General features: G+C 46.7%; 1 protein-coding gene across 8 annotated transcripts; it reads right to left on the minus strand.

Moving 5' to 3' along the window:
• Window positions 1-25,623: 25,623 nt before the first annotated feature.
• On the minus strand, window positions 25,624-118,979 carry RUNX1 (RUNX family transcription factor 1). Of its 8 annotated transcripts, XM_067035058.1 has the most exons (7): window positions 117,109-118,973; window positions 110,906-111,062; window positions 92,463-92,567; window positions 68,658-68,849; window positions 59,490-59,679; window positions 58,807-58,978; window positions 57,562-58,067 (listed from the first exon to the last, which is right to left on the minus strand). In XM_067035058.1, the coding sequence occupies exons 1-7, from the start codon at window positions 117,376-117,378 to the stop codon at window positions 57,900-57,902; spliced, it is 1,254 nt and encodes a 417-aa protein (XP_066891159.1). In that variant the 5' UTR covers window positions 117,379-118,973; the 3' UTR covers window positions 57,562-57,899. The 8 variants fall into 8 exon arrangements, 6 of the variants coding, with proteins under 6 accessions (XP_058921699.2, XP_066891161.1, XP_058921701.2 ...); XM_059065716.2 differs by lacking the exons at window positions 57,562-58,067; window positions 58,807-58,978; window positions 59,490-59,679 and adding exons at window positions 25,624-30,655; window positions 36,421-36,582 and having other exon boundaries at window positions 117,109-118,979; XR_010840849.1 differs by lacking the exons at window positions 57,562-58,067; window positions 58,807-58,978; window positions 59,490-59,679 and adding exons at window positions 36,511-36,582; window positions 49,332-49,497.
• Window positions 118,980-144,179: the final 25,200 nt, after the last annotated feature.

Below are 144,179 nucleotides of genomic sequence, written 5' to 3' on the forward strand. Positions count from 1 at the left end.
CTCAACCACTGCTCCACCAGGGAAGTCCCGGGAATACTCAATATCTTGTCATAACCTATAAGGGAAAAGGATCTGAAGAAGAATATATACATTTGAATCACTTTGCTATACACTTGAAACTAACACAACATTGTAAATTAACTATACTTCAATTTAAAAAAAAGACTCCATGGCAAAGGCCTTACATGGTGTACCAAGTATTAATTAAGCCTGTAATAACATTTGCAATAAAACTAAGATGCCTGGGGCTTCCCTGGTGGCGCAGTGGTTGAGAATCCGCCTGCTGATGCAGGAGACACGGGTTCGTGCCCTGGTCCGGGAAGATCCCACATGCCGCGGAGCAACTAAGCCCGTGAGCCATGGCCGCTGAGCCTGCGTGTCCGGAGCCTGTGCTCCGCAACGGGAGAGGCCACAACAGTGAGAGGCCCGCGTACCGCAAAAAAAAAAAAAAAAAAAACTAAGATGCCTTGGGAAGCGGTTCCAACAACTGCCTCACCCATATCAGCATCTGACCACGATAGTCTTCAGTTCTCAATCCTTAGCACAGGGCTTGGTGCTGATGGAAACCCGTGGGCAGGCAGCACTCTCAGAGGTCAAAGTCTCAGAGAGGTTCAAGGTGGATTGACAACTTCCAAGCAGGTCAGCCTCATCCCTCCTCGGTTGCTGCCTTATCCTCCCTGGTGACAGGGGCTCCACCTGTCTCCTCACTTCTCTGCTTCATAGGGTTGTGGGAGATAAGAGGATGAAAGTCATCCATGGGAGAGCAATGCTTCGGACACTCAGATGTCTATGGAATGAATGAACAGTCCAACGTGGGAATGGAATCTCTGTTGGTGTTATCCTCTCTGCCCACAGGAGATCAAGGGGAAATAATTGAGTCCAGGGGTTGTTGTTCCTTCTAAAGTAACTGTCAAAAGAAATCTAATAGCTTTTTAAAAATTTTATTTATTTTATTTATTTATTTTTGGCTGTGTTGGGTCTTCGTTGCTGCACGTGGCTTTTCTCTAGTTGCGGCGAGCGGGGCTGCTCTTCGTTGTGGTTCGCGGGCTGCTCATTGCGGTGGCTTCTCTTGCTGCGGAGCACGGGCTCTAGGCACGTGGGCTTCAGTAGTTGTGGTGCACGGGCTCAGTAGCTGTGGCACACGGGCTTCGTTGCCCCGCGGCACGTGAGATCTTCCCGGAACAGGGCTCCAACCCGTGTCCCCTGCATTGGCTGGCGGATTCTTAACCACTGAGCCACCAGGGAAGTCCCTCAAAAGAAATCTAGCTGTAAAATTCTACTTTGCTTGTATAAATAAACAGGAACCTCATAACCCTGAGCGAATGGAAAGTTGGAAAGTTCCCTCTGTAAAAATTTGTAGGGACCGGGAGCTTTTAAAGAACTAGAATTTCTCATGTACCGGTCACTGATACAACAGTAACGTCATTAATTTGGATGCGGCAAATTTGGAATCTGCAGTAATATGTACTTGTCCAACTAATTCTCCCTGAAAAAAATGTTCAAAATAATTTGTTCCCTTATGGAGAAACCTTGTACTTACCAGCTAAACTTTTGACTGAGTCCAAAGTTTGAAAGTCTAGGGTCAAATCTCAGATTGGCAATTTATTAGCTACGCGATGCTGGAAAAGTAGCAGCCTCTGTGAATCTCTTCTGTAAAACCAATAATACCCCCCAGTTTGCTATGTAAGCTTAAACGTGATGAAACAATATGGCAAACTGTAGAGTGCTTTATCTAGTCTTTTTTATCATCTAAATCTAGTTGTTCCTGAGTAGCTTTCTTAAACTCAAGAGATATCAGATTCCTTCACGTGGCTTCTGCCCGTAGACCTCTCTGGACTGGACCTATGGGTTCCTGCCTTGCCGGGGCTGAGCCTCAAGGTCTCGTGTGTGCAGACAGCACTGATGACCAGAACAAGCCGCGTTTGGTGCAGGTCCCGGGCGCTTCACGGTACAGCCAGGAAACGACGACTTACTGATGGATCCCTTACTATCCTTGTCAAGTCTCCAGCCCTCTCCTCATCTTCCCCATGATCGACAGGCTGGCTCACGGTTGGCACTGAGAACGAGAGGCTTACATTTTAATCAGGTTCAGGTAACAGGTAAGGACTGGTTCCCCAGCAAGGGGAAAAACGCAGCAAATATTTTGGATTCAGCTATGTGTGCCGTATCTTGCTGGAGCTTGCAGGCCCTTTGGAGGCTCTCAGACGGCTCTGAATTAATTGCTGGAGCCAAGTGGGGCAATCTTGGGAGGGCCTTGCTTTTACTAACCTGATGATCCAGCAGAGCACTCGGGAGGGGGCGGGGCTGGCCTTGGATTCAGGGGAATGAGTGGGGGCGTGGGAGGATCTCGCCCCAGGTGGTTGGGACAAAGCTTGAATGGCCAACCTGTTGGTCAAGTAAAGGAACAGACTTTCCCTTCTTGGCTTAGTTCCCTGGTTTGGAAATACGGGACCTGGGATTGAATCCTGGTTCTGCCACTAAGTATCCCTGAGACACCGTGGGCCAATTAATCCCTCTGAACTTCAGTGTCTCACCTGTACAATGAATACAGAACGACAACCTCGCAGATTTTTGTGGGAATCAAATGAGATGAGAATGAGGCCATGTAACGTAAGCCCCGGGGTCTGGTCCTGCAAGGCTGCTGAGCAGCTGGGCATATGCCTGCAGCTGGAAGCTGTGTGGACCCTGCGGATGTGGATAGCGGAAGAGATCTGGGTGCGCACGTTTCCCCGGGGTGCCAAGGATTAGAGATTCTGGGGGTGGGAGCCTGCAGGTGCCAGGGACCATCTCCCTAACTCCTCTGCAGCAGAGCCGGCAGCTCCCAGGGAGCCTGGCAGAGCTGGACTTGGAGGGAGAGGTTCCTGCCTATCTGGTCTAGGCTCCCACTGGGTGCAAGGGGACCTTTCCCTTGGCCCTGGTCCTGGTAGAGCTCTGTTTTTGCTTTCACCACTTCTGACTTGGCCTGTGCCTTGGTCACCGAGGTTGAGGATTCCTTCTCTACGCTCCCACGGAGGGCCACAGCCTCCTGGAGAATCAGTGGGCTGGGCCTCAGGAAGGACACAGGTATAGCTGCATCTGCCACCCCTCCCGGACCCACGCTGCTGCTTTAGTAATCCGCGTGGCTCCCCCACTCCTCTCTGTCTGGGACACCTTGCCCCATCACCCTCCTCCTGCAGGAAGTCTTCCCTGACCACACCAGAGAGGGACAACCATTTTCCAGGCCCAGGAGCTCCCTGGAGATGTCTCTGCCGTGATCTCTGACACATTCTGTTGCTCTTGTCCTTGTCTTGGCTGTCTCGTTCAGCCAGTCTGAAAGGCTCCTGAGGGCAGGCTCTGGATCTCACACAGCTTTGAGTCTCCAGGATGGGAGCCACCTCCCAATGTATATTTATGGAACTGAATTCCTTTCTTTCTAACGTAAGAATTGAAGCCCCAAGAGGGATGGGGACCTCCCTAAAGTCATGCGCTCATCAGCTTCTCAGGCAGGGTCAGGTATAGCCTAGATTCTCATTGCATTCTTATTTGATTGAAGAATGCTATATTCATGACTCAGTAGATCAGAATTAGTCAATCAGAAAACACTCCTTGAACATCACAATGTGGAGGATACAGGTAGAGCAGGTAGTAAGTTTTTACAAGCCTCCAACTCAGGTATGCAGAAATGCAACTTTATTTTTTTCTTATTTTTCAATAGATCACATGATCACATTATATATAAGCAAAAACTATAAAAAGCTATAACTTAATATGTCTATTTTTCTATTTTACTAGTTGCTTGTGAATCCTTTGAAAGTAGAACCAAATGTGAATATTCTTTTTTTTTTTACCATGTTGTGACTTGTGGGATCTTAGTTCCCTGACCAGGGATTGAACCTGGGCCCCTGGTAGTGAAAGCACTGAGTTCTAACCACTGGACCACTAGGGAATTCCCCAAATGTAAATATTCTTATTCCTCCCTTTTTACATAAAAACGTAGCATATTGCTTGCACCTTGCTTTCTTCATTGCCTTTCCATATCATTATTATTTCATAGCTATGGAATATTCCATTATTGATTTAAACCGTCTCTTGTTGATGTTAGCTGTTTCCTATTTTTCTTTATTATAAACGAAACTGCAGTGAGTGACTATATGCATATGTCAATTTGAACAGGTAGGTCAAGAGGAGAAATTCCTAGAAGTGGAATCACTGGAATAGAGGGAAAATGCTTTTGTAAGATTTATAGACATTTCCAAACTCCCTTGCACAGGGTTGTGTCAATTCAGCCAGCCCCGGAGAGAGCACCTGTTGGCCACAACTGCACCAACAGAGCATCATCAACTCAGTCCATGTTGGAGGTCCTCTTTCTACCTAGTGATAGTGCCATGGACTGAATTGTGTTGCCCCGAGTTCATATGTTGAAATGCTACCCTCACCCACTGAAGGTGACTGCATTTGGAGACAGAACCTTTGGGAGGTAATTAAGGTTAAGTGGGGTCATAAGGTTGGGGCCCTGATCCAATAAGATTGGTGGTCTTATAAGAAGAGAAAGAGAGAGACTACTCTCTCCCCACATGAGCACAAAGAAGAGGTTATGTGAAGACGAAGTGGCCACCCACAAGTCAGGAAGACAGCCCTTATCAGAAACTGAACCCTGATGGACTTTGATCTGGGACTTCCAGACTCCAGAACTGTGAGTAATAAATATCTGTTTTTTTGTTTTGTTTTGTTTTGTGGTACGCGGGCCTCTCACCGTTGTGGCCTCTCCCGTTGCGGAACACAGGCTCCGGATGCGCAGGCGCAGCGGCCATGGCTCACGGGCCCAGCCAGTCGGCAGCATGTGGGATCCTCCCGGACCGGGGCACGAACCCGTGTCCCCTGCATCGGCAGGAAGACTCCCAACCACTGCGCCACCAGGGAAGCCCCAAATATCTGTTTTTTAAGCCACTCAGTCTGTGATATTTAGTCATGGCAGCCCAAGCAGACTAATGTAGGTAGAAAAATCTTAGTTACTTCAGGGTAAACTCATTCACTTTTGTGTTTTTCTTGATTGCTTTGGGATCACGGTTGGGAGTTTAGGAGTCTCTGCCTTCCCCTTGCTTCCAGGGCAGCATCTGGTTGAAATCATGGCATTTTGTCACTAACTTTCTCTGCCTTCCCTGGCTTCTGCTGAGAGGTCTGTGATCCCAACATTCCTGCCTCCAGGACGTGGTATGTCTTTATCCGCCTGCTTCTTTTTCTTCTTCTGGGTCTCAGGTGTGCAGATTGGATTAATCATAACCCTTAGTTCATGCCATACTATCATTATGGTCCACTTTTCTGTTAGTTATTTCTAATAACGATTAAAATAATTAGTCATTTTATGAGATGCCTGTGGTCCCACCAAGGTCTCTAGTTAGCAGCCCATGACTCTGTTTCCTCTTTGTCCTGACTGTGACCCCTTTGCACTCTCCTCTGTTGCTCTCGGAGCCTCTCTGGTGCTAGCTCAGGCCCTCCCGTCTGGCTCTGCTGCCTCTTGCACCCAACTGCTGTGGAGGGTGGGGGAGCAACTCTGTGAGGTCCCAGGCTCAGCTGTGCTGGTAAGTGTCTAATAACTGGCTCTGATGTGGGGGGAGGGGTGCAGAGAGGACCCAATTTGTAGCCTTTGCTGGTTTCAGGGGTGCGAAAACCCCCACCCTGACCAATTTCAAGCTGCTAATCCCAACCAGTTCACAAAATCCCTGAAAATTTAACAGTTGGCTGCTGCAATGAGTTGGTTCCAGGTTCACCACTGGGATAGGGCACAGGGGTCCTCTCTAGACACCCACAACTTTCTCCTTTTCAGTTTGCGTTCCCTAGGTGGGGCAGCCCTCCTCCAATCTCTAGGGAAATGGTAATCTAACTCCTCTTTGTGCTCTTTTCAACCCGTTATGCTTGACTGGGGCTTGGCATTCTTTGGGGGTTACCTTAGAAAATTTTACTCTGATCTCTGTCCTCTGTGTAACCCCTCTCATTTGTGTCTACAGGAACAAAGGAAGAGAGTTGTGGGGAGAACAAGGCAGCAGGGGGAGAGTGCACCCACTGAGGAAGGGATTTTGGTCTGTTTGTCTCAGTTGTCTTTTTGGTTGGCATATTGTTGATATGCCAACAATACATATCTAAAAATTAGTCCATGTCTAAAAATCTTACCATGCTACTCAAAGACATAGAAGACATAGTCTTTGCCTTCGTGGAGCTTACACTTGGTATAAGATACAGGATGAACAAAGTGAACAAAGATATGGAATGGCAAGTGCCAAATTATGGTCCAGACCATGAGTTTTGGTGGTTGTCTGGAGGATGGAGAAACTGCCCTGAACCACGATGCTCAAAGAGTGCTCCATGGAGAAGATGGGATTTGTACTGAGTCTTGAAAGATGCTGTTTCTGGAATAAGCCCAACAACTAACTGAAAGCACGTGATTCAACTTTGACAGTATGTCAAGGTGTCTCATAGAAAGCCAGCAGAATTCTTCCTGCTTGGCCAAGAGATATGTACCCTGTCACCAGGAAGCAGGTTTGATGGGTGCACTCTTGAGACTTTAGCTCCCCCAAGCAATGGCCCAGATTTGAGAACAGTCACATTGAGTCAGGACCTGCAAGTACTGGAGGCATGGTCCTTATTCTCTAAGAGCTCCTAGTCTGATTAGGAACGTGCTGACACGCTCAGTTGACAGGTACATGTGCAATGCCAGAGAATTATGATTTCCCTTCTTTTCCACCTGCCTGGATTGCAAACTTAGGAAGGGGAGGTATGTAGGAAGACCATGATGGGAAGCTTCCCAGGTGGCCCTCCACACAGCCAGGAATCAACCTAACACCTTCCTTCCAGGTTGAACAGACGCTCAACCTGTTGTGTTCTTTATCTCAGGGTCTGAGGGCAACATCTACCTGGATGTGCAAGTGAGAAAACTTAGCAGTACCCTCGCTTGCTGCAAGGCATGAAGTACGTCCTCAATCCGTAGTCCATTTCATTCACTTATTCATTTAATTGTTCATTAGTTAATTCAGCAAACAAGAGCTTACTCTGTGGGGAGGTAGTATAGTGTATGGACCAAGGGCATGGGCTCTGGACAAAGATAATTTGGGTTGGAACCCTGGCTTTGCCACTTACTAGCTGTGTGATTGTGGGCAAGCTGCTTAAAGCCTCTAAGGCTCGGGTGCTTTTATCTGTGATGTGAAAATAATAGCATGCTTTTCATACGGTCATTTTAAAGATTAAATGAGATAATCCATGAAGGGTGCTTCATAAGCGTTAAACACAGAGTTAATACTCAATACGTGTTTGCTAGTTATTATAACGATTGCTAGCGGCACTACAGTTATGTTCTTGTACTTTAGGAGGAGTATGGATGAATATGACCCTGCCCTAGCGCCAGAGAAATTCTGTTGCCTCTTTTCTGGAGAGTGTACATCCCCCTTACCAAAAATATGTGTGTGTGTGTGTGTGTGTGTGTGTGTGTGTGTGTGTGTGCGCGCGCTCCTTTTAATTAAATCACCCATGGGAGGTAGTGTCCATCGGGTAGACTTGAGCCTTGAAGGGAACATGTGAGCCCTACTTATCCCTTCCCTGTAGATCCATGTGTGGCGGGACTCTATCCGCATCCTTCCCAGTGCAGGGAATGGAGCCTCAAGTCCTACTTCAAATGGCGCTGCGACCGTGGGCTGCCTAATCCATGGCTGGATGGACTTCAGCTGCTTTTGCGCCTCAGCAGGTGCCCCCAGCCTCATTCCCAACAGCAGGATGCCAAAAGATGGTCCCAGATGCCCTCTAAAAAATCCACCTCTTGCTGAAGGGAAAAGATGCAGACATGCACAAAAGGACAAAGAGGTCATCATGAAGCCCAGTACTAGCCGGGATCAAGCCGATTACTCAGCCCCAGGCTCTGGGGCAGAGGCAGGGAGGACAATGCCACACAAACCACAGAACACCCCACATGGAGCAAATGTGGGCAGCAATGATCGCACCATCATACCATTCAGACTTACTCAGCTGTGAGGTTGGAGATGGCTGGGCCACATGGCTGTGTTCAGCCGCAGAGCCCAGCTGAGGTAGCCACTAACCTACTGACACCTGTGGGGAGAGGTGGAGGCCTCTGGTCGGAGTCTCCAAGGGAAAGGTGGTCTGGTGGGAAAATGGGTGTGAGGGGTAAGGTCTGAGAAGACAAACAGGGAGTGAAGTTCAAGGGCTTGGAGATTAAGTAAGCACCTCAGGTCTAGTTTTCTTCATGACTTACACTAGGGTCAACTTCATGGCTGCTGAGAAGGCTCCCTGTCTCCAACTCCACATCTTCCTCACCAGCTCTCCCTTAACAAAGCACCAAGCCTCCTGTAATTCCCGGGGATACTTGAAATGCATATCTCGCCATAGCAGGGCAAAATAAAACCCGGGTGATTCCTAATCACACTAGCATGTAAATCACTGGCCCTGGGTCTTTTTCTGAGAGTAGGCTGGGATAAGAGGACATCGGAAAGGTGAAAAAAAAAATACTGCCCAACTTGGAAGCCTCAACGGGGTGACAGAAGCGGTGGGAGAAGGACAAGATCGCAGCGAAAGAGGCTTGAGTGTTCAAAGGCAAACCTTGCTTCCTTTGCCCCCAAATTAATTTGAATTCCTCCCTCCCTCCCTTCCTTCCTTCCTTTCTTCTTTCCTTCCTTTACTCCCTCCCTCCCTGTCTCCCTTCCTTCCTTCTTTCCTCTCTCTTTCCTTCCTTTCTTCTATAAAACGTTTTTGAGACTCACTACGTTGTTTTGGCACTAGGCGTATGAAAATAAATACTACACAGACCCTGTCCTCTCTGAGTTCCCAAGAGAAGACTAAGGGTAAACTAGCAAATTATCACAGTGAAGTGTGACCATGCACTACAGAAAGGTGAAATATAAGAGACAATGGAGAAAGTGGGAGGGAGAGACTGCTTCTGCGTGGGGCTAGCCCTCTATTTACACAGGCTGATCTCGAGGGATTTCCATGAAGGTTGCACGTCTCACTCTTGCCTTCAGCTGGGATAAAAGCAGAAACAGAGGAAAAGAAAGGATGGTAGCGGTGGTGATGAGGGGGTGCGGGTAGATTTATCTGAGTTTGGGGAGCCTAGGTGGCTTTTCGACTTAGCTTTTAAAGACTAGCTTGTGTCTAAGTAATGACCTTGAACAAGCCTGTTTGTCTGCAAGGGCCTCTGCTGGATTAGATAAACTTGGGTGTCCCTCTACGCCTTATTCCACAATTGTTTGAAGGGTTTTTGTGTTGATCTCCGTGGGGCAGATGACTCACTTCCTTTACGAAGTTGGTGGCTGGGAGGGAGGGGTAGAACCGACCTAACTGAGCACCAGTTGCTTTCAGGCGCCACGCTAGGCCATTTTCTGTGTCACCTAGTTTACTCTTCCCCAAAACCCTATTGAGAGGCATATTAGTAGTTCCGTGTTGTAGATTAGAAAAGCGATGCTTAGAGCAATGAAGTCCAACTTTATGCAGTAAACTTGTGACGGGGTATGGATTACCCCCCCTACCCCCAGATTTGATCTTACTTCAAAATCTATGCTCCGTCGCACAGTGTGATCTCTGGCTTTTAAAAGCAACGGAAAAATGGAATCTGGGTCGCCATGTTCATGAATTTCATTAAATAAGCTTTGTGAAATTAGACTCCAAGGGGAAAGTATGGTCAATCCTGGATCGCGCTGTTGTTTTTAGCTGACTCAGCATCGTGATAGTAGCTGCATCATCTTGGATGAGTCACTGAACTTTTCGTTAAAATGTTTCTTCATCTGTACTTGGGATAATAATAATATCGTAATACCCTATACTACCTTTGCTGACTGAAGTGAAGAGCAAGTAAATATAAATGCATATTTTTGAATCGTAAAGTGTTATGCAATTTTGATTTCCTCTACTAACTTGGTTTACTAGGTCTCGGGTGTCCAAATGTCAGCTTTTGGTTCCGATATTCAAATCCATTTAGATTTTTTTTACATTGACGTGTAAATGGATACAGAAAAATACACAAATCATAATTTGTGAATTAGCTTGATGAATTATTACAAAATGAAGGACTTTTATGTAACCACCCATATCAGAGATTGAACATTATCGGTACTCAAGACGCCCCTCTTACGCCCCCTCCCAATCACTATGCCCTTCTTTCTTCTTAGAGGTAGTCACTACGACACAGAGCAGGACCCTATGGTCCTCCCCCACTCCCCCCAAAGTGTCCTCAGCCTATCTTTTGTCTGTAGAAAAACTTTAGGCAAAGAATATGTTTCATCAGAGAAGTGAGAATATGCAGAAGCAAAGGAAAGCAGTCAAGCAGGACAAAATAATTATAGTTTAGTCATTAAGCAAAGTCAAGGACCTTTAGTTCCTCTTCAAGGGCTATTGATACTATTCTGAGCCATATCCTTTGAGCTCTTTTGTAGATACTGAAACCTTCACCAGGAGGAAGAAGTTAACTACGTGATGACCAGACTGTAGCCATCACATAAGCTGCCACCATTCTGAGAACCGGCCTCAAAGAAATGGGAACAAATCGACCTTGGAACTGAAGACTAACTGTACTGAAAACAATCAAGATGACGGTCATTAGACCACGATGAGCAATTTCAAGATGACCGTCAGAGCTTAACGGTGCTGTTTCTGCACGGAGCCCCTCCCTCCACCTGTGCACCCCTGAAACTCCCCTTTAAAAGCTCTGGCCCACGGATTATCAAGGGAGAGTTGTTGGCCTTTGGACATGAGTCCACTCCCCACCCCTTTGCCGAGCTGCACAATAAAGCAAACTTTCCTTTCCACCAACTTGGCCTCTTTATTGGCTTTTGAGCGGCCAGCAGCCGGACCCCACTTTCAGTAACAACTATCGTGACCTAACCTTAGAGTCATTTTGCCTAGTTTTGAACTTTATGGAGATGGAATCATACAGTATGTATTTTTTTGTTTGTTTAGCTTCTTAATTCAACCTTATGTTTGTGAGAAAGAAGCAGGTGTTTATTAATTTTCACTAGTGCCTAGTAAACTATTGCCTAAATAGATCACACTGTATACTAATCTAATAGATTGACTGTTGAATAGTAAACCAGTGTGAATTCTTGGAATAAACCCAACTTGATCTGATGTATTATTCGTCTGTATGTAGCTGAATTCCATTTGATAGTATTTGCTCAACCTTTTTGCTTCTGTGCTTGTGAGTGAAATTGGTTCGTACTTTTCCTTTTTTTTTTTTTTACCGTGTTCTTGTCAGGTTTTGGTGTCAAGGTCATTCTGGCTTCATAAAAAGAGGTGGGAAATGTCTTTTCCTTTTTCCTCTGAAAAAGTTTGTGTACAATTGGTACTATTAATCTTTTTTTTTTTTTTTTTTTTGCAGTATGCGGGCCTCTCACTGCTGTGGCCCCTCCCATTGCGGAGCACAGGCTCCGCGGCCATGGCTCACGGGCCTAGCTGCTCCGCGGCATGTGGGATCTTCCCGGACCAGGGCACGAACCCGTGTCTCCTGCATCGGCAGGCGGATTCTCAACCACTGGCCACCAGGGAAGCCCGGTACTATTAATCTTAAGGAATTAATAGCACCATTGTACACAAACTTTTTACCAATGAAAGACATGGGCTTGGAGTTTTGTTTATGGGAAGGTTTTAAATCATGGATTCAATCACTTAAATAGACATGAGATCTATTTAGAGTTTTTATTACTCCTTATGTCAGTTTTGGTAGGCTATATTTTTTTACGAATTTTTTCATCCATTAAAATTTTCAAACTGATTGGCATAGACTTGTTCTTAATATCTTTTATCTATTTAATATCTGTGGTATATTTCTTGGAGGATAAACCCTTTTACTACAAAATGTCATTATCATTATAAAATGTTCCTCTTTATCTAGTAAGGCTTCTTGCCTTCAAAGTTATTTTGTTTGATATTAATATGGTTACATTCACTTCCTTTTGGTTAGTGTTTGCATGGAGGTATATCTATTTCCATCCTTTTATCTTAAATCTCTCTGTATACTTATATTTAAGGTATGCCTCATAAAAGCAGCATATTTTTCTGTCTGGTCTGTTAATCTTTGTTATTTTAATGAAATATTTAATCTTTATACTTAAGAGTTTCTGATATATGTAGTTTTAAATCTGCTTTTTAAAAATGTTTTGTTTCCTATTTGTCTCACCTTCTATGATTTTTTTTCTCATTTTTTTCATGGTATTAAAATGTGTCCACAGGTTCTTTGATATGTCATCTTTCCAGAGGTGGATCTTGAAAGTCAAGTTCTTCTGAGATCTTGACTTTCAAGGTCACATTTCCTGGAGTGTGACTTAATGGTTCACTTCTATCAAATAGAATAAGGCATAAATGACAGTGAGTGATTTAAAAAACTAGACCATGGGGGCTTCCCTGGTGGCGCAGTGGTTGAGAGTCCGCCTGCCGATGCAGGGGACGCGGGTTCGTGCCCCGGTCCGGGAGGATCCCGCGTGCCGCGGAGCGGCTGGGCCCGTGAGCCATGGCCGCTGAGCCTGTGCGTCCGGAGCCTGCTCTCCGCAATGGGAGAGGCCGCAACAGTGAGAGGCCCACGTACCACAACAACAACAACAACAACAACAACAACAAAAACTAGACCATGGATGTAGCAGCCATGTTCTGAGGACACTAGAACAACCACTCATATGTGGTGAAGAACTGAGACCTCCTGCCGACAGCCTTAGGAATGAGTCATCTTGAAAGGAGGTTCTTCACTCAGTCACGTGACTGCAGCTCTGGCTGACATCCTGATGGGAACCTCACGAGATGCTCTGAGTTAGAGCCACCGAGCTAAACTGCTTCCAAATTCCTGACCCACAGAAACTGTGAAGCATCAACTGTTTTGTTGCTTTAAGCTGCTAAGTTTTCTTTAAGCTACTACGTTTCTTACTTTATTTGGAATAATTATTTCATATTATTCTTTTATTCTGTTAGACATCTGTTGTTCACACATTCTTTTACATTTCTTACTCTGGGGTTTTTACACGTGTCTCAGCTTATGGATAGTGGCACCATCAGCTAGAAGTGCCCGAGGACACTCACCTGGGTCCATGTCCACCACCCCCACCCCCTCACCTCCGCCAGACATCTTCCCTTTCAGAACCAATGTTGTAGCTGGACCAGCCCTTCTTATTATGATTGCAAAATGCCCTTAGCAACAACTGTTTGGAAACTTTGAAAAAAGAGACAAGATTTATCACTCCCAAGTCTTGGAGGGTATACAGCATGCCCGGGGCCACACAGTGAGGTGGGTGTGAGGGAAGAGAGAGAGTGAGGAAGCAGGCCTGGGGTTCTGCTTTTATTGGGGTCGAGAAGTGGGGCCTAGGGTTTTGCAGGTTCATTCTTTATTGGTGGATTGAAAACCTAAGAGTGAGAAGTAAAGCACGGGAAAGAATGAACAAATAGCCCAAATAGTCAGTTATCTAAATCAACCAGAGACCTTTAAAACAAAGGAAACTTCAGCGGTGGGGTGGCCTGTCTCTTTATCCAGTCTCTGGCTGGCAATTTGTTTATTTGAGATAGCTGTCTTTGAAGTAGATGTCTCAGCAATCAAAAGCTTAAGTAGGACACTCGCATTACAGTAATAATAAAAAAACCCAACTGTCAGACACTTATATTCATGGTTACTCTAGCTTACAACATGCATCTTTGACATTAAAATCTACTGTAAATTAGTATTTTTTATCACTCATGAATAATGCAAGGATCATAAGAGATCTTAACTTTTCTTTCTGCCTTTAGTGTTATTATCAGGACATATTTTAAATTTCTCTATATTTTTTAAACCTCACAAGACATTATTATCACATTTCATACCCAGGTGTTTTTACCATTTCCATTACTCTTTATTCCATTGTATGCTACCATATGGAATCATTTCCTTCTACCCAAAGAATTCTGTTTGTACTTGCTCTGTGCTGCAGTCCTATTTGGTGACAAATTTTTTGTTTTTGTCAGTTTGTCTAAAACTGTCTTTATTCCATCACTTTAAAATATATTTTGAATGAGTAAGGAGTTCTAAGATTGCATATTTTCTTTCAGCACTTGGAAGTCACCACTCCTTTATTCTCTAGGTTTTGCTTTTCCTATTTAAAAGTTATCTGTCAGTCCTATGGTTGCTCTTTTGAAGGTAATATGTCTTTATTTCTCTCTCTGGCTAATTGTAAGAGTTTTTTGCCCTTTGTTTTTGGTTTTCAACAATTTTACTATGATGTACCTAAGGGTAGTTTTCTTAGTATTTACACTGCTTGCTGGGTTTTTTAATTTTAATTTTTATTTATTTATTTATTTATTTATATTTGCAGTACTCGGGCCTCTCACTGTTGTGGCTTCTCCCATTGCGGAGCACAGCCTCCGGACGCTCAGGCTCAGCGGCCATGGCTCACGGGCCCAGCCGCTCTGCGGCATGTGGGATCTTCCTGGACCGGGGCACGAACCCGCGTCCCCTGCATCGGCAGGCGGACTCTCAACCACTGCGCCACCAGGGAAGCCCTATTTTTATTTTTTTAAACACTTTAAAATCTGTGGCTTGATGCCATTGGTTGTGGAAATTTTTGGTTGTCGTCTCTTTGAACATTGTATCTATCTATTTTCTTTTTCTTCTCCCGGAATTTTGATTACATGTGTATTAGACTTTTCACCATGTACCTTATGTTTCTTGTGCTCTGTTCTGTACATACTTTTATTTTTTTTGAATTCTGGATATTACTTTTTTTTTTGCGGTACTCGGGCCTCTCACTGTTGTGGCCTCTCCCGTTGCGGAGCACAGGCTCCAGACGCGCAGGCTCAGCGGCCATGGCTCACGGGCCCAGCCGCTCCGTGGCATGTGGGATCTTCCCGGACCGGGGCATGAACCCATGTCCCCTGCATCGGCAGGCAGACTCTCAACCACTGCACCACCAGGGAAGCCCTGCATATTACTTTTGATCTGTTTTCCAGTTCACTAATCCTCTCTTCAGCTCTGTCTCATTTACTATTAAATTCATTGATTAAGTTCTGAATTTCAGTACAAGTACTTTTCAGTTGTAGAATGTCCACTTTTTCTTTTGCTGAGGATCAGCACCATAGCCACCTAACTTTCTTGAATTTATTAATCCATTATATTTTGAAGTCCATATCTGATAATACCTGTGGCACTATTTCTTTTATCTGTGATTTCTCTTGGTTTTCAGTTATTTGTTCACGTCTTTTGGTGCACCAAGTAATATCCAACTGAACACTAAGCATTGTGTATAAACATTTTTTCAGGTAATTTGAGGCTCTATACGCTTTTAGAATATTGGTTCCTTAAGTTCATTCTTCCTTGGCTTGATGTTCTCAAACATACACACACACACTTGGAAGATTTTTTCTTAGTCTTATCTATGGGAGGGTTGATTTGCAACACACTAGTCCATCATTAATGGAGGCGGGGATCTTTCAAAATCTACTTTTCACCTACCACATGTATAAATCTTTTAACTTCAGGATAGGCAGCCTAGTATACTTCTGAGAACCAAGTCTTTGAAAACCTAAATTATATTTATGATGTCAGGAAAGGCACAAATTAAAACTGAAAGCTTCTGGCATTTATTAATCCTCCAGTTTTGTCCATCGTCTCTTTGTCTGTGTAAGAAACACTTCAGCAGTCCCAAGGTTCAGATTTGAACTCAGTGTTCAATGTAAAGATGTTGCAAAGACAACACAAGGTAAACATGTAGGGACCACGACTGGTAAGCAATGTGACCTGGTCCCCAGGCTGTACATGGCTTTGGAACTATTCTTTACACTTCAAGTTCTGGCAGCACCTAACGAACTGGTGTTTTATAAGCTCTTATCTTTTTCCTGACTTTGTGATGGTTTCTTTTGTCAATGTGACCAACCAATTTTTAATCAGAGTTATGGCATCTTCAGAATGATATTACATATGGAGGTTCTGGCCTTCACCCTTTAAAATTCTGTTTCATTAAAGGGAGGCTGGGCCTTTTAACATGTTGGAAATAGCACTGAATCCTCCAAGACATTTCTTTACACAGACTGTAGGACTTGGTGTTAAGACAAGATGGGAAGAGCCTAATGGGCCATTCTGAAAGAACTACCTGTTAAAAGGTAAAGTACAGCATGTTTTAAGTGACAAGCCCAAGAGCTGAACATGACTCTTTGATCTTTAAAAGGCTCATAAACAGGGGCAGTGCACTTGCAGACCTATATTTATGTATTCAAATACTGGGAGAAAATCCAAGCAGAGTCTCAGGACTGCAAGAGTTTGCAGTTTAGACAAAAAGAGGCTGGGGGGGGGTGTGGGGAGGGCAATTACATCAAACTTTTTACCGCATGGAGCAAGCTTTCTTCCGTCCTTGTTAACCAATGAACTGGAATCTTGTTAAGAGCTTGTTTTTTAAGTGAGGTTTGAACCAATCATTACACAGATGTGAGGTATTTGTGAAGAAAGAAAGAGACAATGGAAACCAAAAGAAGGGATGTTTTGTTTCTGAATTAAATCTGTGGTCATTGCCACCTTCTTTTACTTCAATGAGGGGTGTCCAACTATCTCCTACCCATCAGTGCCATATATATATATATATATATATATATATATATATATATATATGTAGATACCCCTTCTTTGGTATTGAAATCATTAACCACATATGGATGGAGAGTTAATCTATGGACAACATGCCTACTTCCTCTGTTTCATGGAGCAACTAGAGAGGGCTCATAAGTAACCACAGGGCCACTGTCAGGGCTTTGAAGGTGGTGGTTGTTAGGAGACATTCAAAGGAAGTCAAATAACTATGCAACTTACACTCATGGCTACTTTCAGTCTCAATAGCATGTTGGCGTCTTCTCTTCCCCTGACCCAGAGAGTCCATCCTTGAGAAGAAATAAATTCTACCTTGCATAGAAGAACCACAGGCACTGGAATAGGAAATCTGAGTTGTGGTTCCAACAGCAGCCATTTCCTCTTTTACCTGGTTCCCATGGTGACCACAGGTATGTATTCGTCACATGAGAGTTTGGCTCTAGGGATCCAGGGGGACCTTGGGCCAGAGCAAACTCCACTGAGTGAGTTTTGATCTCACTAGCTGTCTACTTAAACTAAGTTCTATGAATAATAATAAAATAAATACGCATGTTTACCACCTAAGTGAAGAAACAGAACATAACTGCATCTCAGATCTCCTAAGTGTCCCTCGCCTTACGCACAAACGTAACTGAGTGTCCCGAATTTTGTATTCATCACTCTCCAATGTTCTTAGGACACCTATGTATGAACCTCTAAAAGATAATGATTTAGCTTTGCTTGCTTTTGAAGTTTACATAAATGGAATTATGCTCTATATAGTCTTCTGGTTTTTCTCCCCTATAGTTTATCTTGTTACATACAATGGTAATTCATTCACTTTCATATCCAAATACTATCCCAGTTTAAGAATAAATCACAACTTATTTATTCATTCTTCTGTAGTGGACACTGTGGTGTTTCCAGGTTTTGCTATCACAATCAGTGCTGCTATTAGCGTTTGTACACATCTCTTGGTGTGTATGAAGAGAATTTATGGAGTATGTTTTTACTGGTAGAAATGTTGGGACTTTGGGTAAGTATGCATTCAGTTTTTTGAGAGTAGCGTCAACGTGTTTTCCAAACGTGGTTACACTAATTTATATTCCCAGCTGCAAAGTTTGAGAGTTGTAGCGCTCTCATCCACTCCAATGTTTTCTATTGTCCTCCTTTTCATTTTTTTTTGCCAAGCATATTTATTATTCAGAATGGTTAAATGGACATTTTTATTTGTACCTTAACTGTGTGGATGCCGAGGCTTGTAGGTTTCAAGTCATTTGATTAGGTTTAAGGAACATAGATTCTGGAAATGTGTTATGTGTAGGAAGGCGATCATATTACCCCAAACCAATCCATAGAAAGCCTGCCTAATGATCGATCGTCTAACGGCCAGTTCTCTTCAAATTCACCTCTTTGAAAGTTTTGCATCTGTTTGGAAGCTCTTCATGTGAAACTAAATACAAAGCAACATTACTAAATAAAATTAAACTAAAAAATAAAAACCAATATAGCTTAGCATTTGAGAAAAAGGAGCTTTAGAAAAAAAGCTTAAAAGTCCCACATCTATTCACAAGGGGAAAAAAAGGACACCCAATTAAAAAAAAAAACCATTATCCATAAAACACTTCAAGCTTGCTGACTGCTTGTCAAAGATTGAAAAAAAGAAAGTCAGAATTGCCCTTAGATGTATTCAACGGTTTAAAAACCAGGATGGAAAATGAGGATGGGACATGGGAAAAAATGCCCAAACCTTTGAAGCTGGATTGAATTTTAAGGTGACTTGACTCTCTCAGGCAAATGGATCACAGGCCAAGTAGTTTCCAACAAGATGACCTAGACATTTTTGAGTTTTTACAAACCCTAGGGCCGAGTTAGGGATGAGCCCTCTGTGAGGGCACTAGGCTGTTCATCATGGTAGTTTCTGGAGCCACCCTAGTACCCCCTCTCACCTCCTCATTACTTTGTAGTCCCTGAACACACTGAAAGACCCTTGGTAACCTGGAAGGAACCAGAGTTTGGGAGAAAAGAAATCACTTTTCCCCCTAGCCACTGCTTCTGATGGAGGTGACCCAGGAGAAACCATTTATGTATGTGTGTCAATTAGGATTAAGTTTGTCTGCGGTGACAGGAAACTCCACAGATGAGTGGCTTAAGTGAGAGAGAAATACTTAGTGTTCTTGGGTGTAGATGAATCCAGATGCAGGCAGCCCAGGGCTAGGATGAGGGCTCCACAGAGGCATTGGACCAGAGGCTCCTTCTAATGCCGGCTGCCCTTCTTGGGATGCTGCTCTCTCCCTCTAACCATCACCTCCCCATTCTGGGCAGCAAGGCTGGGGAAGGGATGAAGAAGATATACATACCGTCTCTCCTTTAAGGAGATTTTCCAGAAGCTGCCACACCCCACCTCCACTTAGATAACATTGGTCCGAAATTTGTCACATGGGACACCAAACTGCAAGGGAGCCTGGGAGATGTGGTCTTTCTTCCAGGCAGTCATGTGCCCAAGGGAATCTGTTACTAAGGAAAACAGAGATTGGGGTAAACAACTAGCAGGTTTTCAGTCTCTTAAATTCATTAATGGAAGGGAGATACAGGTATTTCAGCTCTGCGAATCCTATCGTTTGTGCAGGTTTTAACATGCAGGCCATTCTGTTTGGCATCAAAATCAAGGCGCACAGAAACTTTGTGAAATCCTCCCTCCATCCTTGAGTGCCAGCTGGTTGGCGTAAGAGGAAGATGAGCTAACACTTAGGACACTGCTGTGGGGCTGCCTGCCTGTGGGCAGTAAGGCCAAGGGAAGAGGAAATCCCTCACTTGTCAAAGTAGCCCATGAGGACATGCAGAGGAGCATTCAAAGGTCCCCCTTGTTCTGCAGAGTCAGTTCTAGATCATGGGGTACATGTCAGAAAATGGGATACTGCTTTCTTTTTTTTTTTTTGCGGTACTCGGGCCTCTCACTGTTGTGGCCTCTCCTGTTGCGGAGCGCAGGCTCAGCGGCCATGGCTAACGGGCCCAGCCGCTCCGCGGCATAGTGGGATCTTCCCGGACCGGGGCACGAACCCTTGTCCCCTGCATCGGCAGGCGGATTCTCAACCACTGCGCCACCAGGGAAGCCCGGAATACTGCTTTCTTATCAAACCTATGTGTGTGGCTCTCAAGCAGCATTCCTAACAAGCAAGGTAGATCGACCTTTTTCATAGCTTCTCTTTCTACCTGGATGGATCCTTCATTGTTGGAAGAAATCTTGAAGAGCATATACAGTCCAGTCTCTCCTTCACCTGTCCCACCATGAGACTGGGGTCCCTAGACAAACTCAATCTTCCCCAGATTTCCATCTCAGAGAATGGCTACATCATTCTTCTAGTTTCTCAGGCCCAAATCCTTGAAGGTGTCCTCAGATCCTTTCTTTCTCACACACCAGATCCAAACCATCAGCATACCCTATGGACTGTACTTTGAAAATGGATTCAGAATCCAAACAATCCTTGCTACCTCTACTGTAACATCTCTCACCTACCTGGAGAGCCTAGCTGAGCAGGTGAACAGGAGCTGAAACCCAGCCCTGCTTCACTCACTGAATCATATGCTTTGCTCCAAGGCTGTCCATTTGGACAAAGGGCACCCTTTTCCATTTGCACCAAGATGCCCTGTAGACAGGCAACTGCCTCGTATGTTAGCTCATGTCACTCATCTGCTCAAAACCCTCTCACTAAGAAGAAAGTCAAAATCCCACAATGATGGCTGTGTGTGACCTGATCCTGCTACCTCTGTGACATCATCTCCTTTTACTTTGGTCACACTGGCCTTCTCAGTCGATCTCAGATACACCACACAAGATCCTGCCTCAGGGCCTTTGCACCTCCTGTCCCCTTTGCTTAAAGTCCCTAAAATGGCTCACTCCCCCGTTCATCCTTCAAGACATCTAATGTTCCATCTTTGGAGTGCACCATCTTCCTTACGTTCCATAGCTGTATCCCCATCTGCTGTGGGCTGAAAAGATGTGTTCAAGTTTTAACCCCTGGTACTGTACCTGTGAATGTGATCTTATTTGGAAATAGGGTCTTCTTAGATGTGGTCAAGATAAGATGAGGTGATACTAGATTAGAGTGGATTTTAATCCAGTGACTGGAATCCTTATAAGAAGAGGGAAATTTGCACACAGAAACACACAGGGAAGAACACCTAACGAAAGAGGCAGAGATTCCAGTGCTACATGTACAGGGCAAAGAACACCAAGGACTGGGGTAAGCATCAGATTCTCCCTCAGAGTCTAGAGACAGAATCAACCTTGCCAACATCTTGATCTTGGACTTCTGGCTTCCAGAATTGTGAGACTAAATATCTGTTGTTTGAAGCCATCTAGTTTGTGGTACTTTGTTACAGCAATCCCAGGAAATGATTATGCCCTCTGACATACAGTATATTACTTGCTCATTGGCTTGGGGTCTGCCTCCCCCTTTAGGAGGGAAAGGACTCTGTGCTTCACTGCCGTAGAATACATTTTTGATGAAGGCAGCTATTCTGTAAGAGAGACACTGCAGCTTTTAACTACCTGCAGAAACACTCATGTAATTAAGGAAGAAAGTGGTCTCATACGATTATTTGTAATAACAAATAATCGTACTTTGTACGCGTGTAAGACTTTTCATCTTCAAAACCCTTTCAAAACATTAATTAATCCTTACAACAGCATCAGTGAAATGGAAATGAGGGATAATTTAAAGTATGCAAAATTTAATTTCTAATGTTAAAATTTGGCACATGACTAATACTCCTCCTGCCTGGGCAGTAAACACATTCCACGCCATCTCCTCTCCCTTTGTAAAAGTGAGCTGGGAACTTAGCTCTGAAATATGTCAAGAAGGAGGCACACCTATTCCCGAGAAACCCCCAGGGGTGGGGACGGGTATTTGTGCATCAGAGAGAGGGGTGGATTCAAAGTTCCCTTAGGATGCTGGGATCTAGGATGCTGAGACCCTTCCTAAGCTAAATCATGGACACAAGGTGGGCTGGTTTTGAACAAATATGTGGAGAATTCTGTCAGGGCATATGGTGCCAAACTGGAAAAGAAAAGAAAGGAAAGGAAAGAAAGGAAAGAAAGAATGAAAGAAAGAAAGAAAGAGAAAGAAAGAAGGAAGGAAAGAAAGAAAAGAAAGAAGGAAAGAAAGAAAGAAGGAAAGAAAAAAGGAAGAAAGGAAGAAAGAAAGAAAGAAGGAAGGAAAAAGAAAAGAAGAAGAAAAATTGGTAGTGACCTCTTGCGATCACAGGCCACATTTGGATACTTTGGTGAGGATTTTATCAGCATCATCTGGTTGCCGGGGGGTGGGGGGAACTTGGCTTTGTGCAAAGTGGGCCCAAAGTGACAGGCAACATGGAGATGTTTCTAGGACCCTGAACCTCTGGATTCTCTAGGCTGGAGGGGTGAAGGGGGGTGTTGCACAAGCACCCAGAAGAAAGGGGAGCTTCCCATCCCCTACGGAGCAGAGAGAGTGCTTCATGCTGGGAGCATCTGGCCCTTGCATCCCACAGGGCCTGCCTCCCGCTGGTAGAGCTGCCCCAGCCAAGGGAGGGAGAGTATCATTTTCCATTTCTTAAACGTGGCCTGGGTGTAGGGAGTTCCTTCCAAAGAGTACAGTACAGAAAGGGGGAAATAAAGGGTAGCTTTACAGAGGAGAAGCTGGCAAACACCACTCGCCACCAGCTGATCAAGGTCAACATCAAGAGTCATAAATCATGTTGACAGTACCTACACTTGGCTTGATATGGTAAAAATAGCATGGTACCTCTGTGATCTTCCTCCCCAAACCCATAACCCCAGTCAAATCACGAGAGAAAACAGCAGACAATTCTGATAGAGGGGCATCCGACGATACACCTGACTAGTGCTCTTCAAAATTATCACCGTCCTCATAAACAAGGGAAGTCTGAGAAAATGTCCCAGCCCAGAGGAGCCTAAGAAGCCCTGACAATGAAATGCAATGTTGGACCCTGGAATAGAAAAAGGACATTAGGTGAATCCTAAGAACATCTGAATAAACTATGGACTTTAGTTAATAATGAGGTATCAATATTAGCTCATCAGCTGTTGCAAATGCACCACCTTAATGTTTAAGATGTTCATAACCAGGGGAAATTGTGTGCTGGTGTCAGGAGGTATGTGCAGGGGTCGGGGAGATGGGAACTCTCCATACTATCTGCTCAGTTTCTCTGTAAACCTAAAACTGTCTTAAAAATCGACTTTATTAATTAAAAATAAATAGATAAATGGAGGGCAGACTCGGGAAGGTGTGGAGGACTCCTGCAGAGGCTTCCCCTCAGAATTCACGGGGTCTGCCTGACACGCTCGGTCCTGCAGGGAAGGAGATTTTAATCTGGAACCCCTCCCCGGTCTTGAGCGTTGAGCAGGGGTGAACCATGTCCATGGAAGCCCTGTGGGCTCCAAGCCCTGCCCCCCTTTACCAGAAACCCTCCCACAATCATCTCTCCCTTCTGCTTTTCAGACTAGCAAGAAGCAGCCTTATTTGAAGAGCCCGGCCCTCCTTGAAGGTTTAGACAACTCTTTGGTCATCAAGGAATGTCTGGCGTTGCTCAGAGCTTTAGTATAGAAGAGTGGTTAAGAGCAGGGGGTCCCGGGCTGGACCGCTCCTCCTCCAATAGCCGTGGGACCATGTGAATTACTTAACCTCATGGACTTCAGTCTCCTTATTTGCAAAATGGAGACAACAACAGGATCTCTCCCATGGGCCCAGAGTCAGAACTGAATAAGCTAGCACACGTGAAGCACTTAAACCAGAGCCCGGTTTGTAATGGGCCCTTGAAAAATGTTTGTTGTAATTTTTTTCTTCAGGCCGACACTCGTCCTCTGGAATGCTTTGAGCACTGCTTCAGAAGGTCCAAAATCTCTCTGACACTAAGGTCTGGATTAAACGCCTGCTACAGACAGCAATCCAGCATCTACCTGGCAAGTTTCTGTTTTCTTCTTCCTAGTACAGGGCCCCGACCCTAGAAATCGAATTCAATAAAACCTTCCGAAAGAGGTATCTGGAGGTACCTGTCAAAATGTAAAATTGTTTTGAACCAGCAGTTGCTTTTAAGTGTACAAAAATTCTAGCACAAGGTGCTAAGATATATACAGAGAACTGTTGTCATAGCAAGATGTTGGCAGCAATCTAGATGTCCAGCAATAAATGAAGGGGTAAATGGATTAGTACAACCATGAAATGCTATGCAGTGCAGTCGTTAACAAGAATGATGGAGGGCTTCCCTGGTGGCGCAGTGGTTGAGAGTCCGCCTGCCGATGCAGGGGACGCGGGTTCGTGTCCCGGTCCGGGAGGATCCCACACGCCGCGGAGAAGCTGGGCTCGTGAGCCGTGGCCGCTGAGCCTGCGTGTCCGGAGCCTGTGCTCCGCAACGGGAGAGGCCGCAACAGTGAGAGGCCCGCGTACCACAAAAAAGAAAAAAAATAAAGACTCCCCAGTACCCCTTCCTCTCAGAAGAATTGGGATTATTAAAACTTAGAAGCTTAGGGGCTTCCCTGGTGGCGCAGTGGTTGAGAATCCGCCTGCCGCTGCGGGGGACGCGGGTTCGTGCCCCGGTCCGGGAGGATCCCACGTGCCGCGGAGCGGCTGGGCCCGTGAGCCGTGGCCGCTGAGCCTGCGCGTTCTGAGCCTGTGCTCCGCAACGGGAGAGGCCACAGCAGTGAGAGGCCCGCGTAGCGCAAAAAAAAAAAAAGAATGATGGAGATCTAAGCTGACTGATGTGGAAGGATGCACATTATATACATATTAAGTGAAAAATCTATGCAATGATATGTATCATCTGATGCCTTTTTGCTTAGGTGTAGATTAAATACATGGTGTATGTTACGGTTATAGAAAAGAGTCTGGAATGGTGAACACGAAACAGTGAATAACAAGAGCAAGGCAGGGGTTGGGCAAAGTGGAAGGCATTTAAACTTGTTATTTGATATTGTTTACACGTTTAATAACGTGTGGTATCACTTCATGTATTTAACATTTATTGAGCATGTATTATGTGCCAAGCACTTTTTAAAGTGTTTGATATGTATTAACTTATTTAAATATCATAACTTAAAACACTATTATCCCTATTTTACAGGTGAGAAAAACTAGGTCACTAGTTTAACTTGTTCCCTTGTGTGAGACAGAACTAGAAGTCAAACCCTGACTACATGCTTCCAGCAGCTCCCCTAGGCTCCCTTTCGGAATGTATATAACCCAGTCCTTCCACCCATTTCCTGCCCCTGCTCATGAGCCATTAACTCCTACGTCTGTGATTTCTTTTTTTTAAGTTCGGGTTTTTTTTTTTTTTTTGATGTGGACCATTTTTAAAGTCTTTATTGAATTTGTTACAATATTGCTTCTGTTTTACGTTTTGGTTTTTTGTCCACAAGGCATGTGGGATCTTAGCTCCCTGACCAGGCACTGAACCCGCACCCCCTGCATTGGAAGGAGAAGTCTTAACCACTGGACCGCCAGGGAAGTCCCCCGTGATTTCTTTTGACCTCACTTGCTTTGGTTCCTGACATTCTGCGTGGCCATCCCGTCGGTCACTTAAGACCACGAGGTGGCAATGGTAAGAAGTGGCTTTAGCCCGGTCCTTGGCTGGGAGGTACCCTGGAGCACACAGCCTTGAGATGGAAATACTAATACTCCTTTGCACAGGGCTGGTGGTGAGGGAAGCCCTTATAAACAACTCTCCATCACAGGCAGCGGGGCTGACTCCTGAAATCTACAGAAATGGAGGCAGGTAAGGGTGTCCGGCCTCAGGTTGAACATAGACCCTTTCCACCTTGTGTTGGAAATTCCCACTTAATTCCTTTCTTTTGTAAGACAGGCATTTATGCCATTTATGCATGTTTCGGTGTTCCTTCCTACCCACAGCAGCACGGGAGCCTGGGCTGTACCTGGGCCGTGGTGCTGTCGGGAGCAGGAGGCCCTGGGGGGTAGAGGCACAGACCTCAGCTTGCAGACTATAAACTGCCCGTTGAAGGCGGTTTCCCGTGTGCTGAAGGGGGCTTCAGTTGGCTTCCCAGCCCTCCATCTCAGAGAAAGACAAAACCAATGTGATATGGTGTACGTAGTTGCCAAACCGTTTATTTGCCATTCACTAGTTATAATACTGGATTTACAGAAGAAACTGTGGTACAAAGAAAGTAAGGCCCAATGCTTCCTGGGCAGCAGCAGTCCAGCTGCCCTGCACAGGCTGGGCCCGGTGGATGCTCCTGGCGAGAGGGGGCAGCCACTGTGACTGCGGGCCTGATGGGAATCACGCAGTCGGGTGTCTGCTCTCCTGCGCTATCTAGAAACACCTTGGAGAGGGGCTTCTGGGGTGTCCTCTCACAACGTATCTGCTCTAAGACTCAAGATCGGCAGTTCCCTTGCAGAAAATGTTCACTAGGTTAGTACGGGGGAGAAAGAAACCACACACACATTTCCAGGATGCTTTGGGAACAGATGCAGTAACTGCTACACAAAGAGACTCGAGGTGGAGCCTAGTCAAATAGTGTGCATTTTCCATCGTTACTTTTTCAATAGATGTATTATACTGTCATTTCAATTTGGAAGTTTATTTTTTTCCATTGATTTTTATACATCCAGAATAGCACAAATAACCAACAGGTTTTTTTTTTTTTTTTTTTTTTTGCACATTCATTTCCCCAGAACAAAAAGTGAACTTCTTAAAAAAAAATTTAGAACCATGCTATTAGCTCTTTACAAAAGTGAATGAAAAGTAGCTCGTTTTTAAGTCTAAAATAAAGTAGAAAGAAGCGGGTTTTTTTGTCTACAGTATTTAGCAAACATAAGAAAATGTCTTTAGAAACACACACAAAAATTGAAAAAAATTATTACAGGTATTAACAATATTTTATAATGAAGCTTAAAATCTATTTACATACATAAATACAATTAAATTGGTTGATGCAACTCTTCTGGAAGGAAAAAAAAAATGCCAAATGATCAGCCTCATCAATACTGATCTGGCTAAAGGGAGGGGAAAACTCCAAACAAACAGACAAACAAAAAGTCCCCAAAGACTGTATACTGCAGGTAAACAAAAAGGCATTTCATTCAGATGTAAAAAACATTTTCTGATATCATTGTTAAACCAACTTTTCATGTATAAAAGACCCCAAACATGTCATCCCCCAGAAAACAAAAAACACCAAAACCAAAAATTACCAGGACGGAATGTCCCAAGGAAACAGGTATTTCAAGACAGAAATCTGCAGTCCTAAATTGCAGGACATTTGAGTGAAACCATTCATTTCCTTTCTAATCAGAGCATTTCTGTTTATCTGCACAGAAACCCTAGGCAGCAGAAAGGCTGTCTGTTAAGTCACTGATGGTAATGTGCCCAGGAAGCCAGGAAGGCTTCTATTGCTGCGCTTGGACGGCAAGCAGATCCAAAATGGTTGGCATTGTCCCCGTTCTGCTGGAAGAAACCCATACGCAGGAGAAGGGCTGACTCACTATATTCCTTTACGTAAAGGGAGGAACCGTGTTTGGTGTTGGGATGGGTGTGCGTGCTATCTCCTTATACAAAGCTGCAGAACGGAGGAGGGAAAAGAAAAGGTGGGATTTGGAGGAGGAACGGGGAGAGACAAAGAGGGAGATAATTGCGGGGGGCAGAGAGGGAGAAAAATAGAAGTATTTTTAGATAGTGAGAAAAACAAAAAGAACTGAAATATGCGTCTATGTTGAAATTATAAATAAGGGCATGAACGAGCAGTAAAGATGGCTATTTAATCTTTCTTCTCCTGGACCAGTGCTCCCAGATACATCCAGTTATTACTTAATTGGCTTAAGGATCTACTTGATGAAAGGACCACCTTAATTTAACCTGAAGGCAATAGAATGGAATTCCTCAGGGGGAAAAAATGCATTAAGTCTGAGACCTATCTCCAAAACAACTAAGGTTTGACTTTTTCTTTTTTTTTTCCTGGAAAGATTAAATACTATACATGCTGGTAAGGGTCTGTGAAACTCTGAATGGCCAAACCTGTGGGTCCACGACAAAGGGACAAGCTCTCCTCACACATGGCTTTGAGAGTGAAGATTCAATGTGAGAGATTATCTGATTTCCCTTGTAGGGCATTGGGCTGATTTTGAGTTGGAATATCTTCAGGTACCAGAACTGAACTGAAAAATACACATTTTTTTTCCTTCATTTTTTTAACCAACATTTTGTCAGGTCAGATAAGGCAACGTGCTGCAAAGCACGTTGATCATGAAAAGAAGGCTGATCATGAAAAGAAAGTTGAATTTGGGGCAAATGGGCTAATGGTCCTTTTCAGAAATAAAAAGTTTCAAATTTACTGACATTTAAGGGTCATTTTGCTGTAAAACTGTAACATAGAATAAAACATGAATATGTGTCGTGGAGGGGGAATTACGCCTAAAATGAAAATAAATATATTCTGAGTTTCTCCAAGATCTGCTTTAGCTCTTTTCTAGATAAGAACGACCTGACTGACAACACAAACTGCTTTACTCTTTTATTCTTACCAAAGTGCTACTGCATCTGAGTATAACAAATAATCAATATATATATATAAGAAAACTCAAAAACAAGTTGTTTTAAATAAGACCAGCTGTTTTGCTGCCTGCAGCCAAAGATCTTTCTAATTTGAATCCTTAAATTTATAAAATAAAAATCGAACACTGTTCTGAAGTCCTGCTTTCAAATACTCTTCAGAGTTGACCTGAAATCGTTTCAACTAATTTAAGAGGTACATTAAATAACAACCAGATCATTTTTGAGCACACATATGTCAAAATCAGCAGTTAGTATTTATGAGTTGTACAACAACTGCATTCTGACCAAATCCTCCAATAAAAATAGTGCCATAAAATTTACAGTGACATTGGGTATGTTTGGACTGTAGCCACGGGCAGCAGTGACACGAATCTTTCCTGTCATGCTGATGCACGGGTAAAAGTGCACACACCCTACAGGGTAGGGTCTCAGCCTAGTGAGAGCAACACAAAGATGGGTGATCAATGAGCAGCATGGGACAGGGTCCTGCACAGGTGGGACAAGGCTCTCCCACGAGACTCCACTGAGGCACACGGAGGGGATTTGGCTTGTTCAGGCCTGCTTCTGGGCCCACCCTATGAAAACTGAGCTGGAGACCTTCAGCTGTCAAAGGCATCCGGTCTCGTCCCTTCCACTCCCAGCCTTGGAGGACAGCCACAAGTTTTCGTTGTGCATCAATGAACAGGTACTGTATCAAAGAGGAATATTTTCTTGGAGCTAAAAAAAATCTGAACTCTAGATTCAGATGATCTCCTTTCTTGATCTCCAGAATCAAGCAGTTAAGGAACCCCTGAATTCATCCACTCGGTTTCCATGTGGAGACCGCTCCTCCACACAGCGTACTTCGGATTCATTCTGTTACAAAGCATGTCTGACATTAACAGGAGGCCATGGAGGGAGAAAACCCCTAGGCAGAAGATAAATCCTCTCCAGAGGTGCAATCATGGCAGCCGCGTGAACCCTCTGGAACCAGATTTGACCTTCTCCGTTTGAAGGGAGGGAGTCAGATATGAGACCCTTTGTTGAGCTTGGCAGAAAATTCCATACTTTAGATCTTTGGAGTGACCCTCAGTATCTAAAAAGCCTACTAAAAACATTGCTGTGTGAGCTACCAACTCGTTTGATTAACATTAAAGGGAGTTGAATGTAAACAATATTTAGATAACCAAGTGATCACATTACCCATCCTTTTTTTCCAACTTTCTTCAATGTGATACAATTAACTTTGGCTACTATCAAAAACAAAAACTGTAGTACTTGATATTTCTCTTCTTAATATAAGTACATTTAAATAATAAAAAAGTATCAACACATTAAGTAAGTGTCTAAACATCAAGATACATAAATATCTAGGGATTCCTTGTGGGAATACAGTAGTTGAAAATGACCCAAAGCTGTAGCCGTTTCTCAAAAAACAACTACAAAAAAAGTCCAAAAGAAAAAGTTAAATAAAACTTACAGAAAAAGGAATATTTCTTTCATTTGTCAAAGCAAGAAAGAAGCAAGCTCAAATTTATGTATATATAAAAATAAAAACCACCCCAAATGCAAATACGCATTTTGCAATTTATAAGGTGCTGCAAAAGAAAATTAAAAATATGAATTAGATGCCAAACAGAATGAGTTGCATCTCCCCCCCCCCAAAAAAAAAGCCCCCCAAAACCCGAATTCCATACTCTTTGGAATAAACAACTTGGTTAAAAAGTGAAGTCAAGGGTATAAAATCTTTCTTTTATTCACAGCATTGCTAAATCAGAAGCATTCACAGTTTCCCTCTGGGAATCTTTCTGTTTGCCTTACAGCGTGTCCACGGGGTGGTGAAGCGGACAGCCTCAAGTTGCATCAGGTTAGAAAAATCTGAGATGGGCCAACGGCAATTGCGAACTGCACGGACTTGAGAAGCACAGGCGCCCCGAGGCCCCGCCCGGAGCGAGATCACCACGGCAGTCGGCAGCGGCAGTCGGCAGCGGCGCGCTCCCCTAGACCGGCGTCCGGGCCCACGCGGGTTTCCCGAGCACACGAGGCCGGAGCCCGAAGAGGCGCTTCCGGGACGACGCCCGGCCGCACGGAGAGCGCGTGCGCAGCCTCAGTAGGGTCGCCACACGGCCTCCTCGAGGCGCGCGGCGGGCGCCATGTTGGTTGGGGAGTTGCTGTGGCTGCCCTCGGCCTCCACCACGTCGCTCTGGTTCGGGAGGCTGGGGTTGAGCAGCGCCGAGCCGGTGGAGGCGTTGGTGCAGGGCGGCAGAATGCGCGGCGGCGACCGCTCGCCGCCCACCATGGAGAACTGGTAGGAGCCGGCTGACGCGCCGTAGTACAGGTGGTAGGACGGCGAGCTGGCCTGGAACGGGCCGCCCTGCGCCTGCGACGAGCCGGGGTAGGGCGGCGGCAGGTACGTGTGGTAGCGCGTGGCCGAGCTCATGGCCGACATGCCGATGCCGATGCCCGATGTGACGGGCGTCGGGGAGTAGGTGAAGGCGCCGGGGTAGTGCATGCGGGGATCGGAGATGGAGGGCAGCGCGGAAAACTGACGCGGGTCGCCGAAGGCCGTCAGGTCGGACGCGGCTGCGGAGCGGGCGAGAAAAATATCGTGAGACGGGGGTTCAAGGAGGCCACGCCCCTTCCCCCCGTCAGCCCGCCCGCGGGAGGATTACCCAGAATGCAGCTGCCCGGACAGCTGATACGATGATGATGGTCATGTAAGATGTCATGCAACGTAATACGGTATGGTATATAATACTTGCTTAATATAGCGTGCTTAATTAATATAAACATATTTCTGAACTCCGGGGTTGGCAAACCCACCTGCCAGATCCACCAGCAACCAGTTTTTGTAAGCCCGCAGGCTAACAATGAGTTTTACTTTTCTAAATGGTTGAAAAAGAGAAAAAATCAAAAGATGATGTCCTGACGTGAAAATGATATGGAATTTAAATTTCAGTGTTCATACATGAAGTTCAATTGGAAGGAGCCTGACTCTTTTTTTTTTTTTTTTTTTTTTTTTTGCGGTATTCGGGCCTCTCACTGTTGTGGCCTCTCCCGTTGCGGAGCACAGGCTCCGGACGCACAGGCTCAGCGGCCATGGCTCACGGGCTTAGTTGCTCCGCGGCATGTGGGATCCTCCCGGACCAGGGTACGAACCCGTGTCTCCTGCATTGGCAGGCGGATTCTCAACCACTGCGCCACCAGGGAAGCCCCTGACTCATTCTTTTATGTATTATCTATGGCAGCTTTTAAATCACCGCTGCAGAGTTGAGTGGTCGTGGCAGAGACTGGTGGGCCAGCCTCTAGGGCTCAGAAAGTCTAAAATATTTAGAATCTGGCCCTTTGCAGAAAAGAGTTTGCCACCTCTCTATATAATCAATATATTAATATATCAATAGTAATATACATTTAATCGGTGATATTAACATAACAATATATAACAAAACAATGTAACACTAGAACTACTAATATAATGGATGCATTGATAGATTAATATTAATAGAATATATATACATAATACGGTATTGTCGTAACAATATTAATATGTAATAACATTTTAATACGTTATAGATAATATTTAGGTTGAATCCTAGGAAACTGCTGTTTCGGTAGGCCCGGAATAGTTAAAAATTGGCCGTTTCCGATGGTTGAAGCTGACGCATGCGCCATAGTAGTGATTGGGAGCGGGTGTCCGTGAACCGTCACATCCCTCTTTCTCTCCCACATCTACCTTCAGACTAGTTCCACAGTTTTAGAAACAGTACAGCGTCGGTTTCACGTGCTTTTCTCTAAGATGCATCACCGGTTTGTTAAGAGGAGTGGCTGCAGGACCTTGACTTATCTGCTCCGTGTTTGTACATGTTGAAATTCTACCAGAAATGGCAAAGCTTTGTCTATAAAACTTATTTGGTTAAGATGATGCATTTACCACTTCGCGGACTGGCTTTGGCTGTCCTTTGTGGCATCTTTTTGCGTTTTCCTTAACCACAGGCTGCCCTTGGGAACTACTCCGGGGTTTGGGTGCTAGGATGGGTTTCCTGTGTCCTGCAGATCAGAGTTTCCCAACAGTGGCATTACTGACCTTTGGGGCCAGCTGTGTTGGGGTGATGTGGGCCTGGGACGGATGTTTGGCAGCATCCTTGGCCTCTGCCCAGCAGATGTCAGTAGTGACCCCACTCCCCCTACTGTGACAGCCAACAATGTCTCCCGACCTTCCGAATGTCCTGGGGGTAGGGGTGAGGGGGGCAAAAGTCAACCCGCCCCCGCGGAGAACCACCACTGTGCATGTAGGATGGTGTCCTGGGGTAGTTTCTGTTCCTCAGAATTATTCATTAAATGACCAGGCCAGGACTGTAGTCTTTACGTCAGCAAACCCAAAAGACAGCAACAAAACAGAGCAGAGGCAAGAAGTGAATGTTTTAAAATTTATCAGTTCTCGAATCAACATACAAAATAACTCCAAGCTCAAGATGGCATGTGGCCTGTGTCCTTTTGTGTTTAGGCCCACTGAGCCCAAAGCTTGCTATGAAAGGAAAGCCATCGGGTGGGTTAATCTGTTTTTGGACAGCATCGGCTGTTGATCAGCTTGCTCATATTTCAAGCCTGTTATTCCAGCAGGGAGAGCTAATGTTCTTGCTCTCTCTCTCGCTCTCTCAGGGAGAGCTAATGTTCTCGTTCTTGCTCTCTCTCTCTCTCTCTCTCTCTCTATCAGGGAGAGCTACTGTTCTCGTTCTTGCTCTCTCTCTCTCTCTCTCTCTCTCTCTCTCAGGGAGAGCTACTGTTCTCGTTCTTGCTCTCTCTCTCTCTCTCTCTCTCCCTCCCTCCCTCCTTCTCCCTCTCCCTCTCCCTCTCTCCCTCCCTCCCTCCAAGTGAACTCCTGTAAATTTGGGGTGCCTCTGATGAGGGGATATACTCCTCATCAGAGGTAATTATAGAAACAACCGAAGTCTGCAGCAAATCTCTCCACTGATGAGGAAACCAGGAGTCTGACTTGGAAACAAACACTCCTGTTAACCTTTTCAAAGCGAGTCAGACGTGTGGGCAGGGAAACGGTTGTAAACCGACAGTGGCTCTAGGGCTGCCCTTCCACGGACACTCTCTAGCTCGTCCCGAAGCCAGGCCGCACCTCATTCCACAGGCTTTGTCCCTGCCCGCTGGGGCCTCCTGTGAGCAAGCCCCGTGTCACTTGTTTGTGTTCACACAGAGAGCTGTGACATACTTGAGAGTTAACAGGAAGCTTTACTCCGTGTTTCCAGTCGGATTTCTATAGTCCAGGGAGAAGCATTAGGCAAATCCAGTCAATCTGTTGTCATCTGATGCAACACTCTGGACACAAATAAGTGACTCCACCCATCATTCCTCTTGCTTCATTTGCCATGAGACAAAAAGGTGAATCCACTGGAAAATGAATGAAAGGTCACCCTGTTTCAGGACGGTGTCTGGACATGCTCTGTCAGTCTGTTCCAACTGCTGTGTGGTAACCTGGTGATGACAGCAAGTTACTGGAATCCCAAGTGAGCCCGTGATTTGTCACGGACGTAAGTAATGGAATGATGTTATGGTCTCAGCTGTCAGGGGAAAATAGTTCTTTCACTTGTGGGCAGAATATCTGGAAGATCTTAGATGTTGCCTGTGATTCTTCTTCTGTCCACACAGTACCAGTGTCACACTACAAAAGGCCATCCATTTGGCCAAATTGTCCTTTACATACACATTGTGATAACAAAACAACTTCGGCCCGCTAGGTGGGCTCAGATTCAAGTGACCTATTGAAATATTTGTTTTCATTTTTATGTCCAGTCTGACACCCCCTACCAAGCAAGCCCCACCAGCGACGCACAGTTCACCCACCCGGCCTTAGCTCCTTTGTCCTTTTGGCTGGGCTGGTGCCCCCGTATTGGGTAGCAGTGTGGGCAGAGGTGGGGACCCCTGATCTGATATTCACAGGGAGCTTTTAAAGAGTAGGAAATCTGGGGATTCGGCGGTACAGGTATTTTGGTTGGAAATGTTTCCCCACCGATGGAGCTAAATATTTGCCATATGACGGCTCAAGTCTTCATTCTGCAGCCTGCTGTGGATGAAAGCAGCCCTACTCTGGGCCCCTTCCACTGCCCCCGAAGGATTAAACAGCCCAAGCAGATAATGGCTGCCTTAAAAGGATCTTGCATGACTCAGATTAATGCATGCTGTCTGTCGCCCAGGTTGGCAGCTAAACATTATTTTAAAAAAAGAAAAGAAAACCTCCAGATGACAACTCTTTTCAGACAAGGTGTGGAGTCTGTCTGCAAAGGTAAGAGGCAGACACGGAGCACAGGTCTCTCCGGCCAAAGGCAGCCCAGGTGGCGCTGGGGGTGGGGAGAGGGCCAGAGCACAGAGCTGAGCTGGGGGGGCGGGATTCAAGGAAAGCAGGCTCTCAGAGCAGCCACTTTTCTTTTAAGTATCCCACCCCCCCCCACCCCCCCCCCCCCCCGCCCACAGGTAGATGACAACACTTTTCAGGCCTGGGCTCCAGGCTCGATTTCTCAGAGGGAGACCCGCCAAGGTGGAGAGCAGTCTCCCATGCCGTGCTCTGCCACTGGTGAGAGCTCCTCTGGAATTCTCCTGGGTCCACCCTCCAAGACATTGCAGGGTCATGCTTGGGTACCGAAATGGGATGTGGGTTTTATCTCCTTCATACCCTCATGCCATAAAATGCCCTTCCATTGCTCCTTGGCTAACTGAAGTCCAGGCTATTCAGAAGTGTAACTGTGAGATGGGATTTGGGAGGGCACACGTTACTCATTCCTATAAAAAAAAGGTCACCCTTCCATCTGAACTGGTCAGCCAGAACAGCTGGCCCCTAGGGTTCTTGGACTGTCAGGTGCCGATGATCTTGGGTGCTGACCAAGTCAAAAGACTCATGAAATAAATCCCAAGGGACAGACCCACAGCAGGGACATTTCCAAGGAAAACAGTAAGTGCTTCAGTTGTAGACCACAGCCAGTGGGCAGAGCAGTGCCAACAAGAAGAAGAAACGATGAAAGATGACAAGTGCCTTTGGAAGCAGACCGGTACTGAGGGGACAGAGCTTCTACAACAACAACAAGCTGAATGGACTTCATAATTCCTGCACTAGTCCCTTAACTCCTTAGCCCAGCAGGTGCCCTGAAATTCTTGGCAACAGTGGCTGAAAATAATGTGCAAACTGGGCAACTAAGTTGGCTTTCCTGTCCCACTACCTCGCCCAAGAAGACAGTTCTGAAGTGGGGGGCAGTGTGGCCCTCAGGGCGTTTGGCAACATCTGGTGGTTTGGGGGGGTTGCCACGCCTGGGGGTGCTGCTGGCACCTAGAGGCCAGGGACACTGGTGAAGGCCCTGCAGGGCACAGGACTGCCCCCCGACAGGGAGCGGTTATCTGGCCGCAGGTGTCAGCACCGCTGCTGTCGAGAAGCTGAGAGGGGTTCTGTGACGCTCTGAGAAGCAGCTGAAGCATTCGGGGAAATCTCAAATAACCACAATCGCCCACAAAACACAACGTTACACCACACGTAAAATGGCAGACGCAATGCCTTTGCCCCTTTGCCTGCCCCTAATCTGCTATAATCTGATGCCAGGAGCTGAAAAGCAAGAACAGCCGCCCTTCCACAGAAGTGTGTTCTTAGGCTTCCTACTGCCGAAGTCCTCTGAAGTGTTTTCGCAGCCTGGTCCAGCTCCGATTTCAAAGCCCCAAACGGAGTCGCGTCTTTTTGCTTTCAACAAGGGAATTTTTCCCTGTAACTCTGATTTCCCCGCCCACAAGCAAAGGTGAGTGCCAAGCCCAAAGGTCTCATAGGTTCAATGACTAGGTTTACTGAGCACGTATTAACAACAATCATGCCAACCCCGACACCTGAGCTTTCCAGTCTGTCCCTCAAACCTGATAGGAGCAGCTCTTCCTTGGGAGCGTCCCGCTGGGGTAGATGCACGTCCCACTCCACGTGTGCCCCAGCGCGCCGCTCACGTGGCCTGTGAAAGCTCGCCGCCACAAGACGGGCCAGTGCCATCTGAGGCCCAGAAGCTGACTGCTTTGGCCTTTTCTGTCACTGACCCTTCAGCTGCCACCCGTGCCTGCCAAGTGCGAGCACCCCAAATGCCCAAGGAATCCACTTCTTCCAAGCCACTTCTACCTTCACATCTGTACGTAATCTCTGCCTCTGAGCGTCAAGGGAAATCAGCGCGTGGGCGGGGGACTTAGAGATAGACAGCCTTGTCTTTAAACCGTACTGTAGCCAATCAAAAATGACTGCCACCCCCTTCGTGCATCCCGTCTGCTCTCCAGAGCCTTCCACGGCAGCCGGACTTCAAAGAGTGTATTTTCAAGCAGCTTACTTGAGAGTCGACTGGACAGCTCTGCAGAGAGGGTTGTCATGCCGCTGGCCCGTCCAGGCGAGATGGGCGTTGCTGGGTGGACAGAAGGAGAGGCAATGGGTCCCAGGTACTGGTAGGACTGCTCGTAGGACCACGGTGGGGACGGCTGGATCTGCCTTGTATCTGCAGAGAATCAGGGAGGTCACTTACATGTAGAGTGGGTCAGGATTTAGAAAAATAAAATCTTTTAATAAAAAACCAGCTACCGTTGTTGAAATCTAATACATGTTTGTGGCCTGTTTACCAGCGTTTAATAAGCCTCCTTAAGTCCCAGTATTTGCTTTCGTCTGATGATTTCACCCCACAACGATACTGAAATATAATTTATGTTTGATTCTTAAAGGTTTTCCTCTGCTCACTGTTCCTTCCAAAGGTTTTCTTTAATCACACTGATGATGAGAGAGGCTGATTATGCTTTCCAGGTAGAAGTGTTAACATTCAGACTGTTGACTGCACGTATTGACTGCCCAGCTTTACCAGTAATCATGGTTATCATTATCAGGTGATCACCCGTCTCTCTACTCCGTGAGCGCAAAAGAATGCAAGGGTTTGGGTCTTTTTTTGGTACCTTTGGCAAAAATATTCTCTGGCGCTTAAATGTTTTCTGTTCAGGTGAACCCTCTCCCAAGGATAACTGAAACGAAAGTCTGGCTAGGAAAGTGGCAACGAGGCCCGATGACTAGTTCACAAACCCGGCAGCGCAGAGCTGGCTCTGTCAACACAGGCTAACAGAGATGTCTTCCACTTTTTCTCAAGGCCTCAAGTTTGCAACTTTTAAAGGGCAGAATGTTGAGCAGGTATTTTACAGATTGCCATTAAAAGAGGCCTGGTTTGTAGTGAGGTGGATGGACCTAGAGTCTGTCATACAGAGAGAAGTAAGTCAGAAAGAGAAAAACAAATACCATATGCTAACACGTATACATGAAATCTAAAAAAAAAAAAATGGTTCTGAAGAACCTAGGGGCAGGACAGGAATAAAGACACCGATGTAGAGAATGGACTTGAGGACACAGGGAGGGGGAAGGGTAAGCTGGGACAAAGTGAGAGAGTGGCATGGACATATATACGCTACCAAATGTGAAACAGAGAGCTAGTGGGAAGCAGCTGCATAGCACAGGGAGAGCAGCTCGGTGCTTTGTGACCACCTAGAGTGGTGAGATAGGGAGGGTGGGAAGGAGACACAAGAGGGAGGAGATATGAGGATATGTGTATATGTATAGCTGATTCATTTTGTTATAAAGCAGGAACTAACACACCATTCTAAAGCAGTTATACTCCAATAAAGATGTTAACAAAAAAAAAAAAGCAGGAGATTTAGGTAAAAAGCATTTTGTAAATTTGACTCCAGCATTCATAGGAGTCTTAGTTTTCAAAAGCATCATACTGTTTGCAGAGGAGGAAAAAAAAAAAAAAAAACCTTCTAAGGCAAAATGTGTAAGAAAATTTAAAAATCAACCACTGTCTCACCATAAGATAGCTTTACATTTCTGTCTTAGAATTAAATGTTAATTTTCTCTTTGTATTTCATCTTCTTTGTAGACAAAGGTGACAGCAAACTACACTGACTCCAAAGGGTCTTCATAGCCAGGGGTTCCTGATGCTGGGAGTAAATACAGAAAGAGCAAAGTTCCTTAGGAAAACAACAGGTGTCAGTTTTCTGTGTGTCGTGACATAAAGAAGTGAGTTATTCCTACTCGTTATACATTGTCCACATCTCCTCCATCTGGGGCTTTTCACTTCCAGTTAAAATGTCCCTTGTCTTTTATGCCTTTGAAGCTGTCACAGTGGAGAAGAGAATCAAGTAATTGGAGATCCAAGTCTTCCTTCTTACTCTTCTCCCAAGAGCCCTCTACCCGGTTTCCCTCATACTGATCTACTTCTTTCTTTTCTTTAAAATAACTGACTTTTTAATTTTGAAGAACCTGGGGAAATATTTTATCGTAGAATCTTATGAAATCTACTATTAAAGAAAGGTGTTCATCTTCTTCTGAATTTTAGAGAATTGAGGGGATGGCAAGGAATGAAGAGCCGGTCCATTCCAGACTCAGTGGAAAATAAGTGTTCAACTACAGTCAGAGATCCTGCATAATCTTACAGCTAACAGTGTTTCCAGCAATTGAAAGCAAATAGCAATAGCAGATTGTTTAACACTCCCATACTGCTACAAGTATTTTGCTCCAAGTGAAAATAAAATTATATACTCAGATATTTTCCATAAGACATGCACATGTCCTGGATACACGTATTTACAAAGTGAATATATATAGTATTCAAATATTTTAATCATTTAAAAAGCAAACAGAAGAGGTTTTATAATTGTCGTAAAGCCCCCTGGGTGTGAATTGCGGTACAGTAATTCATGCGTTGTTGTGTAGACAGCCCAGCACCCCTAACCCCATGTCTAAAACCACAGTAAGCATAAAGTATTATGCCATGATTCATGCTCTGTCATGTTTTACTGTAGTGAAAAAGTTGTGCTAGGCTTTTCTAAACTCATAATTAAACCATGCAAATGTTGCATAATGTTTCACAGCCTTTTAAAAATACGCTTTGGTAAAATGATCTTTCTGATTAAAGTCCAGGTTCTATGATTTTTTTTTTTAACACAGGGTTTCAAATTCAACATCTTCTTACTTCACGCCACAACTCCGCCTTTCAGTGCTGGTTGGGGGACAGCACTAAAAACCCAGTGACCCCTGATCATTTTTCATATCTGTGACCACAGTGAACTGTGTTTGGCTTCATTGGCAGCAGTGGGCCAGAAGGTGGTGATGGCGAGCTTCTCATGTTGGAGTTTCGCGTGTTTTCTTCTATAACATGGATCATTCATTGAAACAAAACCAAAACAAAACACGAAGGGCCAATAATATGGTTTGCCGAGTTCACTGTTGAGTTACCATTCTTGCCACGATGGGGCCAACGTGAACTCACGAAGGCAAGTATGGAGGTGACAGTGCGGTGGGCCGCCTGAGCGCTGGACTGAGGCAGGAGACGTGGCCTCTGGCCCATATGTGTGGTGATCCTGGGCTACTCGCTTACCCTTTCTTGTTCTCATTTCTGAAAGGAGATGATCTCTAAGCCCCTTTCAGTGGTGACAGTGCAGGATCCTAATTCAGATAGGTCCCAAACAGTACTTCTCTGCTTAACTTGTATGTTAAACAGAGTTAGGGAAGAATCAGGTGGGTGTTTGAGATGCAGAATGCTGCTTGTAATAGTAAATACATGTATTCTGGGAAGAGGAAGTAGGACAGGGATAAGATGGGGGTTATCAAGAAAAAAGTCATAGGCTGAGGAAGAGAACCACTGTCTGTCATTCTTCAGAGGAGGGCTGCTTGTTCTTGAAGGGAATGCCTCTGATAGGTCAATCCACCAAAAAGAACAGGCTTATTGAAACTTACTGTGTGCCAGGCATGTGCTAATTTATGAGTAAGACCAGTAAGGTCCCCGTCCCATTGGAACTTAGTGAAGATCCCAGGACTGTATGATGCTTGGAAAGGCTTTTTCCTATTGCATTAATCATCATGCTGAGTTACTTCATTCATTCACTCTTAGGCTCATGAAGTTATTTACTTCCTCATTCATTCATGTTGCCAATGAACTTTTTGCTTAATTAGGGCCACTGTTTTGGGAACTCAGTAGCGAGTGGATTACAGTCCTTGCCTTCTGGAGTTATGGCTAGTGGGGGCTGTATCCACGTGAACAGCTGGATTACCTCCCTAATCGGGACTTGCAAACAGACGTTCCCAAGTTAGAGATAAGCACCCTGGTGGTATTTATTACATGCTATGTTACACCTCTGAGAGGAACAGACAAGGGAAAGCACCTAATTTAAGTGATAAACAGATTTCGGTTTGCATTCTCCCTTCACCATAAACTAGCTGTATGACCTTGGGCAAGTCACTGATTTCCTCGGACACATAGTTTTCCTACTTCAAAGGGTAATAGGGATAAGTGAGATAAACTGTATATAAAGTGGGTATCACTGTTTTGGGCCATATTAAATGCTCAGTAAGTCTGGCTAATTTTTATGATTATATTATTAAAAAGGAAAAGAAATCCATGCCAAGGGACATATCTGATATTTATTGGTAAGGCCACACACACCTGCTCCAGGAGGAGACTCAGGTAACACTGTTCTGTTCACTGAAAAAAGGCTGACACGCAGAGTCTTCAGTACCAGAGAAGAAATGGGCTCAGGAGATTAAGTGGTAAATGGGCAAGAAAACTGGTGAGTTGAGGTGAGGACGGAGAAGGTGAGGATCCAATCTCAACCAGTTCATGTTTCCGTTAAAAAAACTACTGGATTAGAAAATTTAAGTTTGAGTCTGTCTGCATCCTGTTTTTTCCAGGGTACATAATGTTTTGATGTAGCTGCTCTACTGAGGCCATTTTATGATGGGTTATTTTTAGCTTTTTGATCCATCAAGTAGTGAATAAAACAGCCCCCTTCCTCTGAGATCCTGAGCCCTACTCCTTTCCATTTGAAATGAGGTCAAAGAAGGGGGGGGGAAGTTAGGAATAAGGGGGGTTGAGGCTAGTGGTGAGCTCAGAGGTATCCATAGCATACATAAGAGGTAAGAGAGTCGAGTGCTTTTATGTTTGATGCAGCAATATCAAAATGTCTTCAAAGTAAAAAATGACCCTATCAGATAATTCAAGTCAAAATGTTCTGCTGGTTCCAAGTTCAGCTCTGAAATGTCAAGAGCTTAGAAGTTATCACTCCCATCTTTACAACAAGAAAAAAACCCTAAAACTGATAATCCACGATTTTTCTCAGACCTAGTAGAGAATTGAGGTCATAGGGCAAACTGCCACCCTGAAATCTTGAGAGAGGTGAATACAGAAAACGATGCTGAGGTGTGCTTACTGGGAGCAGAAGCCACTGGAGCCATGAACTGGTAGGAACATTTAAATGGTAATTTTGACAAATTGTTGGAGGCTGAGTATAGACTAGTGTGAGAGTAAGAAACTCCTGAGGGCTGCATTCTTGTCTGTGTGTATGGGGGTGGGGTGGGGACACTTTCATGGGTTTTTCATTTAGGGACTCCTCCAGCTCTTCATGGGATCCAGTATAATAGCAGCGGGTTACAGCTGAAGGCGCTGCAAGACAGACAATTTAAGGAAGGGTTCCTAGGGAAGCCCAAAGACAGAAACAAAAACAAGGACATTAGTGGAATTTAAAGCCTCTGGCACCTTCAGCTACAGCAAACATTAAACACAGCCCAACTCCTAGGTAGATGAACATAAAATATCACACCAGAGGCCTATTTACTTCAGTTCCTGTTATCTGAGACATCATATCCAGCTTCCAAATCAGAAATAAGGCATGACAGAAGGCAAGAAAAAAATCTGAAGAGAGAAAACAAGCATCAGAACCAGACTCAGATGTGACAGAAATTGTGGAGTTATCAGACAAGGAATTTAACTGATCAATATGTTAAGGGCTCTAGTGTGCCACAACTACTGAAGCCCGCACACCTAGAGTCCGTGCTCTGCAAAAGAGAAGCCACCACAGTGAAAAGCCTGCGCACCGCAACAAAAGAGTAGCCCCTGCTCTCTGCAACTAGAGAAAGCCTGTGCACGGCAACGAAGACCCAACTCAGCCAAAAACAACAACAAAACAAAACAAAACAAAACAGGGCTCTAATGGAAAAAGAAAACAGCGTGGAAGAACAGATGGGTAATGTAAGCAGGGAGAGAGAAACTCTTAAGACTCAGAAGGAAATTCTGGAAATGAAAAACACTGTAACAGATATTAGAAATACCTTTGATGGGCTCATCAACAGAATGGGCATGAGTGAGGAAAGAATCAATGAAATATGAAAGAATTTCAATGAAATTGAAAATATGTCAGTAGAAACTTCCCAAACTATAAGGTAAAGAGAAAAAAGAAAGAAAAACAGAAACAAAAAGTCAGAACATCCATGAACTTTGGGACAATTTCCAAAGTGTAATATATGTGTAGTAGAAATATCAGAAGGAAAAGGAGAAAACAGAGTGGAAGAAATATTTGAAGTATTAATAGCTGAGAACTTGACAAAATTAATGACAGACACCAAACCACAGAGCCAAGAAACTCAGGGACCACCAAGCAAAATAAATACCAAATAATCTACATCTAGGCATATCATATTGAAACTGCAGAAAACCTAAAGACAGAGAAAATCTTGAAAGAAACCAGCAAGGAAAGGTGTGGGGCAGATACCTTGCCAGGCAGGAACAACAATAAGAATTACTTCAGACTTCTCTTCGGAAACCATGCAAGCAGAAGTAGCGTGTAGTAAATAAAGTGTTGAAAGAAAAAAGCTACCAACCTAGAATTCTATATTCAGCAAAATTATTCTTCCAAGGTGAAGGAGAAATAAAGCCGTTCTCTGACAAACAAAAACTGAGCTAATTTATCCAGCAGACCTGTCCTGCAGGAAATGTTAAAAAAAGTTCCTCAGGGAAAAGGCAAATAATATACGCCAGAAGCTTGGATCTACATAAAGAAAGGAAGAGCATAATAGAAAGAATAAATGAAGGTAAAATAAAGTCTTATTTTTCCTATTCTTAATTGATCCAAAAGATTACTGTTTAAAGTCATAATAGTAATGTATTGGGGGGTTGTAAGAGATGGATAAGTGAAACGAATGACAGTACTGACAGAAATGGGAAGGAAGAGGTGGTCTTGTGTTATCTGACTGCTACACATTCATTACACATGTATTTTGCAAACTCTAGGACACCACTAAAAACATTTTTTATGTAAAACTGATACACCAAGAGCAGAGATAAAATGGGATGGAATCAAATAAAATGCTCAGTTAAAACCAGAGAAGGCAGAAAAAGAGGAGAAAAGAATAGGTGCGACAAATATAAAACAGTTACAAACATGGTAGATGTTAATCCAACTATATCAGTAATCGTTCTAAATATGAATGGTCTAATACATGTACCAACTGAAAGACAGAGATTGTCAGAGTGAATTAAAAACAAAACTGTGTTGTCTATAAGGAACCTACTTTAAAGTGTCAGGTTGAAAGTAAAGGGGTAGAGAAAGACTGGGCTAACTGTAATCAAAAGAAAGCCAGAGCAGCTGTATTAATTTTATACAAAACTGACTTCAGAAGAAGGGAAAAAGGGGAATTACATGAAAAAAGACTATATATATATATATATATATATATATATAGTCTTTATATAACTGAATCACTTTTCTGTACAGCAGAAATTAACATTGTAAATCAACTATACTTCAATAAAATACATTTTAAAAAAAGAGGGGACTTACATGATGAAAAATGTTATGTCTAAGAAAGCATAACAATCCTTAACATGTATGCACCTAACAGAGTGTCAAAAGACATGAGGCACAAACTGATAAGAAGAGACAGGGAGAAAGAGAAAAATACACAGTTATAGCTGAAGTCTTCACAGTCCTCTTTCAGTAATTGATACATCAAGCAGGCAGAAAATTAGGGCACAGTTCATCTGAACAGTGCTACCAACCAGCTTGACCCAATGAGCATCTTTGGAAAATTCCATCCAACAACAGCAGAGTACACATTCTTTTCAAGCTCACAGGGAACATCCACCAAGATAGACCCTGAAACACACCTTAAAATTAAAAGAACAGAAATCATACGAAGTATACTCTCAGGCCACATGGATTTAAACTAAAAAGTCAATGACAGAAAGACAGCTGGAACATCCCCGAATATTTGGAGCTTCAACAACACACTTCTGAATAACCCACGGGTCAAATAAGAACTCTCAAGAGAAATTAAAATGTATTTTGAACTGAATGAAAATCCAACACCACAATTTGTAGGATGCAGCGGAAAGCAGTGCTTAGAGGGAAATTTACAGCATCTTAATGTATAAGAAAAGAGGAATGATTCAGAACCGATGAGCTTCCACCTTAGGAAACTAGAGAAAAAAAGAGCAAAATAAACCTAACCAAGCAGAAGGAAAGAAATAATAAAAGAGTAGAAATCAAAGAAATTGAATACGAGAAAGCAACAGAAAATGAACAAAACCAAAAGCTGCTCTTTGGAGAGTTGGCCAGAGATGCCTCCCGGTTCTCTGAGCACCTACATCTGTGGGCTTTTTAACATCCACCCTCAAAACCTGGGTCCCCTAAGGCACACAGGCACACACATGCTGGGTGACCTTCTCCGCCTGGGGCCAGAAGGTTGATGGGTTCTGTCGTTGGTTAGAGTTAGAAGGCCCTTTTCTTTGGCTATTTAGCTGATATCTTTAAAGACCTGATCTTTCCGACACCTTTCAGAGCCATTTAAAAACAAACACCAGACAAGTTACGTATATGCATACGTATCAGGGCCCCAGTGTCTGTTTTTAAGAGCCAAACCTAAATGGTGAACATACAAACCCTCCAGGCGGCTCTGGATTTTTCCCTAGAGGGTTTTCTTTCCCCCTTTCAGCTTGGACGGTGGCAGGGCAGTTCCCAGGGTGCCCTCCAAGTTCACCTCAGTCATGGGCAGCTGGTGTAATGCCCTCTTGGATGCCTGAGAACACAGCAACAGGATGTGACTCAGGACTCAGAGATGTGAGTCAGTTTCCAGGGCGATGTGTCAGGGCGAGCCCCGGTGGTGGCTTGTATCTCCCTGTCTGGGACCCCTGGGAGAAAGATCCGGGCTCCCCTGTGAACAAAAAGGGTGCCCCCCGATGCTCCGCTGCTACCTTCAGAACCATGTGAGATCAGCTTTCACGGCCCCAGGGCCCGCGTCCTTCTCTGCTACGAAAGAGGCATTTCCCTGAAAGTGCCCCCGTCTGTCTGCAGCGCTGTTTCCTCCGGCCTGTGCGGTACAAGTGTAGCGGAGGACAACAGGCAGGAACGGCGGTGCGCCCAGGCAGAGGCACCAACGAGCCTGGTGTTGCTGTCAGTGAAAGCCTCCGCTAACGTGAGTCAGCTCCCACCAGCTCTGGATCCTGGAAAAAGAAGTTGTGAAAGAGCTCCGGTATGTGCCAGCCGTTTGTCTCTGCTGGCCGAAGACATCTTGGTTAGTCACGAACAGCTAGGATGCATTCATTGTTCCAGCAATTACTCTGAAGGGAAGCATCCAGCACCAAGCCGGGGCAGAGGCCTGCCTGGGGATGCTGCGTTTTAAAGGCCGTTAGGGTCTTGAGGGACCCCGTCCTCCTAGCCGACCGGTGGGCCCAGGAGGTGACAGGCTACCTGCGGGAGGGCAGAAGGGAGCTGTGTGGCCACGTCCGTACCCCTCACTGCCTTGGGGACCCATCCTCTTTACCCAACCGGGAGAGGCTCCCCGGCTTTGTGGTCGGGGCGCTGGGAGTCCAGAATGCTGGTTCCTCACACGAGAGCCACCGCCAACTCCGGCGGCTCCCCACAGCCCTTTCCCTCTCACACCTTTGTTTCTTCATCTCTAAAAATGGGGGTCACCAGACTCACCTGCCTCGCAGGTGTGAGAGTTAATTACTGTTTGTGGAGCAGCTTTGAGAGCCGCAGATGAAAGGCGCTCTGTAAATGCAAAGAGCTATTCCTCGTTCGTTAGACGTGCCAGACAGTTCCCAGGGGAAACAGTGCAATCCAGCCACGAGGCCTCTCCCCTCGGCCAGTTCAGTCTGAGCCGCGTCTGGACGAAGGCTCTGGACTCAGGCACAGTTGTCTCCGAGGCAGGGTTTGGGGACAAGTCACTGGCTTCTAGAAAAGATGGGGGTCTGGATAACACCTCTGATTCTATGCCAGCACTGACTCCCGAAGTCCGGGGGAGGGTGGCCTTCAGGTCACACGGGGTACGGGGATCTTGGTTCCAAGAGAAAGGAAGGCACCTTCTGATCTCTGCTCTGTCCTCCCTCTCAGACAAGTTATTTCCCTGGCCTTTGTCAGACAAACGTCCATTGCAGACATCCTCCCGTAAAGATTTTCTGCACCCTCACTTTCTGAACCTCTGTCCCCCCGCCCCCATACACACTTTCCAGGCCTGAACGGATTCTACAGATGGGCTGGGTAGATTCCTGTAAGGCCAGGCCGTCACGGGCAAGTTCAGATTATTCCATGACCACCCTGCTAATTTCTGTCCATTCCTCCATGTCTGTCTCTTCCGACAAAAATCTCAAAACGTGGAGGAGGGTAAACATGGCTCTCTGCTCCCAACCACTCAGTGTCCAGCACCCTCGCCCCCTTTGCTAGTTCCCAAAAGGGGTGAGCCAGAGATAGGTGTCGAGGGCTGGGAAATCTCAGGCAGCTTCTAGCTTGGGACCAAGCCCCTGGCGCAGCAATGAGGACCTTCCCTCATAGGAGCCAAATTACTGACGCCTCAAAGCGGGACGCTACCAGCGGGAGGGGCATGGCACCCCTAGGACGGCCCGTAGCTAAAGAAAATCTGATGAAGGAACATCCCACCGAGGGCAGCACATGCTCTAAAGAGGACGGTGCAGGCTTGAGAGCCTTGTTCCGTGGCCCAGGGCGTGCGACTGTCAGAGCCAAGCTACAGTCCCGACTGACCACCGAAGGCCGTGTGCCGATGGGGTGGGAGGGGAGCCTACGGGACTCCCGGGGGGGGGGCAGCCATCTCTCCGACTAAGTAGATACAGTAACAGCCGTCCCTTGGGCAGATCCTATCAAGTGACATGGCTGAAGCTTTGCCAGGGTCCTTGAAATGCCTCAGGGTGGCAGCAGGCAAGAAAAAAAGAGTGATGTTATCACTGGGACCTCAGGGGCCGTGAGATGCCTGCCCCTGCCCCCGCCCCGTGAGGTGTCGGTATTGGAGGATGCTCTTAAGGCCGCCGCGTAAGGACGTCTGACGCACAGCAGGTGCCCGTGAGGCCGTCCTGCAGCCTGGCTGCCTCGGAGCGCTGCCCACCCCTCCGGCTCTGTGCTAAACTTTTTACTTCAGCACTTCTGCGGGTTTGTAAAAAGTTAGGACCTTTTGACAAATTCTGTTGTATTATTATTAGATTTATTTATTTGTTGTAAAGTCATGATGCAAATCCATTCCACCATACTTTCGAGCTCCAGGCTGGAGCCTACACGCAAATTTTAGAGTGGCTCAAAGCCCGGCCAAGCAGCCTCTGTGTCTTGTGCTCTCATGTGACCCAGTGCACCCGTACTCGATTTTACACCAGATACTCTGATTTTAAGCAGCAAACTCGGAAACATGGCGTTCTAATAAAACCAGAAGAAGACCTCTCATGAATGGGGAAAAAGGGAGCGCAGTAAATACCGTCCAGAGAATGCTGAAAGAGAGCACGAAAGACACTGAACTCTCCTTTGGTTTGTGCTGGCTCCAAACATTTCCTCCCGAGGGCAGGGTTTGGGAGTCTGAGAGATGCGGACTGAGCCCCGGCTCGCCCCTCACCCGCCCTGTGCCGAGGCCAGCAGCTGAAGCCCTCGGAGACTCAGTTTCCCCACCTGGGAGGGGCTCGGGGGGATGAAACGGCATCCGGACTCCAGCATCGTTAATGCACCATCTGGCTCCCAGTAAGGCTCCTCTCCCCTGTCCCCGCAGAGAAAGAGTCGTGTCCAGAGAGGGCCTGCTCCGTGCCCCTCAGGCCCGAGTGCCCCTTACGGAGGAGGAGGGCGGGCATAGCCCACGGGGCCGCCGGGACCAGGCCCGCCTCGGCCTCGGCCGGAGGTGCAAAGCCCTCAGCCCCCCCCACCTGGGGAGACACGCTTGCACCATCGACGTGAGCACCGTTCCCGCGGCACCTGCACAGACTGCCAAACCGAATACAAGCCCTTCCACCCGCCGCGCGCCAGCCTTGCCCTGCGGAAGGCGCCCGCCAGCCGCCGCCCGGAAACCGAGGGCGCACGGTTCTTCACCTCCGGGGCTGGGATTCAGGTTGAGCGGCAACCGCTCGCTCTCGAAGAGCTTCCATCCACAGCCAGCCTGAAGAACGTTCTGCCAGTGGAAGTGCGGTGACGCCCAAGCCGGAGCGCCACCCCGCCGACACGTGCTCGCCGGCCGAGGCAGCGGCTGCCTCCGGCTCTCCTGCCCTCCCCACCTGGCCCCACCGATCCGTCCCGGCTTCCCCTTCCCGACCCACACGCTCCTCGTCTTCCTTTGCCACGCATCAGGCCCCGGCTCGCGGGATTCCCAGCAGCAGGGCCAGGAGGCCAGACCCCCGGGGGCCGTCCCCCGGGGGTCCGCATCCCTCTAGCACCCTTTCTCGGGGGGGGGGGGCATGCATGAACACACTGCACCTGCCTCGAGGGGCAGCCAGCACTGCCTGGTTCCTGGCCGTCCCTTCGCCTCCCACGCTCTGCACGTCCACGACGCTCTGGGAAGGTCTCTGGATGTAGAGCAATGGATTTCTCCCCCGTAAAGGGTGCTGCCATCCCAGCTGGCCCCGACCCTCTTCTCCTCCCACTCTGCCGTGCCTGAAGTAACGACACACCGAGACGGCCTGTTCTCTCCACATACGGAGGGCCCTTACCCCTGACGCTGGAGACAGAAGACGCTGCGATTCGCGGACTCCCATCTTTTCGGTTGGGAGATGGCGGGACCGGCGGTCCTGAGCCCAATGTCCCGCTTCATTCCTAGAACGTGACACCCGACGGCGCCGCCAGCTCTGGTTCACTTTTTGTAAACATCTTTTGGGAGTAGTGTTTAACTATACGTCTTAAACGCAAGGCTTCGCCGTACATAAAAAGCCCCCAAGGAATGGCTCCGTCGCGCTTCTCTGGCTTTTGAAAATCGGTAACTACTCGGATATTTGCCGTCGGAGCAGCTGGACGAGGCCGAGCTGCCTGGTCGCTCGGTGGCGGGTTCCTGTGCCAGGGTAACTGGGTGTCTCCGGCGTGCGAGCTGGGGGGGGGTCGCTGTTGGCTTCCCCTGTGCCTCCTGCCCCTCCTGCGGTCTCCCCCCCACCTCCCCGCGAGATCCGCACCAGAGGAATCTGCTCACCGAAGTCTGCAGCCGTTTCGCACACCCCGAAGAACTGACCTTGACGTGAACTAATTGGGACGGCGACAGATTAATAGCACAGGTTGCTGAGGTGGAGTTTTGCGGCATCAAGGAGGCCTTTGAAGATAAGAGCAGTGTGTACTTTCATAAGCTCATCCCTGGTGCTCTGAACAAAGAACGCAAACGAATCAAGTCAGATTCATCTGGGGGCAATCTACACTCACAGGGGAACATCACCCCAAACTCTGATTCAGAAAGGCAAATGGAAATCTGCCGGAATTCTTTTAAACTCCAACACAGACCTCAATTTTAAAACACACACACACACACACACACACACACACACACACACACACACACACACACACACACACCCTCTTGGTAATAAGCAGACCTCTGATGATCTAAAGATCCACAGCTTCATGTACTGACTCACAGAAAGTAAATGGCATTTCAAATACAACCTTCATACTTTAATAGATGAGGTCACCCTGAGAAAGATGATACTGTGAGCCCAGCAGTGGGAAACCTCCCTCCAGAGAACCGCTTTGATTTACAAGGTCAAGGAAGGCTTTCTCAGAGAAGCAGTAGGTTTTTAGTGACTTGGACTAAAATGAAGACTTTTTAAAAATTAAAAGCTGAGTTTGAGACAGCAGGCAATTAGAAACTCTTGCTCAGCAATAGGGACGACCCCGGAGAACAGGGATCCTGGCGGCCTGCAGAAGTCAGGAGTCAGCACTGATCTGCTGATGAGGATAGAGGCCCAAGGGGCTGCCATTTGTGGCCAACATCGACACCCTGTGTGGACCGACTGAACCCTTGTGAATTTCCCAGATGGGTCTCAACAGGGCGGTTTCTCCTTCAGGGGACCCTGGACAATGTCTGGAGATGTTCTTGCTCGTTGCCACTGGGGTAAGGGGATGCTACTGGCATCTCGTGGGTGGAGGCCAGGGGTGGGGTGCTATTAAGCATCACCCAGGGCACAGGACGGCCCCCCGACAGCAGGGGATGATCCGGCCACACGCCAGCGGTGCCCTAGGGAAACCCAGCCCAGGGTAGGCGTGTACAACCCCAGTGTCAAACCACGATGACGAAGCCGGACGCTGTGACTTCCAGAGGTGCCCCCAGACTCAGAGAAATTTAATGCAGCACGTGCCCCGGGCCGAGTGCAAGTGAAACTGAGGGGTGTTAAGAGATAAGGGGTGTGGCGGGCACCTTCTGGAGCCCTTCTGGGAACCCTGCCGTCATGCTGCGGCCAGGACTCTGTCCCCGTGCCAGGGTTTGGGACGGCTGCTTTCTCACAGTCTCACGGCCTGGCACCCAGTCTCAGAGCTGGCATGCCGAGCCCCGGGTGAGCCGCAGGTGTAAACGACTGACAAGATCGCTCCTGAGCTGACCGTCGGCTTTGCCACCTGGGAAGGGACAGGCTAGCGCTTGCCTCTCCTGAGCTACCCGGGCATGAGTCACATGTAACCAGATAATGATGCAAATCACTGTCAACATTTCTAAGGTTTCATTCCAACATCTCATGGAATGATAGAGCAGAAAGCAACCCTGGAGACTTTTCGAGCCAGCCCCACGTTGGAGAAAGCTCAAGTGTGGCGAGGTGAGATGACTCCCTCCTGTTCCCCACGGCAGGTTAGTGACGGGGCAGGGACAGACCTGGTTGCTTGTAGAGTGCTGCTTTTACTGTCTGATGATTGAAGCCATTTCCCCCTCGAACCTAGTGACCGTATACTGACAAAACGAAGAAACTGGTCTAAGCTTCAAAACACAGACACACAGACGCGCACACACACAGAAGTAATCTCCAGGTACAGTGCCATTTGGAGGCTGGGGAGGGGGGTACCTTTTCCTGCTAACAGACCTGGGATTCTGAGCTTTGTGGGGCCGGCTGGGAAGCCCTTCCTCCATTTACGGCTCCTTTCCATCCTGAAACTGAGCCCAGACAACCCCAAATCTCAAATAAAAGTTGATATCTGTTGCTGTGAATTCATGAATAATGCAACTCAAAATTAGGGAGGGAGGGAGGGAGGGGACCATTCCCACGCCCCCCCACCCCCCGGCTGTGTTTTCCGGGGGGGGGGTCGCAAGAGGCGGGAGGCAGGGTCACACTGTCACCCTGGTTCTGCCTTTTCTTCTAATAGCCTTCAACTGCCAAGTGCTGCAACCAACGTGCTGATTTTAAACCCTTTTACGGAAAGTGCCATACCCTCTTGTGCTCGCATCGCTTAAAATAATGAGTTAGGCGCAGTTGTATTAGTCTGTCTTTCAAGTGGATTAAATTCACGGGCTCGTTCTCCTGCAGTCTCGCAAGCTTTGGCCTGGCTGTCTGAACGTCCAGATTAGACAGACTGAGCACATGCCAGACGGCAATGAAACGCAATTACCTAGGCAAACTTTTGAAGGATTTGAGCCCTGGGGCACAGGCTGTTTACGACAGACTAAAAGCACCGTTTGTACTGAGCAAGGCCAGTTGCCTCGGTCTTTTCGAGTTCTCGATCCTGCCTGCCACTGGACTCCAGGCAGGATTTCTAGGGGCCCGATAACATCAGGCTTTTGTCCACACCTCAGCACCTCAGGGTCTTTACTGTGTTTTTCAACAAGAAAATGCAAGTACCAACAAAAGCCTATTATAACATCTCCCTTTGTGTTCGCTGACTCTCTCCCATTGGTTTATTTTTTGGTATTGTGTACCACCCCGAAAAAAGGCAGCGAGAAATCATCCTATAGCTAGTTGCTTGGCTCTGTAACATCTTTGGAAACGAACCACGTTTCCAATAAACAAGAACTTCTGCCATCCTCGAAAAAAATAGCAAACCAGCCTCAACAACACGTCCAAAGTACTTTCCCCTCAATCGGAACTGAGGCGCCAAGGGAGAGCAGACAAACGTGGAAGGAAGACTGATAAAGGAGGGTGGCAAACGGCTTTCCTGCCGCTGGCCCCCATCCCAGCACTTGTTTCAGATGCAGCCCAGCGGGGCCAACACAGATGGGTTGGCGTGGTCCTCTGCCCACCAGCTGAAAACTCTCCTGTGACCACGAGAAGGGGCCTGGGGGAAGGGGATTAACTGGACTCCTGTAGTCCTGTTAGGCACACAGTGAAGCTGCCAAGGTGGCGGCAGGGAAAGGTTTCAGTGTTTGGGGACCCGAGGCCCTGAGGCCGGTCAGTGGGTCAGTTTGGGCAAGAGGCTGTGGGCAGAGGTGGGAAGATAAGACGGGCTGGCAAGATAAAGAGCGCACTTGGAAGGATGGATTTGGAAAGTTCTGGAACCCTGAGGAACCTAGGGATGCTTCTGGGGAGGGAGGTGACACGGGGACACCTGAACACGGCGGGGGAGAGGGCAGAACACAGGCGCCGGGGAGATGGCCTTAGGAGGAAGCAGTGGACAAACAGCCTAGTCCAACTTTGGGGTTCAAATCTGTAATTCAACACGTGAACCCAGGTTCAGGCATTTGAATGACAGGCCCGGGTGAGCTGTGTCAGGAGCTGAATGATGGCAGGGAAGGCAGGAGAGAGTTTGGCTTGGATGGGGCAGGGACAGCGAAAGGGAAAGGGGGGCTCTCTAGTTAACGGAAGCTGTAGAAGGTAACGAACGGGGGGGCAGAAGATTAAGAGGCGTAGAGACTTCCCAATTTCCTCTTTGTCGCAAAAGTGGAGAGAAAGGCCCCAGGGAGGGGTAGGTGTGCTGTCACCCCGGTACGCTCAGCTGGCCACCCCCCTCCCCGCCCCGGCTCCCAGCCGGGCTCTGGGAAGTGGAGAAAGGGCAAATCACGAAAGCAAGAAGCAAAAGGACGGAGACTTGGTGCTTTGGGAGGAGATTTGGGGGCAGGAGATTTTGAAATTGAGATTAAAACCTGCAAATCCTGAAAGCAGGGAACATGCTTCCTCAATGACTCCCCCTGAAGCCTTTCCCTGGAGATCCGGGCCAGGGTCGTGGGGTCTGGAGACGTGGGAGAGAGCGCTCCTGCCTGCCTGGATCTTCTAGGAGAACTTGTCATCCTCGGAAAACTGTGATTCCAGATGGGGAGGAGAGGGGGCAGGTCGGTGGGGCGCTGTGTTGACCGTCTCAGAGGCAGTCCTCTGGAGGGTTTTGAGGTTTCGATGATCGCACAGCACAGAGGGAAACCTTAGGTGCTCGCTCCTGGGAGCCCACGACGGTTGGAGAAGCAGCAGACCTTCACCCTACCAGTTAACAACGGACAACGTATGGGGAGGGGAGAAGGCAAAGTGAGAGGTCCCGAGGGACGGGTCCAGGAGTAGAGAAGGGGGGGTCCGTTTGGTCCTTGGTGGGGACGAAGATGTCCTGAAGGAGATGGGGCAGGATTGGGGAGGTGGAGGGGGTGAGGGGTAGGGGCTTTCTGGGTGGGCCACCGGCATGGACCAAAGCAGGTGGGCAGGGCTGGCCACAGGTGCTCAGAGCCCAGAAGAAAAGGCAGGTAAAAAGACAGCAACTCACAGCGTCGGGGCCCCAGCTGCCCTTCGGCTCGTCTGCTTGCCTTTCGGTCATTTCAGAGCACGGCGGGCTCAGGGAGGAACATCTCCTGACCCCGAGGAGGCAGGGCCTCGGCTGGAGGGGGAGCTAGGAAATCGGGGGCCAAGGTGCCCTTTTACTTCCGGACCAGGCCCCCGGTGGCCATCAGACGTGGCAACATCTGCTTCCTCCGCCACGTTCCTCCACAGGTGACATGCTTAGACAGGATGGGTTTTAGGAGGAGCCTGAGGGGAGGCTGGCCATGCGATCCCGGCCTCCCTGAAGGCCAAGGTCTCAGCAGTGATGCCACCTCCCACTGCACAGGGTCCAGACCCAGGTTGGAGGGGAGCCAGGCATCCCCGGATTTTCTGTCACTCATTTTGCTGTTTACATGCCTTACTCTGCTGCCCCTGCAAAGCTGTCCTTTGGTCCCTCTGGAGACATCGGCTGACACACAGATACCAGTTAAAAGCGATTTATGCAAAGGAAATGGCCGGGGCACACGCTTCCCCTCGGGTAGGTCCTAGGTCTCAGATCTCCCTTGCTGTGTCTCCGAGGCTGAGGTAACGAGACAGCAGTGGGCCTCAGTGCTGACACAGTAGTTGGCAGGTTAGGAGGCTGAGGCCGCCTGTTTCTTGCTGGCGAACAAGCCGAACAGAGGGGCCCCTGGCGCCCAAATGCCTCCCAGCTCAGGTAAGAGCCTTGCTTACTGAGAAGGAGGCTGGGAGGTGTTGGCCACCGGAGCCCCCAAGGCAGGACAGCTGCACAGGAATCACGAGGTGCTCCTGCATGGGCTCCCCCATGGGAGGGCTTGCAGGAAGGGGCGGATTTTAGAACTCTGGGCAACTCCTTTCTGGGCCGTTCTCCTATGGACCTCCACATCACGCATTCCTACGAAAAGGAAGTCATTTCAGGACGGCTTTGGGGGCCGACTAATGAGCACTCAGAGCCCCTGGCCTTGAGGGGCGCCAACCTGGACCCAGAAGAGGTCCTGCCCAGTGGTCGCCTCGAGTCAGGGTCTCGGGAGAACTGGATTTGCAAAGCGTCCGCAAGACTTAGTGCTGGTGGCTGGCTCCGTCCTCTCTGTCGACAAGGGACTGGAGGGCTGAATTGCGACAGAACAGTTTGCTGTTCCGTCAGTGGATAAGGACAGAGCTAAAGACGCAGTCCCCTTCTGCTTTCCGCTCCAGTCACTGACACGTCAGCCATGGGAGGGGAAACCAGGGAGAGAAGACCCCATCGCTGCGGGAAGAGCTCAAGTGTCAGCCCCGGCTGCAGGAGCCGAACGCCTAGCCCTCGGCACCGCCTTCCCAGCGCCTTCCTCGACCCGCCCGGTGACTGAGGTTATTCTCCAGCAGGCGCCGAGCTCCTTGTTTTGCAGTAGGAAATTCTCTTTCGTGAGAGGGCCACTGTTGGTATTGTTTATTTGTTTTTTTTTTAACTTCCCCAAATAAGGAAAGATCTATAAGCTGGGGGGGGGGAGGGGAGGGGGGAGGAGAAGGCAAGGGAGGCAGCGACCCCAGCATGTCCCAGGTTCGCCTCGGCTTCCCCCAGACCTCCCCCCCAGCCCCGGTCTGAATGTGAAAAGCAAGCTGCGTGAGCTGCCTGGGCTGGAGATGCGTCTAACAAGGCCCTCATTGTCTCAGACAGGTGTGAGATTGGACTTGATTGGGGGCCAGCACCTCCAGTCCCGGAGCCAGGTCTGTGAGCCGAAAACATGCACCAACCCTCCAGTAATACCAGTGCAGCCAGCCAGAGTCTCAACAATTTAAGGCTTAACACACACGGCATCAATCAGAGGAGGATGGACCAGCCCACTGGCAGTTTCTTGGGTAGATGCCTGCGGACTGTCTGCAGATCAGACCCTGCCTGTTTGGGTTATTTGAGACTTTTTTTTTTTTTTTGCTAATATAAAGATGAGAAACCGGGTGGAGCCGTGTGTGGAGGCATACTGGTGTTTGCCCTATCTTGCTCCAGCGGCCCCTTTTTCTCCCTAAGTGCTGTTTTGCAGGGACTGCTTGGGAGGCTTCGCTTTGCTCTATCCAAATACTAAGAAGGTGTTCAAGCTGTGCAGGCCCGGCACGGAGAAGCCCAGCCCCCAATACGGTGCCGTCTGTGTGACCTTCAGCAAGTCACCTAACCTCTCTGGGCTTCCGACTTCTCCATCTAATGAGGTGGCTGGCCGTCTCATTCTGGTCTATCTCTGATTCACTCATCTCCAGTGGTCGGAAGTTCAGAGTCATTGTAAGAACTGCCTAACTCAGAGGAACTCATCACCCTTGGGAGAAAATGTACAACTCCACTGAATGCTCTGTTTCTCAGTGGATCAGTTTCTTGGAGCAAGAAAAGGCCTGTCATTGGCCTTCTCCTCTTATCTGTTCCTTAGGAGCGTGTGATCCTCAAAACCCGGAGCTCCAGGCCTCGGGGCAGGCAGTCAGCATGCTCCGAGAGCCCAGCGCCGTGCGGGAGGTGAGAAGGAGATGACAGGTCTCCTCTGCTAGTCAGTGCAGGGCCTCAGGGCCCCGTGTCTCCTGTCGACCCTGAATTAAGTCTCATTTAGGAGAGGCCGCTACAGAGTCACGGGATCTCAGCCAAGGAAGGGAGCCCGGAAGCCACCCGTCAGTGCAGCACCTCAGGGAGAAAGGCATCTGGTCTCCGTTCGGGGGATTCCCGCCACAGTCCTGGGTGGCTCTGGCCTGGACATTCGCGCCCTTGACCCTGAGCTCACCAGCAAGGGCGTGGCCACCGCAGGGATGCTGGGGTCTGGCCGGGCGCCCTGGCTCTCACCGCCCTGCACCGTTCAGGGAGTGAATGGCATGGGCTGGGCGGCATCCCGACCTGGGACGGGGGGGGGACTGTCACCCAGCGCCGGGCCCCGGCAGCCCGCGCCACGTTCCCGCAACTGCGGCCCTGGCCCATCTCGCCGCACCCCTGTTTGCCGGCCTGCTCCTGCCCCACGGCCTGGGCCGCAAGCGGGCTTTCAAGGGGACCAGCACCGAGAGGCAGTTACCTCAGATCACACAGGAGGGTGAAGTGCAGAGTAGGGTCGGGGGACTCTTGGCGGGACTGAGAAGGACAGAGGGTGGCCTGGAGGCAGGTGCTCTATCCTCGCCTTTAAAAAAAAAATCCCTACCACTTCAGTATGCAATTCAACATGGAAAGGATGGAGACGCAAGCACGTGATACCAAACTGAACCACGGGGATCCACCATCTCGTCGAGAAAGACAGGGAAAGGCAGGGCAGGGGTAAACGTCCGAATGCGCCCTCAGTACTGACAGCAGAGCCCACATCCTGTGCTCCCCCCGCAGCCCCAGGCAGAGAGACAGCAGACCAGTAGGTCGGGCACTGGACCAGGAGCCCCAGGACTTGGGAGTTCAGGTCCTCCTCCAAGTGGGCCAATCACCGATGCTCCCTGGGCCTCAGCGCCTCATGAGTGAAATAAAGGGCTCCTAGAAAGACACTGAAGGTCCCTTTCAACTGTAAGAGTTTTCCATTTGCATTGGACCCTGTGGAGAAGTGGGTATGTGCTCTCCTGTTAATTTACCCAAGCCAACTGCACTTGAACAAAGAGGTCACGAAGACCATCCTGCCCTTGTCTGCCCCAGGGCTAACATCACCCCTGGAAGTAAGGGGAAACGGAAGGTCATTATCACAGAGCAGCTGTGTGGCTCATAGGAGAGGATGGAGGTGCGACTCAACGCCACCAACGAGAGCACAATAATAGCAGTAATAGTAAAAAGCATAACACTGACCACTTATTGAGCGTTTAAAGTGTACCGGGCTCTGCGTAAATACTCGACAGAAGGATGCCTCAATCCCTGGGATGAGCTCGTGAGGCAATGGCGGTAAATACCCCACGCCAGGCATCCAGCGCTTTGTGCGTACGAACTCATTTCGTCCTCGCAAGTCTCCCGTGAGCCGGGTACCATCATTGCCGTGCCTGTTTTACAGATGGGGAACAGCGGTGCGGAGGACTAAAGTAATTCTTGCAAGGTCACCTAACTGGGAAGTGGCCAGGCAGGGATTTGAATTCCCATTATTAATATCCACATAGATCTTCGCGTTCCTCTGTGGATCCAGATTCTGCGTTCCTCATGTACTGCATTCTGGGGGTTCCCATGTTTTCTCTGATTCCCTCCTGATGATAAGGTGGGAGGAACAGCTCCATCCCGACTGACGGGATGGATGGACAGAAGAACTGGCCTTCCGCTTTGACTTCTGCAGCCCACTGAGCGCTCCCGTGAACGACCAGGGAGAAAGCTTGAAAGAGAAGAGAAATTCCTTATAGACCCTCTAAGGCGTCTCCGCCCACGGCCCTCCCTCAAGGCGTGAAAGTATCAAATGAGGAAATCGGGAAGAGATTCTGGAAAAAGAATAACAAGATTTCCTCTCCCTTCCACCTGAATTACGGATGCGTAATTTTGCACTAATTCAATTTTAAAGTCATGCCTTGTAGTAATTTGTGGAAAATCATATTAAACAGAGCCACGTCTGGGCAATGGCTTCTCCAATTTAGCAACATATGGTGGCTCAGAAAGCCCGATCACACGGCAAAAATATTACCAAAAAAAGAACGGGGTGGGGGGGCCTCGTAATCAGGGGGCGGAGTGGGAAGCTCTGGGACATCTCTGCTGGCTTCCTGAGAATGCCAGGCGTTCGTTAATCCCCGAGAGCCGCAGAATTACAGCCTATTAGCGTTAGGGCCACCTTGTTAATGACTTTCACGGTGGGCGAGGGCCTGGGACTCACGTGCCTGCCGGCGCCGGAGTGAGCGCAGCGGGCAGGACCCTCAGGACCATGCCACGCACCTCGTGGGCGGCTAGTGGTGGGGATTAAATGAACCAACAATATCAGTCCAGAAATGTGAGCCATAGTTATTTTGTTATTGCCTTTAGTAAACGTGAGAACCAGGCAACGTCCTCGTCATTCTGTGGTGGGCCCGGCTCCAATAACAACCGAGGTATAGACCCGATCACAGACATATGCTGCAGTTTCAAACCTGGGGTGGAGGGGTGGGGAAAGATCTGCACGTTTCAAAAGCTTCTGCGTTCATCCCAAAGACCCCAGCCCCGTTGGATGGCCAACGGAAGCACGGCTTAAAACTCGGGCAACGACAGTTGTTCCACGTAGCAGGCAATTTCCAGAAAAGTACGGACGAAGGTGAACAGACCCTGAGAGGAGCAATCCAAATAAACTACTTAGTGGGCAGATAATGCCAAGTCGAGCCCTTGAGCTTGTGCTGACTTTTACAGATATTTTAATAACTTTATCATTCTAGAATTTGCCATCTCATATGGACGGAGAGGTGCACTAATGGAGCGTGCATGAGTGGCCGCAACGCTGAGATAACCCCAGGAGACGTACTAAAACAATCACGTTCTCTTCCTCGTATGTCCTGCAACCCCAAGAAGCGCAATCACTAGTCGGATTATTTCCTCCTCCCTTTTTACCCCGAGATATTCTTCTGAAACCTCCCAAGCAAGTGTATGTGTGTAGCCCTTCCCAAGGTGCATAGCATAAGCTGTCTGGTCTTGATCTGGCCTTGGGATGGTGGGGTTGTGCACCTAAAGCTGTAGGGCAAAGAGGACTGCTTCTGCAGCAGGAACCAGCAAGTTACGGATCTGGGAGGCTTCGCTGCCCCAGACGGGTGAGCTGCGGACACCCCGAGAAGTGCTGACTCACCTGGACCCCTCAGAGACCTTCCTCACACGCCTTCCCAAGGGACGCTCTGCTCTGACGACACCTGGGTGGTCACCCCCAGACGCCAAGGCAGAAGGACCATAGCGCATCCTCCTCCATGCTCCCAGAAGGACCCAGATCTTGGTAGCCAGACTTGATAACATCGACTTACGGAGGCTCAGATCCGGTGACACTGGGTGGAAGGACCAATGGTGTGCAGAAATAAGCCCCACTTCGGTCCGTGGTGGCGAGTGTTTTAATGCTCTCGGGCTTCCCGAGCTGTTAAGTGACCTGAGATGCACAGATCAGAGTCCCCCACTACCGCCTCCGCCCTCTGGTTCACACTTCCTCCAGGTGGGAAAGCAGGGGGTCCCATCTTAAGAAGGAGAATCAACTTTACAAAAGGGACAGTTAACTCTAGCTACTGACTGCAATCGGAGGATGTTTTGACAATCTCGAAGTGATATTTGGAACGTTCTTATCCCCAGACCTGACCCTTAGGGGGTGTGAAATCATGGTGGGCCCTTGAGCCTGAGTCTGGAGGAAAGCACTATCTTTTCTGCCCGATGATTCTCTCTCCCACCCATGGCTCATTCGTGGGCTTGGTGCCATGGTTCTGTTTTCCATTGAAACATGCTCATTTCTTTTAAACAATAAATGTTATATTCCATGCCATTTGGGAGAGCCTGAATTAGCTAACACTCAATCTGAAGACTTTCTATAGCTCGATAATAAAAAAACAACTGGATAAGAAGTGGTACATTCCTTTTTTTCTCCCCTCTATCAATTGTCAGGAGTGCCCAAAGAAACAGAAAATAAACATGATTGGCCAATGTTTGTTTTTAGGGTGCGTTCTATACTGGTTTTTTTTAAAAAAATTATTATTATTTTGTTTTATTTACTGTGGCTGGTAACTGAATCTCTACTAGGAAAACATCAAATGTTCTGCCAGAAGGAGATTATGGAAGAAAAGTCTATGCTAGGAAACTGGGTTTCTCAGTGAAGATTTTATTTACAGGAGTTTTGCAATCCAGGTCTTTAATCTCCATAACAATTGAGCTGTTCCAGGGCTTTGAAAGCAATTGTTCAATAATAAGAAAGCTCATGTAGGGCTCCTAGAGAGTGGACTTGAGGATATGGGGAGGGGGAAGGGTAAGCTGGGACAAAGTGAGAGAGTGGCATGGACATACATGCACTACCAAATGCGAAATAGCTAGCTAGTGGGAAGCAGCCGCCATAGCACAGGGAGATCAGCTCGGTGCTCTGTGACCACCTAGAGGGGTGGGATAGGGAGGGCGGGAGGGAGACGCAAGAGGGAGGGGATATGGGGATATATGTGTATGTATAGCTGATTCACTTTGTTGTAAAGCAGAAACTAACACACCACTGTAAAGCAATTATATTCCAATAAAGATGTTAAAAAAAAAAAAAAAAGGAAAGCTCATGTAGGGCTAAAGCTTTGCAAGTAAAATGTGAGAATATAATACAAATATACACTGAGGTGGCTCTGAACAGTTGATAATTCCCCTACCTCTTCATTTTCCCCCTAAAAGTCAGGCTGCAGTGCTCCAAGGGTCAGAGGGAAATAAGGGAAGATAGCCGTAATTACAGTTCCTCAGCATTATTTAAATCATACGTGTTGAATGTTAAAGAACACTAAAATAACCGAATTACAGTGGGCCTGCATTTCTGTTCCATGATGGGAGGAAAAATAATGCAAGTGAGGAAAACCAGCGCCGTTTGGAGAACTACAGCTGACAAGAAAACACAACGGGTCGTTTTCTCACCAGAGCCTTTTTCTCCCCCTTATCAGCGTATATTGTTTGCCCCTGTCCTGGTACAAACTTTTGGTAAACTTTGATACTACTTCACGGCCGCAGTCAAAGTTTTGTTTTTAAATATCCAAATGTGAAAGGCTATCTTCGGGTGATTTGTAAATGTGGGATTATGAGATATGCAAAGTGAATCACCAGCCTTTCGCAATGGGTTTCTGGTCAACAGCGCCTCGCAATAAAGCCATTTTTAACAAGGCAGCTTGTTCAAAACAACAGTGATACGCTGAGCTCCAGGCCATCACATTCTTGAGTCCCTCCCAGCTGGCTGGCTGTGGTCCCCGTGTCATCTTCTGTCCCTGTGCTTTACTCCCAGCCGTGATGTCATGAGCTTTTGGGGACCAGGGCAAGAGGCACCCAGGCCTCCTGCTTTTCGTGGCTCCCATGACACAGGGGAGAATCCCTTATCTCTATCACTGCTGGGACCTCTGATTCCATCAGCATAGGTGTCTAGAAAATGTTAAGAAATATCTGATCTCATGTGAAAAAACCCCCATACATTCTCGTGGCTGGAAAATAAAAGTACCATGATACTGAGTTCCAGTAAATGATGGCCGGAAGTGAGAGTAGCTGGAAGATACGCTCGATTACGCGCATGGCGTAAGACACTGAGTTCGCAGTGACCTGCCCGCCATATCTCTTCTGGGGGAGTGGACAAGGGAAAGTGATCTCTGGACTCACCTGATGCCCTGTATCCATTAAACCTTGGTGTAATAGGTAGAATGGTGGGCCTGCCAAGCTATGTCCATGTTCTGACCCACGGAACTGTGAATGTGACCTGATTTGGAAAAAGGGTCTTTGCGGATGTAATTAAGTGAAGGATCTCAAGATGAGATCACCTGGGTTATCTAGAGGGCGCCTAATTCCAATCACAAGTGTCTTTAGAGACAGAGGGGTAGGTGACACAGAGAAAGAGGCCATGTGAAGACGGAGGCGAAGACTGGAGTGATGTAGCCACAAGCCAAGGGACACTAGGAGCCACCAGAGGTTGCAAGAGAAAGAAAGGATCCCTCCCTGGGAACTTCCAAGGGAGTATGGCACCTTGACTTTGGATCCCGGCCTCCAGAACTGTAAGAGAATACATTTCTATTGTTTTAAGCCACCGAGTTTGTGGCAATCTGTTACAGCAATCACAGGAAACTGATAGACATGGTTTGGTGCTGCTGATCAAAACAGCGCACAGTAACTGAGTGGTTCCCATGGGCTGGCTCTCATGCCCACTGCTTCACCCTTCACAGTGGTTCTAGGATCTCCAAGTATAACTATTACTCCCATTCTGCAGATAGGGAAACTGAGGCTTTAAGAGGTTAAGTAACTTGCCCGAAGCCCTGCAGTAACACGTGGTGGAGGCCAGTTTGGGGCCGAGGTGGTCTGCCTGTTGAGCCCTGACGCTTAGCCACGAGACTCGGCTATCTTTCTCGGACAAGAGACTTTCAGCTTAACCTTCCTGCTGTTGTACTGCTGACAACAAATAAGTGCTCCAACTACAGCTTTGTTAAAAACTTAGTCTTTTGAACAAAACCTTTGTGCGTTTGCGAGCGTGCGTGTGAGTGTGTGTGTGTGTCTCTGTTGTCATTAGGTGTTGATAATAGTAACTGAGTGTGTGCTGGCCCATAGGTCGCAAGAACAAGGGAACATTTCAGAAGGTATCCGATCCACGGAAGGAATAGTTTATCATTAGGATCCAGCCCTAGAATGAAGCCTTCATTCGTCTAATTAGGAAAGATGTCCACAGGCATTAACAACCTGCTCCGGAAAGCAGGGTCTGATCACCTCGAACGACACCCATGAAAACACTCGGTCTGAAAACGCGGTCCCACTAAGATGTGGTTTATGGTTACTAGGGTGCTGACAGCTCACCAGGTTGGCGGCTCCTTTGAAGGGCTGGTTGATTAAGTACTTAGCTGAGAGGTGCTTGTAAGTACATCACAGGCGCCGGAGCAGCGCTGTTCAAGGGAGTTCCGTGTTGGTGACCGTGCCGCCCATAAATAGAGCGCGGAGGAGACGTAAGCCTGGTGGCCACTGAGCACCTCTCGGTCAGTCCCTCCAGGCAGCGGATGGAAAGCAAGGGCAGCTGACACGCCGCAGCCACATCAGACTCAACAAAGGCCACAGGCGGACTAGGAAGCCAAGGCCCGAGGGCCTTTTTTAAAGGGAGAAAATGAAGACTTAGCTTTCTCCCCATCCTTCATCCCCATTTTTTAAATGTCTACGCTGCAACCGATCGGCAGGAGCTTTTCGAGCTTTCCTTAAACTTTGTTTACGTGGCATCAGCCCAGAAGATGGAAAGCAGTAACAGTTCTCAGTTCCTCTAGTTCTAATAACCTGTAACCTCTCTGCCTGCTGGTGAGGAGGAAGGGGGAGGCGGCTGCAGCGCCCACCAACCCGCTTACACCCCACGCGAAAGCTCTTCATTTTGAGTTCGGTCCACTGTTTCTCCTCTCTTCCCTGACCCCCTTCCTTCTTACATTTATTTATTTTTATGTATTCATGGGAACACCGGATTCAGGCTTGTTTTCCGTGTAAGATTCTGTAAGTCGTGGACCTTGAAAGGCTCTCAAACTCTACTATACCTAGATAAGAGTTATTTTTAGATCACTCCCTTTTCATGTTCACAGCATGTCTTGTAAGCTGACTTCTAGCACCCTGAATATTTTGCTTTGTGTAACCACGACCATTTGTAGATTTATGCAGAAGAATGTCCGGTGTTTGACTGACGGGTAGCCTCTACCTCCAAGGTATTCCAACAGCTCCCGCCCCTGACCTCCCACCCACTTTGTTTTTGAACTTCCAGAATTGCTAGAAGAGAGAGGAAGCAGAGAGAGAGACAGAAAGAGGAAAGGGAAGGGAAGAGACGTTGTGCATTTTGATATTTTACCCCTGAGGCTGGAAAGGGCATTTATCTCTCCTCCTACAGTAAAGTGAAAAGGTTCTTTTTTTGTTTTTTGTTTTCTTTCGTCAATCCAGCTGATAAAGATTGACATAAGTAACCGGGTACAACTGATATTCAATATCTCAAAAAGCTACACAGACAACAGGCACCAGAAAGTGGTGTATCCAAAGTAACTTTAACTTGTAGGGTAACTCACTAGCAAAACAAAATCATTTGGAATACTAAAATTCAGGAGGTGACTTAAGAGGTCAAGGCCCCTCCGGACATACAGCAGCCTTAGAGCAAGGCACCCACACTCCTGCAGGCTGATCAGATGTTGCCAGAGTTTGGAGGTTAAGAAGACCTCGGTCCCAATGGACCCCACAAGCGAGACTCTTTCACGCAAGAAGGCCAGGCAGTTACCCCAATAAAGTAAACAGAGTGTCTGGGAAGCTCTCTCGCCGCCCACGCATCCTTCCTTCACTCATGCTTAGAGAGTCATTATTCTGAGTTCAGTTTTCTTTTCTCCCCATCTTTAAAAACAAATGTACACATCTCCAAAGGAGGGAATTTATTCGGATGCCCACCACAGAGTCCAGCCCTAAAGCTATTATTATCGACACCTCGTGATAATAGAACACAGTCTTTACAGGCCTGCCGAGTGAGTGACCAGCCCGGCACTGCTCCTGTCTCCCCTTTGCTGATTGGGATTTTACTTGACACTGGTCAGCCCTGTGTCTAATTGATCCTTGATCCAAGAGTGAGAGCCGGGGAGAAACTGCCACCCACCGGGACTGGCTTTGGAGCCAGAAAGGTCCGCGTTTGAGTCCAAGTGCTTCCCTTCCAACCTTGGAGGTCTGGGCAGTTGTTAACCTCTGAGGTTCAGTTTCTCTGTCTATGAACCACACCACAGGATTGTAGGTGTAACACAATGTATACAAAAGGTCTGACTTGTTTCAAAATATGTCATTAACTGTTCCAATTAAGGAGTTTAAACCTCCTGTCTCGATATTGAGGACAACAGGCACAAGAACAAAACTTGGCCTCTTAGTTTCTCTGGTTTTGACAGTTTTCTGCATCAGTAGATTTCACTCCGTCTCCATTTTCCCAGAAAGGAGGGAGTTGTGTAGCTTAAATGTGGTTCATCATTTTTGGTAAATCAGGAGTCAAATTCTTAAAATGACTTGCTTGGGTTGCCTGAAGCCATCTCTAAGGGGTAGGTATGGCTGAATCGGCAGCAGTGCCCAGCTGGTCTAGATTCTGCCCCGGTCCATCTTTGCAAAGGACATGTATCAGTTTTCTTTCCCGTGACTGTAAAAGAATTCTAAAACTCGGCTGTAGAAGTTCATGATGATGTCCTGACTTACTTAAACGTGTAGCCACGACAAAATGGCTTTCTGTTCAGTTTTAAAGGCCTGGTAGAGTAGGAAGTTGAAATTAACCTCAGCCCTTTTATAGCTGAAACCTCAACAAATAAACAGTGGTTTGGTGGCATGGCAACCTGGCCCCCTTTTCCATCTGCACCGAGCTTCAGATCATTTGAGATGTCTATTTTGAGTGATTCTCAAGCACACCTCATTCTAGATAAATAGAGGCTTTATTCTGTATCTGTGATTTTGTACTGAAGGAGTTAAAGGGCCAGGCGGGACCCTCCGATGAAGTCCTAGCAAGACAGCCTATCAACTCATGATCTCTCCGAGCCCGTAACTGTCGACAATTCCGCCGGGCTGAAAACATCCACACATTGGTACGGCACTGCTGTAAAAGTACTCTGACTACTTTTGGGATGTTTTTCTTCCAACTACTGCTGCCATTTCAAAGCGAGCCATAAACACATGCTGAATTTTTATATAAAGCATCTTCTTAAATATAATACAGAAGCTCTAGCACTAAGCTGGGAAAATAACCATGTTCCTGTCCATCAAGAACAAAATGAAGGTTCTGGCTGAAAGAGCCTTTACTGTTATCCTTGTTAACTTTCTAACTTCAGGGAGAAAAAACTCCCAAGGGTCTACTCAAAACAGGGCAGAGGTAAAAAAGCATTTTCTTATGGAAAAAAGAAAGAAAGAAAAAGGAAAAGTAGATTTACATGAAAATCTCCCAGATACTGATTTTTTAAAAGTTGTTCCTACAATTTTATAAGTGACACCCTGAACGGCAAATCATATTTTCATATTTACATGAAAATCTCCCAGATACTTATTTTTTTAAAGCTGTTCCTACAATTTTATAAGTGACACCCTGAATGGCAAATCATATTTTAGCAACTAAGCCTCCAGGGCACTCTAGAAGCAAGTTATTATTACTTAGATGTTGCAGAAGTAAAAAGTTTTTAAAAGGAACAAGAAACGGGGTTAAACCTGACACTCTGCTAAGCGCACAGTATTCCAAAGAGCTGAGGAATGTCCATCCATGGCAGTGCCTCCGCCTGAGAGATGCTGGCTGCTGAGGACAAGAATTCCACACCCCACCCTGCCGTTTTCTGTTTGGTAAAGAGAGTGTATCTGACCAGGAGGGAAATCAGATCTGATTCACTCTTCCCCAAAACTGAAACGAAGCCGAATTCATGGTGACGATTTCCACTTGCCCCCATGTGGCTGAATTTTCCATTGCCTTTCAAAATGCTTACTATTTTTAGTTCCAATAGCAGTAGAAAAAGGCAAATCCCTTTATCGACCTAGTAGTAGAAATGGTCAGTTATGTCATGAGAGAATAAGAGAACAGAAGTCTCCTATTAGATGTTACAAATGGAATCCTTAAGATGACATAAATGAATGTAAATGGCCCTAAACACAAGATGCAGCCATCCCCTGGAGAATTTTATTCTATTTAGAAGACAAGTGACATTTTGCCCTCAAGCCCATCTTTCTCACTTAATGTGCCATTTCATCTAATTTCTCATACACACTTGCATTTTGGAATTAAAAAAAAAAATCAATATGCATATTTTGGATAAGTATGCAATGATTAAGCACCAGGAAACCAATGGTTTCATGGGACCTCTTCTTTTTTTTTGCCGTACGCGGGCCTCTCACCGTCGTGGCCTCTCCCGTCGCGGAGCACAGGCCCCGGACGCGCAGGCTCAGCGGCCACGGCTCACGGGCCCAGCCGCTCCGCGGCACGCGGGATCCTCCCGGATCGGGGAACGAACCCGCGTCCCCCGCATCGGCAGGCGGACTCCCAACGACTGCGCCACCAGGGAAGCCCTGAGCTCTTCTTAAATACACCTAAGATGAAACTGTAGATGAGAGGCATCCCCCCAAAATCAAGCTGAGGTTTCTGTTGTCCACAAAAGGGCTGCTCTACAGAGAGGCCACTTAACAGCTGTCTGCATAGTATCTTATGGGAGGAGTTCTCTGGGAATTTCCCCCGCAAATAAAAATAACTTCTCTCAGAATCATGACTGTGAGAGCGAATGGCAGGGGCCATCGGGCTCTGAGGAAGAGGGTGGGCGTGCCTTTAAGAGCCCCACATGTGCCAACCCCCAAAGAAAGCTACGGGCCTGGAAACCTTAAAGGACTTAGGGTGCTTGTACATCTCACAATACAACTCAAACAGAGAAAACACCCGGGAAAGCTAATTTCTGCCGTCCCAGAAGGGCAAGGAGCACTCCCCTGGCTGGCCACCGGCCCTTTCTCCCAGATGTGTTGCTTATCTCTTCCTTTGAGTTAAACAAGCCTGACCCTTTGAGAAAGCAATCTTACTGTGACCCTATCATACACAGCTGTGTCCTGCACAGCACCGAGAAAACGACTGCCTTTTGGAAATGTGACATGGTATCACAGAGCAAATAATCACTGACGTCAGTGCTTTCTACAGTGTAAATGAGCTCTGTGTATTATCTAATTTGGCACAGTGGGTTTTATGCAATTACTGTATTTTACAGTGTTTTTGCAATTGCCAGCTAACCCCACGGTGGGAGGGGGGGATAACCCGCCTTCTTTATTGATTGCAGATTTATGAATTGCAGTGAATATCCTTGATGGGATGGCGTCCAGACACTCCTATTTCTTTACATTTGCAAAAGAATGTATATTAAATACAAACCCCTCAAGTAATCAGTAAGAACTTGAAACATCCTGACCTTCACCTGGCCTGATGTATGTACGTGTGTGTGTGTGTGTGTGTGTGTGTGTGTGTGTGTTTTCAAGCCAAGGAGGTAAGAAAAATAACCCAGCCAAAGCTAACGCTTAAAAAATTCGAGATCTGATCTACACAGTGATACGTATCTGTCCATATCCTCTCTATACCGTCTGTAGCAGGGCCTTTCAATCTGGGGATCTTGTTACCATGCCGATCAGACTCAGGGGGTCTGAGGCGGGCCGGAGACTCTGCTGTTAACAAGCTGCCAGGCTGCTGGTCTGGGGACCAGCCGTTTCTGAGTGTGGAGGAGGAGCCACACTTGGCCTGGGTGGGTTCTGCCCAGGGGTGAGGCGGGAAGCGGGCTCCGCCCGTCCGGGTACTTACCCTGCATCTGACTCTGAGGCTGAGGGTTAAAGGCAGTGGAGTGGCTCAAGGAGGCCCGAGGGTTGGGTGTAGGGGCCGGATGGTGAGGGCTGACCCGCATGGCCGTGCGCCGCAGCTGCTCCAGCTCACTGAGCCGCTCGGAAAAGGACAAGCTCCCGGCCTTGGTCTGATCATCTAGTTTCTGACGATGTCCTATTGCGGGGAGGGGGTGGGGAGGGGAGAGGGAGGCAAGAGATCAGAAAAGGTACCGTGGATTTGCTAAAACTCGGGCTTTTCTCGTCTTTCCCCTCCCTCTGCCGTCACCCCCAGCGTGGATCTGCTGGAGATCTGCACATTTAGCTGCTCCCGGGCCGGGGGTGGGGGGGCGGACTCGGGGGTCGCTGTCCTCACGGCAGACTGGGGCCCCTTCTGTCACACTGGCCGCTGGGCGCTCCCCCCAGACTGGGCCCAGGCACCCACCCCAACCCTCTGTGCCCATCTCCACTGGGCGGGACGCGGCGGGCACGCGGGGCTTGGTGGCAGTGGTGATGGCGGCACGGAGAGAAGGGGCGTTCGCCGTTGGCACTTGGCCAGGAAAGGAGCCCTGCCAGTGGCGTCGGAACAGCTGCCCCAGCTGCACACCCAACCCCGGGGCAGGTTTCAGAGGCAGCAACGTGGGCCCTGGAGCTTAGAGGCGCGCCCCTTCTAACAGGAAGCGAGGTGTGGCTGCAAGCCCACAGCCCTGGGAGGTCAGATTTCCTGTTAAGTGCAGGGCACGGGTGGCCCCTCTCCTCTGCTGCAAGCTTTGCATGAGCCTCCTTTCCTCCCTGAAGCCGACTTCCCCAGCTCCGGCCTTGTCCAGTCCAAGACTCCCAGCAGGCCGGGCCCACTGGAGTCCAGAGGGAGCCTCCAGCACGTTGGCTGAGCTTCCCCAGGGGGCTCAGGGATCCAGGGTGGGGAGTTGGGCCCCTCAGCATCTGTAGAGACAGCAAGTGCGCTCGCCTCGCTCCTGGTCCAAATCACTGTCACCAGGATGCAGCAGGCAGAGGCCGTTCACTCAAGAAGGGCCAGGGGGGCTGGGCCTTAATCCTTCATCAGAATGTCTTTACCCAGATACTCAGGCTTGTCAAGCAGAGCTGAGGCCCCCAGGTACCGATGTAGCCACAGGGGGCTCGGTGGGTTCATTCCTCTTTCAGAGAGGCTGCCCTCCTGCTCCTCCTTACTTTGAACCAGGATGGTTCGAAGAAAGCGTCATTGACCAATTTCACAAAACCCTCGCCGGATCGTCAGGTGGCCCCAAACCAAGATTGGAGAAGCAGCCTCCTTGCTGCCACACTCAAGTGCCCTTTTGCACACCCGACCCGGTCCTCGGAGAGGAAGAGGATCCCTTGATTCCACTCCCCCCAGCCCGGTGTGGGAGTCGGGGTAGAGACGTATATTTTAGCCCAGCTCCCGCTGGCTACGATTATAAAATTAAATTTTATAACTTGTATTATGGTTCCAAATCTCCGTGGTTTGCCGTTTCTTCCTGCTGCCAGGCCCCATGGCACAGTTGACACTGTCTCAAATTCCAGACCAGAAAAAGGACGCACTATATTGCAATGATTTTATCATGAACAAGACCTGTTTGGCTCCGAGATGAGGAAAAATACTTAAGCATAATATTTGTGTAGTTCAAATGCAACGCTCCCTCTTTTCATGGGTCACCAAGGCAAATCTGGACGCTGACTCAGCCCACAGTCCACAGTACTCGCTCTGAACACAGGCAGCCTGAGAGTCACGCGGGTCCAGCACACATGAGAGGCTTCTTGCCCGCTGAGTATTTTAAGCACCGACCGGCCTTGTGGGCGAAAGGCCATGGGGCCAGGGCCCGGAACAACCCCTGTCATCCCTTTCCCTCAGAAGTATGAAAACATCTTTTTCTAGAACATTCTATTTCAGTCCACCATGGAGTCATCTGTGGTCTCTGGATGGAGCTTCCCTTGACTCCTCCTTCCTCTTATCTCTGTGATACATTCTCGGCTTCCTGATGGTCAGACTGAAAAATCTGAAGTTTTCTTGTAGCAGAGCAAACAATGCCAACTCCAAAGCCATCCCAGGCATAATACTTCAGCCCTTTAAATGCCTACCATGACCTGGTGTTAGGAGTCAAGCAGGGAAGAAGGCAGGACAAACGATTCTGGAAAGTTCTACCTCCTCAGAAAGAATGCCGCTTGGCAAAGTTACGGTGCAGAGGCTTCTAGCAAGTTTTGTACCCATTTCAAAACTTCACATTCCTTGGGCACCCACTGGCATTTTTGAGGAACATCATGTCAAGGACAGTGGGTGATCCAGGCGAATGATGTGTACCAGATCATTCTGAACACATGGCATTCAGCGTTTTGGAGTCTCCGGCCAGCCTTTTGAAGAGAGGCTTTCAATTGTGTCTGCCTCAGTCACCAATCTTGGGTGCCACCACGTGCCACCAAGAAACCAACCAGGAATAAGTCATTTCAGGTAAGCCACTACTGCGGCCAGGAACAACGTGAGATTACTTTTTTTATGAGACCCCTCTCATTGCCCTATGCTTAAAAAAAAAAATAAAGGAAAGTTTTCAACATGTGAGCAATTTCTGCACCAGCTGACACCTGCCAGAATTGTAGTCATTTACAGAGATTAACTGATGACTGTCTGCTTTAGTAGGAATGTTGGGGCATAGCTCTCAGAGAAAACAATTCTTCACTCTAAGCTATTTCTTAAGCTCTGAGAGTTGCAGGGTGGAGTTTAATGCTGGAGGAGGGGATGAGAGTTCATCTCACACCCTCCCCATGCGTGATCCACAGAGTAAGTAAGAGCGTTACTACCCTCCCACGGAACCCTGAGCCCCTTCCTCACTACTAGTGCTGGAGAACTGTAACACCAAGGCAGGCGGGAAATAAAAAGCATTATCATATTAAAGGTGTGGTTCTAATGTATTTATAAGCTACATCAAAGGAAGACCTAATTCTTCTCTTCTGAAACCATCAGATTTCGTGTGCCAAAGAGCAATATTTTGCGTGAAACGTAGAAGCTTCTGATATAAACTTTCAAGCTGGGGGAAATGAATGCTTTATGTCTCCAGTTGCCTGTATCTGCGTGCAATTAAAATGTCAATTTTCCCCCTGAATTTTAAATACAGGAGTGTGGAAAATGTCCACTATCAAATTCACTTTTCTTCTTTCTTACTGACTACCGGGCTTCAGAGGGCAACAGGGAATTCAACCCCGGCGGTAGAATTACGCAACGAAGCCTCAAACACACGCATGTTGGCAGCCAGGCTTTTTGAACACACTGGAAGTCAGCTGTGTATGTCTACGTGGTGGTCCTGAAAACAGTGGCTGCCTCAAGATTTCACACTGGGACATCTTACTGAATCTTTAGCAGAGTTGAAAAATATCCTAAACTATGTTTCTCTATTACTATTTTCACATTTTCAAAAAAGTACTTGATTAGAATTTTATATATATGCAAAACTATACAAAGCCAAAAGAACAAAAAAAGAATAAAAACAAACTAATCCCATCCTCTAAATGTTACTTCTTCATTCCAAAGACATACGTCCTGGCGTCTTCTGGAATGGGTGTCCAACGGGTATCCCTAAATGTTAGGATATTTGTGATGGATTAATGAGACCAGCTTTCAGTTTTCTGCTATAAAAACTAGGCTGAGTAGGTATGCATATTTCACTGACAAATGAAGTGCCTTTTTCAAAAAACCATTGTTGATCTGTGGCTGTAAGTAACTGAAATACAATACAGATCATCCTTGAATTACAGTTGGGTAATGTCCCAATAAATCCATCCTCAGTTGAAAATATCACAGGCTGAAAATGCATTTAAAATACTTAACCCACCGAACAAATTAGCTTAGCCTAGCCTACCTTAAACGTTCTCGGCACACTTAACATTAGCCTACAGTTGGGCAAAATCATCTAACACAAAGCCCATTTTGTAATCAAGTGTTGACCACCTCAAGTCATTTATTGAATACTGTACTGAAAGTGAAAAACAATTGTCGTCTGAGCACAGAATGGTTAAGTGTATCAGCTGTTGATCCTTGAGATGGCATGGCTGATCACACAAAGCGTCTACTGAACATGTGTCGCTTTCACACCATCATGAAGTCGAAACATTGTAAGTAGACCCATCCTAAGTCAGGGACTATCTGTATATGATTTTCTACGAAAGAAAACAGATAAGGCTAAGTTGTTACCTTTTCTTGGCAAGTTCTGGGTAGAGAGAATCATTTCCTGACAATCGAAATGCTAGTCCCTGTTTCTGATATGAGTTTACTAGCTTTCTTGATAGATTCTCAGCAGAAAAATTAGAAAAGGCATATACTCAAAGCATTGTCACGATAAGCAGTTGAACAAAATTGATGCAAGATGATGAGACCAAAAAGATATCTGTGTCTATATGAGTGTGAATATAGATCTCTATCTCCTTCCTTCCATCCATCTCACTGTGATTCTTCTAAAAGGACATACGCTTTTCAAAAGATGTTTGCCAATCAATCTGATACTAACGACATATATCCGGATATAAGAACGTTGATATTTCTTTCTTTAGTTTGCTATTCTTTATGACTAGGGAAAAGAAACCAACACGTGTAGAGAACAGCTCATTTTTCCTGGTTTAACACTCTACCCAGGTTTAGAATGTTCTGGGGTCATCAAAGTCATTAGGACTTTAAAGCACTGGTACTGAACATGGATGTGGTCCTTCCTCAAAGTACCTTGCAGGTGGCGAAATAAACCTTCCTAGGACTTCCCTGGTGGCTCAGTGGTTAAGGATCCGCCTGCCAATGCAGGGGGACACGGGTTCGAGCCCTGGTCCGGGAGGATCCCACATGCCTCGGAGCAACTAAGCCCGTGCGCCACATCTACTGAGCCTGCATTCCAGAGCCCGAGAGCCACAACTACTGAGCCCACATGCCACAACTACTGAAGCCCGCGTGCCTAGAGCCCGGGCTCCGCAACAAGAGAAACCACCGCAATGAGAAGCCCGCGCACCGCGATGAAGAGTAGCCCCCGCTCGCCGCAACTAGAGAAAAGCCTGCACGCAGCCACGAAGACCCAACACGGCCAAAAATAAATTTAAAATAAATACACTTATTTTTTTAAAAAAAACCTTCCTAACTGCAAACCTATCCATCTGCTGGCTAATTAAATCTCGGGAAATACGGTCTCATATTATATATTGTGTATAGATGATATTGACATGGATTTATACATATAATTGTATACACCTTATATACACAATATAGAATGTGATATGAAATATATACTGATATATGTAACTATATTAGAATACATATTATAATACATGTTTATATATCATCCAACGTTATATGTACACGGGTAGCCTAACGTCCCCCCCCTCCATCTCCTCCCATATCGTTAAGCTTAGAGAACAGCGCAAGGTTGGAGTCCTTCTGAACTGAAGAAGGGCTGGAGAAATTAGCCTCTTTTTTTTTTTTTTGGCGGTACGCGGGCCTCTCACTGTTGTGGCCTCTCCCGTTGCGGATCACAGGCTCCGGACGCGCAGGCCCAGCGGCCATGGCTCACGGGCTTAGTTGCTCCGCGGCATGTGGGATCTTCCCGGACCGGGGCACGAACCCGTGTCTCCTGCATCGGCAGGCGGATTCTCAACCACTGAGCCACCAGGGAAGCCCTAGCTTCATTTTTTAACCCATACATGGGAGTGAAGTTCAGAGAAGTTAGGTCATTTTCCCAATCTCAGCAAAGCCAACTAGAGAAAGAAGGCAGGTCTGAAAACACACCCAGTCCCTCAACCTTCCCCCACCACCTCACGCTCCGCACACCTAGAAATACCCATCTCCACAACTCCCACGGAACAGAGAGGAGAGGCACACAGCGTCCCGTGGTTGTCCGTCACAGGGACCCCAGGCACTTGCATGATCTGCACTCTCTGCCTTTACAGTCCCACTTCTGCTCCCGGCTCGCCCTGGGAACAGAAGAGAGCCAGAGTCGTAGGGTGACCCCCGGTAGAGAGCTGGGTCTCACACGTCTGCGAGGGCATCCGAATCACCCGGACGTCCTGGCAGGGCTGGGGTGGGGCCGGTGACTTCAGAATAAGGTCCCGGTGATACTGAGGCTGCTGGTCCAGGCGCGCCCCTGGGAGCGTGGGTGTGAGCGCCAGCGATCCCTCCCTGTGGTGCACATATACCTGCAACGTGCTCCTCATCTGCCGGGCTCGGAAATTAAAACACCAGATATACCAGAACTGTGTTTAGACTAAGTGCCCATGGATGCTGAGGGATGGCCTTGTTTTGCTGATAACTCTTTCGCGGCCTTTAAAAAGAGTTGGTCAATTCTTCAGTGTGCTGTACAGAGCGGCTGAAAATGCCACAACTCTGCCCGCAGAGAGGTGGCTTGTGACGGTGTCTCTCCCACCATCCCTGAGATGACCCCCTGAGTCGCCGCTGCGATCATCAGGTGGGTCTGCAAGGGGAACCCAGCATTCTCACGCGGGAAGCAACTTGGGCCCTGCCGTCTAAGGAAAGACTTTGGGAAACAGCAGAAAAGGGTTACTTGGACGCTATTAGTCCATCCCAGAAATGCAGCGGCTGGGACCTCTGAGCCCCCCCAAGGATGGGGGTGCTAATGCAGACGCCATAATCCTTCTCTCCCCGAGACAAACAGCATAGCACCAGGGAAACGGGACTGCCAGTCTGGATGTTAATAACGCTCCATCGTAAATCTGCTTTTCCACCCAACCTTCCTGCGGACAAGAGCAAGTCTCTTCAGCCTGCTTATCTGCAAGCCTGGAATTAAAGGACTAAGACGGATTACTGTGAGGGGCCCTAAAAGCATTCACAGCAATTACACCTGCAGCGATTCTACTCAACTGGTTCCTGTCCGACGTCTCTAAGCAGGGGCTGTCTTGAACAACTTCATGTGACATTAGGACTTTCAGGGTTCTCTTTCATTTTCTTAGGCAAATACCTGGCCTTTGGGAGCCATTAGACTGGTGTTCAGAGCTCTGTCTTGAACCCGCGATTCTCCCTGGCCTGCCCTACCCTTGGGTGTGCTGGTGGCTGGCAGCTTTGTACAAGGTATCCTGAGAATTCACTCTCCTTGTGCCTCCTGCTACTTCATCCGTGGCCCTCTGAACAGTTACTAGTGACCCTGGACATCCGTTTTCCCAGGTCCTTCCCTCTCTCCCCTCAAGCCTCCACCGAGCCTTTCCTGGTACCCACTGGCTGAGACATCCCATTCTGTTGTTGCCCCTTCCCCATGATGGCGCAAAGGCTGCATCCAGACGGAGTGGACCATTAAACTCACCTTAAAACCTGCTAGCAGGTTGTCAAGGGCTGCAGCTGGGAAGAAAACCACTCTGCTGATTCTTAATCCAGGGTCTCATTTTCCTGCATCTCTTATTGGTTAGAAAATAACGATACTCGGGCTTCCCGGGTGGCGCGGTGGTTGAGAGTCCGCCTGCCGACGCAGGGGACGCGGGTTCGTGGCCCGGTCCGGGAGGATCCCACGTGCCGCGGAGCGGCTGGGCGCGTGAGCCGTGGCCGCTGCGCCTGCGCGTCCGGAGCCTGTGCTCAGCAACGGGAGAGGCCACGGCCGCGAGAGGCCCGCGTACCGCAAAAAAAAAAAAAAAAGAAAAAGGTTTCCTGCCCAGCCTTCCCATCAGCGGCCGGAGGAATGTAAGGCTGAGATGAATGCTCATCAACCTACCTGGGCAATTGTCCAGCTGCCCTCGCCCATGCGCCGCGGGCGGGGCTTCTGTCCCCCTCACTCATGCTCCTTCTAAATCGCACCAAGCCAGTGGGGAAAATCCACTAGGATGCCACCACTTCCTAGGCCATAGATTTCTACTGACTTAGGGATTCTGCAGGTGTGATGCTTTACCCCAGGAGAATCACCAGCAGGGACGGCGATGCCTTTGGCTGAGAAGAGCTTTGGTTCTCCTGCAGGTGGCAACAGGTAAGCGAGTGACCCCTGAGTCTACCTGTGCATGGGGCCTCCCTATCCTGGGGCTTCCCAAACCGTGGTCCTGCACTGCCCCCTCACATGGCATGAAACACATGTTTCAGAGGTCAGGTGGGCATTTTGCTAAGCCTGCTTTCTAGACTAGAAGGCAGGCAGTTTGAATTCCCTACTTTGCTCCAGTCACACTGGCCATCTTGCTACTGCTCCTACATGCCTGCCTCAGGGCCTTGGCACTTGCTGTTTCCTCTGCCCAGAACACTTATTCTCCACATACCTGTGGACCAGATCTCTCCTATTTTTTTTTCCCAGTCTTTGCTTAAATTTCATCTTCTCCCTGAGAAATTCCTAAACACCCTAGTTTAAGTTGCAAACCCTCTCCAACCTGGCCAATCCCTGGCCCTTTACCTTGGGTTTTCTCCATACCATTTATTAATGTTACTTACGGTCTGTCTAGGCCCACCGGGCTGTAAGCTCCATGAAGGTGGGATTTTGTCTCTTTTCTTCACAGCTGTACCCCCAGTGCATAGGAGAGTACCCAGCACACCGCAGGCTCACTACATGTTCACTGAATGACCCACTGACTGGCTGAACACTGGTACCAACCAATCGCCCTCCATTAGATTGTAGGAAAGTAGAAGCTATTGGGGGCAAAGGAAACGTGAACGAAAGTTTTCAGCTGAAATGGAACTCTAGAGGGCTCAGGAAAACTACTTGGGGAGGAAAATTATCATAACTGAACGTAGAGAGTTACATGGAGAATTGACTCATGAGACGTTAAACCATCCGTAAAACTTGTCTTTTCTATTTTTTTCCCCTTCATTACACAAAAAGATAAAAAAGAATGGATAAAAGGCCTTTCGTGCAGAGCTGAGTGTAGCACCCTCGTATAAGCAAGGCACTGCTACAGCTTCCTTGTGTTTCTGGAGGGAGTATCCCCCCCCCCCCACCACACACACACACACACACACACACACACACACACACACACACACGCAGCATCCCATGTCCCTCTAGACATGGGCTAAGACATAACTGCTAGAGCAAAGCACGAAAGGAAGGGTGTTGAAAGCCAAAGTGGAGAGCAAAGCGGGCTGGGGCTAGAGTGAGAACAAGTTAACCCAGACTTTCGGCCAACACAGGGCCCGCCCCCCTCCATCCCTCCCTGAACCTTGCCCTCAAAACTCGTGGGACAAAAACAGAAACAAAACTGAATTCCCTGAAGTTCCAGGCTCCCAGTAACAGGCAGTGGAGTTTTTAGCTTGTATGCATGAGGTTTTGGAGACCTGGGCCTCCCTAAAAGCAGAGGAGTCAGGATCTGTGGTCATCGGTCACCACGGGTTGTCTCCTGTCTCCACCTGGTGACTAAGGAGGTCATGGTAGCTCAGAGTGGAGAACCCTCCTGGTTTCCTCATGCCCACTGAATTCTGGGCTGGCCTCATGGCAGCAGGAGACCAAGGGGCCAGCCAAAGTCCTAACCCGAGTCCTTTAATAGATGGCTAAGCAGGCTTTGGCTGGTACAAAAGGACAGTGGCCCTCTGGCCACTCACAGCTCTTGAGCACTTGCCAGTAAGAAAGCCAATAGTGACTAGTGGTTGTTTTTAACAGGCCATTATCCCTAACTCACACCATCCAGAGAAGAAGCTGGCAGATTGTTTTAGGGATGATGGCCTCACTCATGCTAACTTTTATCCACTGTCCACAGCTGAGGAGGAGCGTTTGTGGGGCAGGGGTCCTCCCCGCTCAGTTACCTGAAGGGGCAGTGGCTCTTTGTCTGGGACTCCCGAAGAGTCACAGCACGGTGATGAAAATGCTGGTCTCACTGCTCGCCACATAGCGTTGGGAGGGAAAGTTCCATTTATTCCAAGACACAAGTGCCCCCTCTTCACCCTGATGAGCGCATCTGAGTCAGTTCCGGGGTGAAGGACAAACAGGCTGTCAGAACTTCCCTCCGAAACTCTGGCACCAGTCTGCCATCCCAGTCCTTTCCAGATTGGAAAGCGACAGGCCTTCCTCCTTCTGTCTTTACCTTGGGACTCTGCCTCTGGAAGGCTGGCATGGTAGGACCAGCCTCCCTGCTCTGCTATGAATGCAACGGGACCAGTGTTTTGAACTTTCTCTCCTTTTCACACCGTCAACAGTCCCTCTTCTGTACGAACACTCTGCTGTGTGAAAGCATAACCTCCACTGGGTGAGGGCGCCCTTGTAAACTGCAGGTTATGCTTTGTCTTTTCCCAGCCCGAGGCCCCCCCCCCCACTCCCTTCCCTGTCTCTTCCCCACCCACAACTTTTATTTTTTTTAAACCACTTCTGCTTCCTTCATTTTCTTTGCAGCTGCAGCCCAAAGATATAGTAGAGCTACTGTATAGGATTTTGAAAGCAGGGCCTCTGAGAGCTTTCCAAGCTCTGTACAAGCCGGTTATTCTCTGGCTTGTTTTCTTTGGCTTCAGGTTAGTAACACAGAATGAGTCAAACAGTATTAACTTTCAACAGGGAAGTGGTGTGGTCAGCCCAAGCTGTTTGCGGCTAGATTGTGAAGATAGGTAAGTAAGGCAGGTAGTGAAGAGCAGCTCATAAGCCTGCAAGGAGGCAAAGGAGAGAGGCAGCCTCACTCAGAAACATCCAGCAATGAGGTCAACAGGACTCAACCCATCTTTTTTAAGTTGGCTGAGGAATGAACACTGAGGTCTCCGGCTGGCCAGCTTCCGGAATTTGGCCAGGTTGGGGCTCTGTAGCTTGCACAATTGAGCACTTTGTGGGTATAGGATGACTTTTTTCCCCTGTCCTTTCTTTTCCTTCCTTCCTTCCTTCCTCCCTCCCTCCCTGCCTCCCTTCCCTCTTTCTTTCAAATGATGCCAAAGTCATGGGAAATCTAGTTAGGATGATTTGCTCTCCTTATGGCATGTCACTCTGGGTGGACCTTTCTCCATTTCTCTCCCCTGTTTGGGGTGTGAGTAGCTGTGCCTTCCCCCCTCCCTCCACCTGGCCCTCGCCCGTCTTCTTAGCCCTGGATCTGGTTCCCCAGGTGGATGGGCTGGCTGCAAAACAGGGGCTCTCCTTCTCCAGGTTGGGTGATGCACTTGGCGGGGGTGGGGTGGGGTGGGGTGGGGTGGGGGTTGGGGAGGAGCGGAGGTGATGCAATCACTCCTACAGACATTGAATCTTACTTTTAGAAGCTGATAAGGATCTTAAAACCATCAAATCCTCTCTCTCTCTCTCTCTCTCTCTCTCTCTCTCTCTCTCTCTCTCTCTCTCTCTCTCTCGTTCTGCAGAGGAGGAAACGGAGGCTGCTGAGCTTTGCACAACCAGCCGGGGCCAGGATCTAGGGCTCCCAGCAATCTTCCCATATGGCTGCCTCTCCCTTGCCCAGGGCTCAGGATTCCTCTTACAGCTCAACAGAGTGGCTCTGAGAACAGCTCAGCACTCGAGACTCAAATTTCAGCAGTTTCCAGTGCTTTCTCCCTGCACTTGGCTACTTAATTTGAGACTGGCTGAATCACCCAAGGAATAGAACGAGTTTCTCCTCCCAACCTGCTCTGAGCAGCACATCCGCGAATGAACAGGACAGCAAGCCCGCCTCCAGAGCCTTGCAAGTTTCCCACCTTGCAGCAGCTGCAGGTTTTGACTCCTCCTGGGAAACTGGCACGAAGCCTCAAGGGTGTAATATTTCACCTCCTTGCAATCTAATCCAGAAATCTCAGGCGAGCAGCATATATAAAAAGCCACGGGTGGAAAAAAAAAAAAGAAAGAAAGAAGGACTCAGCAAGCTGCCCTGCAATCTTTGCAATTCTCCCTAAGCCTTTCATGGAAAGAAAATGAAATAATACAGCTGGAGAGGAAAAACTGTATTTGGTTTTGGAAAAGAAATAGATATTAAAGTAAAACTCAGTTCTCTTAATTGTCAAGGTTGCCTTTTGTCTGTTTATTTCCAAAATGCCTAAGGGGTGTATAACAGTAGGAAAGAAAATATTAAGATATTTTAATGGCAAAAAATAAACTTTCTAAAAGTATGGATTCACAGTGGGGCTGATTAAAACGTCTCTATTTTTCTCTATGGTTTTCTTCTCATCAATCCTGGAAGAAAGTATGAGATGAAATGTACCTTCAAGAAACCAATAATTATTTTATTTAAGATCCCTGAGATTTTTGTACAATATAATACACACAACAACAGTAAAATTTCCTGATTGTTTTTCTGTTAATCTAATTACATATCTCTATATTTCTATTATTTGATAGACTGTTTACAGAGCACCTTGATATCTATTATCTCAGTGCATCCAAAGCAATCCTATGCATTAGAGCTCATATAATTATCCCCACCTTATAGATGACTCAGTGGAAGCTTCTAGATGCTAAGAATCCTGGCCGATCACACAGCAGCGTGTTCAGTTAAGAAACAACTACCTTTTGATAAAAATCTTTGTTTGGGAAAAGAGACAAAGAAGCAGGACCATATGGTGAACTTGGTTTTGCTTCAGTGAGGAGAATATTGGTGAAGTTGGCTCCAGAATTCAGTATTTGGGGTGAATAATAGGTAGGGTGGAAGGAAAAAGAGAAAACAACCCTCACTGTACTGTATCCTGAGAGTTCCATCTGCAATGATTAAAAAAAAAAAAAAATAGGGCGTATGGGATTGACATGTACACGCTGCTCTATTTAAAAGGGACCTACTGTACAGCACAGGGAACTCCGCTCAATGTTATGTGGCAGCCTGGATGGGCGGGGCGTCTGGGGGAGAACGGATACAGGTGTATGTATGGCTGCGTCGCTTTGCTGTGCACCTGAAACTATCACAGCGTTGTTAATCGGCTCTACTCCGATATAAAAGAAAAAGTTTAAGAAAAAATAACTTGGCAATGGCAAGTATTTGGCCTCCCACTTGGGCAGCATTCCAGCTGCTTCCGCGCGGTGAGGGCTATGGGATGTGGGAAGGGGGCCCACCTGTGTCCAGGGCATGTGCTTTAATAACAACAGCTAATATTCAAGGGGTACGGCTCTGCCAGGCACTAAGTAGCATCACATGTGTTACTTAATTCAGTTAGCACAAGAATCCCCCAAGATGGGGACATGTTCTTCCTGGTGTTACACCTGAGCAGGCTGAGTTTGGGGAAGTTAATCTGATCACCGTGGAGACGTGACCTTGAATCAGGCAGTTAGCTCTCTAGACGGGCCCCCGCCAACCACCACTCCGGCCTGCCCCTCAGGCTGTCTCATTTAATCCTCACATCCCCCAGCAAGGTAGGTGTCACAAGCCCATTCTACAGATGGGGAAATCACGCAGTTAGTAAGTAGCAGGGCTCAGACGTGAGGCCAGGATGGTCCAGCTCCAAACTCCTCTTTCACTCCCTCAAGCTCATTTCGGAAACTTGGGGCTATGTATGCCCCGTTACCAGTGCCAGAAATGAACGAAAAGACGTGACTATGGATGTTTCTCCTTAGCTCTTTAAAATGAGTGAATTGGAAATATCATAAATCCACGTCAGAGGTAAGTAAAAATAAGGTGATACCAGGAACAAATCCAAAGAGGGCCATAAACGTATATAGTTCTTAAGAGCTTAGTTATTTCAAATATTTACTTTTTATCTCAAATGACCAGAAGGCTGACTTCTGAGCCATGGTGAACAAAAACAGAAAAACAAAAACAAACAAATGGGATCTCAAATGCTCGACATGTCAGTGTATGAACGTACCCTGAAAGATTCAATAACAGGCTGAGTTTTAGTCAATACTTGCTTTAATGAACCCTGAGTATATGTAAATCGTGGAAGTACCAAAGTAACGTATTGCCACTAACTTACTTTATAGGGGTCTAGGGAGTTGGCAGATTAATTCAACTGTGTTCCTTAAAAAAAGGCAAACAGAAAAGAACTTTGCTTTGGGTACTTAAGTGTCTTTTACCTTGGCTTTCATCTACAAATGTATAGCCAGAATATTTGGCTTGGCTATTGGGAATTTTCCCAGTGACGATGCATAACTTACTTGCAGAAAGAACTCACTGCAAATATACCACGTGTAACTCAGAATATGAAAAAGGCAGTTCACATCCAATGTCAGTGTTTGTGATGTGTCTGATAATACAGCTGTAATGCTCAGTAATAGATTTTACCTAATTTACCCCTTCTTTATCGTCAGCTTTTCATAGCAAAAAACCAAACCTTTAAAACAAACTGTTTATAAAGGAAAAGAACATGGAAAAAATGGGAGAACACAGAAATTGCAAGCTAGCTCAAATGAACTTAAACACAGATCTAGGGCAAGGGGGTAGTTTTACTTCACTTACTTAAACTTAACCTGTGTTTCTTTTTTTTTCTTTTTGGTGGTGGTGGAGTTCTATCAGACCTACTGGATCCAATTCTTACTAATGCCTTTCTTAGCTACATGCCTTACAGGAGAAAAATACAAGCCTTTGCAAAAACTCAAGTAGAGTTTTTTTTTTGAAAAATAAAAACTAGAACGTGGTTAGAATATAAAAAAAAATTCCAAGTCCACCCCAAAGCCGACAAGCAGACGCATTATAATGCGCTGTGCCTACAGCAATCCATCTGCAAGCTGTGGGTCCACCCCCCCCGCCAGGAGAGTTTCGCACACAGAGATGGGGCCCATCTGGCTGCACAGCACCCATGGTTCCAACACGCGTAGGTGCTTCCCAAAGTGCAGCTAGATGGCAGCACGGACCTCAGCGGAGCTGTTCCCCAACCATCCCAGGTCAGAGGCCACTCCGTCAGGTCACAAGGTGCGCAGGCCACAAACGAGGCACTGCGCGTGCCCAGAAGGGTTTCTGACGGTGAAAGGTGGAAGCACCGTCATTGAAATGTGCTACTGAATGTCTTTGGGGAAAAAGAAGAAAAGCCCTAGGAAACACTTACCAAAAAAGAACAATCCAAAAAACCCAAGGCGAATCTAGAAAGACACATTGGTTTAGGAAACTCAAGAGTGGCCGAGTGTTTTCTATGCCTGCAAAGCTTGGCTGCGGCTAACGGGTCCAGGCACCACCACCCCCGAGATGAGCTGCATGCATCTGACGCGAGAATTCAGACCCCAAGAGACTCTGGCACATTTCATGTCAGTTTTCTAGATCAGTGTGGAAGAGCCTCTCCCAAGCTGTGTCATGCACGTATCTGAAAGGACTCAGATGTTAGACCTCAAATACTTTCGATGTTACTCAGGCAGGATTTTTCCCCCTGAGTTTGTGAAAATAAAGTTCAATCTTTGAGGGCAAAGCCATTTGCCCATGAGGGACTTAGGAACGGTGCCCGGAGTGTTTCAAGGGTCCATAAAAAATGCCAGAAAAGAAATTTTACCGTGTCTAAATACAAAAGGAAAACAAACAAACAAAAAAATCAACATTTATAAATGTTTAATTAAGTGTCTAAAAAAATGAAACATTATGGCAACTTCATGAATTTTTAAACTTAGGAATCACAACTCTTTTTTGTTTAGAGTTTTCTCATTTCCAAAGGATTCCAAGACTCAAGGTAAATAACTGTTCCATCTCCTGAACACTGATTGTGTGCCAGACATTGGTTCAAAATGTTCTACCAAGACTGTCGCGTTCAGGCTCCCTGCCCTGGGAGGCTCGCACAGCCCCTGTCCTTGTTCTAAGGAGGCTCAGCCAGGCTAGCATGCACCCTGGGTATGGTCACCCACAGAGTAAGCAAGTGCCAAAATGGGGATCTCAACCCGATGGCAATCACTGAGTTGATGGCAGCAAGATCAGGGCTGCAGGGAATTCAATGAGTTACTCATAGCCAGATAATTTCAACACCGAATGATAAAAGCCGTTCAAAAATTTAGAGCAAAAAGAAATCTAACGTAGGACCTGAGTGTATATGGATATGTCTGATGTATGAAGGATACACCCCTGTGGAAGGCGGCCCACGGGGGTCAGCCTCTGAGGGGCACTGTTTGTGGGGCAGCCCATGGCTTCTGTTTTTCTGATGATATTTTGTTACCCCTTCAGTGCGGACTAATTTAGCTATTATCTCGTGCCATTGCCTGGTTGGACAGAAGAGGGAAGTGAGGAGAAAGTACTTAAGATAACTGCCTGAGTTCACGCCCACTGGCCTGGTGGCACCAGTCTGAAACCCAGGTCCCCCAGTTCAGGATCTAGAAAACTTTATACATTAAAAAAAAAAAAAAATTATTTTTGGCTGTGTTGGGTCTTCGCTGCTGTGCGTGGTTCTCTCTAGTTGCAGTGAGTGGGGGCTACTCTTTGTTGCAGTGCCTGGGCTTCTCATTGCAGTGGCTTCTCTTGTTGCGGAGAATGGGCTCTAGGCCCGCAGGCTTCGGTAGTTGTGGCATGCGGGCTCGGTAATTGTGGCTTGTGGGCTCTAGAGCGCAGGATCAGTAGTTGTGGTGCATGGGCTTAGTTGCTCCGCGGCATGTGGGATCTTCCTGGACCAGGGCTCAAAACCCATGTCCCCTGCATTGGCAGGCGGATTCTCAACCACTGCGCCACCAGGGAAGCCCTGTACATGTTTTAAGATTACAAGATGGAAGCCTAAATGCAGACAAGATTTGTTTTTCTTTTAGCACTTCATATACTAAATTCGAACAAGGACTGTGATATGTTAGCTTAGATCTTGACTTCACTGGTGTGGCATTTAAAATATTGATACAGGTTTGCAATGGTCTGGATGGAAGGAGATATTCAAAGTCATGGTTTAAGATTCATTCCATGTTTCTTCTCTCCCCCATGCCCGCTACGTTAGACTGAGAAGGTACCTAGATCATTTCGTTGGGTTCTCATTGGTACCTGGAAGGAATTATTTTTCCTTCCTTTCTGTAGCAATACAAATGCCACCTAAACATCTTGGTGACTTCTGTATAAGACAGGGCTAGTTACCAAGAGGTCACAGGTCTGCCCAGGTCTTGGGCGAGCTTCTGAGGGGGATGAGGACTGCTTCCAGGGGCAGAAGCCTACTCCCTCCAGGGTCCTTTTACACACCCCTCATCCAAGGGACCCTTTCAGACCTCAGCCTGGATAAGTCCACTAAAAACTCAAGGGTCATGGAAGTCTTTATGTATATAAAATTCTTCTTGGTCTAGTTTGGTGTTACTAAGCATAAAAACCAGAAAGACAGTCTAAAATTCATTGGAAACATTTAGGCAGCATCCTCAGTGCTTTAAAAGCTGCTTTTGCCAAGTCATCAGGTAGCTGGGGGAGTTCAGCACGGTGGAGATTATAGCACCAGTGGAAGTCACCCCAGAATGTCTATCTTAGCAATGAATTGCCTTTCACAGCGGGGAGGAGGAATGTAAGTAGAACGTTCTACCTCTCTGACCCCCTGTCTCCTACTTTATATTTGGGTGAGAGGGAAGAAGGAATTCCTTCCTTTTCTTTTGGGGATCGCCATGTCATCTACAAAGAATGAAATTCCAAATCCGACATTTGAAGGATCCAAGGCAAGGGGGATGACGTAGATCATCGTTCATGACTTAGAGGACATGCGTGAAGCAACTCCCAGTGAACAAAGTAATCGGGGATGGATAATTACAATCCTGAGGTTACAGATCCAGAAAACTGCCTGGCATTCCACAAGGAATGCCTCAAGTCAGGAGCAAAGAATGACACACATCTGCATGCTCCTAACAGGCTCCACACTGTGTACGTGGGGCCTCTGGGAAGCTCTTTGCCGAAGGGGGAAATGGACTAGGACGGTTCACCCGGTGGTCATTTTTGTCACATGACTCATCTTTCCCGCCTGCCCGCACCGGAGGGAGAGGTTTCTGTCGGGCAGCATCCCTGCTTCAGGCCCCCATTGATGCCAGGCCCCCAAGCACACCCTGGGGAAAGACGTGGCACCAAAAGTGGGCACACGTGACAGCATGGCTGGTACGTTTCACTGCAGCACCGCCCCAGGGAAAACGCTGATTCCATCCCATCAGTACAAAAATGACAACTGCTGAGGCTATGAGGCTCTGCTTTCTCCAAGAAAACTGTATTTGAACCAGAATTTTATTGATGAACTCTCCTACGAAAACAATTTCTGCACAGAAATTTCAACACAATAAAGCTCAAGTAGCAGTTGGTGTAGTTCTTAAAACAGACTTTGGCGTCTGTGGCCTGCAGTGTCTGGACTGCTTCGTTTCAATTCTGGCTTACTGACCGTGTGACCCTGGGCAAGGGAATGGATTTCGGTTTGTGTCAATTTCCTTACCTGATCTTGCAAAAATTATGTCAATGACGGTATATGCGCAGCACTTTGAACAGTGTCGGGCAAACAGTTGGCGCTGTCTGAGAGTTAGGTATCACTATTATTTTTAGGTATTTTTATTATTAAGAGGAAATAACATTTTAAAAGAGAACTGTATGTCAGTCAATCTCCAGAGCAATCCATAAACATCTCTGCTCATCCCACACTCTTCTGGACAAACTTGATTTCAAACATTTTTAGGTCCATTATCACCATAAGTTTATAGGTGCCTGTCATGCATTCCTCTTTTTCACTTGAAACATGACTGTCATAAACAAAGACCCTATTTCTTTTCTCTCTATATATATTATAGGTTTGCTATTTACTTTCAGTATCATAGAAGAAAGTTATAGTCGTGCGATGTACTCTCAACAAAGCCCTTCACAAAGCAATTGAGTGATGGGGAATTAAGCGTATTTTAAATCGACCTATTTTAACTATAATTCCCCATAAAACAGTATTATAGTTAGTTGGCAAAAAGGCTAATGTCCCAGAAAGTAGCATATTCCGAAGTTTTTAAGTAACGGCTCCACCTGGCTGTCTGTTATTCTGAATCTCAAGAGCTCAGACACAACAGTTACTGTGAAGGGCTCCTTTAACCTGAGGGCAGAAGTTGTCCCAGAAATGGCCAATATTTGCTTTATGAACCTTTTCAATTTTTAATTAGTTACTCAGTGTTCCAGATGTAACAGATACCTGGCCAGCCGGATGATGGCCTGTGCCCTCAGAATGACCGTGCAGTCCACGACCCACACCTACTGAGACATCTTCCCCACTCCCCGGCGCTCCATCACTGGGTCAGTCGTTGGGGTCCCAGCTACTCCTCAACCCCTCATTAGCAAACTACCTTCCTCTACAGCACTGAATTAATTCACGCATTCAAATTATTTAGTGAAATATCTACAGAGAATATGCTTCAGTATCTCAATATTGTCATATTACAGACACATGGGCTAAATTACAGGCACATGGGTTGAGAGCTAGAGTTTTCCATTAGATCCCCTGAAATAGTAAAAAAAAAAAAAACCCCAAAAAACCCCCATAAAAACAATCTCAAATATCCTTTTCTTGAAAACTCCTTTCACTCTATCTTTCATGCTTAAAGAGAAGACTATCTTTTAATATGTTGACAAGCTTCTAAATGTTCTACCTACAAACTGAAAACATCTCCCACACTGCTGCTTGCAAGAACTATCCCAGCAGGAGATACCCTCTGATGGTGTTCTTTCTCCATAATAAATTATTTTTCAACAATTAATAATTTCTCTATTAATCTGAGATATAAAAATAATCCTGTGGAATGTGGGAAAAACAAGTTTTGACTCACTAAGAGGCAGGTCAGTTACTGTCAAAGGGCAAGTAATCATCTGAAATGAAAAATATTTTCACTTCTCTTTGGAAGACACTTTTTGCTACAACTTCACCACTGAAAACCAGGAAGATGGTTGGGAAACATCAAGTTATCCCATCAGCCCAGCCAGCAGACTAGCTGTGGCATGTTTCTTAGTTCTTTGTCCTTTTCTTATTGACCTGACTGGCAGGTTGAATGAGATAAGCTTTCCTTCTGGTTCTGCACAAATGGTTTAAGTTGAAGGCTCCGTGCCTGCAATCAAGTGCCAACAATTGCCCTTTCTAGACAATCTTAGAGCCGGGACAAATGTGAGAAGTCCTATAAGCCAACACCTCGTTCAAAAAAATGAGGATACCGAGGTTGGGTCAGAGAGCCTAGCATGGATGAGGTGTAGATGGCGTGGTATGGATGGGGAGGTGAATGCGTGAACAGACAGAAGGATGGATATGAGTACAGGATTAGCCATCAGGAGCTCCTCGTTCTAATCCTGGCTTCATCACCAACTATTTCTCCCAACCTAAGCAGATCATTTCATTTCTCTGGGGCTGCTTTCCCTCATCGATGAGGCAATTAGCCCCGAAGCCTCTCTCAGGTCCCTTTTAGCTCTCAAAGTCATTGATTTCATGAGACGAAAGAACTTTTCAAAACTTGGTGATGCTGGGACCATTTTGCCAGAATCACCCAGAATGCTTAGCACCATAATAATGACAGAAGGGACTTGGGAGGTGTTATTAATTCATGGATTTGACACTGATACTAATTTCTGTGCAATGACCTCTCTTAAAATTGCACTAGTAAAGACACGGTAACAACCCAAGTATCTATCAACAGACGACGAATAAAGAAAATGTGACACACGCCGCGTGCGCACACGCACACACACAGGAATATTATTCAGGCATAAAAAAGAAATCCTGCCATTTACCATTTGCAACAACATGGATGGCTCTTGAGGGCATTATGTTAAGTGAAATAAGCCAAGCAGAGAAAGACAAATACCGTATGATCTCACTTATATGTGGAATCTAAAACAAAACAAACTCACAGAAACAGAGTAGATTGCCGGGGGTTGGGGGTGGGGAAATGGGTCAAAGGGTACAAACTTCCAGTTATAAGATGAAAAAGTTCTGGAGACCTAATGTTCAGCATGGACTATAGTCAACACATTTTTGACCAGAGACGTGTATTATGGCCACAGGCGGTAGTTTCTGCAAAAAATCCCCGGGTCAGTAATGTGTTAACAACAAAACTGCCAAGAGGGTAGATCTTAAAAGGTCTCAACACACACAAACAAACTGTCACTATACGATGTGATGGATGTGTTAACTAATCTTACTGCGGTAATCATTTCGCAATATAAGCATATATCAAATAATCATGTTGTAAACCTTAGACTTATACAATGTTATAAGTCAATGATATCTCAGTAAAGCTGGGGGGAAATTCTGTTAACTTTCTCTTAAAACAAACAAAACAAAACTGGCTGTGAGCAGAGTTTCATCCAAAAGAAGTAGTTCCCACCTTCAACCAGGACGTTCAAGCAATCGTAAGAAAACAGCATGCCTTTAGGCATGCCTTGCTTCAGAGAGGGAAAAGTCACCCTGAGTCACCCTGGGAGACTGTGTGCATCTGACTTTTGTGTAGAAGTCCCTCGTGAAATGGAGACTATCTACCTAGGCCTCTAACACCTCTTTGTATCACACGTATACGTATTCATTTAACTTAATTTGGTTTTTAAGTTAATTTTTCCCTAGACCCCAAATTCCATTTGGCAGGAAAGGCTCTGTAAAAATGGGTGCCTTCTTGGAGCAAATCCCTTCTGCCTGCTCAAAGAGCCCTTCCCAATAATGACTGTTTTCTTAAGTCATAAAACAGCAGGAAGCAGAGTCAACTGTATATACAGGCGGGCCATTACAATCGCATTTTTTTTCCCCTCTGACTGCCAGTTCTTAAAAAGCCAAGCGGCCATCATTTGTTTTCCAAAGCTCAACCACCATTAGTTTTTTGAATGTTACAGGAAATACTGCCTGTGGGGCAAAAACTGCCCTTTTTTATGCCTGAGAGAAGAGGGGCAGTGGAAGGTATACGGAGGGGTCTCCTGGTATAAGCTTCCTCCTCCAGGCAGGTCTGCCTTTGAACTGTCCCAGAGATGGCTATTGCTTCTATTTTTATTTTTTTTTAATGTTTTTATTGAGGTACAGTTGATGTACAATATTATATAAGTTTCAGGTGTGTACCATCGTGATCCACAACTTTTAAAGGTTATATTCCACTTACAGTTACTATAAAACATGGGTTATATCCCTATTGTACTATATATCCTTGTATCTTATTTATTTCATACATAGTAGTTTGTACCTCTTAATCTCCTACCTCTATCTTGCCCCTCCCCACTTCCCTGCTTCTGTTTTTAAAGATAGGGAACCTACAGCCTCCTGAGTGAGCCTTTCTGGAAGCTTAATTACCCTCAAGGTCAATTGCCTTACACCTCACAACTGCTGTTGTTGTGTTACCCCATGCCTGCTGTAATCTGAGCCCGCTTCCTCTTTGGTCCTCTGCAAGCACCAAGGTACCTGTGTGGTGTGTCTGTTATGTTTAATGCAGGGTCACTAGGAGTCTTCAATTTGCCATTCCTACTTTGGAAACCTCCCAAGTTGGGTTTGGTTGGAACTGTGTGTTTCTGAGCCTGTGGTTTGCTTTTCACACAGAAATTGGAATCAGGGGATGCTACCAAGTCCCAGAGTTTCCTGAGTCCGGATACGGCCAGAACATCTCCAGCCACTTAAAGAGAAAAACCTGCCAGGGGGAAATGAGGTCAGAAATAACTGGAGTCACGGAGCAGGCAAATGGCACCAAGGAGATGGTGAACGGACACCATGTCCTGGGGGGCAGGGGTGTTGTCCCTGGTGGATGCGGTGGTTCTCTGCTGGGTTCTGCCCACTCTGGGGTACGGGGAAGGTTGAGGCAGCACCCAGGATGGTTCTAGCGGGTGATGAAGATGCCATGAGACTGTGGCCAGGACTGTCGGAAAGGCTGCCATGAGCTGCGGTGCTCACAGGATGACCTGCAGAGAGCCACGCCCCAGGGGTGACCTTAGAGCCCCCAGAGGCACCAGGCAGGTCCTCTGGAGGAATGGCTCCTGGGTAGGGGGGCCGAGCAGCGGCCAGAGATGCAGGCAGGGAGGCTCTGCTGGCATTTCCTGAGTTCATTCTCTGTGCCGGGCACACAGCATTGTCTCATTCAAGCTGATAGAGAAGCTCTCATTATTATCCCCATTTTACAGATGAGGAAACTGAGGTTCAGGGAGGCCCCATAACTTCCTGAAGGCTTAAGAGCCTCAGCCGGAACTCCACTTGTTTGCCCCAGAACCCGAATTCTTAACCACTTCATTTTACGAGCTGTCATCCCTGCATCTCAACTTGCTGGCACGGTAGGAAGCCCTGTTTCTGACACCCTCAACCCCACCCTTTATAAAAATTAAGAGAGAATATTAATTTTCCACCAGGGGCATGACATGGTTAGGAGGCCTGCAGATGCCGGGCGGGGGCTCCAGTCAGCTCCACAGATCTGGAACTGGAACCCAGCCTCCATCCCAGGGAAGGGTGTGGTTCTGGAAAAGTGTTACTGTGTGTTTACTCAAAGATAGTCATTAAGTCACCGTGAAGACATTTTTCTGCAGACTAAACAACCCCACTCCTTTTATAAAAAAGCTTTCCTCACAGGAACTATTTTTTTTTTTTGGTACCATCTTTCTATATTTACTGGTTTTCTCTCAGGCACTCTTTTCCCCTCCCATTCTCTATTTTAAACAATCCTGTAATAAGATTTTGATCTGTGGCACAGAAAGGAAAGGGTCATTTTCATAGATTTCATCTCCAGCCTCCACCAAGTGAATAAAAGGCCAGCATGGATGGTCATCAGCCCCTTGTGGTCCACTCTGACCCTCTGGCCCCTTTTGACCACCTCTGCCCCTGGCCAATCTTCCTTGAACTTTATTTACCACGTATTTGGTCCTTAGGCCCATGCAGTCCTGAAAGGATTCTGACATGCACTCGAGTCAGCCTGATTTCCTTTTGCCCTCCAAGAAGATGCTTCCAACAAGGAGCCCATTGCTCAGAGACAACTTTGAGGAGTGAGAGCGGCAAAAGAAAAATTCTTCCTCCCTGCAGGGGTCTGACATTTCCCTCTGGCAGAAGTTTTAGCCACATCTGAGGCATGCTGATGGAACACAAGGGTTCTGGCGCCTGAGTGTACCAGCGGGGAGGGGAGGTGCCAGCCCCGAGGGGCGGCCCACTTACTTCGAGGTTCTCGGGGTCCATCCACTGTGATTTTGATGGCTCTGTGGTAGGTGGCGACTTGTGGTGGGTTTGTGAAGACGGTGATGGTCAGAGTAAAGCTCTTTCCTGTTGGAACACAAAAGAGCAGCGAAGAATGAGGCAACGGCCTGAACATATCTGCTGGGTAATTCAAAATTAATTTATGATTTCCAGCCCTCACACGGGAAAGGTGGCAGGACTTCAGCACACATTACCGGTTTTTCCAATACTCCTCCGAGTTTGACTTTGCTTAAATTTTGGAATGTACACCTACGTTGTCTAGATGTGACGCTTCCCTTAGTCACGTGTCTTTTGCTTAGTCATGAATAACACAGGATCAAGAGAGATTCAGATGTGTTTTCTTTCAGGTCGGGACCCCAGGGACATAGGAGCGGGTTGGCAGCCGTCCGCTCCTCGCCCCCAGGTCCTCCCTTGTAATAAGCTCAGAGCAAAAGGAGGAAAAGAAACCATTTCTGTCTTTGCCCTGTAACCTTGCTTGTACCTCCAAGGATTAGGAAAGATAGAATTCCTAAGTTTGAGGCTAGGCTAAATTGGAATGATTCTATGTTAAAAATACTAATTGCTGGTTGATTCTAAATGTTGTTTTGAAAGCCCAGATGTTATTATAGGCACTCATGGGGTTGGCCAGACAACATTTATATTCAATAAATGGATTTCAGGATAGGTAACTGACAGATTGAGATTCAATGACAACTGTTAGCATAAATACGCAGATGGATTTCCATCTAAGCCTTTTATACATACTTAAGAAATGCGAGCATGTCTTCATTGCATGGGTCGAATGCAATGCTTTAAATAATTTTTAAAAACTGTTTTGAAATATATCATTTATAATAAAAGTATTCATATATAAATACATTAGTTACTTAAAAGCATTTCTTCTTTGCTAAGCAGTTCAGAGAATGCCCTCTGGTTTTGAATTCTGGCTAGCTGACCTTTGACAAGTCACTAGCCCTCCCTGTGCCTCAGTGTCCTTACCTGGAAGATGGGTACATATAACTTTTCCTACCTTATTGAATTTGGGGAGAGGGTAAATGAATTAATATGAGTAAAATCATTAAAATAGCATCTGGCACATGGTATTCAAAGGTGTGTGTGGGGGGGAAGAGAGAGAGAGAGAGAGAGAGAGAGAGAGAGAGAGAGAGAGAGAGAGAGAGAGAGAGAGAGAGGCACAGCTCTTCCTGCAAGAGAGTTAGAAGATTTAGGTTCCTGTACAAATATTTGACCTCTCCAGATCTCAGTTTCCTGGTTTGCAAAATGAAGGTGTTCATGGGATACATACAATGTCACCTTTAACTCTGATTTTATCTTTTTTTTTTTTTTTTTGATGTGGACCATTTCTAAAGACTTTATTGAATTTGTTACAATATTGCTTCTGTTTTATGTTTTGGTTGTTTGGCCCCTAGGCATGTGGGACCTCAGCTCCCTGACCAGGGATGGAACCCACACCCCCTGCATTGGAAGGCACGGTCTTAACCACTGGACCACCTGGGACGTCCCTGACTTTATCTTCTAGATGAAATCCTGATGCCCGTCTCCATGTGTAGGCATGTGCCTGCCCCAGGGGTGTCTCCCCGGCTGCCTGCAACTTCAGCATTTCTCAGAGAGTCCATGAAAACACTATATTTCCTTCCTAGGGCTGCTGTAACAAATGACCACAAACTGGGTGGCTTAAAACAACTGACATTGACTGTCTCCGAGTTCTGGTGTCCAGAACTAGGAGGCAATTGTCTGGCTTCTGGTGGTCCCCAGCAATCCTTGGCATGCTTTGGCTTGTGGCAGCATCACTTCACTCTCTGTGTCCTTCCTCATGTGGCCTCCCTCCCTCTCTGTCCTCTGTCTCCAAATCTCCCTCTCCTTACAAGGACACCAGTCACTGGATTTAGGGCTTACCCTACTCTAGTTTGACTTTATCTTAACTTGATTACATCTGCAAAGCCCCTGTTTCTAAATAAGGTCACATTCTGAGGTCACCCACGGACATGACTTTTTAGGGAATGCTATTCAACTCAGTACAAACACCAAATGTCATAGAGTTCCAGTCTGGGTGCTACAAGTGACAACTACTCCCTATGTACCTGTGGGTTTTACCCCCAAACAGTCCCACTCCCGTGGCGGCCCTCCTACAACCATCCTGTTCTTGTTTTTTTTAATTTTTAAAAACTTTTTATTAGAGTCTAGTTGATTTAAAATGTTGCGTTAGTTTCAGGTGTATAGAAAAGTGATCAGTTACACATACATATACTTTTTCATATATATTCTTTTTCAGACTCTTATCCATGAGAGGTTATTACAGAATATTGAATATAGTTCCCTGTGCTATACAGTAGGTCCTTGTTGTTTATTTTATATGTAGTAGTGTGTATCCGTTCACGCCAAACTCTTAATTTGTCCCTCCCCCACCTTTCCCCTTTGGTAACCATAAGTTTACGACCATCCTATTCTTGATTTCCTAAATGACAACAAAGAATCCCTGTCTTCCTAATGTTGGCCTTTTCAGGTCTGTGTAAAACTTACAAGTTTTCAAGCGCTTTCCCATATACTATCTTATTCGGTTCTCACAACACTCTCATGAAATAAACAAGACAGATTTTATGGTCCTTGGTTAATAGGTAGCAAAGCTAAGGCTCAGAAAGGATGAGTGGTTTGTCCAAAGTCACACAGCTTGGATACATGGAAAACCCAGATCTCCAGCTTTGTGCTTCACATTATTGTCATGAGGTCCTAAATCTCGACCTTCAAACTCAGCGGTACCAGCACCAGTAATCGAGACTCGTGGTACCTCTTCCATGCTCCGCCCCTGCCCCCCAAAGCGAAAGCAGTCCTGGTGACACTAATGTACCCAAACTGTACTCAACAGCTAATCGAAAGCCTGGGTTATAGTTCAAAAGCAGTTTTCTAACTGAGCTGAATTTGGGCTCCTGGCGTTTTACCCTGGTCACCCACAGACGGGCCTACTGAATCGGGAAGGACATTCAACCGAAGTGAATATTTGTGAAATCGTTGCTTGTAATTATAAGCCGACTGTTTTATGCCCATGATTTTACGTGCAGTCAAGAAGTGACTGTCCAGCAAAAGCTACTAGGTGGGGCATTTTGGCCACAGTAACTGTGGTTCACGAAGGTGGGGTATTCCGGTTTGCCTCCCGCACAACGGGCTGTTGTTTACAGCTTTCAGCACCAGGACACGTGCTTACGACCTCACAGACAGAGGCAATGAGAGATGTCATTTTGCTCGTGGGTGTGTGCGACATTTTTCCACTCCAGGAGAACTCTGCCTTCTGCTTCCTTGTATTCTTCCGAGCAGGCCTGGCACCAGACGTGACACCTGGGGCCAGCCAGCCAGTGGGGACACTGAACCCTGGGAACTCTGCCCTCTGCCCTGGCCACGCCCCCGCCACGCCCCCCGCCACGCCCCGGCTTGTCCCTGCCGAGATGCAGCCCTTCTTAGCCAGCCCCGGCAGCAGTGGTAGCTGCGCCTAGAGCATGCGTGTTATTCGCCAAATTCCGTCATCCAAATGACCTACGGGCCTGGTATTTTAAGTGCGTGGGTGTGGAGAGCAAAAGCCTCTCAAGTGTTTTTCTCAGCAAGCTGTAGCCAGGCTGGTAAGAAGGTAGGGGAGAGCAAAGGAGGACGGATTGCCTAAATAAGCACCGAAATCGGCCTTTTGGGACCAACTGCAGGGTTGGGAGATGGGGCTGCCGTAGAGAGAGCTGATGTTCCCGTCTGTAGCCTGAGCGGGTCCTCGCCTGGAGAGGCCGGAAGGCTCCTTGCCGCCCTGGATTTGGCCCGTAGGGTGAGCGGAGGTGCCCCCGGCTGTGCTCCTGAAAGACTGCGGCCCTGGGTTCCCCAGGGGGCAAGCTGCAGGGTCACAGGTGCCCTGCGTGGGGATTCACGACGGAGGGAGCTAAGGAAAGGGGGTCACTGAGACCTTCCTTCTCCTGCTCACGGAAACCTCACCCACACAGCATCATGAGCTCTGGCGGGTGGTGTCCAGGAGGAATGCTATTTAGAAGCACAAACAGCAGGACTGAATAAGAAGGCGGGAAGAAGCAGTGAAGGAGAGAAGGGCTGTCTTGACTTAAGCCTGGAAGCAGCAAAAGACAAAGAACTTGATCATACAACCCTGTGGAAGTGCCAAGGCATGGGGTGCTAGTTAACGGTGAGGACTGCCTGGGCTCAAACCCCAGCTCTGCCCCTTGCTAGCTGTGTGACCTTGGGCAAGCTACTTAACCTCTCTGGGGGCCTCGTCATCTGTAAAATAGGGGTGACAACAGTCCTTCCATCTCGTAGTGCTGTTATGCAAATTAAACGAAATAATGCATCAGCAAATACCAGTTTAATGATCACTAAAGATGTGACAAACATGATTCCACAAAGACCAGAGCTGTGGGCAGGCCTGTGAGGTGCAGCTGGTGGTGAATCGACGTTGAGGTCTGATGGTGGGAGGTGAGGTGAGCCTTAGCGCGCGGTAGGTGGTGCCCATGGAGCCCCTCCAGGCGCATCCCCTCTTCTTCAGGAATTTCAGCAAACCCAGGCCGAGAGCAGAGGGTAGCAGGCAGGCAGCAGCATGGGGCCTAAAGACCCATCGGGAAACCCGCACGTTCCCCTGGAACCTCCACTTCAATGTCAGTCCTACTCCCACCAGCTGGCGACCTTTGCAAGGCACAATTGCAACTGGCTGATCCACTTTATAAACAAGCCGGGTCAGACGCTCCCCTCAGAGCATGTGCGGACCGGTCCCCCTCGATGCCAGCGTGTTCATCCACATGCCAGCGCAAAATCCTAAGTGCTTTATTCAGTTGGGAGGAAGGTCACGGGGCGAGTCTTCCTGGATATTTGCTGCCGTAACAGACTCTCCAGGGTGAGGCAGTGACAAAGCCCCAGGTCTGTGCTTTCTTAGGTCCCACGTTTATAGGCCCCGGGGCTGGTGGACTCCGGCAGCCGGCTGTGGTCTCCTAAAGCCACGGCTGGCCGCTGCACTTCCGCAAGCGCCCAGGGCACCACGCCACTTCCTCACCACATCTGGGAAGTGGTGAAACCTCAGGATTGCTGCAAACGGGCAGCCTGTTCCCCGAGGGCGAGGGTGGGGAGAGGGGCGGCAGGTGAAAAGGCGATTGGAGATCATCTCACGCCCTTAGAAGTGCGTGCCACGTCACGTCGTGGCCACGCCTTCCTATGGCGATGGGTGTCTCCCTCCGTCCTCTTGTGATCGCCCCTCCCTAAGTTTGGTTCACGCGTAGCCAAGCCACTTGCGCTGGCTCCTCAGCCATTGGGTTCTGTTTCGGTCACTCTCCTTGGTGAAGGTTTGGACCCATGAGTCATCTTCTCCTTTTGGGGCCAGTTTCGATGGGTGTGAAACTTGTCCTTTGTCACACAAGGGCAGGCTGTACACCCGGAGGACAGTCTGCTGAGGGGGTCGCAGAGCTTAGGAAACGAAATCACGACAGTTTCCACTCCTTTGTGCATCTCTGCGGGGAAACCGGTCATGCTCACACACTTTAAACACCCAAGAGAGGGAGAAAGGGAAAGTCAGAGAAAAAAAACACAAAAAATGCAGCTTTTGAAAACCAAGAAAGCCAGGGAAGGCTCAAGTTTTGCTCTCTGCAAATTCTGGAAATCCCAAAAGGTTCTGCGATGTTGCAGGAAGATTTCTCCTCTTACCATGTAGTTTGTGTCAGGTCTAATTTTAATCACAGATAACTAAGTATTATAATTAACAAACCCTCAGATTCCAGGAGAAACCTGAATCGGGGATATTTTTCACAAAGTACCTTTAATTTATGTTTCTTGCTTTTCCACTGGAACAACCTAGTGGCCAAAGTGCATGTGTTTTCTCTTCATCCATTTCCTTACCCAAACACTTACCACTATTTTTGACAGTGGGGCCGTATAATTATTTATTTGGGGATTTCTGAATAGAGGACAGATTCTTCAAGTTGTGCAGAATCTCCCGGTTTCTCTGCGTTGAATGGAGGTGTCGACGTTGGTGGGTGTCCACTTGGGTGTAAAGTGCCGGTGTTTACAATGTCCTTATCCGATGGCACCTGCAGCCACACAGGCAAAATGCAGGGGGGAGGCCCCGGCTATCGCATCGGTACAACGATAACCCCCCAGAGTTGCCTGAAAGTCAGGTGCTTAAAATACAGAACTAAGCTTTCCATAAAAAACAGCATGCGTGGAGTATGACGGAGCACTTGAAAAATAGCAGTTTTACTTAGAGAAAACCAAAAACATGCCAAGTGTTTCCTCTGGAAGCTGTTCTACAAAAATGAGTTGTTTGAGGACAGGGATGGTGTTTCATTCATCTTTGCATTTTCTGTTCTGAGGCAGTAAAAAAAAAAAATGTTTGATAAATGGATTATTCTGTAAACTTTCAGTTTGACAGCTGGTTCTTTTTTTTTTTTTTTTTTTTTTTGCGGTATTCGGGCCTCTCACTGTTGTGGCCTCTCCCATTGCGGAGCACAGGCTCCGGAGGCGCAGGCGCAGCGGCCACGGCTCACGAGCTTAGTTGCTCCGCGGCACGTGGGATCTTCCCGGACCAGGGCACGAACCCGTGTCTCCTGCATCGGCAGGCAGACTCTCAACCACTGCGCCACCAGGGAAGCCCCTGACAGCTGGTTCTTTATGAGGTCTGACTTCACTTGGAAGGCTCAGTTCTCCCTTTTGGTGGCATGGGTGTGAGCCCAGCTTTACTAAAGGGTAGGGTGGGCAAGGCTTTCTCTTCATGAGGAGCGTTACCGAACCCCAGAAAAGCATGATGCTCTCACGCTGTTTTTGCACTTCCTCTCCCCAGATGTCATGGTCCCTTTCTGATCTTCCTTTTTTCTTTCGGTGTCCCGGTGCCTGAGTGTCTCGGATGAGGAACCAACTTGTAATCCTTTTAGCCCAAACACCTCCAAGACCCTGAATTCCCAGCCTCTTTAGGTCAAGGCCACACCTGCTGCCCTGTGCGTCCATCCTGGAGAACCCTTTGGTTGGCACACCCCAATTCCGCAGCTTCCGCCCATCGGGCCAAATGCCACACAGGACGGGCGACCAAAGTGACCTCCTGGGGCTGGCCTAGTCCCCGCCCTGACCTGCTGGTGCCCATAGCCCAGTGCCTCAAACACGCAGCCCAAGGCCACATGCCAGCACGGCAGAGAGGCCCAGGCGGGGGCGGGGTGGGGCGTTTTGAAGGGAAGGTAGCGTCAGGGTCCTCAGTGCCAGCCTGTTGGCACCCATAGCTCTATTGCAGGAAGCTGGGAGGGCGGGGGGGATGGAGGTCAAGTAGGAAGAAGAAGGCAGGTATAGGCAAGGCTGCAGGGTGTGGTAGGCGGGGCCTGGAGGGAGCTGATTTCTAGACGCGGTGACATTTACCAGATGGTGGGTTTGCAAACTGGATATACAGTGACCCCTCTGTATCCATGGGCTTGGCATCCACAAATTCAACTAACCTCGGATCCCGTCTCTAAGCTCCCAAGCACCCTCCAAAAGGCCCTGTCTTCTCTTCGGTCTGCAATCCCAGCAACTTCGTGCCATTTGTATCTGGTGATGTCAATCACCTGCTTAAAACCTGCTGGGGGACCAGACCAGATTCCCAATGTGGATGTCAAGGCCCTTACCAGCCCTCCTGGCCAGCTCGGTGTTCCTCCCCAACCCTGCGTTCTCTGCTTGGACACTCTTCCTGATGCCTTCATCTGGTGGCCCCCTCGTCCCCCTGAAACATCTCCACTGAGATGACAAGCTGTCCAGAGAGACCCCTAAGCTTGTAGTGGGTTATGCACCCAGCTGTGCATTTTGCTTCTGTCACTCTTTTCACTATGGTGCTGGCCACTCAGAACAGTGACATCTGCTTAACTGTGGGCCCCTCACTGGCCCCGGCAGGCTGTGGCTTCTCTTTAGCTGGCCTTGGTATCTCCAGTGCTAGCCCAGTGCCTTGCAAGCAGCAGGTACACAATGCACATCTGATGAACGAATGAATGAATGAAAGAAATGCCCCCGTGAAATGACCTCTGTGGGTGGGGGACAGTTCTAATAAAGTAGCCACGGGCTCTATACTTCCCTGATCGAACAGGGTCCAAAGCCTGTGAGTAACTCACTAATGAAAACAGAGGACACAAGGTCCGTCACCAGGCTGCTGCCCAGCAAATGCCTGGGATGGTTATATCATTATTATTCCTTCATTTATTTATGAATATTTATGAAATTCCTGCTGTGTCTCAGGCACTCTAATTTTACAAAGTTCCTCGGAGGATAAAGGAATATAAATTCCTTGCCAACGAGGAGTGGACAATGGAAATAGCATTGTTCCTGACTTTCTGACTCAGGGAGACACCGGCTACCTCCCGCCCGTTCTCTTCTCTCCTCCCTCGGTGACTCTCCTACAGAAGGCAGACCGACGCGGCGGTGAGTCATAGCTCTTTCCTCCTAAGTTTTGTTACACACACACCGTCTCATTTTCATCGTCCTCATAACCTTTTGAGGTACATATGAAGAGCACCGTCATACCTATTGCACAGATGTGGAGACTGAGGCCAGCACATCTAAGTGAGTCCGGCGAGCACACCACCTTCTCATACCTTGTCCCACTACCTTCCAAAGACCCGCAGCGTCCTCACAACTAGAAACGTCACGTGCGTGTGTTTCTATGCGGTTATCATGAACCAGAGGAATATTAAATGGGACACAACGGCCTTAGTGGACTCCACAGCCCATGGATCTGGGCAGAATACAAGACACCTCTGCAAGCAACAGCCAGATTGATCGGTTCTCTGTTGACAGTGACCAAAAAAAAGAAAAACATGTGTGGATGTTGGCTTGCAGTTTCTGAAAATGCTGACATACAACCTTCAAATGGCCTCCAGGGGAACAGGCAGGATGTCCTGAAGTGTGGTCCGAGGCGAGCTGCCGTGGCACCGCTCTAAAACTCCCCTCAACCTGGGTGGAGTCAGCAACTAGGGTGCGGGAAGAATGTGATGCTGCCGGGTGCCAGAGAGCAGAGCCCCGCAACAGGACAAAGGGATTATTCTGCTTCATTGTGAAAATGCAGTGTTTATTGTTAAAATACGGTGGGGGAATTGAAGGGGCACGTATGAATCATAAATATTTGCATGCCGTTAACGTTTGGGCAAAAGAGTTGGAAGGACCAAGCTGGGAGAACTTCTTTTCCCATGAAAAACAGTGCCTCGGATTACAGTACATATTTAATTTCGTCTCTTCCATTGCTGATCTGAAATCGCAGTGCCCGCTGCGCGTAAATTACCCTTCCGTGTCCTGAGGGCTGGCTCTATGCGGCCGAGGGTTCAGGATGAGGGTTGACATTCCCTCCCAGAAAAGTCATTCATTTAGACAAACAAAAAAGCAGGTCCCGGTTGCACGGTTTGTTAGGAGCTCACGGAGTTGCCATCAGCTTCCCTGCAGGGTTAGTCACAGCAACCGATCTTACCACGAAAAGTGGCGACCCCTAAAGTCTGTGTTATTTCAGGTAAACCTCACCGTACCCCGCCCCCTTTGGACAAAGGCTGAATCGGGCTCAGACAGCTCAAGTGACTTGCCCACAGACACACAGCTCTGAGCCAGTGTTCTCAACCAGTGTTCCTTCCCCCCACCTCTCCCCCCAGGAGGGACACCTGGCAAAGTCTGCAGACACTTCTTGTTGTCACCCCTCGTGAATGACACGGAAGGAAAGCTCCTGGCTACCGGGTAGAGGCCAGGGATGCCACTAACCATCCCGAAATGCAGAGGATGGCTCCCACGACAAAGAATAATCAGCCCTAAACGTCGACGGTGCCCAGGGTGAGACACTGTCCTCCCAGGAGGAATTCAGTAGCATCCGTGCGCTAACCACTATGCTCTACTGCCTAGAGGAAGCAGAGTCCTGGGGTCGTCACTCATCTGGAGACATTTGATGAGTCCCCGCTCTGTATCAGGCACTGGTCTAGTGACTGGTGATACCACACAGTGCTGTTCTCGTTAAGGGCAGGATCTCTTGTGTTTTGAAAACTCTTGGAAGGCCACCTCCTGGGGAGTCCCACGGCCACCTTCACCCTTTCCCTGGCGCTGGGGTCCCGGCACCGCAGTGCACCAGTGCGCGCCTGCCTGCCACAGCTGTTCCCGAGCTCCTTCCCCAGCAACCTCCCCTCCCCAGCACGTGGGCAGCGTGTGGGCTCCGTACAGCCCAGCTCAGACGCCGCCCGGGAATTCCCGGGAGGACAGCTGAGTCTTACAGGTCTCAGATGATTCGACACACAACTGACCTCCACGCGGAACCTGGGAGCTGGCTGCTTTACTGAGGAGAACTTACAGGAAACAGAAGGGGCAGGAAAGTTCCGCGTGAGGGCCCCCCTGCAGAGTAAATGCAAACAAACAACCAACTAGAGACCGCAGTCACAGCAAAATGTATTCAAGACATTCCACCTGTAGCCGACACCATTGTGATTCAATGAGAACACCTAGAGGACTTTTTTCAAGTCCTCTTCCCCCTAATCTTCTTGTATTTCAGAAAATAGGTGACGGCAGAACCAACACGTAAGGGCAGATGGGAGAAAGCTCCAGAAGAACCCAGCCCTCTGTCTGCCTGTGGTACCTGCACACCGAACATGTGGGCAGCAGACCAGGGCTTCCTAGGGATGGACAGCAAATCAGCCTCTGTCCCGTCCCTACTCCTTCCATGCATGGCCCTTGGGTGTGCAAACTGGCTCCTTTTTGGTGTCCGTGAGCTATTGGTCAGTGATGCGTACCGGGACCTTGCTTTCAGCCCTTTTGAGTTCAAGTGGACACTGTCCACTCACATCAATTCATGTTCCTGGATTCGTGGATCTGCGGCCCCTGAATGAAGCCTCATGGGGAGGTGGGTGGCCATGAGAAGCCAGCGCGCACTTTCACTGTTTCTGATGGTCCCTGTGGACCTGCACCTGTGTGGTATTCCTGGGGGAGCAGCTGTAAGTGGGGGGAGTCCTCGAGGGAGAGCTTTCCCTGCGGGGTGGCCCCCTCCACCTGCAGCCTCTACTTCTGGCTGCTACACATCCTCCAACCCAGGAGAAGCCAAGACGGTGCGATCCTATGCACACAGAACTCTAGTATATTTGCATATTTAGAAAAAGACTAATACGCAGTGATGCACTCTCATTTTTTTTTTGTTTTGTTTTGTGTTTTTATTCTGCGTGAACTGAAGTTTTTCATAAATTGGGTAAAGAGGCAGAAAGCGTTAGGGAAGAGAGGAGACATTTTATGACTTATCATGCTCATTCGTGTGAGGCCAGCCCAGGGTTTCTCAGTCTCAGCGTGATGGAGGCTTTGCAGGGGTAGGGCTGTATGTATGTATGTGCTGTAGGAGTCACTCTACCCACTGGACGCTAGGAGCACGGCCCACCCCAGGAGTGACAACCAAAAATGTCTGCAGATATTGCCAAATGTTGGGACCCACCGAGGGAGACCAAATTGATAGTCAGATTGATAGATAAGATCTACCAACTAGGACCTGCCCTGAGGTTTCAAGCAGGACGGGGAAGGCAGAGCATCTGGACAGACCCATGTGCCATAGGTACTGGAAACACACCACGTAAAGAGGCCAAAGCTGTATTAGGATATGAGTTTAGACTGTTTCTCGTTAATTACAGATAGATGGATAGATAGATGGATAGACAGGGATAGATAGATAGATAGTGACTGTACTCCATACAATGGTTTCAAATAGAATGAAGGAAAAACATCTCTAAAAACCCGAAACCAATGCCTGGAGCAAACTGGAGTGTTTCCACCTACAAACAGGCCCATCCCTCCTTGCCTTCTCTGCTGAGATCTGATAAGTACACAGTTCACCAACTGTGCTCAAATGCCTGTATTCCTGTGTATCGCCTTTGTTTGAGCCAAGGAGAGTCTCCTTTGTTTGCATAAGGTGACTCAGTTAAGGCCACACACCACCCTCGAGGGTGCTGGCCAGACCTCCCATTCGCCAGACCCAGAAGCATCCTTGGATCTGCAAGCTGGGGGGGAGGGTGCAGCTCTGCAGACTGGGCTGCCCCTCCGTCCTTAATGAGGCTCTTAAATCTCAAGGTAAAAGCAGGGATTCATCTCAGTTGAGAAACAGACAGGAAATTTACTTGCATCTTTGAGAAAAACACAGTTGAAGTGGCTCCTACCTGAATGTTGCTTCACCAAGGAAACCAGAGGAAAGGCATTTTGAAGCCAGTGGCAGGATGGCCACCGGGCCTCTCCAGGGAGGTTCTGGGATCACCTTCCGATTTATGGGTCCTCCAACTACCTGAAACCTCGTTGGAGGAAGTTCAGTGACATAAAATGGAGGTGCTACATGGGATACGCTGCTCGATATAGCCTAACAGAGACTGGGACGTGCTGGAATCCCCAGTCGGCACCAGCAACAGGAATGCCATGGGAAGCTCGGTTCTCAACGTGGACCGAAATACATCTCTGTTGAAAGTGGGACTCACGTCAGGACCAGTGATGGAGGGTGGGCTTTGCCTGAAGTCCACTAATGCATGCTTATAAACATAAAATCTCGAATGCCCCAAGAGTGAGCTGATAAGCCCGGCACCTTGGAAAGTATTCACAGGCAGCTCGTTAAATCCACACTGCTGACTTATTAATTCCTGTTAACTGCCTTACTGGGGCTTCAGATGAGAAGACCTTGTTGGTATGGATTTAGTCCTCAAAGATAATTTGGTCCAGGAAGTCTTGTCAGTGGTAGCATGGACGGACGGACACACACACACACACACACACACACACACACACACACACACACCCCCTTCCGGCTGAAAGTCCACAAACCCCTTCAAAACCACATAAGCTCTCCATTTTGACAGTAAGTACATGTTATTCATCAGCACCCCCTTTCTCATCTGAACACGTTTTATAATCACCAACAGAGAGAAAGCAATCATCAGACGATATACCATCTCTCTTTTCAACGAGTCATTTTTTCTCTAAAAATGATAAAGAAAAAGAAACAGAACATGTTCTTCCATAACCAGTCTTCTCCATCCTCTCTTGCCCCTCGCCAACCGGCACAAAAGAAAATACGAAACGGATTCATTAGAACCGGAGCAGCATTGCAGGGCATGGCCGGATCACTGTTTATGTCTCTAATGCTTGCTGCTGAAACAGGAAGCTCGAAAGATCACTCAACCATTATTTCTCTCGGAGGCACTTTCTGATTGATAAAGACTATCAAAAGACTGTCCCCACCAAAAAGGGCTGCCTCAAGTCTGGGGGGAGACGGGGCGGTGGGGCGGGGGGGACGGACTGGAGAGAATGTCGTCTGGTTTCTGCTCATCAACTCTAAAATATTGTTCATATAAATAACCTCAATTTATAAAAGCTGCCTAACACCATCAGCAATGCCTGGCATTTCATTAAATCAGCAAGAAAACCATGAAGAGATCGACTGCACAGCTGCGTGTTCCAGGCACAAGCAGTTTTCAGGAAAGCTCTCCTCCTCGCCATGACATGACACCAAGCCGGACAGGGACCGCTGGGTGGTGGTTGGGGGGAGGGGTGGGAAGCAACTTGCTTTGAGAAAGCGTCTGTACTCTTTTACGGGCAAATTGAAACAGAACGAGAAAGCTGATCTCTAGAGATGAATTCTACATCAGATCATGGGCACTAGCTTTCACCCTGCCATCGAAAGGCAGTATTTGCTAGGGCTGCCAGAGACTGCGTGTATCAGAGGCTGGGTCTTTTCCCATCCATATTTGCCCGCACCGAAGTCTGCAAACAGATTTCAGTATATATATAGTTTTAGAACGTAGATCAATAGCAACCCAAAAGAGAGGGGAAATGGGAGAGTTGATTTCAACACAACTCTCATCTTTTCCTCGTATTCTCTCCAGGAGACCTGACTGCCAGTTCATTATCTTGAATGTTATCCATGAAACAACACTGGGATTGTCAGATGAATTTTCCTCCCCCTATTATAGGAGTCTGTGATAAAACAGAGAGTGACCTGGATCCTGTGATAATATTGTGAGTCATTGAGACCATTTCTCAGTAGTGACCACTCCACAGAGACACGTCTCTGCTTAGAATACCGGTACACTCTATCTTTTTCTACATGTCCCTTTCCTTCGACCACAGTCTATCACTCATCTGAAAGGCAGCCTCCCCACACCGTTCCCCGAATAACATAAAATACCTTGAGAATGAAAATGCCTCAAGTAACAAACATTACACAAACATGCAGTAACCCCGATTGTGACAGCGTAAATATTATGTCTGGGAAGACATCCACAGCAAGAACATAAGGAAGGAATTTCATTTTATAAAAGAGTTGGGGAGGGTACTTGTTTGAAAGTGGGCAAGATCAAAGTTGCCAGGGAGATCAGCATAAACACAGATTCCCACCAACAAATTAACCCCAGTCCTAACGGATGGGGGAGCACGTGCCCTCTCTGGGCTGGTTGTGGAATTTGAGGTGCAGGTCTGCAGCTGGGGGGCCAGGCGGTCACTAGAGAGGAGGCCGCCCCTTCGATGACAAAACAAGCCCTTCTCCTTTGCAAGGGACCATATGCGTGCACACCTGATGGCCTCTCAAAGGTCTGGACCAGCGGTTTGACTGGGATCTGTTTTCCTAATTATACACACCAGGTCCTGGCTATAATAAAAGCAGGTGTAACCAAAACTGCACAGGGTGCAAGAAGAATGTCTGACTCATTTGTTCATTTATTTCCTCGTTTTCCAGTTATCTACAACGTGCAGCACAGCACTAGGTGGGCCCTCCATAGTCAAGGCAAAGTTCCAGATTCAGAGATTCTGGGCTTGGCGGGCCCGTGGATCCCCAGAAGGTCCATAAACAAGCCTCAGCGGCCCTGAAAACTGAAATTGTACAAGAAACTGTGTGTGCAAGTGCACGTGTGCATTTTTCCCCCCTGGGGAGAAGGCTTCCAAGGATTTTCAAAATTATTCATGATGTTCCCAAAAGATGGAAAATCATAGTCTTTGGAAAATCAGAAGGAAATTTGCAGTGGATTCTCTTCCCCCATTTACGATGTGGTAGATAATACGGTCTGGTAGATTTCCTCTTTGGTTCTAAAATGAATTACCTAAGGCCATAATCCCTGATTGATCGATTCCTTTCCAACTGATTAAGGAGCACTCACAGATTTCATTGCTAAAGTTTCTTCAACGTCTCTCGGCTGCAGCAGTGATACACTTTCTTGTAACTGAAAATATCCGTAGCACCTGCCCCAATGACAGATGTAAGCTGACGTCAGCTGCTGCTAATATACGTCACCAAAGAGAGTTCCCCTTGACCCTGAACTTTGATTTTCTGGAGGTAAGGGATAGTCCCAGGACGTGTGTTTAAGTGTGAACTGTTCTGAACAAGAACCAGTGTGCTCAGTGTCAGTTCCCCTCTTCTGGGAGCTGCTATCTCTTCTTCCATTGTAAAGGAATGGTTGATCTATATGGAGATACTGAATCAAAGGGAGAGAATTCCCAGGGTGAGATATCCCTGAAGGAGAGATTTAAATTGTCAGGGCCAGAAAGGAGGGAAGGAAAGAAAAGGAAGGAGGAAGGCTCAGACTGCTGAAGCCTTCACCAATACTTTTTAGGGGCCGGTGTTGTCAGCAAGGCCGTAAAAGCCGGATGGGCAGGTTTTCCCAGTTGCAGGCTGAACCCGAGGTTAGGAGCTGTGGTCCTGGACATCAGCCAGCGCCCAGACAGATCGGTTCTGTCGAACAGAGAAAAACCCTTCCATGTTCAACCTCTGGCAATTTCTACGAGGTTTTACAACCCCCAGGGACTGTCAGCTGAGAAAAGAAAAGGGAGTTTCTTTTTCTACCCTTTATTTGGAACTGAGCCCCAGACCCCTTTGAGAAGCCATCAGACCAGTGGCTTTTGACGGAATGGGAAATTGGCACTGAAATGTTCAGCAAGCCAACAGCCAGGACCTTCTCGGCCCCTGTGTGGTGTGTTGATGCCAATGTCGTATTTTCAGACACATTTTCAAAACCAGAAAACGAAATAGTGGATAGTCTTTAGATCAAAAATGAAATTTTGGACGGTCTTAAGATCACTTAATAAAACATTATGAAACTTTCAAAGGACAAGATTCAGTGAGGCAGATTAAGACTAATTGTTAAAATGAGTGAGAGTCATCTGCTGTCTTCATAATGGGAAGCAAATTGCAAAAAAAAAAAAACAACAAACCTGGCAGGCTTTGATGTTGACACTTAGACTTGAAAGAGTAAAATCAAGTTGTATTCTCCGACTATGGCGAGAAATTATGAGACAGAGTCAAACTGGGCCTTTTGATGGCTCATTCTGTCTTGCAGTCCCAACCAAAAGAAAGAAATCCCTCAAGACTGACAACATACACAGTAACTGCAATTGGGCAAAACATTCATTTCGGGGGTTCCTGTACTTTGGATTGCTTATTATCATGCGTGGGAAGCAGAGACTGGGCAAAACAGACATTGTCCATATATGGAGCGTTTCAATGAATTTTCTCGTTCCAGGTTATCAGAAGACAGCCCAGCCTTGGGTGCAGTTATTTCACTCTGCAAACTCAAGGGCATCCTGGCATGAATCAGGCAGCCAAATGCAAACACTCCACACCTTGGGGAAACAGTTCCCTGTTACCCAAGTAAACACGAGCTTCTCTTAGTCACCCACTTGAAACAGACATGGCCAGTGACGGACGAGAAATGCCAGAAAAGAAAGCATGCTGCTTTCAAAATTTCATTCTTTATCATCACCAACCCCCTGGGCCTTGCCAAAAAGCCACCACTGCACTTCTTATGGGAAAATGGCATGGGCCATTAAAGAGTTTCCAAAACTTTCATAACCAAAACCTGACCCGTAGACCCACATAGATGCATAGGATGATATTACTTCCTCTGGAAATGCAACTAAACGATACCCAGCTGGGGCTTCCTAAGAACAGAAATCCACAGGAATTGACCTGAGATGGTTACGAGGCTGGAAGGCATGGACCCCGCGGTCGGACCTTTGTTTTTTATTGGCTTCTCACACATTCTGCCAGCTACTCATCTGAAGCCCTCAATACGTTTTCTAAACACACATCTCTGAATCATAATGGGAATTCCATTTACTGAAAGGTGGGGACTTTTAATATAACACGTGAACCCATAGAATGACTTGTGCCTTTATACCTTATAGCACCATTCATGCTTTCAATAGTGGATGTAATTTTCTTGGTATTACCCTATTATTAACGTAGTGCTATGAACAAATATTTTCAATCACGTTATAATTTTTTTACGATTTTCTCTACCTTTGATTCTATTTTGAAAGTTCCCCAGACAGCTGGGATAGCACAAAAACAATAGCCAAAAACAGCAGCATGCCTTTTACCCTCATTCCTCTTTGACTAATCAAATTCCCCCAAAACACAGATTTTCTTATATTTTTAAATGCCTTTATAAAGAGTAATGATTACTCTTATGTTTAAATGTCCATTGGTTGTACTTTTACTTTTTTTCAATACAAGAGTCATCTATTGCTATTTAGGTTACCACGTCTTTTTTATCATACTCAAAATAACTTTTATTCGTAAGCTTATTCAATACTATATTACAGAAATGAGATTTTCAAAACAGACTATCGTACCTCCTTCAATTAAACTAATACTACTTATTGCTATTTGTGAAATAGGACTAAGGTTCTTACAATACAAAGAAAACACAATATTTGAAAATAACTGGAAACCGGAGGAGATTGCACTATGCCAAGGTTCCTCTTTCTGCTCTAATACTTTGATAATGGACACGGAAAAAGAAAACTACACATAGAACTGCACTGATGCAATCATTCCTCTGGAGAATCCAGTCTTTAATATTATTAGTACCTAAAATACTAATAAGGCATCCAAATTACATATAGGAAGGTCACATTGCCATCAAATTCACCAAGCCAGAATGTTACTATTTCTTCATATTTTACCATAAAAAATGCTTCCTTGAAACACGTTTCAATAATCATCCACTATACAGCCCTTAAAATGATAAGAAGTGATCATCTGAAACTCTGTCACTTGTCAAAGATAACACATGGACCCTAAGTTAAAGGTTTCCAGTAAAGAGATATCTGAAAATTATCAAAGAGAGAGAACCCCAGTTGTGTAATCTTAGTCTCCATGATGGTAAGGTTTATATTTTTACATTTTAGAAAAGATCTCAGAGGTTTCCTTGAAATTCACAATTCATGTTTTGCCTGCCCCAGATCAGTCTGAAACCGATTCAGTAACAGAAAGCAATAACGTAAAGCCAGATTCTGTTAAAAACATTAAATTTTAAATAAAAAGCTGATGTAGCAATAGTAAAGGGAAGAAATGACTGTGTTTCTAGGGAATCCCACCACAGAACCTTCTAGATGTTTTGAAATCTGGGTTTGTTGCTATGTAAATACTGGGTATTTCAAGTTCAGTTCTGACAGATACACACCTCTTCCACTCCGACCGACAAACCTGAGGTCATTGAATCTCGCAACTTGGTTTTTCATGGCCGCTGTTGCGTTTCTCAGTTCGGCTGAGTAGTTTTCATCGTTGCCTGCCATCACGGTGACCAGAGTGCCGTCGGGAACGTCCCCCAGTGCCACCACCTAAACGCCAGACAGCGGGCATGTTAGAAACTTTGATGCCATTTGCATAATTATTCTGAAATTGAATGTATATTAAGTGATGCTGTTTAGTTTGCAAAGGAATAACAGTCATAAATTAAGCAAAACAACAGAAAAGTTCTTAATGGGAAGATTTACTTTAAATTCCACTATGCAAAATTATAAATGTTTAAATAGTAAAACATTCACCTAATGAAGCCACATAAGGTCACAGAGCAGGGTTGGAAGAACACTCACTATAGCAAGGACTTTGAAAAGCTAAGCCTTCTCACGGATACAATCATCTCTTCATTCTTCATATTTGAGAAACAGAAGGTCTTGTTTTTCGTAAGTTTATAACCTAACCCATCTTTCATTTGCCTAGACCTCCACCGACAGGCCAAATAGGGCTGATTTTGCCTTTTAGGTGTTTAAACTTACTTCTGCTAAAATTAAATCTGATTGCTACCACTGAATTGCTGGCGATTCTTGAATGACTTAAACTCTCCCTTCGCAATGAGTTCGTCCTTGTTGCCCCTACTGGCTTCTACCACCTTGATTTTCACTAGCAGTGAATTCTGGTATGCAAGAGAAAAACATCAGAAACATGCCCTTGGCTGAATACTCACTACAAAATCAACAGATTCACTTTGTTGTAAAGCAGAAACCAACACACCATTGTAAAGCAATTATACTCCAATAAAGATGTTAAAAAAAAAAAATCAACAGACCTCAGAGAAGAGGGGTGCTCACTTTGATGTGCTCCTCTGAATTCAGGAGCGGAACTATGTCTCCTTTTTATATCTGTGAGTCCCAGAGATGTGTTAACTTGGGACCTTATAGATGACTGAGGTTTGCTCCAAACCCAGTTGATCTTGAAGAAGAATTCCTTCAATGTAACTGAATGGGAATGGATTTCCATCAAAACTACTAAAGTAAACCAGTAAATACATATTTTTTGACACTTAAGTAAAAAAAAAAAAAAAAAAAAAAAAACCAATTTCAAGGTAAAATGCTTTAAAGAGCATGGCCTGAAGATGCTTCATGCAGTAGTGTCCATTTCTTGATCATCATTTGACCCTTCTAGAAACTATTTCCTTGATCAAAACATTTATTCTGAGCTGTATTTCCACTGTTTCTGTTTTTTAAGGTAGTTGTAGAAGTTCAAATCAAGATGCCCCAAGTTCTGTTTATTCGTATCACTTGCGATACCCCTTATGGTACTTTCTCAGTCACTAGTGAAGCGTGCGCTCATCACTCCAATTAGATAATCGTTTGGGGGGGGTTAGTTTTGAGCTGTGATAATAAAGCACCCTACAGTGACGAGTCCCCCTTCTGTGTTCCACCTCCCCATTTTTACCTAATATTTGCTACATCATGTGGGGGGCTGACACCTGCATTTCAGGCCTCTTTTTCTGTCTGTAAATAAGGCTGCCATAGGCTCCCTTTTGTATGATACAAAAGCCATGTTTCTCGAAATTCCCATCTTTATTGCCTGCTTAATCATCTCCCTTTCTCTGTGGCATCCAGATGACCCTCTATTGTGTTTATTCCGAGGACGCTTTGGCTCTTGGATTCTAAGGAGGACGATGGCGAAAATGAACCAACTCACTATGAGGGGTGGATGTACTTCCAACCCCAGGACTAACCCCAGGAGAATCAATTCTCACAGCAATAGGTAGGCATGTTCTTCATCTCTTTTATCCAACATGCACTCTTATCTTTCTTTCCATCCACATGGACGTGTTTTCTATAAAGGAAATTTTAAAACACAGCTATTTCTTCCTCAAGCACCCTTGATTAGGTACTTAGAGTCCATTATAAGCATGTTTGTTGCTGTTTAATTAAGAGCAGTAATAGGACAATTCCCTTTTGTTTCAAAAACATTATTGAAATAAATCTCCTTGATCAGTTATTTAGTTATTGTTACCGTTTTCTCTATCCCCATAAAATATACTTACTTTATTCTGCTTTCCTCAGTCTCTTACAAATCCCCCCTCCTTTTTTCCCCCACTGTTTTCACTTCCCTCTGTAAAATTAGCTCACAATGTTGAAATGTCCTCCTTGAAAACATATTTTACTTCCTTATCCCCATCTCCCTGTGATGACCTGGCATCTCTATTTTAATTCCACACTCAGTAAGTAGACGGGGGCCGCACCAGCTGCGTGGTTTTCCAACTGAATAAGTCACTGTTGGTTAAATAGGTTAAAATAAATAAATCCTGTTTTATAACTACCAAATGTTTTCTAAATCACCTTCATCCTACTGGCCCCTCACACAGTGCTCCATGCCTGGGCCTCACTCAGCTTTCCAAAACTATCCTCACCAGTAATATGGCCAATTCATGAGGCCAACACCAAATAGAAACAAATAGAGAGTAAAATAATCATGGTGGCTGAACCAGAAAATGCTGTTGATGTTGGAATTTAAGACTAAACAAATCAGGAGTTTAACTCCTTCTTTTCCCTTTTTTTTTAAACTGTAGCAGGAGTCAAAGATACTTCGAGGCTCAAAGATCATTTACTTGGCCTTTTATTGATTTTTCATGGTGGGGGGAAGGGAAATAATATTAAATCCAGGGATATTACATTAATAAAGTATATCATCTAATTATCAGCAAGCATTCTTAGACTAGGAAAAATGAATTTAAATTTAAAACTAACATGTTTATTAATTTGATACAGATTTGATCATTGATAGGCAATATACAGAGATTTTTGAAAAAGAATCTAACTTCAAACAGAGAAAAAGCAGCAACTGGAACGAAAAGCTATAAACAATAGGTAAGGAAGCACAAACATTTACATTTTAACACAGACCAAACAGACAAGAAGGGACTTGCTGGCCAAAGGATATCTCTTTTTTTTTTTTTTTTTTTAACTTCTCTGTTTTTAAAGTATCAGGAAGTTGGGCAAAATATCAAGCCTCCTCTATGTTACAGAACCTTCCTACATTGCTCTTGGTCGGCCTGTTCACAGTTCAAACTGGCATTTTAAACCAACTCTAATTAGGTTGAAATTACAGTCACAATTCATTTATTTCAAATCCCTTAATTTTCCAGTGTTATAAAGAAAGCTGTGGGGTGGAACTTAACATTCAGCTGAGATGATATTTAATGCACAGCTAAGGGACCCCGAGCTTGCCGAGACAAACGTTACTTATGTCTCTCCTATGAAAAGAATATTACTATCAGTGCCCAAGGCCTCTCTGAACTTGCTGAAGGCGTGTTTATGTCTTTGGACTCTGGTGTACCAGGGCCTAAATAAACATTAATATTATAGTCTTACAAAATATATCCTAAGTCATCCAAACAGCTTTTTTGGCTGCTTCTGTAAATAACGGGTAACAGTAGCAAATTTAAGATTTTCTCCAGTGGTAAAATAATGGATCTCTCCTAGGCTGAAAAATAAAGGGGTTTCGTGGGAGAAGGTGGGGGCACTTTGGGGTCCAGGATAAGCAATTAGGACGACTGTAATCTACTTTAAGGAAAATTCATAACTTGAAATCTCCCTTTAGTTTCAAGGGTCAAAGCTGAGGATTTACACATATTCAGAGGACTCCTAAAGAACTACCTCAATGCTCTTTTCATCAATATCATCACACTTTATCACTGTTTTTCACTGTCTCCTCCTTAATACAGGGAATGTAATACTTCTTTACTGATTAACTTCTTAAAGAGATTGTCTGAGGTTTATATAAGATCCAAATTTTAAAGTAATAATTTCTATAGAAACCGCTTGGGAGGTAGGTGGTGGAAGATATGAGTACAGACTGGATTCAGGGACACACAGTGAATGAAGCCGGATACAGTCACTGTTTTCAAGTTTAGCTTGCTTTATCCCTAATCTTTGCTCCTGTGGCCTCCCTGGAAATTTTGCCAGCTCCTTCCGTTATGCAAAGAGCAGGTCTCCTTCCGAAAGGGGCCCCTCTTTCTGGGGACTGGAGTGGTGACAGGTTATTCATGCAGTGGTCTGATTCCTCTGCTGTCCTTTCCTTTGCCCCAAATGTTCTCAAGACCCACTTGAACTTTTCTCAAAAGATCTATACCTTGATCTTTAACCTAGAAACGATCACTCAGTAAAACAGAATTTTTTTTAAAGTGAATGGCAAAAGTCGTTTTAAAACGGAAACTTCTATGGCTATTAAGATTTCCGCTAAAAGGAATTCCCTGATGGCTCATGAAAACAATGTATATGATTTTTTTTTTTTCATTCTTTTAGAAGAAAATAAATACTTTCATGTGGTGGCTTGAGAAACGACATCGCTTTAACTCCTGAAGATTCTCGCTTAATCACTTAGTGCTTGGGGCGTGGGTTCCCTAGTAGAGGAGGAGAGCTACAGAGGAGACTGGATTTACCCCAAAGGAAGCCACAGATCCCTGAGAACCCACTCCCTTGGCGTGTCCAGAGCACCTGGTCTTAAAGGGCCCTTTGGTTGATTATCAGCTTGTGTCCTCCCCTCTGTACTTATCTGAAAGTGACCCCAGGGCCCATCCCTGTCAGGTGCTCTGGAACTGAGGGAGAGCTGAGGAGGTCTGCCTGCTGAGTCTGTTTATGTAAAGGGATTAGAGTGATTTCAAATTGAAATGGGCTCCTAACCCAAACCTACAGAGCTGGAGGAAGGGCCAGGAAAGAGTCCAGTGGCCGCTCAAACTTCTCATTTCCATCCCCCTCCAAACCTCCTGCTTTCAGAAAACGGTGGCAATTCTAGAGACACAGCCAACTGCACTTTTTGTTGTTGTTTGTTTTAGAAATCATAATCTAAGTTTGGAAGGTATGTAAAGCTTAAAAATAAAGAACTCTGACAGTACTTTTTAAAAAAAGTGAACAGTATTCATTGTAACTAACTCAAGATCCAGCGCAGGCTTGGAACCATAAAAAGCTTACATTAAATTAATCTCCCCTTAAGGGAACAATTACTTAACCAGATTTTTTTTTTAAGAAAAAAAGAGTAGCTGATCTTTACAACTTTTTTTTTTTCTTCCCCACCTGCTTTTCTTAGTCCCTTCAATGAACCGGAAATGACTGCACTGATTGTATTTAAAAGGCTGCCCCTTCTTCAACTCACCCAAGACAGAAGGACTGAATCCCCACTGCCGAAATGAAATGGCTACTGTTTGCTGCCTGGGTGGCGGTGGTTGTCTAAAAACGCCCGGGGTTGTTTATGTATCCCCTTTGAAGGCCAAGGTTTTTAAAGGGAGCTCAAAGCTACGGCAAGATCAGGGGTGAAAAGTGAACGGGGACCTCTCAAGCTGCTCGGCTGAAGTTACTCGGTCCGCACCGCCCCCTCCTCAAACAGCAAAGCGGGCGGATTAGACGCCCGTCTCACGCCAGACAGACAGCCTTGCCTCCTTCTGCTGCCCCGGGCTCAAGCTAGGTGAGCCGGCGGTAACGTTCAGGAGGGTACCAGGCAAAAAAGAGCATTCGCTACTTGCGGCTTCTGGCAGGAGCAGCCTAGAAGCTCGAAAAAACTCTTCAGAAAACTTTTGCAAACTGAACTACTCCCGCCATGGACTTTGAACCTGCTAATTCCTACAGGGCTGTTAAAGAGGGGGTGGAAGTGGGAAAGCCTTGACAGTTTTCCTTGTCAGTTTATTTACATTGACCCGAAGGTATAAAAGTAACTCTATTTTATTTCCTGACGTCTCCCTCAGAATGGTTTGGGTGTCAAGCCAGAGGTGGGGAGAGAAGCACGGAAGCCGACAGACAGGCTTGTCCCTGCTGGGTTATAACTTTTCCTACTTTGGATCAAAGCTAAGGACCCCTGCCGGGGAGAGGTCCAGCCGGCCCTCAGTGGACGTCTTTGGGGGCATCCTGATTTTTTTCGGCCAACCTTGGAGGCCGCCGCGGCCGGCTAAGGAGGGCCCCCCGAGGGTCGCCACGGCAACGCAGCATCCCCAGTCTCCCGAGCGCAGGGGGATGGACCACAGGCCTCAGCGCCGGCCCCTTTCTAGACCCGGCCCCGCCTGCCTGGCCGCTGTCCTCCTCAATCTCCCCGGCCTCGACCGGCCTCTGCCTGTCCTCCCTCCACCCGCTCCGGGCCGAGTACCTTGAAAGCGATGGGCAGGGTCTTGTTGCAGCGCCAGTGCGTGGGCAGCACCGAGCACAGGAAGTTGGGGCTGTCGGTGCGCACCAGCTCGCCCGGGTGGTCGGCCAGCACCTCCACCATGCTGCGGTCGCCGCTCCTCAGCTTGCCGGCCAGGGCGGCGCCGGCGTCCGGGGCGCCCAGCGGCAGCGCCTCGCTCATCTTGCCCGGGCTCAGCGCGGTGGAAGGCGGCGTGAAGCGGCGGCTCGTGCTGGCATCTACGGGGATACGCATCACAACAAGCCGATTGAGTTAGGACCCTGCAAACAGCTCCTACCAGACGGCGACAGGGGCGCGGATCTTCAGCAAGCAGCTCCCGGGAGACCAACATACAAGTTCAAGGAGCTTTATTGCTGTGGGGTGGCTGGGGAAGGGGGCAGACTAAGTTACTAACAGTCCAGGAGGGGGAAAAATTCTAGTTTTGCCGATCGGCCTCAGACCCACGCAGGACGCTTAGCAACCGACCGCTCAGTGCTTTAAAAAGTGGGAGACCAGAATCCAAAGTCAAGTGCCAAGGGAGACTATCGTCTTCTGAGTCTTGCTTTGAGAGTTTTAAGTTCAGTCTGGCTGTTACCAAAGTTCCCAGAGGCAAAATTCCCATTCACTTCCTAAAATATTTATGCGGAGAGCAAAAGGACCAGCAAATACATAATTTGGAAGTTCCAGTAGTTAATTGCCTGTCAGATTTTTCCCAGGTGAGTTTTGACTAAAGTCCAACACAACAGAAAATACACGAGGAGTGTCTTCCAAATACGGCGCCACTTTTTATCATGCAAAACTGGCTTCGGTCCTCAAAAGCAAGAGCTGAGACTTCCAAAGGTCCTGCTTCTAATGTATGTGCACACATATATATATAAATATATACATATGCTCTACTTCATAACATATTTACAATACAATCTGTAGAGAATTTAAACACAACAGAAATCCATTAATGTTCGCTGCAGGTTTTTTTTTTTTTTTTCTTTTTAAGTAGCCTTGAAACTCAGCTTCAGTAGTTGGAGAAGGGCTGGGCGAGAAGTACTTGTCATGTTATCAATAAATTCTGGCAAAATGCTCAGTTCAGAAAATTCAGTTTTTCAAAGAAAAGCTAATCTTAAAAAAAAAAAAAGTCCAAGTCAATGACACCTAGAGTTCAGCTCTCCACATCTGAGAACTCGGGTTTGGGGATGTTGGTTAAGTTTGCGGCTGGTCCTGCGGTTTGGTGGGAGGTGAACAGCAGCCGGGTCACACGCACGCAGGCACGCACTCTTCGGAAGCCAGCCGCTGTCTGCATCGACTGCGGTGACTCAGCCCCGACTTGGGCAGTAGCGAGACGATCTTCCTCCAACGTCGCCCCAGCGTCGGCCGGTTAACTACTCAGATGCGCCAATATCCACGATCACAGAGTAACCGCAGCAGGTGGAGCGGCCCGTGTGAGGAGGCTCCGCAGCGCAGATCGAAACAGACGGGGCGGCTCGAGTTACACAAGCACGCACACCCTGCCACGCTCACGCAACTTCACCACTCGCCTCGAAGCACAGCGCACTTTCTCCAGCAGTTGTCAAAGGAAACAACCGGGGAAAAGTTCACACCCAGGAAAGAAGTTAAACCATCCAGCCAAGAAACCAGTTCATTCAAAAGTAAGAAAGAAAAAAAAAAAAAAATCGAAGCTCCGACGCGGGTCAAGGAGAAACAGCAAAGACTGACTTTCTTCAGGTGTCCCCAGGAGCCCCGGGAAGAGGTGTCTGCCGGCGCAGGGCCGGGCAGCGTGGTGCCCTGGCTGGGTCAGGCCTCGGGGCGCTCGTCCTGCCTGCGCCCGCTGGCTCTATGAATGAGAGTGCCTGGAAATGAACGTGCTTTTACTGTAAGCCCGGCCCGAGGAATTCCATTCCCTCAGCTCGTTTGCATAGGGGCGGCCGCTGGCCAATCACAGGCCTTTCCGGTATCAGCTAGGGCGCGGCTCGCGGCCGCGGGCTCCTGGAATTGGCCCGCGCGCCCCCGCTGCCGCCGCGCGCTACTGTACGCAGCCGGGGTGGAGAGTCCACCGCCGCCGCTGCCACCCGGCGCTCCCCGCGCATCCGCATCCACGCACATACACGAACACACGCACACGCTCCCACGCTCGCCCCAGGCCCCGCCCCGGGCGGACGGCGGCCCTGCGGCTTTGCACACACGCGGGGTTGTGTGGCCGCCTGCTTTGGGGCTGCAGTGAACGGCCTCGCCAGGGGCGGCCGCGGTGCAGGGATCGAGGAGATGGAGAAGAGGAGGCCTGCCGGCCAGGGGAGGACTCGGGCAGCTTGCTGAGCCCCGAGAGGCCCGGGACCTGAGACCTGCCGGAGGGAGGCGCCCCGCGAGCCATGGAGATGAATCGGCCGCCGCGAGGCTCCGGAGAGCGGGGCCGGATCGGCCGGGCGACATCAGGCCTTGAGCGGCCGCGCCTCTGCTTTCCCGGCGTGGATGGGATTCGGCCGCGAGGGGGCCGAGGGCCCGGCCGGGGAGCCGTTCAGCGCGCCCACACGGCCCTGTTGGCAGCTGCGGCGAAGTGGCGCTGATTCACTTAATGAGGCCAGACGGTTGTCGGTCTCCACAACATGGTTGCTGTGTTTTTAGTTTTCTCTCTTGGTTTGTTTTAATTGGTGTTTTTTCACCGCGGCTGGGCTGCGGATTAATTACGCAGCGCGCCTTAGGTTGATTGAGTTTAGCAGCGAGCAAAGGAGTTTCGTAGTTAGAAAAGACCCCAAAGAACAAGCGACTGGAAAGAAAGTTGAAAGCATCCGCTCGGCTCGCTCCCCATCCTCGGAGCGTCGGCGTCCTCGCTAGGCCCAGGTCGCCCGCGCCCCACACCCACCTCCGGCTCCCCGGAAACGGCCGCGGCTGCGCTCCCTGCCCGCGCGCGCGAGCCGCCGCGGGTGTTAAACCCACCCCGGCTTTGCGCGCTGGCGGGAACTTCCTCCACTCCAGTCCCCGCGGCGCCGCGGGCATTTTCGCGGAGCTTAGAGGGGCCACGCCCCCGCCCGGCCGCGGGGCTCCCCCCCTCCGCGCGGAGCCCACCCGCTCCCTCCCTCGGGGGAAGGCGCTCACTCACTCCCCCCCGTCGACTCCCCGGGTGGGGGTCTCTGGCCCTCCCCCCGTGGGTTCCCTCCCTGCTGCCGGTCCGGACTCTCCTCGGGCTCTGGCGCTGTGGCCTGCCGGAGGCAGGGGCCGTGGCGGGCTAACCGCGGAGGCCTTTCCGGGCGCCCAGGCATTTTCCCTCACCCCAGGCCCAAAGAGGCCGGGAGGTGCTGCGGGCCGCGGGCTCGGGGCGGACGCCAGGGGGCAGCAGCCGCCCTCGCTCGCCGCCCCGGGCGCCCAGTGGCCGTGCAGCGCGCCGGGGAACGCCCCCGACGGCGCGGGGCTCTGCCGGCCTTCTCGCGGCCTTTGGGTCTCCTGTACGAACTTCAGTTGGGGAAGAAACGACAGGAAATGACCGTCCAAGCCAGCCTGCGCGGCATTCCGCTCCGCGCCGCCCCCCCCCCCCCAGCTGCCGGTCAGGGAATCCTCGGGCAGGGGTCCCGGCTGTACCGGCCGGCGCGCGTCAGGGCCTTTTCTCGAAACCCCTTTGCCCGGACCCCGCCGTCGGCCGGTCCTAGGCCGTCGGTGCCGCAGGCGTCCCGGGCGCCGTCCATCCTGCCCGGCTTCTCCCCACGTGGGCCGGTCCCCTCGCGTCCTTCTCTCCGGAAAACCCGGGACGTTCGGGAGCTCCCAGGACCCAGCTGCATTTTGTTTTCATGGGTCTGGGGTCTCAGAAAACGCCTTTGTATTTTACTTTAAAAGTAATTTTGAAGAAGCCGCATTTCAGGTGTAAAGACCCCAAACGTCCTCTCTCCACCTGGGCCGAGCGATTCCAAATACTGCGCAGTCCCAAACCTCCCTCCTGCCTGCCGCCCCTCCTGCCCGGGGCCACAGTCGCTCTGCGTACGGGCTCGACGCTGCCCGCTCTACAGGCGAGTTCGGGCGGAGTAAAATCTTTGTGCTTCAGCTCAAGTGCATTTCCCTAAGAGCCGATCAAGCTCTCCTGGGGGCCGCCTCCAAGTGCATCCCCGTAGACCCCCACGGACGGGGGCTGGGACTCTGGGGATGTAGCGGTCTGGGGTAAGCCGCCGCTCGGAAAGGTCAGAGAAGGCTCCTCTGGGGCTGCGACCGTTTGCCTGAAACCCTAAACCCTGCGAGGGGCTGCGGGGCGCACCCCGCGCTGGGGTCTCCCGGGCGGGGATCAAGTTCCCTTAGTAAGGTACGGCGATAGATGCACCAGGTTTAGCCTTTCAAGGGCAGCGCCGTGAGCGCTGCTCAGCTCAGAGTCTCAATCAGTAAATCCCGAGTTCGAACGCAGACACGGAAGCTTTTGCTGACTTATTCTGAATCGGGCCGCCGGGCGTTTGGGGTTCCCCAGAGTTTGCGCAGGTTATAACTGCGTTGCGCGGTGCACGCTTGTAAACCAGAAACAAACAACGCTGCCCCTCCTTATCGAGGGACTAAAATGAATGGAAAGCAGGCAGCATGGGGCTCAACTAAAGGGTACCCGGAACCCCTTAGTCTGAAGGGCTTTTTCCGTAGTTTATGAAGTTGAGTAACGTCATGTACGAAATGAAGAATTCAGTTCCACCAAGAGCTATCATTTAAGGGGCGATATAGAATTTCCCTTCCCCTGCCTCTCTTAAGAGAAAAGGAAAGGAAACATTACAGTATTACACTCCTAGTGTTCCCCTGGAATAATACTAAAATCTACTTTTGTCATAATACAATACAAAAAATATAACGAAGTAGTATGTTGGGCGGATGCTATGTGACAGATTCTTACAAATTTGCTGCATGGGGGAAATTTCAAATAGGCTCATCAGCTGATTGAATGAAATGTAAGTTTTCACAGTGAATTTAAAAAGCAGTATTTGGTTAGTTGGAAGAAAAAAAAACAGTTTCACCGGAAAACAACAGCTTATTGACATTTTTTTCTACAACTTTAGGTAAATATATAACTATGGGGGGGTCTCAGAAAATATCTAAATATTTTACATTTTTTGCTCTTTCAAAACCCTCTCAAAAATAAATAAGACTCAACCATTCTCTTAAAATCCCCCTCTGTAATATGGTATTTCTAAAATTAATTTCTAAAAATGTAATATTTCTAAAAGAATTATTTCTGTTTTCAGTGACTATTTTAATGAGAATAAAAAAACAGAGAATGTATTTTGCTAGTGGTTCTGGACCAAACTGCTTCAGTTTGTACTAATGTCGCAGGGAGGGAGAACAATTTTGCTGAAGACTAACATACATGTTAATGTATGTACAATACACACTGTCCAGTTTTCAACATTGGAATTTAATTAAACATCCCCTCCCCCCAGTGGATTTGAGATTATTTCACTTTTGAAGTCTAATAACTTTGCAGACAAGATCCCTTAGTTCTTCCACTATGTCCTTCCTCTCTGTGACGACTTCCATGGGATCCTGCGGTTGATATGTGACTATTTCACTAGCTTTGTAAATCAATTTACAACTCACAAGTAGCAAACTGAGAAAAAATTTTTTTAAATCTTTAAAAAAATTATGGATGCTTAGTAAACATTTTACTCTTATAAAAATTTTGCATTAGCACTGTTATAGCAAAAGTAATAAACTAGGTAATAACACATAGAAGCCAAGCTCTATTTTTTTTTTTATTTTTAGAGAGTCATATAGAGTCATTTAATAATAAACAGCAGAATGCACCTGTGGTAAACGCTGTAGAACCGAGGGTATCTTTTAAGGTTTCACTGGAACATTTTATATGTTTGACATTTACAATATGGAAAACAGCTTTTAAGTATTTTTGAATCAGCAAAAAAAGTTTTGATTATTTGGTTAATTTATATCGTGAGTTTTTTATAGCAATACATGGATAAAATGTCATATATATGCATATATGAATGTGCATATTTTGTTAAAAATATAATTTGGAATCTAACATACCGTGAATGTCTCTAGATGGATTCATTCCATGTACACATTCTGAAAAAGTAGAAAGTGGGAAAATAAAAATAATTGTATGACTATACTGACAGCAAACACCAAATTTACCAAAGTTGATTAATTTCATTGTAATTGGAATCAGTGCCAGTGTAAAAACTAAATCCCCTGTCTCAATTTTTTTTGGTAGCTTGTTGCCTCTCACACTTTGTTAGCACTGGAGATTTTTATTGCCTATTGTCCAGCTTTGGCTCCAAAATAACTTAAAACGGTAAATCATTATATAAAAAAATGAACTGTTACCTATGCATATGATTTTCATGTACCTTTGACCAATGTTTTCCATTGCTAGGTAATACTGAATCTTTATCTTTCATAGAATCACCTCTTTCAAGCTCTATGTGTGACGCAAATGTGATTATTTAATGAACGTTAAAAATCCATTTGGAGAATGTAGGGATGGATCACAATTCATAGTGAAATTAAAACCAAACCCTAACTTAATACAAAAACATTAAAAAATCTGTAACGTGCTAGCCGAATGCAAGAAGTAAAAATATGAATAGTTTTCAAAGTGATAAACAATTTGGAATACGCCTTCTAAAATAAACAAACTCGTAGATAAATGTTATTATGATCCTTTACTTCCAATGATAGGACAATTTATAAATATTCCCTCTGTGCTTGATTTCCTTTCCCTTTGCTAGGAGGGCAGATTATTTATACGGAAAGCTTTCATTCTTAAAGTAACAGATGATATCAATCATTTTTGAAAATATTTGTCATATGATAATTTCCATATATGAATCACTATATACCTCTGCATGTACAGTTACAGGTAAAGTCACAGGTAGATCCATTAAGCAAAGCCATAGGAAGCTATTTCTCTTTCCGTTGAATATCTATGTATAATGTTCTGAATGTGAAATTATTCCATCAGCCTTGTATATTGATAATGGTCAGCACTGAATGATTAATGTGGAGAAAATAACATTTTTCAAAGCCTTAGGATTTGAGCATTTCAAATACTGCAGACCTAAAGCTTTCAACTCCATTGTACAATATTAGTATAACATAGCTTAAATAAAACTAAGAAAGGAGGTAATTATTTCAGATTTCCAGATGCTGTTTGAATAGGCAGGAGAGCAAGATTTTCAGCTCCTTAGTCTTATATTTTTGCCAAAGCAAAAAGGGCAACTAAAATGATAAGGGGTTCTGAAGGACTGCCCTATGATAAAAAATTAAAGGAATTCAGTATGTGTAGTCTTAAAGGAGCATCCTTAAAACACACACATATACACACACACACACACACACATACACACAAAATTGTGGTTTACAAGTACATAAAGTGACTCTGTAAAGATTTTTAAAAAACAGAGCAGGGAAAGAATTATTTGCACTAATAATGAATGGTAAAGGCAAAAAATAACAAATGTACCCGGAAGTTCGTAAGTTTAGTTTTAATAGGCATGGGGGTCGGGGGAAATCCACAACAGTAAGATTGACCAGGCAGCCGAGTTTATACTAAAGAGACCCAACAAAACTAACCACCCTGGAAATTCTCTCTTGAGACCCCGAGGAGCCTTTCCATGTCTGAGCCTGAGAAATATGAGAAGCAGAGTGGAAAGGCAAATGTTTTGTCTACACACCTAATATTTCAGTGATTCTGAGAGAAGAGCCAAGATTTTTTTTCTAAACCTAAAAACAAAGGCAGAAGTGAGTGGATTTTGAAAGGTGTGCACGCGGTCTCTTGAAAGTCTTAGCTTGCCCTGTGTCAGTAGCTTTGAGGACACACCATTCAGCTGGGGGAGGGGGGGGTGGGAGGGAAGAGAGAAGGAATGGGTGTCTGTACATGAAGTCACACCTGTAAAGATTTGTAACGATTTGTCCAAGGAGTTGTTAAAGGTGCTAGAACCTGAACTGTAAGTGAGGGGAGGTCTTGGATGTTCATGACAGTGAGAGCTGACTCCGGCGAGCATATCCTTCCACTCTCTCCCTTGAATGCTGCTGTACGCCAGGCCATGGCCAAAATGCTTTCGGATACCTCGTCCAGTTTATTCCTTGGAACAATGCCATTACCGCCCCATTTTACAGACCAGGAACCTTACACTTGGAGAGTTTAGGAAACCTGCCCAAAGTTGCTTCACGCTTGATCTCTGTGTACACACACACACACACACACACACACACACACACACCCTCGCATCCCCGCATATGGGTCTACACACATGAGGAGCTGTTTCTTTTAGACCACAACTATGTATTTTTATCGGTGTCCTTTGTAGCCTTCTGAAAAATTAACTCTGATCTCATCTTTCACTTTTATCCCCCGGTCTCAAGGTCTCCGTCAGAAACTAGCCCTGAAATTCTTTACCCTGCAAAATCTCAAATATTTAGGAGTCATATCCCGAGGTTATTTCTGGCCATCTACAAACTTTGAGGAGCAGGTCAAGGTCCCTTTGGCCAATAAGTGAGAGCAACGGTGTGTCAGACTGCTGATGGACATGTGTGTAGGGTTCAGGGAGCCGATGGGAGGAGGCACAGGGCTTGGCACCACCTGCTGGGCTCTGGGAAGACTTCTCTCCTGGTTAGAGATGATATTTGATTTGACCCTTGGAGGTCGTGTAGATTTTCACCAGGTGCTTGGGAGGGTGGGAGGAAGGGCTTGGGGGTGAGGAGTGGGGAGAGAAGCCCTTCCAAGCAGAAGGATGAGCCTGAGAAAGACATGGATGCAGTTATGTCACAGACCCGCAGTACAGTTGGAGCATAGGCTGGAGATCAGGTTGGGGCGTGGCAGCTCGTAAATGACAGGATGCTGGCAGATGTGAGCGCAGGTCAGAGGCAGCTTACGCAGCCTAGAGAAACATGAACTTCAACACGAGGGCAATGGGTTCTATCGGAGCCTTGGAATCTGGGAAATAACACAACGAGTACATATTTTAGGAAAATAAATCTGTCTGTCGGAGGTGGATAGGTGAATTAGAGGGGGTAGAGAAGGAGCAGGAAAGCTCCATTCTTGCCAGGCAAGGACTCATGAGCATTACGGTGGAAACAACGGAGACAGCAAAGGGGGGCCTGAGGTGAGGGAGGGAGAGGGGTCTTCCCCCATTTCCAGCCCAGGTGCCATTCATTAGTAGCAGTCAAGACCAGAGAGGATGGGTTTGGGGGTAGACATCAGGAATCAGCTTGGCATGGACAGAACAAAATTATAGGTGCTGGTGGAGAAAACAGGAGGAACGGGTATTGTGTAAGCTGCTAAGTTTGTGATCATTTGCTAGTTTGGCAGCAACAGAAAACTAGCACACCTAGCACGCCTTCCCCTCCTCTTAGTGTTTTAGGGAGACACTGACTGTGTACTTATAAATCTCTGTTTCTGGGGTTCGGTGGCAGGAAGCCACACACCTAAGTCACTGTTCTCCAAAAGTCCTGTCAGTGAGGAGGCTGATAGTTTGGTCTCTGTCTGCTCGACTTTGCCTGTCTCACAGTTGCTTCTGGATCATTGGGGAGCAAGGGTGTCTTTTATTGGCCCCCCTCGAGGCAACTCTGTAACTGTGTCATTCTCTTCTGATTCACCCTCACCCCACACAAACACATAACCACTAGAGTTTGGATACCTTACCAGTGATACCTCTCCCTCCTCTTCAACTACTAGACAGTACTGCATAAACAAAGTGTATCCCAAGCCCCTGGGAATCTGGTTAAGTGCAGATTCTGATTCGGCAGGTTTGGGGAGGGGCCTGAGGCGCTGCGTTCCCAGCAAGCTCGCTTCGATGCCCCTGCAGCTGGTTTGAGGACCCCACTCAGAGTTGGCAAGGCCAACTGCTCAGTACCCAGCAAACACTGTGCCTAGCACACACTGGACTGCAGTCTCTGAAAGGTTTCTGTGGCTTCCCTGGTGGCGCAGTGGTTAAGAATCCACCTGCCAATGCAGGGGACACGGGTTCGAGCCTTGGTCCGGGAAGATCCCACATGCTGCGGAGCAACTAAGCCCGTGCGCCACAACTACTGAAGCCCACACACCTAGAGCTCGTGCTCCGCAACAAGAGAAGACATCACAGTGAGAAGCCCGTGCGCCACAACTACTGAAGCCCACACACCTAGAGCCCGTGCTCCACAACAAGAGAAGACATCACAGTGAGAAGCCCGTGCGCCACAACGAAGAGTAGCCCCCGCTCGCTGCAACTAGAGAAAGCCCGCATGCAGCAACGAAAACCCAACTCAGCCAAAAATAAATAAATAAAATAAATAAATTCATTTAAAAATTAAAAAAAAATTTTTTTTAAAGATTTTTGTAAACAACATTGCAGATTGACATGAAATCTATCTCTGATCGGGTTTTTAAAACTAATGGGATGGACTAAATGTTTGCATCCCTCCCCCAGCCAAACTCATACGTTGAAGCCCTAAACCCTAATGTGATGCTATTAGGAGGTGAGGCCTCTAGGAGCTCATTGGGTTTAAATGAGGTCATGTGGGTGGGGTTCTCATGGGATTAGTGCCCTTGTAAGAAGAGACTGGAGCCCTTCTCTCTCTCTCTCCTCTCTGTCATGTGAGCACATAGCAAGAAGGCAGCCAAACTACAAGCCGGGAAGAGGGCTCTCATGAGACCCCAACCATGCTGGCATCCTGCACAGACTTCCAGTTGCCAGAACTATGAGAAAGAAATTTCCGTTGCATAAGCCCCCCAGTCTATGGTATTTTGTTATAGCAGCCCTGAGTTGACCAAGACAACCATGATAATAGAAGCTCCCTTTGATCAGTGTGTCAGACCTCACACTAACGACTTTACTTTTTTTTTTTTTTTTTTGGCGGTACGCGGGCCTCTCACTGCTGTGGCCTCTCCCGTTGCGGAGCACAGGCTCCGGACGCGCAGGCGCAGCGGCCACGGCTCACGCGCCCAGCCGCTCCGCGGCACGTGGGATCTTCCCGGACCGGGGCACGAACCCGCGTCCCCCGCATCGTCGGGCGGACTCTCAACCACTGCGCCACCGGGGAAGCCCCACACTAACGACTTTACATGCATTATTCCACTTAACCCGCTAGCAGCAGACAGTCCATAGTTATTCCCCTCACTTTACAGATGAAGAAACTGAGAGTCAGTAATTGGCCCAGTCTGAACCCATGCAATTTGCCCCTGGAGTCCCAGTCATAGCCAGCAAGCTAAGCCACCTTGCAAGATTCCTATCATTATGCTATTATCAAATTTCTTTACTAGTTCTTGACAAGTCGCCTTTAAACCATGTGGGCATTCTTGCTTATTTTGAGCAGCACTGTCCACTAGAAATGTAACATGAGCCATATATGTAATTTAGAATGTTCTAATAACCACATTAAAAAAGTACAGAGAAATAGGTGAAATTAATTTTAATAATATATTTTATTTAACTTAGTATAGCCAAAATATTTTCATTCCAACATGTAATCAATATAAAAATTGTTCATAAGATATTTTACATTCTCTTTCTTTTTTTAAGTAAGTTTTCAAATTCCTGTGTGTATTTTACACTCACAGTGCATCTCAGTTCGCTCTAGCCACGTGTCATGTCCCCAAATGTCACCATGGCTAGTGGCTACTCCGTTAGGCAGTGCAGTTCAAGGGCAACCACTCAAAGCACGATTCCCCATGAAGAACAGTTTTGCTGCTGTTCTCCTGGCGCTCAAGTGAGCCTTGTTTTTAACCTGCTATTAGCAAAGGCCATTAAGTAATTCATCTTCCTTGACTCATTTTCCCTCTGAGCTGCCCTGAAGCAAAGTTCAGGATTTTATTACAGCATCACTTGATTGGCTTGTAGTCATAAGGAGACACACACACACACACACACACGTGAAAACAACTGAATTACAAAGGCCTACTGACCACTGTCGTTGCCACTAAAGCATTTTCACAGCCACGGATAAGCTACAAGTCCACCTCATGCAGTGTTCATTTCCATTTAATGGTTACCAGCTGCTGATGCCACAGCCCATCCAATATGCTTTGGTTTCTTTGACTCTGAAAGAATACTACCAAAGTATCTCTTGACCCTTCCTTTTCCAATACACTTGTTTTTCTATGAAATTCATGTAGGCAACACGGATTAGAACAAGAGGTTTTACTTTCACTAGCTCATGACTTCAAAACGATTGCAAAGTGATTGAGTGATATTCTCAAATAGCAATTCCTATAAACAGGTTTATTTTGAAATATAGCATATAGATTTTTCAAAAACAAAAGCCGCTCAATATGTCAATTTGCTAGCAATCTTCCAGTTTAAAAAATGAGTTCGAATCAAAGGTGAGGTAGCTCCTGGCCTCAGTTTTGGAGTGTGGGACCACCTGTCTTTCTTCTAGTCCTCGGAAGAAACAACAAAGAAGAAATATGGAGTCACGTCTGTAACAGAAACCACAGGCCTTACCTCACTACATTTGTTCCTCCAGGGCTGCTGGAACCGTCAAAGGTCTGAGCATCTCTCGCTCTCTCTCCTTTTTTTTTTTTTTTTTTTGACTTTTATTTTTAAATTAATTTTTATTAGAGTATAGTTCCTTTACAATGTTGTGTTGGTTTCCACTGTACGGCAAAATGAATCAGCTCTACATATACCTATATCCCCTCTTTCTTGGATTTCCTTCCCATTTAGGTCACCATAGAGCACTGAGTAGAGTTCCCTGTGCTATACAGTTGGTTCTCATTAGTTATCTATTCTATACATAGTATCAATAGCGTATATATGTTGTAGAGATGTGGATGGACCTAGAGACTGTCATACACAATGAAGTAAGTGAGGAAGAGAAAAACAAATATCGTATCTTAACGCATATATGTGGAATCCAGCAAAACAGTACAGATGATCTTATTTGCAAAGCAGAAATAGAGACATAGATGTAGAGAACAAATGTATGGACACCAAGGGGGGAGGGGGGTGGGAGGAATTGGGAGATTGGGTCCGAGCATTTCTTAAGAGCAAGCGTACCTGGTTTCCACCGCTTAATGTTTTGGGTTGGGTACAGAGGTCAAGGGGCCGGTGCGTGGACCCTAGAAGGGGTCTGGGTCTTCCCCACATTCTCTTTGGCCCCATTTAAATGAGAGGCTGAGAAACCAGTTGCTGTGCATGAAACTAGTTCTCTCTTTGAGTGCTTTCCCCAATGCAAGCACTATGGAACGTACCCAAGTGTCAAGGAGTGTCTCAAAGTCTACTACACTTGAGGAACAGGGAGGTGAATTTACATATTTTTCTATGGCTTTGAGTTCCTTAATTGGGGAATGTTACAGCAGTCAAGTTTTCTGGCGGATGATAGAAGTAGCGTCTATTAAAAAAGTTACTTTTAGAGTCTGCTTTACTTTAGACATTTTAATTAGTATATTTAAAACAATTTCTGCTGCTGTGAACTAGAAACAAAACACAAGTTTTGTAAGTTGAGGAAAAAAATAAATGAATGAATGTCTGAATGAATGAACAGGAGTCTCGGTCCTCATTTCCCACGGGTTCTACCACAGGGAGCTCTCCTCCCCAAATCAAGCACTTTGTTTTATTCCTTGTGTTTATAGTTTATCTTTACTCTCTCACTGGGGCATTTATGACCTGGGATGGTCTAACTTTTTTCCTTCTGCAACATGTATGTTTAAAAATAATCAGGTGAGTCAGTTTAACTGGTTCTCGAACTGCTAGACATAGGGAGGAGGGTTGGGGGTTAATTGTGGATCTGTTTGATTAGTCACTTACTAGGTACCGGTCTCAGTTTCCTCACCTGCAAAATGGGAGCCTTGGGCAAGAAGGCTTTCCAGCTCTGTGAACTTTATATATAAATGTCACTTGGAACTGTGAGAAATTGACCTGGTCTGGTGCTGACTGAAGTCAGCATATGGCTGGGGTGAACTTGGATTTTGAGTGAGGAGGGGAAAGGAAAGAAAAAGGGGAACATAGAATCAACTCAAGATAATATATTCTAAGGGTGTTACCAATTTACATAGGGTTCCTCTAACTGCACATATGTAATTTCTATTCATTCAAGCAGGCCTGAGGAGCTGTGGTTTAAACAACCACACAAATAATTTTGAGATTCTACATCTTCTAGAAAATAACAGAAATACATTGCTGTTCTGCACTTATAATTTACATAGGATTGAGATTAGAGAGAAACACATATTTACTCATAAATATTACTTACAATTTACTACTACAGTTACTTTACAATATTAAAATTATCCTTTTCACTAATTCTGTTTTCTCCATGTCAACCCAACTAGTGAGGTTTCACTATATACTGTATTATATAATAACTAAAATATAATATGGGTATGCAACATACTTTAATTCCTTTAGAATAAAAAGCTAAAGGCTCTTTGTCATTATTATTACAGCTGTTAGTACATCAAACTGGAGCTTTTTTCCCCCCACTGAAAAAAAATTTTTTCTATCTATGATCCCATACAGACGGTAGAGAAATTTCCCCCAATATAGCAGAACTTTCTAGAAAGAGAATGTAAAGGCTTGAGATAAATCTTAGGTGCTGACTCCCCAATCTGTCCTGGACATGGGAATTCTACCTAAGGATCAAGTATAAGAAGTATATTTATCTGTGAAGGAATTGCTAAGATATCTATATTGATCAATTAAATAATAAATTGCCAACTGTTGGTCTTAGAGGGTTTTTACAGGCATTCAGACAAGACGAATCCCTTTGTATTAATCCTTCTATCTTCAGGTTTGGAAAACAGAATTTTATATGGAATAATGGGCTAAGACTATCATTATCCTGCTTTCTGTGAGGTCATGGAATTATACTCCACAAAAGCTTTAAAATTTCATGTCGTAGTATGAAATTTAAAAATGCTTTAAAAAAAATCAGCAACAATGGAAGCAATCATTCCATGTAATTGCAGAATTACATTTTCTAAGTTTCATAAAAATCCTAAGATCTGCATTGTAATTACAAATTTTCAGATGACAGTAATAAATTAGAAAATCAGATATTATATATTTGATGTTCCAGTAACAATCACATTTTTATGGATAAGGCTCCAGACACTGAAGTGGAATATTAACAATTTCGTCAACAACTAACAAGTATATATTGTACGACACAGGAAATATAGTCAATATTTTATAATAACTATTGGGTTGGCCAAAAAGTGCTTTCAGGTTTTTCCCGAACTGGTCCTTGAACTGCTAGACATAGGGAGGAGGGTTGGGAGTTAATTGTAGGTCTGTTTGATTAGTCACTTACTTCGTGCTGGTCTCAGTTTCCTCACCTACATCATACGGAAAAACCTGAGCGCACTTTTTGGCCAACCCAATATAAATGAAATATAACTTTAACAATTGTGAATAACTGTATTGTACACCTGTGACTTATATAATATTGTACTGCAACTATATGTCAATAAAGAATGTCTGTTTTAATTAGAACAATTTTTGTGGAGATTTCTTATGAAACGTCATTGCTTATTTCTCAGTCAAGCAATGGTCGAGTCAGATTTAAACTTTCGGATAGGATTGTCTTGGACTTGCTTAGAAAAACACTATAATTTAAACCTACTCAAAAAAATGAAACAAATTTTGCTACCTTGTTTGAATGAATAATGATGCTAATTCTAGGGAGTTCACCTCTTCTTAAAAGGTAGAAGGGAAGACTGAAATAATTTTTATCAAAATTAAAAGCAGCTGAAAAATAGATATTATCTGTTAGCTAGTTGCCAATTTATACTTATATGGACGATGAAAGCAATATACAGAGATGGTCCAAAACTTATGAAAAATGATTCAACGCACAAGCTCAAAGATTTTTGTCATATGTTTGTGCAAAGCTGGTAGTTTTTGTAATAGCAAGAGCAAAGGAACAGATGACTGGACAAATATGATGACAAATAAGCCCTCAAATGAACTCCAGTTCATTTCTAGTTGAACTACCGATCTGGAAGTTCACTGATGTTTAGCAACTACAAGGGACTCCCATAATTCTTGTTTCTCTTGTCACCTTAACAATTCCATTGCCCACGAAGATACCCATCCCAGGAGAATTTCACAAGAATTATTGGGAAATACAGTACTCTAGGGTAAGTTTTGAAAAGGGGCATGTGGTAAGTATTTATATAAATGTGGATTTGAATAATTTTTAAAAAGCATTCAATTACAAGAAGTTCTGTAATTGTCACGTTCTCCATTTAAGGGGGCATCTCACTTTTTCTTTGGAGAAAAATATCCCAGATCAAGCCTATTTCCTTACCTCTTCTGAATTCGGAAATATTTATCTAGCTAAGCACTCTCTTTTGCCGAAGACACCAGATAGTGAAATGGACTTCTAAGGAGGAAAGAAGAAAACTTTACCCAGTGTGCCACTGGGGGATCCCCTCTGTGTCTGTAAACACCACACTGAGTTGTCAAACTGAGCCGACTCCAGGTTTAGCATAATGAGGGAGAGTGTCCAGAAATTTCCTTGTGACCTCAGCCTAAGAGACCTGGGCAGACAGGACCCTTTTCTCGATCCACGCATTGCTCTGGAGATCCTTATTTAACACCGGCACACTGAACAATGACATGAAGTCAGGTGCACGATGGAGATTTCCTTCCTCCTCACTAACCAGGCTCACAGGAGAATTCATTTCTTTTCTTTTTGCCTCGGGCATCTATAGGCTAGCAATTTTCATTCTGTTACTGAAATGATTTTCCACCCATCCTTCCCAATGAGAGTGCAAATGGATTAAGACTTCAGGTTAACCCCTTGCTTACCAGGAATGAGAAGGAAACTTACATGGAAGCTTTATTTTCACTTTTGTATATGATTTAATTTTCCGATTAGGATAAATGACAGTTTGATGTATCATACTCTCTCCCAAAGGCACTCCTTTAGCGAAAATGTGATAATGCCTTAAGGTAAAGCACGAAAATGCCTCCCAGAGCAAAAAACAAAAACAAAAGAATAAAACCCCCAAACAAAAAACAAAAACAAAAGAATAAAACCCCCAAACAAAAAACAAAACTTCTTTTATCAGAATGTTACTGCTACTGCTATTTGTCAACTTCATAAGTGTTCTAGAATTCTTATGAGTAAAATTAGATACAAATTCAGATATACCCTAAGAAGCTATGGCAATAAATGCACATTGCTTCCCCATATTATAGAGGATGGATACAGTAAAAGTGGAATTATGTTTTTTCTTTTTGGTTTTTCCTAAGCTTGAAATATCTGGAGCTAAAAAAGAAAAGTGTGGATAAATATCTAGAAACTGCTGGATCACCTGAAACTTATCAAGTAGCTCTCCCCTCCTTGAATTTAAGAATAAAAACTTCTATAGAAAAATACCTTCCCTTTATTGATGTTTAAGACTTTGGTATGTTGCAATCCAAAGTACACAGACCTCAAATAACTCCTTGGTAGCAACCTGAGAAACAAGAAGCTTCTCTCTTCTGAAGGTCTGTTTGTTTCACTTTGAACAGAAGGGAAAGGAATATTTCTGACTTGTGTTATAAATCGGCATTCCCCCCAAAAGCAAAACTCTCTGGGACAAATTTTTGGATCTTTAAAAGTAAATATAAAATTTTTTCTATTTTTAAAAGAAAACTAACATAGGATTGTTTATATTGACTTAGTATGTCAAGGAAATAATTGATCATATCAGGAGCAGCATTGGATTTTGGCTCTGCTAGGTTTTAACATTTGGGGGGTTCATTTACCTGAAGACAAGAGACTAGGTCACTTGACCTCTGGGGGTCCATCAAGTGTTCCTTGTCTCTGAGAATAGAGAAAGCTGTAGAATTGATTTACCAAAAGTGGAAGCTTTATTCATGCTAATAGGGTTATGATGACTGAGAGAATTTTAGTGGACAAATAAGAATGATCGCTAACATTCATCCAGAGGCTGAGCTTCTCTGAGCCCCAGGCATTGTGGCAAGGGCTGTCCATGCATTATCTCATTTAATCCTCTCCATAATCCTATTAAGTTTGGAACTCTTATCCCCTTAAGTTTAAAGAGGTTAAAGAGCTTGCCCTTGGCCATGTAGAGATGGAGCAGTGAAAGCAAGAACTTGACCGGCTGCACCGAGGAATCAATCTTTGCGGTGCGTGGATTTTTAATAACAATGTTGTTTTTCATAGTTCTCATATAAGAAGTTTCACAGACAATGACTTTCCAAAGGCACTGCCTTTGCTTCTGACAGGTAGCCCGTCCCCAGCTCATGGGGACGTGTAAAGCAGGTCCACTCGAGGAATGTGACACAAGGAAGTGAGCTGCTTCAGAAGCCCTGAGCCCAGATTGATGGATAAATATTTCAAAGGTTTTTCCAGAATGGTACTCAAGTATTAGAGCCCATCTCAATTTGGGTTTGAGCCCAGGGCCTTATGGTTTGAATATAAAATGCATTAAAGCCCTTTATTTAGAGAGCCATGTGCCATTTTTAGGGAGCAGCCCTGGTTCTCCCTCTGACTTTACTGGGAGTACAAAGCCAATAGGTGTGTCAATGTTGTCATTAGTATTCATTATTTATTAGGACTCGATGATGTATTCATAACCAGGAGGGTCACGAAACACCTACAGTGGAAGGCTTGACCCTAAGGACAGCGCTTCCCTAGCGTACAGCCTTGTGGGTTGGGGGCTCTTGACAGAGAGAGAAAACCATAACAGGAGAACCACTCCCAGCATCACCCGTGGGGGGCTCAGGAACTCAGATGTATGTCCCTGATTTCGAAAACAGCAAGTCACTGCCCTGTGAAAAGTTTCTGAACAGTAACTTCAAAATCGTAGATTCCGGCCATTCACTGGTTTCAAATTAAACCATAATGACGACGATGATATTATTATACAAATACAAGAAAGGGAAGAAAAAGAAATAGAAGGAAATAAATGGAAAACAGAGTGCCTCCCATGTAGTAAGAACAAGTATTGCTTCCTGAAACCCTTTTTTTGATTGATAGAGCCGTCTCCTGAGTCACGCATGCACCGTACTTCCTACGGTCGCTTGCAATTCAGAAAAGTTTGAAAGCCTCTGGCCCCAAACGTCTTTTTTTCCTTGGTACTTATTTTATTAAGGGGACTCGTTGTGCAAGCTTTTGTGACACCCTTCAGGTCCCCTAACCTTGCTAGGCCTCCGTTTCCTCACTGGCCAAGTCTAGAGCCCCTGCCACTGTCACCAGGTTTATCAAGATCACATTCAACCATCACTGCTGAAGCACTTGGAAAAGCCAGACACAATCATCAACGTTCAAGGATTATTAGAAAACAAATCAGGGTGAAACTGTTTCGAAGGCCACCCTCCCGTGGAATGGCATCTGATCATTTTGAGAGATGACAAGACCCTGAGCAAAGACTTTGTGCGATCCATTCATCTTACAGAGAGAAAGGGAGGCTCTGAAAATGAGTGATTTTTCCCAGGTCCCGAAACAGTGGCCGATCTGGGACTCCCGGACCCATGAATTAACGTCCTTCTCCCAAACATGCTACTCTTTCAACAGCTGTGTTGTGGCTCCTTTTAAAAAAGGGATAGTCTTGTGACATTTTTTTTACAGAAAATTTACAACTCACAAAAAACTAAATTGATTTCTTCCCTTTCAGAGTGGTTTCCTGATTGCAATCACATAAATTAAACTCCGGCCCCGAAGAAATTGCAGGGACTGAGTAATAAATCTCCAAGAACAGATACCAAGAATCCTTTGGAGATCTCGAGAAATAATGCAATAAGATGCAAAGAGTGAATATGACTCATCTCCTATTTGAAATGTCAATCGGAAAGGGATTTTAAAAATTGTATTGGAAAGGAAGAAGGGAGAATGTCTCTTTTCTCTCTTTGATCATTTAAATTGAACGTAATGAACCAAAAACTGTCGGCCCAAATTGCCCATTTGTCTCTCCAGCAGGGGGGAAAAAGTGCTATAAAACAAAGACTTGGATGATATAGCAAGGTCGTTGCTCAACGCTGTGTTGTAACACTATTTAACTGTCACTGAAGGCCAGGATGGCAAATATTGCATCAACTCCTCTGCAAGGTGTTTCCTGGGCTTTGCAGACAGGGTAGTTCAGGGCCCGTGCAATCTCTATTCTTGTGGAAGCCAGATAAAGCCTTCTTCTCTGGACCACTATCTTCAGGGCTGAAGCTGTAGATAACACAGTTTCACACCCGGCTGCCCAAGTCCTCCTTTCCCAATTTGTAAGTCTTTATTGCTAAAGTCTTTTGTGTGTGTTTTATCAGACACATTTTATCATCCCTCTCCAAATGCCCTTTGTCAAAGTCAGCCTTTGAACTTCTTTTGCATATACATTGAATGTGACCAATGATTCAGGATATGTAAAAGACTTATAATTCTAAAGAAAGAGGAAGGAGTCATTGATCTTTCTGATATAATAGATCTTTTGGGGGCCAGTGTGTGTGTGTGTGTGTGTGTGTGTGTGTATGCGCCAGTATGTACGGTTGCCGAGGAGACGGGAGGTATAATCTTGTAATTTATCTATAAGATATTATTCAACTGATTACTCTAAGCAAATAGTTTATGCCTTTTGTTTTCCCCGCACAAATTAAACCGGAATCATGGGGCAGCTAAAAAATACTAACAGCCAGCCTATCTTGGCTGGCACTAAAGACCACTGAGGGTGGGGCTGACTTTGGGGTCTTGTTCACAGGACCCCCTGATGGACTGCACACCAGGCCAACTCCGTGTTCTTTTTTTGTGCAGTCAGACAGCCAGGGTCTTAATTAGACTCTTGCTTTCCTCTCATTGGATATGGGCGCTCTCTGGAACTGAGCGCCCACCCTCACAAGAGGAATTGATGCTCACTCATGTTATTTATAGCTCCTTTATTCGGCAAGCAGATGGAATCCATTTGGATCACATCAGATAGGTTTATAACTTCATCCCTCGCTTCTCATTTTTTTGCAGGTCTCACATCAAACCCCACGCTGCATCCCTGAAAATCAACTAGAAAAGGAGAGATGTGGACAGATGAGGGTGGTACTGTTGTCTTCTGGGGCACAGAGGCAAATTCTTAATTCAGCTCACGCACTGCCCCCAACGCAGAGAATGCTGAGCTCTTATGGGGACCACATTATACTTCTTAAAAAAAAAAGAAAAAAGAAAAAAAAGAAAAATAGACGATCTTCTGTCTCATGTCCTGCCCGTCCCCAGAGGGACATGCAGAGGGTGGTGAGCTGCTGAAATGGGTCAGGAGGGTTCCCCGTGGCTTTCTGGCTCCAGCCCGGCCCTCCTTCACTAGAGCGAAGGTGAGCTTCTCTCACGGGTGGAAAGTACAGAGGAGCAGATATATCTCTGCAAGATTCAAACCTACTCTTTGGGGTTCTGGGTCCTCTCACCAAATTTCCTCGCTTCACATCACATCTTTCTCTTTTTCTTCCTCCTCCTCCTTTTTGAAACTCTTCCCTGCCAGGTTGTGCTTGGGCCACCTGCAGTGTTTTATGGTGTGAAGGACACCCGCAGGCCAGCATGGACACTGAAACAAGCCAACGGATTCAGTTTCCTTTTTTTGTTTTTTTAAATAATTTTTTAAAAGTCTTTATTGAATTTGTTTCAATATTGCTTCTGTTTTATGTTTTGTTTTTTTGCGAGGCATGTGGGATCTTAGCTCCCCGACCAGGGATCGAACCTGCGCCCCCTGAATTGGAAGGTGAAGTCTTAACCACTGGACCGCCAGGGAAGTCCATGGATTCGGTTTTAAGCAAACCAAGATTTACATCAACTGACCCTGAAATCAGCTTCCACCAACCAGCTGTATTCCTGGCTTAGCTGTCTCTCCCCCAGGGGCTCACAGACTTCTCTCACCCTCGGCCTGCCGTCTTGGAAAACCAAAGCTGCCATGTGGCTCTGACTGAGTCACGCCTCGTGCCTCCCCGGCGTCTGGCAAGTGAGCAAAGGGCTCTGCCTCTCTTGCTTCCTCACCTCCCCAACTAGCTGGAGGCTCGAGGCTCTCCCAGATCCTAGTTTTCTCCTTTTATTCTAATTTCCTGATCGAATCATCAGAGATGGTGATCATTTTCAAAACGTATTCATTTTTTTTCTGGTGGGGAATTCGTTTAGGCTTCTGGGAGCTAAAAACAAATGAACTGCCTTTCTGAAGTCAAGCACCGCATAACGAAAGCGACATGCAGAGACAGAAATCTCTTTTGCTCATCATCCTCTCCATCGCTAGCCCTCGACGCAGCGGTAAACTCCCCCCTCCCACTGGAACCCAGCAGCGGATAGACCTCCCTGCGTACTGGACAGAGTCTAGACGCTGCCCTCTGAGTGGGCTCCATCCTCACCCAGCCAATACCGGGCACTACGTGTGGGCTTGTGTGTGAATCACACACCAGTCAGGACTGCTGCTATGCATGTTGTGTGGCGGTTCAATATTGCATAATTACTTCATTACAAGACCTGTGAGGAGGGCACAGCAAGCCTTTGCTGGAGTTTCCTGGGGGAAGTAGGAGCTATCAGATTTGGTGGGAAAGGGATGCTTCCTGATTCTAGATCATAAAACTGCTCCTCGTGGTGGTACAGGACCCAGGTGATAAAGAGTCTGTGCTCCGTAAATATTTGCTGAAAAAAGTTGGTAAAAATCAGCAGCAAAAAAATGCACTCATGGGGATAACATAGGGAAATGAAGTTGAAATTAACAACGGCAAGCAACCAGTGTCTATGAAATGAGAAGCCGAACACCAGACGTCTTGCAGACAGCAGCCCTGGGAGGGGATCTTATTCTTGATCGGATATTGGGGCACAGAGAGATGGGGGAATCTAACAAGGTTACGTACCTAACGGTCACCTTTGAAGCCAAGCTCCCATAGAGGAAGAGCTGTGGTCTCCTTGGTGCTGAGTCTGTGGTGGGGAGAAAGGGCAGCAGCCCTTCCAGCCAGCCCTGTTGTAATCTCACAGCCAGAGACTGATGTAAATCGGATCCTGTGTCTCCTCTACCCAGACTCTGTGAGGGCTTTCCAGGGTACAGAGAATTCCAGGTCCTGGGCCATCTCTTTGACATCACAGAGACCCTGTATCTCTCAGCTTGCCCTGTCTCAGTCTCCATTCTGTTCCTCAAAGACGCCAAGCTCTTCCTGGATCTTTTCATGTGCCTGGACCACTTGTTCCCCCCGCCTTGCCCCCAGTTTCTCCCAACGCTGCTCAAGTGTCATCTGTTAGAGTAACAGCTAGACATACCCCACTTCCTCCCCCTGCGTGGTCACTTGTATCATATGATGACACTGATTTATTTTTGACATTGTATTTGTCTTATTAACTTCTGTGTTCACTTATTCATTGCCTGCCTCCATCTTCCAAGTGACGGGTGGAGTGGAAGTGAGAGAGAGACTTTATCTTGTTCATTACTGGAGAGCACCCAGGGTTAAAAAAAAAAAGAGCTTTGGAACGGAGTTGATTCTCATTCAGTACTTTTTATGAATCAATGAGTGAATGAATGAATGATAAGGAACTGTAGCAGCCACCTCCTCTCCAGCCTTTTGTGACCTGAGGCAGCCCAAGTCTCAGAGCAAGAGGGTAACTGCTTGCAGGTGGTTTTTTTTGTTTTTTGGTTTTTTTTTGCGGTACGCGGGCCTCTCACTGCCGTGGCCTCTCCCGTTGCGGAGCACAGGCTCCGGACGCGCAGGCCCGGCGGCCATGGCTCACGGGCCCAGCTGCTCTGCGGCACGTGGGACCCTCCCGGACCGAGACGCGAACCCGCGTCCCCTGCATCGGCAGGCGGACTCTCAACCACTGCGCCACCAGGGAAGCCCTGCAGGTGTTGAGTGGTGAAAAAATATCTCCCTTTATGACTTGCTCTTTTAATCTCTGGGTCTCAGTCTAGGAGCCCAGGGAAACACTTCTCTGTTTCTGACTCTTGGTGCTTTGAGCGTTTTGGAGGTTGACACGGCCAGCAAGCTGCAGAACCACTTCAGATGGCATCTGAGTTTCAGACACAGTGATAACCACAGCTGGCCAGCAGTTGGAGGAGGCATCTTCCCAACAGGAGCTGCGGACGCTTTGGTTATGCAAATGTATGGTTTTTCTCACTCCCAGGCTAAACATTTCTGGTTAAATCAAAACCAAAGAAACACAGCAAGGGAGACTCATCTGTCTAGGCCCCAGCCTCGGCCCTCATCTTACAGCTACAGACCATTGTTTCCCCTGCTTTCCTTGTCTTTGGGGTGCAGGCTAAGTTGACGTGGGAAAGGAGTCTCTCTACGTTTGGGGAATCCGCTCCGTGGTGACCCAAACTGGGGCATGGGAGACGCTCCGGCCCCCCACCCAGGGAGCTCTCCTGGCCCCGGCCAGGCTGGAGACAGGCCTAGAACTGCAGGAGTCGGAGGAGAGGTGGGCTTTGCAGGAGCTTGTCTCTGGGATGAGTAGGGCTCCGGGAAGGAAAGAAATCTGTAGGGCTCTGCACAGGGCCGCCCATCTCCCAATGAATGGAAATGAGCAGACAGGGGTATATTTTCTGCTGCCTTGTCTGAAGACATAGGGGCACATGCTGGAAAACGCAGAGATGGGTAGGATCATGGGGCAGCCTTTAGCAGCAACAGCAAATGCCTACGTCTGCTCCACACCTCCTAAGCCTCGTCATTTTTTCTCTCTCTCTCTCTCTCTTTTCTTTTTTTTTTTTGGTCCCCTCAGCTTTGTATGATTTTCATTTAGGATTCAGGGAATCTTTTGAACACGGGGGGGTGGGGGAGGTGGGGGGGGACTGCTACATTATATTCTTTAATAATTCACATGGCAGCTTTGTAGGGATACTCTTCACTGCTTCTTAAAAGTAATTAATTGATTTTCTGACAGATCAGTTAACAATGTATTCCACTGACACAAAACGGCATGGAGGCTCTAGATTGGGCCAGAGAACTGCATGGATTAAATTCAGCCCAGAGTTTAGCTTCGGAGACTCTAAAAATATGCCTCTATAAAAGGAAAGGCTCTTTTACAGGGAGTGTTGTCTAAAAATCTAAACCATATGTCCTTTCCGGGCCTGTCAATGGGGTAAAATATAGGTTCAAGTGTGTGTAGCTGTTCAGACGTCGAACATTCAAGAGGCATGAAATAACCTACCGTTACTCAATATGGCCAACACCCTGGATGGACATTCTCCCTGGGTTCTGCGGAGGGAATTCTCTCTCTCTCTGTCGGTGTCTGACAGGAGGGACGCCATCAAAACATGGTCTGCTCAGGATTCTTGGAAGAAGGCAGACGAGCCCTGCACTGGGAGTGGTCGCCTATCTCGCAGCAGGCTGGCTCTTTCTATAGCTGAGGTTGCAGCATCCCTTTACCGCTGCCCGTGATGGAGGAATATTCTCTATAGAGAGGATTCCCGTCCACAATGCAGACTTTATTAGTGGCGGCATTAAGACACTGACTAATTAAGTGGCTTGCCCTGGGTCATACAGTGAGTCACTGAAGCCCTGGAAACAAGAACTTCTGACATCTTGGCCCCTGTAGGCCAAGGTTCACGTGACAAACTTCCGTAGTGGGGATAGTGGACTATTAAAGGTTTACACCTGCCAGGAAGTCGCCGTGTAGATTTGAACACCAATGGTGCCCATGATGTGAAACTCCTTAGAGTAAACTTTGAGGGAACCAGTGTTTCTTCCCCATTCCCGACACTGGCTGCCACATGCGGGGGGTGGGGGGCACCCTGGCAGGTATGGCTCCTGGTTTCTCTCTTCCTCTCACTTGCTGGGTTGGTGGGTCTGGGAGAAGGAAGTGATGGATCTGGGAACTTGGTCCCCTCCCTTTCTCCTCGGAGCTGGTAGCTGCAGGAGGCACACGTTCTGGTCTGTGTCTGCCTGTGGTGTGTTTTGCAGGCCCAGCACCGGTTTGAGGTGCCTGAGACAGAGAGTGAGTCTATTGAATTTTTTGTTTTTTTTTGAGTCTATTGAAGTTTGAGCTCAGTGTTGGGGAGGCCACTGTTGCCACAGCTAAGCTTCTTTCTGCAGTCTGGCTTTGGGCAGCAGTACAGCCGGCCTTTGGACCTACGTCTGCCCCACTCCTTTTTGTCTCATAATTTATTCAGAATTCAGGGAGACTGCCATTAATTGGGCATGCTTCAATCTTTAGCATCCACAGAACATAGAACATCTGAGCATAAAGCCAGGACATGTGGTAATGGGAGAACAAGCCCACTTGAACTTGATATACAGAGAGCTAAGTCTGACTTCCTGGCTCTGTTACTTCCCTTGGGCTGGTTAATGTATCTGTTTCCTCAATTACAGAATGGGGGCAACTCTTCCTTTATAGCTCTGTTATGAGGATCCGATGAAATATCCTATAAGACACATCTTCGACTATGCTTAGCCTATCTGTTACCCATTAATGGGGCTGGAACTATTTTCTATTGCAGAATGCCAGAAGAGGGACATACAAAAGTATTTGAAAACCTTAAAACATTTCCATATCACGCTATTTTTCTTTTTACTAATTTGAGAACGTCTTAAGTTCTGACTGAGTCTAATGAGGCAGAAAATTTATTGGAAGAATGAAAGGCCATGTGGGGAAAAAGGTGTGGACCTTTCAAGAGGAGGGAGATGGGTAAGAAACACTTCGCAGGGAAAGTCCAGCTCATCACTGATCTGGTCCTGCTGAGAACAGACTTGACATTCCTTTGGTAATTATTCAAGTTGCCCTTCTTTCCTCCTTGCTGAGTCCAACCCAAGTGGGTGTAAAGACTCAGACTCATAGCACCTGTTTTGATTGCATAGAAGCGTTGCCGTGGTGAACCTCAAAGGAGGAAAGCATTTGAAAATCAGCAAAGAAGAATTATACGCAAATACGTAATGTTCTTATTGATATTCATATGACACTCTGTTTTGATGGCGTCTATTACCATGTTTGTTGCTTCTTGGCAAAGTGCAAGGTGTTGTCAGACCAGAGAAATAAGGGCAAGGGATCCAGAATGTTTAGATGACTCATTTCAGAATTTTCTTCAAATTTTAACATTTGGTAAATTCCATTTTTTTCTGAGTCAATGTTATTTTGCTGATGAGGAGAATAAACGATAACATTATAAATATATGAGGAAAAGTAACCTCAGGGGTCCGAAGTGTTGAATATCAAGAACCTCTTCACGTTCTTAATCTTGGGGAGTGAAAAATTTTACCTTGGGATGGAAGTTGTCTTCTTTATTCTTTGAG

Source organism: Kogia breviceps, chromosome 5 (assembly GCF_026419965.1).
Source record: "Kogia breviceps isolate mKogBre1 chromosome 5, mKogBre1 haplotype 1, whole genome shotgun sequence".
Taxonomy (NCBI): Eukaryota; Metazoa; Chordata; class Mammalia; order Artiodactyla; family Physeteridae; genus Kogia; species Kogia breviceps.

Bases quoted from the DNA above. Each gene is read 5' to 3' on its own strand.
- RUNX1 (XM_059065716.2), bottom strand. From the start codon at position 117,378: ATGCGTATCCCCGTAGATGCCAGCACGAGCCGCCGCTTCACGCCGCCT. The intron at 92,568-110,905 runs GTGTGTATCTGT...GTGTTCCAACAG, and splicing joins TGTCGGTCGGAGTGGAAGAG to GAAAGAGCTTTACTCTGACC. The intron at 36,583-68,657 runs GTAAGTACCCGG...GATTCTCTGCAG, and splicing joins GCCTCAGAGTCAGATGCAGG to ATACAAGGCAGATCCAGCCG.